Consider the following 116,231-nt stretch of genomic DNA (forward strand, 5'->3'; position numbering starts at 1 on the left):
ATCACACTCCTCAGCCTCCCTGGTAAGGTCTATTCAGGGGTGCTGGAGAGGAGGGTCCATCGGGAAGTTGAATCTCAGATTCAGGAGGAGCAGTGTGGTTTTCGTCCTGGCCGTGGAACAGTGGACCAGCTCTACACCCTTGGCAGGGTCCTCGAGGGTGCATGGGAGTTCGCCCAACCAGTCTAGATGTTTTTTGTTGACATGGAGAAGGCGTTTGACCGTGTCCCTCGGGGGGTCCTGTGGGGGGTGCTTCGGGAGTATGGGGTACTGAACCCCCTGATACAGGCTGTTCGGTCCGTGTACGACTGGAGTCAGAGTTTGGTCCGGATATCCGGCAGTAAGTCGGACTCGTTTCCGGTGAGGGTTGGACTTTTGTCACTGATTCTGTTCATAACTTTTATGGACAGAATTTCTAGGTGCAGCCGAGGTGTAGAAGGGGTCCGGTTTGGTTGCCTCAGTATTGCATCTCTGCTTTTTGCTGATGATGTGGTTCTGTTGGCTTCATCAAGCCGTGACCTCCAACTCTCACTGGAGCAGTTCGCAGCCGAGTGTGAAGCGGCTGGGATGAGAATCAGCACCTCCAAATCTGAGACCATGGTCCTCAGTCGGAAAAGGGTGGCGTTCCCTCGCCAGGTCGGCGATGAGATCCTGCCCCAAGTGGAGGAGTTCAAGTATCTTGGGGTCTTGTTGACGAGTGAGGGAAGAATGGAACGGGAGATTGACAGGCGGATCGGTGCAGCGTCTGCAGTGATGCGGACTTTGTATCGATCGGTTGTGGTAAAGAAGGAGCTAAGCCGAAAGGTGAAGCTCTCGATTTACTGGTCGATCTACGTTAGTGTGTCCGGGCTCTCCCTTAGAGATAGGGTGAGAAGCTCGGTCATCCGGGACGATCTCAGAGTAGAGCCGCTGCTCCTTCACATCGAGAGGAGCCAGATGAGGTGGCTGCGGCATTTGATTCAGATGCCTCCCGGTCGGCTCCCCGGTGAGGTGTTCCGGGCACGTCCCACCGGGAGGAGACCCCGGAGACGACCCAGGACACGCTGGAGAGACTACATCCGTCAGCTGGCCTGGGAATGCCTCGGGATCCTCCCGGAAGAGCTGGATGAAGTGGCTGGGGAGAGGGAAGTCTGGGCGTCCCTGCTAAAGCTACTGCCACCGTGACCCGACCTCGGATAAGAGGTAGAAAATGGATGGATGGATGGATGGATGGGTGTTTCCCTTTTAATATCGAGGGGCATTTCTCCCAACTCCACCTAAAGGGCATACACTGGTGTTTTCCTAAATGCCCCACTGGATATTCTTAGTGTCTGTACCGGAACTCCCTCCAATCTCTTTAACTTTGTCTTTGCTGCTGCCCCATATGCCACACAATCATATTCTAACACTGATCTTGTCATAGCAACGTACAGTATATTGTTTCAAGTGCAGAGCAACTTGCCTAACTGTTGCTATAACATACATTAACTGACCTGATCATTCCCCAGAGCTGTGGGCTGTGATCTTTTAATTGCTCTCACAAGCTCTGCCAAAGTAAATTTATCAACAATGATATCATGCGTTTCTTCCCTCCTGTCTAGCCCACCTGGGTATTTGCCCAATGTAATTTCTCTTATCTTTTCCCCTTCTCCTGTCAAATTATCTAGGCTATGTACCTTTGCAAACGCTCTTGCTAATATCTCAGCTTTATCTTCATTTGTTACTGCCTTTCTCTCCTCCGATGACAGCAATGGCTAATCCCATTCCCTTCTATCTCGCCCCATCTTTTTTTAATCATACCCCCACTTCTCCCACTCGTGTAGTTCTTCCAATGTTACTGCTAAACCATTTCCAACTTGCCCTCTTTGCTCGTCTTATTACTTTCTTCACCACTGCTTGTGCTTTATAGTACTCAGGTTCTAGGTTACAAGTGGTGAAATTATCCTTTAAAATATACTACCAAAAGTTGAGTTAAAGTGACTGCAATCTAGGATTGCTGCAAAAAATGTTTTTAAATAAATAAATGAACAAGAATATTAAGCAGAGATCTAGGTAGAGAAGTAATGAAATGATCCTTCAACTACAGTTTTAAAGCATGCATGCATAAACCTAGTTCGACCCAGTCAATTTTAATGACAAATTTCGAATAAATCTTAAACGTTTTCTGACGGTTGCTACATCCAAAGCAACATCACAAATGACAGATGTTTCCCCCAATTGAACGTACAGTCATTCTATTGCAGATATCACTTAGTTCAAATTTATAAGTGAAGGAACCATGTATTTTATAATCACCTATTACTTTCGAGGTTCCATGCGTGTTCGTTTTCGTGGAAGAACTACAATTATAACAACGCGATACAAGTCCATCCATTTTCTGAGCCGCTTCTCCTCACTTGGGTCGCAGGCGTGTTGGAGCCTATCCCAGCTATCATCGGGCAGGAGGCGGGGTACACCCTGAACTGGTTGCCAGCCAATCGCAGGGCACATACAAACAAACAACCATTCGCACTCACAGTCACACCTATGGGCAATTTAGAGTCTCCAATTTATGCATGTTTTTGGCATGTGGGAGGAAACCGGAGTGCCCGGAGAAAACCCACGCAGGCACGGGGAGAACATGCAAACTCCACACAGGCGGGGCCAGGGATTGAACCCAGGTCCTCAGAACTGTGAGGCTGACGCTCTAACCAGTCATTCACCGTGCCGACCGCGATACAAGTCAACCAATTTATTCCTGACAGAGGAGTCTATACATTTTACAGAGCTCTGGGTCAGCAGCTACGCTTTTCCTTGCCTCAGCAAAGACAGCGCAGACTGAACAAAGCTCTCTGTTCTTGCCCCCCACTAATACAATGTTTCAAAGAGGAAGTATGGAATCGTTGTCGTATGATTGGTCCATGGTCCCATCTGACGTCATCGTTGCTCTGCAGAATGATGACCATTTGCCGCTGGCTCCAGATGCCGTCTCCAGACACCGTCCCACAGTCTTGCATCTCATGTTTACAGTGGCCCCCCGCAGCCATTGTCTTCCTCGACATCTGTTCTTTGTGGCCTCCACATGCACCCTGCTGGGAGCCTTCTTGCAACACTCTCCCACACCCTTATCTGATATACATTATATGCTTTACTGCAATAAACATCCTTGTCTACCTTCCAAACCAGTTACACCATGAAACTCTATATTATATTATATTAAATATAGAATAACATATACAATATTATAAAGTATTCTATATTACCTTCATAAGTAAAACAAACAAAAAAAAAATAATAATAATAAAAATACCTGTGAACCTATGATAAATGTATTTATTTGCAACTGCCAAATACTGGCCTAATGTTCAACACATTGACAATACATCTGCTATAGTGTCCCCTGGCCCCCACCCCATTCTTTGTATAAAATTATACAATAAAAAAAATTCTATAGTGGGGGGATTATTTATTTATTTATTTATTTTCATAAAACTGAGTAATACAACATTTGCTATGAGGTTTTTTTTCCCCCCATTTTTTTACGCTAGAGTGCATTGCTGGAGAGGGCCAACATCAAATAGATTGAACATAAAAACACACTATTATAGCACAATATTTTGTATTGCAGTCTTTAAAAATTGTACCTGCTTTGACTCGGGTCATTACATCATGTTTACAACATTGTGGAGAAACTCCCATGCATACGCACACTGCTTGGTGTAGTTGATGTCGAAAAACATAAAATGCCTTAAAGCACACATCGAAACTGCCCCAAGCAGTGTGGTTACAGGGAATGCCTGACCCGCAAACACTACAAATGCCTTTGAGCCACATTGGCCATTTTCTCCAAACCCATGCCAAAACTGAGGGGTCGGGCCTTGCCTCAGCCTGCTGGAGGTATTCAACCATGTTGGTCCCAACCTAAGAAAGCCACGCAAAGAAAGAAAGATAAAATGAAAGTTGAGTTGAAATCAAGTCATAAGCAAGGTAACAGATAATCAATTTGGGGTATAACAATGATACAAATTATATGTTGTACAAATGAAATCTAGTTTTAGATCCAATGTCTTTCTAAAAAAAAAGAAAGTACACCAGCATTTCCGCAATTAATATACTTTAATATAACAAATGTAAAATTGTACTTACAGGCTTTAAGTCTATGAATGCTGACCAGTCTGGGCTTCCCTGTTTAAGCTGCTGCCCCGATGACCCGACCTCGGATAAGTGGAAGTAAATGGATGGAACGAAAGACATTATAAGATTATTGTTGCCATTATATTATTAAAACACAAGCAATGCTTTGTATGAACCATGAAGTTTTTTAGAAAGCTGGCTTGTTGAAGTCTGGCTCGCTGGCAGTAAATTATGTAATTATTTCTTCTTTCTTTTACAGCTTATCCTCACCAGGGTCACGGGCTGCTGGAGCCTATCCCAGCTATCTTTGGCCGGGAGGCGGGGTACGCCCTGAACCGGTCGCCAGCCAATCGCAGGGCACATACAAACAAACAACCATTCGCACTCTAATTTACAGCTATGGGCAATTTCGAGTCTTCAATCAACTGACCACGCATGTTTTTGGGATGTGGGAGGAAACCGGAGCACCCGGAGAAAACCCACCCAGGCATGGGGAGAACATGCAAACTCCGCACAGGCGAGAACGGGATTTGAACCCAGGTCCCCAGAACTGTGAGGCAGATGTGCTAAGCAGTCGGTCAACATGCCAGCTATGTAATTATTATTGTAGTAAATATTTCAGTCGACAAATAAAGGTTTTAAACAATTTTTTTTTTCTATTTTGTTGTGTATAACTTTATTTCAATCGTACAAATAAATGCTCGTCTTTTCATTTAAGCCTGCCTTTTTCTTGGTTTTTTTGGTTTTGTTTTGTCCATTGGTGTCCCAAGAGAACGAATGCCAATCAACTGGAGAGATACAAAAATATTCCTATATGTATTTTATTTTTATTTATTAAGCTGGAAAATATTATGGCATTATCCATCCATCCATTTTCCATACCGCATATCCTCACTCGGGTCGCGGGGGTGGTGAAGCCTATCCCAGCTGACTCTGGGTGAGAGGCAGGGTACAATCTGAATGGTCGCCAGCCAATCGCAGGGCACATATAAACAAACAACCATTCGCACTCACATTCACACCTACGGGCAATTTAGAGTCTTCAATCAACCTACCACACGTTTTTGGGATGTGGGAGGAGTACCCGGAGAAAACCCACGCAGGCAGGGGGCGAACATGCAAACACCACACAGGCGGGGCAAGACTTGAACCCCGGTCCTCAAAACTGTGAGGCAGATGTGCTAACCAGTTTACTCCGTGCCACCAGTCTTCCAATGTACTATTATATTTATTTATTTATTATTATATGTTGACTGGTGCCAGCAGTGTGCTAGGTAGATGGAAAGAATACTTCGAGGAGTTGATGAATGAGGAAAATGATAGAGAAGGGAGAGTAGAAGAGGCAAGTGTGGTGGACCAGGAAGTGGCAATGATTAGTAAGGGGGAAGTTAGAAAGGCATTAAAGAGAATGAAAAATGGAAAGGCAGTTGGTCCTGATGACATTCCTGTGGAGGTATGGAAGCATCTAGGAGAGGTGGCTGTGGAGTTTTTGACCAGCTTGTTCAATAGAATTCTAGTGCGTGAGAAGATGCCTGAGGAATGGAGGAAAAGTGTACTGGTGCCCATTTTTAAGAACAAAGGTGATGTGCAGAGCTGTGGCAACTATAGAGGAATAAAGTTGATGAGCCACACAATGAAGTTATGGGAAAGAGTAGTGGAAGCTAGACTCAGGACAGAAGTGAGTATTTGCGAGCAACAGTATGGTTTCATGCCTAGAAAGAGTACCACAGATGCATTATTTGCCTTGAGGATGTTGATGGAAAAGTACAGAGAAGGTCAGAAGGAGCTACATTGTGTCTTTGTAGATCTAGAGAAAGCCTATGACAGAGTACCCAGAGAGGAACTGTGGTACTGCATGCGGAAGTCTGGAGTGGCAGAGAAGTATGTTAGAATAATACAGGACATGTACGAGGGCAGCAGAACAGCGGTGAGGTGTGCTGTCGGTGTGACAGAAGAATTTAAGGTGGACGTGGGACTGCATCAGGGATCAGCCCTGAGCCCCTTCCTTTTTGCAGTGGTGATGGATAGGCTGACAGATGAGGTTAGACTGGAATCCCCGTGGACCATGATGTTTGCAGATGACATTGTGATCTGCAGTGAAAGCAGGGAGCAGCTGGAGGAACAGTTAGAAAGATGGAGGCATGCACTGGAAAGAAGAGGAATGAAGATTAGCCGAAGTAAAACAGAATATATGTGCATGAATGAGAGGGGTGGTGGGGGAAGAATGAGGCTACAGGGAGAAGAGATGGCAAGGGTAGAGGACTTTAAATACTTGGGGTCAACCGTCCAGAGCAATGGGGAGTGTGGTCAGGAAGTGAAGAAACGGGTCCAAGCAGGTTGGAACGGGTGGAGGAAGGTGTCAGGTGTGTTATGTGACAGAAGAGTCTCTGCTAGGATGAAGGGCAAAGTTTATAAAACAGTGGTGAGGCCAGCCATGATGTACGGATTAGAGACAGTGGCACTGAAGAGAAAACAGGAAGCAGAGCTGGAGGTGGCGGAAATGAAGATGTTGAGGTTCGCTCTCGGAGTGACCAGGTTGGATAAAATTAGAAATGAGCTCATCAGAGGGACAGCCAAGGTTCGATGTTTTGGAGACAAAGTTAGAGAGAGCAGACTTCAATGGTTTGGACACGTCCAGAGGAGAGAGAGTGAGTATATTGGTAGAAGGATGATGAGGATGGAGCTGCCAGGCAAGAGAGCTAGAGGAAGACCAAAGAGAAGGTTGATGGATGTCGTGAGGGAAGACATGATGGCAGTTGGTGTTCGAGAGGAGGATGCAGGAGATAGGCTCTCATGGAAAAGGATGACGCGCTGTGGCGACCCCTAACGGGACAAGCCGAAAGGAAAAGAAGAAGATTTATTATTATATATATATATTTTTTTTTGTTTACATTTTTTAAATAATCTTTTAACCCCAATTTAAAAACAATGTCTGATTACAAATAGGTCAATTTAAAAAAAAAATTGGTATTTTTGTGACCACTGTGGCTTTTTCTTTCATTAACAGAGGGATACCAACATTTTGTCCCATGTGTCTTTATGTAATAGAGACAGTCAACACAGGCAACTTTTTTCCGTTTGCCCTGGAGTTTGTTTGTTCAGATTTGTCATATTTTGCCACCACAAACTGCTTCGTTGGTCGACTTTTTCAAGACCCAGAAATTGTTTCCCCGGCTTTCTGTTTGAATTGCTTCAGGGAGAATGTAAATTGATACAAGGAAAGTCGTTGCCTTCAAAGGAACATACTGTAGTTGATTAGACAGTTGGCTGCTTAAAGTTTTTCATCTAATATACTTAATATAATCCCTCAAAGGGAAAAATCAACTCACACTTTGCTGTTGTACACCACACAAAGAAATAGATCACACACATACAGGCATGCAAGGAGAGATGTGAGTGATAGGGGCCCACAGACAGCACTGCATCTCTTGAGCTGCACTGAAGGCTGACAATGAGGCGCTCTAAAACTGCCATGTCAGCAGACTGTCCGAAGGTTAGATGCATGAGTCGCAAATGCTCCGATAACCGCTAATGCAAACAAAGGAACTCAAACAAGGAACTCAGGTTTTTATATCGTGGGGATCAGGGGAGGGCAACTCATGCCGTACTCCATAGTGCATCGCGTGGCGCCGTTTTAGCCAGGGACAAAATAAAATAATAATAATTAGGAAAACAGTGAAAACTGTAGCTAAGATGTAGCACTACAATTCAACACTGCATAGTTCTGTCTTTTCACTCTTGCAACAATTACTGTCAAACATGTATAATATATTTCAAAACAAATCACTGAATTCCTTTTTCAAGGTCTTTAACAAAAATGTAAAAAATTTAAACTTCAATAGAAAAATAGTTCCATTAACAGAAATAAAAGTGAAAATGTCACGTGTGGGGAGTAGCTGGACCCAAGAGCAGGCAGAGGCAGATGTAAAACGATGAACAGTTTATTGAGGAAAGGTTATGGAGGTGGTCCTGAATGTGTTGGCAGGCGGCGACGTGGACCGGTGGCAGGAATGACACGGGTCAGGAACACAGGGGAGCACTGGGAACGAGGAGAAACAAGAGTTAACAAGGGAAGCGAGGAACAGTAGCGCTTACTTGACATAAGGTGGGCCGTGGTACCGCTAGGAGAGGCTGCAAGGATTTCCAGGAACAGGCAGGCTTATATACACCGGTGTTGATGAGGCTGATTGAAGACAGGTGCTGAAAACAAAGGGGAGGGGGGAGAGAGAGAATGCGAAGCACCCTCCCAGCTCTAATAATGGAACTGCAGGGCAGTATATGACAGCTAATTATCCATCTATCCATTTTCTGAGCCGTTTCTCCTCACAAGGGTCGCGGGAGTGCTGGAGCCTATCCCAGCTATCATCGGGCAGGAGGCGGGGTACACCCTAAATTGGGTGCCAGCCAATCGCAGGGCACATACAAACAAACAACCATTCGCACTCACATTCATACCTACGGACAATTTAGAGTATTCAATCAACCTACCATGCATGTTTTTGGGATTTGGGAGGAAAACGGAGTACATGGAGAAAACCCACGGAGGCACGGGGAAAACATGCAAACTCCACACGGGCGAGGCCGGATTTGAACCTAGGTCCTCAGAACTCTGAGGCAGATGTGCTAACCAATCGGTCAGTGTGCCGCCTTCACTCATTATGTTGCGTCTATATTGCATACATTTTTTTCCCTAAATCAGGGTGTCCAAACTTTCCTCTGAGGGCCGCATACAGAAAAAAAAAATCTAAGGATGCAAGGGCCACTTTCGACTTTAATTTATTAAAAATGATAAAATCAATCTATGTCACAGTTTTCTGTCAAAGGATGTTAAGGCAGATAGTTTACAGTGGGATTTTACAATATTTTTGAGTAGAACTGTGAGGCGGATGTGTTAACCAGTCATCCACCCTGACAAAAAAAAATACCAATAAAAACTAAATGAAAACCAAGCATTTTAATAAACAAACATTAATCAAAACTGGCATACCTGCTGTAAGAACTAATTCAAACTGAGTTTGAAAAAGGTGGTGGTGAGTGGTTAGCACATCCACCTCACAGTTTTGAGGTTGTGGTCCAGCCTTCTCGTGTGGAGTTTTCATTTTCTCCAGGTACTTTGGCTTAATCCCAAATTTCGAAAACAGGTGTGTTAGGTTAAACTCCTCAAAATAAATTAACATACAGATGCATGCGTGTCACCTGTCAGAAGATATGCCCAGGTGTTTGTTAAGAAGAACAAGAAGAAGAATCACCTTTTATTGTCATGAACATGCATGACGCACACGAAATTTGTTCTCTGCATTTAACCCATCACAGTGAACACATACACATGGAGCAGGGTGCGCTGATTCATGCTAAAAAAAAAAAAAAATACAAAAAAGGTTTGGAGGGTCATCAAATTAATATCATGCTCATCATCATCAGGTAATTAATTCATATAATAAATCTTGACATACTTGACATAGCGTCTGACAGCAGAGCCGCTGGCAGGTCCTCTTTAGGTACGGTTGTGTTAACAAAAAAAATCTGCATGGCTTCTACACTGTACTGTCTTCTGTTTGCTTCAACACAGGACTGCCTGATGTTCCGAAAGCTGCGAGGTTGAAGATGGAAGGTGGAGCGATATCTTTATCTGTTTGGCAAGTTCATTCTAATGTAATTTAATTATGATTCATTTTCATCCCTCAAGGGTAAATTCAACTCACACTCTCCTAAACAGCTGTGTTGCACACCACACATACAGTAGAAGCAGGTCACCCACGTGCAGGCATGCAAGAAGATAGCTATCCCTCCCAAAAATAAAACAAAACAAAAAAAATTGTAAATATCAAAATGAGGCTTCAAAATCGTAAAAACTCAAGCATTTGTCCCAGCGGCTTATAGTGTGGGATGGGCGACTCATGCTGGATGCCCAAGTGCGTCTCTGGGCACTGTTTTAGTTCATCCCCCAAAACAAATTCTGGAAAACTGGGGAAATTTTTTTTTTTTTTTAAAGTTTGATAGTTTGCTGCGCCATCTCCACAATTCAGTATTACAGAGTTTGCAGACTGCAGGTTTTCAGCAATAATCTTCAAGCATGTGTAATGTATTTAGAAACAAATCCATAATTTTACTTTACTAGGCACAAAATGATATTATATGATGGCCCATCTCCAAGCAGAAATGCATGAGGCATCTTCACCCATCACGACCCTCTGACACATTCAATATGGCTGCGAAGTTTACGTATACAGTAATTCGCGTCAAGGTGAGGTTTATGTATATTTGATGTCTTGTCTATGGAAATGCAAGACACAATTCGGTATGACGAGACAATGAGAAAACTAGAATTCGTGTGTTACCAGATGTGCTTTATTGTGGAGGGGAAAGACCACTGAAAGCTAGATTGATTGAACTAGTAAGTGCAATATAGGTAAATTGACAAGCTATAATCAGGTGTGTTTTGCTTTTGCTCATTTATAACTATAACATTTCACAACAGATGGAATGATGTTTTCTTTTTTCTCCAGCTCAGCCAAAAGTGGAGTTGTTCCAGGCCACATTGCAAGCATCCATGTCCACAAAATTTATGTAAATCCTGCAATAGACAAAAGGAGAGACTGTGCATAAAAACAGCAAGGAGAGAACAGTGTGTGCATTTTAGTCACCATCTTAACTCATCATTATAAACGGTTAGCATACCTGTTAGGAGATACGCCCAGGTGTTTGTTGAGCAGTGCACACAGTAGTTTAGAGTACTGCTTGTTTTGAGCAGGGCTGATCTTTCCAATACTGTGAAGGGAGCAGAGTGCACATGGGTCTTCCTTCCCTCCAAACATCATCACTTGCTCTGGGTTGATTTGCACAGCAATGTACTGATGCATGCAAAAAGAGGGGGGGGGGGGGGGGGGGGAAACATCATATAGGGTGGATTACAAAAGTAAAAACCCCAATTCTAATGAAGTTGGAACATGAAACAGAAAACAATGATTTGCAAAACCTTTTCAACCCATATTCAATTGAATACACTATAAAGAAAAGATATTTAATGTTCAAACTGATGAATGTTTTTTCCCCAACCCAAAATATTCTCCCATTTTGAGTTTGATGCCTGCAACACATTCGCAAAAAGCTGGGACAGGGGAAACAAAAGACTGGGAAAGTTGAAGAATGCTTCCTCAGAAAACACCGGTTTGGAAAACTCCACAGGTGAACAGGTTCATTGGAAACAGGGGAGCGTCACAATTGGGTATAAAAGGAGCATCACCAAAAGGCTCAGATGCTCACAAGCAAGGATAGGGCGAGTTGTATATCAAGCAAGAATGGGAAAGAATTCCACCTGCAAAGCTTCAGCAATTAGTGTCGTCAGTTCCCAAACGCTCATTGAGTGTTGTTAAAATGAATGTTGATGTAACACAGTGGTAAACATGCCCGTCTCGGCTTTTTTGGAACGTGTTGCAGGCATCAAATTCAAAATGAGTGAATATTTGCAAAAAAAACAAACAAAAACAAAAAAACCTAAACAAAGCTTATCAGTTTGAACCTTTAATATTTTGTCTTTGTAGTCTATTCAAATGCATATAGGTTGAAAAGGATTTACAAATCATTGTATACTGTTTTTATTTACATTTTAAACAACATGTTCAAATTCATTAAAATTGGGTTTTGTAAGACCACACATGAGGTAATCTATTTGTACCAAAAGGGTGAGGGTAAAACATGCACGAATCACTATAAAATCCAATTCTTGAAGTTACAATAGTGAGAATGTAGTCACTAGCATAGTTTACTGTACAAAACAACAGATTGGTCATACAAGAACTGGAGCACATTTTCTGTCTCCTCATGAAATTTTGATTAATCCATCCACAAAAAACAGAAACTAAATTGATTGTAAATTGATTGTCTTGAGACAAAATGTAACTGTAGCTCTAGTACCGTAAAAGTGATTCCTAAAATTATCTAAAATACCAAACAGCTCTTGAGCCCCCAAAAGTGCTTTTTTTTTTTTGTCTCTTCCTCTTGATAACCAACTTGCACAGCGAATATTATTGTAAAACAAGTTTTAAATTCACTTTTTTTTTCTTTTCTTTTTTGTAATGAGTTTGTTGCTTTGTCTTCCTTATAATGGCTGAAATAGTTTGTCCAAGACATATTTTAAATAGTACAAATTATGCTCTGAAGTTGTGGCGCTCAACATTCTCACAACCCTTTTAGCCATCTCAGGATGTGCAAAAATTGAGCTCCGTGACTCAGCAGAAATTACATTAAGCAAATTGCTTGGAGCTTGGACCGTGGGTTGAATAAAGTAAGTCTTTTTTTTTTTTTTTTCATAATTTTCAGCAATATTGGAGTGTGTCACCCAAATGTCCTCTAAACACAGAATGACCCAGAAACTATTGACTGGAGTGACTGATACTGTAACCTCAAAAAGTTGAAATCAACAAAACACAGAGCAGAAACTCCGTTTTTATTATTGCCGTTTAGTTCAACGACAGTTGAGAGCCAACCGGCTTGATAATCTACAAGGCAAAATTCAGTTGCGTTCTCAATCACATAACTGTCAGTCAAAAAGGATACAGAAACACGGACACTGGATCCTTATAGAGTCCTGTATTCAAGCAATAGAAACTGATGTGAAACGAGTCCAAAAAAGCCAAATGATGGACACGCGTTTTACAAGCGTGTCATGTGAAACAACCGCGTCGCGCCGCTGTCATACCTGTGCAGGCTTGCCCATAGCTTTAGCCAGCTCCTCGGTAGCTTCTGACAGCAGAGCCGCCGGCACGTTGCCTTTGGCCACGTTGGTGGAAACAACGAACATCGGCATGCTTTCCACGTAAACTGAGAGTCTTTTGTTCTTTCAAAAGACGAAACAGGACTCCGAATGACAGCAGGAGAGGTTCCGGCCGGGGCAGCTGGGAGAGACGGAGCCGTAGACACATATAGTGACCTCATTGAGGGGTTGATCCGTTGATACGGCACGTCAGCACGTCCGCCATATTTAATGTGGAAGATCTGCTTGTAAACTAATGCTGTAGTGCGTAGCTTCTGTGGCCCCCTAGGCTTGAATAATGCATTACAACAACAGAGCCGTCACTTTAATAACTATATGAAGCCCCCTGCCTATGGGAAGAGCAAATGTATCCGCGATTTACACGTGTGTTTTTAAAAGCCACAAATTATCTAATGATTCTCTGAAGAGATCATTGGAAAATAATATGTTTCGTTAGCTTTTGACAAACGGGAGACAAGGGCCGCGCTCCACCCGTCGCTAGGTAAAATGCATCATTTCTGGTCCGTCATTTGCGGTTTGGGCTAGCTAATGTTAGCTAGTAATGTGCAGTCAACTTTTTTTTATGCTTCTCTGACTGGGACAAAATAGGAGCAATACTTTTCACATGCACTCACACAGATACAACACGTACCACCATTTTTGTGCATTTTGTGCGGTTGTGGTTTTTTCCCAACAGAAAAGTACCAATAAATTCAATATAAAGTGGCCAGGAAATTAGTTTAAATAAATAATAACCGCACCTATCATTATTCACTTAAATCTATGGTTTTCACTCAATTCATAGTGTGGACCGGAGGGTGTGTTCCAACTACAAAGGGGATCACACTCCTCAGTCTTCCTGGTAAGGTCTATTGAGGGGTGCTGGACAGGAGGGTCCGTCGAGAAGTCAAATCTCGGATTCAGGAGGAGCAGTGTGGTTTTCGTCCTGGCCGTGGAACAGTTGACCAGCTCTGCACCCTTGGCAGGGTCCTCGAGGGTGCATGGGAGTTCACCCAACCAGTCTGCATATGTTTTGTGGACTTGGAGAAGGCGTTTGACCTGTGGGGGTTGCTTCGGGAGTACGGTGTACCGAACCCCCTGATACAGGCTGCTCGGTCCTTGTACGACTGGTGTTGGAGTTTGGTTCGCATTGCCGGCAGTAAGTCAGATTTGTTTCCAGTGAGGGTTGGACTCCGCCAAGGCTGCCCTTTGTCACCGATTCTGTTCAAAACTTTTATGGACAGAATTTTGAGGCGCAGTCGAGGTGTAGAGGGGGTCCGGTTTGGTGGCCTCTGTATTGCATCTCTGCTTTTTCCAGACGATTTGGTTCTGTTTGCTTCATCAAGCTGTGATCTCCAACTCTCAATGGAGTGGTTCGCAACCGAGTGTGAAGCGGTTGGGATGAAAATCAGCACCTCCAAATCTGAGACCATGGTCCTCAGTCGGAAAAGGGTGGAGTGCCCTCTCTGGGTCGGGGATGAGATCCTGCCCCAAGTGGAGGAGTTCAAGTATGTTGGGGTCTTGTTCACAAATGAGGGAAGAATGGAACGGGAGATCGACAGGCGGATCGGTGCAGCGTCTACAGTGATGCGGACTTTATATCAGTCCGTTGTGGTGAAGAAGGAGCTCAGCTGAAAGGCAAAGCTCTCAATTTACTTGTCGATCTACGCTCCTACCCTCACCTATGGTCACGAGCTGTGGGTCGTGACCGAAAGAACAAGATACGGATGCAAGCGGCCGAAATGAGTTTCCTCCGCAGGGTGTCCGGGCTCTCCCTTAGAGATAGGGTGAGAAGTTCGGTCATTCAGGAGGGGCTCAGAATAGAGCTGTTGCTCCTCCACACTGAGAGGTGGCAGATGAGGTGGCTCGGGCATCTGTTTAGGATGCCTCCCTGTTGAGGTGTTCTGGGCACGTCCCACTGGGAGGAGCCCCCGGGGACGACCCAAGACACGCTGCAGAGACTATGTCTCCCGCCTTGTGAAGCTTTTGGCTGTTTACATAAAGATGGAGGTTAGAGAGTGAACTTTGTGTATGAATTCACACCATGAAACAGGAGGTGAGCTCATTCGCTTATAGTTGAGTGGATATTAATTACAATAGACTGTTAAACTGTCGGAATCAGGACGGATGAGTCGAGCGAATAACAAGGGAGCGACATTTAATGGAAATGGGGCTTTAAAGGATTTCACAGAATAAAACTATTTGTGATGCAATCTATGAATTATATGGAACACAATATTCATATGAAATATGAAACATTTGAGTCAAATACATGCATAATATAAGACCTGTTTAACTTGACATTTTATTTAAGAGAGTAATGATTAGAAAGTGGAGAGAGCCAAGAGATAAAAATAAGACACATTAACCTGGCCCATATATTTTCGAGACTTCATTATTATTGTTTTTCAATTATGGCTGACATGCACACGTTGTCATTGCACTGTTAAAGCACTTGTGAATCGCCTTTTGTTCCCCTTCCATGAGTGTTTGCCGCATAGCGAGCGTCCGGGCTTCCCGCAGCGTGCTTGTTTGGCTTATTTATAAATACATATCTATTTTACAGATATGGCATGTTGTTACACAATGCTGTTTCAGATAGCGTGTGCACCATGCTGCCCTAAGCGACCGTTTACCCGCATATACTGTATCTTTTTACCAATATGTGCGTGTGTGAATGCGAGTAGTAAAGTTCACCTGCTGCTCGTAGCACAGCAATAATCTCCGAGCGGAGTAGGGTCGCGTCTGTTGCGACCATGCCGCAAATAAACGAATGTATGGAACACTGCGGTGGATGCGACACATTAACTACACAGAAAGTATATTCTTTTTTCATTCTGGCCGCACTGAGTGTTGAGTTATTCTGACACAAGACTAAATTTACAGTTATACAAGCTGAACATTGACCATTTTACATTGTAGAAACGTCTCCAGTGTTGTCCCATAAAAAGACCAACAAAATGTTTTATAAAAAGTGATGGGTGCACTCGGAAAATTTAATGTTCATTATTTTTCCACAGAGTTAGCGACAAATGATGTGAGAATGACAAAATACAATCAAAAGTAACTGTTCAGTGTGAGTTTTAAATCCCACGAGATCTGGCTTTGACTGAAAACGTTTGACACATCTCCGAACAGAAAATGATTGAAGCATCCGCTCCGACCGCTACTTTGCCACATCAAATATGGCGGCGATGTCGACGTTGGAATCAGGCCCAATGGGTTTCTGGGTACAACTATCTATAGGACAGAGGACGTGACAGCTTTTTTCCCCTTTTGTTTTAAGAGCGCTCCACGGCCGTTCTGGATTGCACGTTATCTAGATAATATTAACAAACAAACCAGCGAGATTGTTTCTAGAAACTCGACTTTAGCGCTCACATCGACAAGAATACTGACTCCAAATCAATGTTTTTCGTGCTCGTAGCGCGACTGCTCTTGTCTGTACGTTATGTGACCTTACCGAGCATGCGCAGTGTCACCAAGCATCATTCGGCAGCGTTGAGGGAGCCGAGGGGGAAAAAAAGAGTCGCGGTGGGAAGCAGCAGAGAAGTTCGATGGCGCTTTCCTTTGTCGCCGTCTTCCTTTGCTTTCGAATTGGGCTCGGCCTGCGTCTAGATCGTTGAGCCCAAGCGGCCTTTCTGCGATTTTCAAGGAGTCACCGCAGGCATCTAAACATACGGTGAGTATTTAAAGGCAAATTAGCCTGCTGGCGAATGCGACCGCTCCGTAACGTTATGCGGAGGTTGCAGCGCCTCAGTTTCAGCATGATCCCGTTTCCATTCGAATGCATGACTCCAGAATGGTCTGTTTTGACATTTACTTAACATCTATGAGCCGTTTGACTCCAACAATAGTCTGGGAATTTAAATTAATGAGAGGAATAACGACTTAGTCACGCGTCATGGGCAACGTTTGTATTTGCGATGTCGTAGCGACGGATAGACCACGTTTGCAGTTGTGTTGTGTCGTGTGTGTGTATATGTTTTATATATATATAACACACTCGTGGACAATGTTGTTGGTTCCTCTCTGGTAATGAAGCAAAAACCCACAGTGGTCACAGAAATAACTTGAATCTGACAAAAGTAATAATGAAAAAAAATTATTGAAAATTAACCAATGAAAACCGGACATTGGATTTGAAATGTGGTTCAATAAAAACATTTATTTTTAAAAACACACACAAACTCAAGAAACAGGCCTGCACAAAAGTGGTGGTACCCTTAAAATATATTGTTGCACAACATTTTGAGGCAATCACCGCAATTAAACAATTTTTGTAACTTTCAGTGAGAATTCTGCACCTTTCAGCAGGTATTTTAGCCCACTCTTTATGAGCAAACTTCTCCAGTGTTCTCAGGTTTGAATGGTGCCTTCTCCAGATGGTGTGTTTCAGCTCCTTCCACAGATGTTCAATAGGATTTAGATCAGGGGTCAGTCATAGAAGGCCACTTCAGGATAGTCCAATGTTTTGCTCTTAGGCATTCCTAGGTGTTTTTAACTGTGCATTTTGGACCATTATCCTGTTGCAAGACCTATGACCTGGGACTGAAACCAAGCTTTCTTACACTGGGCAGCACATTTCTCTCGAGAATACCTTAATAGTGTTGAGATAACATCGTACCCTGTACAAGATTTAGCGAAGCAGCCCCGAACATGACAGAGCCCCCTCCATGTTTCACAGTAGAGAGAGTGTTCTTTTCTTGCTATGTTTCATTGTTGTGTCTGTGAACATAGTCGACGTGCGTTGCCAAAAAAATTTACTTTTTTCTCATCTGTCCTTAAGACGTTCTCCCAGAAGCTTTGTGACTTGTCAAACTTGCAGTTTGGCAAATTCCAGTCTCGCTTTTTTATAATTTCTTTTCAACAGTGGTGTCCTCCTTGGTCTTCTCCCATGAAGTCGACGTTGGCTCAAACAACGACGGATGGTCCGATCTGACTCTGATGTACCTTGACCTTGGAGTTCATCTTTATTTTCTTTGGAGGGTGCTCTGGGCTCTTTTGTTACCATTCGTATTAGCAGTCTTTTCAATTTGTCATAAATTTTCCTCCATTCAGCCATGTCCAGGGAGGTTGGCTAGAGTGGATCTTAAATTTCTGAATAATATGTGCAACTAGTAGTCACGGGAACATCAAGCAGCTTGGAGTTGGTCTTGTAGCCTTTAACGTGCTTGTCGATAATTTTCTTTCAAATCTCCTAAAACAACTCTCTCCTTCGCTTCCTCTGGTCCATGTTTACTGTGGTATATAGCATGTCACCCAACCGCACAGTGATTACTTGTCACACTTTAAATAGGCCAACTGACTGTTTACAAGTCTGAAGACACACATGATGCAAATTAGAGGACGCTTGGCTTGAACATGTCTAAGGTCAAATTATTTTCAATCTTTTCTAGTCGTACCATCATTTTTGTCCAGGCCTGTTTCATGAGTTTTTAAAATTTATTTTTTATTTTTATTTTTGAAATACTTCTGTTGAACCACAATTCAAAAGCAATGTCTGTTTTTCACTGGTTGATTTTAGTTATTTTTTTAATTTATCGTTTGTCAGATTCTAGTTATTTCTGTGACCACTGTGGGATTTTCTTTCATTAACAGAGGGCTACCAAGAACTTTTTGTGTGTAGATATTTGCAAAAAGGTGACTGAAAGGAAATTACTCAAACGAAATGTGAAAAAGTATTGGTCCCCTTCTCAAATTCTTGTATTTTTGCATAGTTTCTAGGGTTGGGAATCTCTGGCACGAGGCCGATTCGATACATATCTAGATACACAGGTAGCAATTCGATTAAAGAAACGATAGCTTTACGGGCGGAATGATTCGATACAATTCGATTCAGTATGGGAGCGATACGATTCTTGAGATCGATTCGGTGCAGAAAATCTTTTTCCACCAGTGCTAATCATAAAGAACATATATCAGCACATTTTCTAACCTTATTTTCAAACTTGTAGTGTAAAAGACCACTTAACCCTGAGCAGTGTTGCTTTATGGCACTGTGAAAATCTCAATTATATATTATTTTATTTAAATATAAAATTAATTATTTCAATAGACCACAACAATACAACAATTAATTTGGAAGATTTTCTCCACAAGCTGCATAAATAATATTTAAACAGCCATGGTGGTCTCGCACACCGTGCCATTCAAGCTAGGACCGCCACTGCACACACACTGCTTTTTTATTTAAATTAAATTTTATTTAATTTTTTTTGCTGAGTGCTGACTGACTTTTTGAACTTTTAAGTCGTGATGACTGGCTTAGTTTAAGTGGCGATTGTTGTGTCACATTCGGGATGTTCCTGGGTGTGTGTCCTCTTGGAAGTTTCTTTTTTAGGGTCGCACAGTACCAATACGAACATATAAGTGAGGACTCGAGAAGAAGCATAAGTTTGCTGAGTTACATTTCAAGGAAATTGCTGAGATGTACCTACCTTTGTCATATTTTCTGCATGTTTACAATCTGCGGCGTACATTTCGCCGGTGATGACAGCGGACTTGAGATAAAGTACATAATGTGGCGTTGCATTCAATGTTTGCAATTTCTGGGGGAACGATACTTTGCTATCGGCGTGACCATGAAAGTATCTTAACTACTAATAAGCTATTTGATGTTGAAATAGTGACGCTACAGAGAAATCTAGTTAAGCTAGTAGTGTTGCTAGTATCCACCACTGCTGCGTTTGGTTGTAAACATAACATTATCTGCGGAGCACAGTGCGAGACCTCTTGCGCTTGTTTTACGAGATGAAAACCATAAAGCCCTCAGGCAACCGATTCCTAGCCTTGCGATATCTGGTCCGCAGCCCTACAACCGACGTATCTACGGATTCCTGGCGGATTTCATATCGATGAGGGAGTCTGCTCCTGATAGTCGTATCTCTCGCCTTTACGAACGGCTATCCGGTCGCATCGGTTTATCAGAATCAGAATCATCTTTATTTGCCAAGTATGTCCAAAAAACGCACAAGGAATTTGTCTCTGGTAGTTGGAGCCGCTCTAGTACGACAACAGACAGTCAATTGACAGAGAACACCTTTGAGACATAAAGACATTGACAAAAAACAGTCACTGAACTATAAAGGGTTGCTAGTTATCTGGTAATGGCGGTACATTTAAAAAAACAAACAAATTTTTTTGACAATTGTGCAAAAAGATGGAGTCCTCTAGCACTTAGAGCAGTTCGAAACACTAATTGCAATAGTCCGGTGCAATGACCATTGCGCAAACGGCGCCGAGACTTCAAGCGAGTAGTGCGATAATCTGGGAGAATGTTGATTGTGCAAATGTTGCAGATACTCCTCAATCAGTGTTCGAATGGACCAGATGCTACTCTGGCATGAGTGGCCAGTATTGGTCAACAACAGATATGCAAATAGACTACTACGGTGAGTGCACGAGTAATGTATAATTGGCCCCACAGAAATGTGACAACAAACTCAAGTCAAAAAATTGCCAGCATGTTGTAATGGAATTGTTAGTTAGGTGTTTAAGAAGTTGATCGCAAGAGGGAAGAAGCTGTTGGAATGTCTGCTAGTTCTAGTTTTTATTGATCGGTAGCGCCGACCTGAGGGAAGGAGCTGGAAGAACCGGCCGGTGACGGGGATGTGGAGGGTCCGAGAGGATTTTGCACGCTCTTGTCTTAGTTCTGGCAGTGTGCAAGTCCTCAAGGGTGGGTAGAGGGGTACCGACAATCCTTTCAGCAGTTTTGATTGTCCGTTGCAGTGGAGTTTGTCCTTTTTTGTAGCAGCACCAAACCAGACTGTGATGGAAGACCACAGGACTGATTCGATGTCCGCTGTGTAGAACTGCTTGTTCCCAACCCTAATAGTTTCCCCACTTTGTTTAAGATCATCAAACCAATGTAGTAAATATCAGACAAATATAATCCAAGTGAACTTAAAATTCTGTTTTTAAATGATTTAATTTATTAAGGGAAAACATTATTCAAAGTTACCTGGCCCTGTGTGAAAAAGTAATTACCCCCCTTGTTAAATCATAACTTACTTGTGGCGAATCAGAATTTTTGGTTCATTTTCACTGATCACTTCCAAACCTGATTAGCTCCAGACCTGTTCAATCAAGAAATCCTTTCAACAAATCTGTCCAAACAAAGTCAACTCAGACAAAAGAGCTAAAAATGCTGGAAGAAAATCACATGATCCAAAGAAATTTAAATTTAAATAAAGTACAACACCAATTCCAATGAAGTTGGGACGTTGTGTTAAACATAAATAAAAACAGAAAACATTTAGGGATTTAATCATCTACGGGCCATAATATCATCAAAAGGTTCAGAGAATCTGGAGAAATCAGTGCATGTAAGCGGCAAGGCCGAAAACCAACATTGAATGCCTGTGACCTTCGATCCCTCAGGCGGCACTGCATCAAAAACCGACATCAATGTGTAAAGGATATCACCACATGGGCTCAGGAAGACTTCAGAAAACCAATTTCAGTAAATACCGTTCGATGCTACATCTGTAACTGCAACTTGAAACTACTATGCAAAGAAAAAGCCATTTATCAACAACACCCAGAAATGCCACCGGCTTCTCTGGGCCCCAGCTCATCTAAGATCGACTGACGCAAAGTGGAAACGTGTTCTGTGGTCCGACGAGTCCGCATTTCAAATTGTTTGTGGAAATTGTGGACGTCATGTCCTCTGGGGCCAAAGAGGAAAAGAACCATCCGGAATGTTATGGACGCAAAGTTCAAAAGCCAGCATCTCTGATATATGGGGCTGTGTTAGTGCCAATGGGTAACTTCTGTGAAGGCACCATTAATGCTGAAAGGTACATACAGGTTTTGGAGAAACATATGCTGCCATCCAAGCAACGCCTTTTTCATGGACGCCCCTGCTTATTTCAGCAAGACAATCCCAAACCACATTCTGCACGTGTTACAACAGCGTGGCTTCGTAGTAAAAGAGTGCGGGTACTAGACTGGCCTGCCTGAAGTCCTGACCTGTCTCCCATTGAAAATGTGTGGCCCATTATGAAGCCTAAAATACGACAATGGAGACCCCTGATGGTTGAACAGCTGAAGCTGTACATCAAGCAAGAATGGGAAAGAATTCCACCTACCAAGCTTCAACAATTAGTGTCCTCAGTTCCCAAACGTTTATTGAATGTTGTTAAAAGAAAAGGTGATGTAACACAGTGGTAAACATGACCCTGTCCAAGCTTTTTTGGAATGTGTTGCAGCCATAAAATTCCAATTTAATGATTATTTGCTTAAAACAATAAAGTTTATCAGTTAGAACATTCAATATCTTGTCTTTGTAGTGTATTCAATTAAATATAGGTTGAACATGATTTGCAAATCATTGTATTCTGTTTTTATTTATGTTTAACACATCGTCCCAACTTCATTGCAATTGGGGTTGTAATTGACATCTATCGATTTGTGACCTCAAGCTGAAGTGCACTTGGGTTCTGCAGCAGGATAATGATCCAAAACACACCAGCAAGTCAACTTGTGAATGGCTTAAAAATCAAAATTAAGGTTTTGGAGTGGCCTAGTCAAAGTCCAGACTTGAATCAGTTTGAAATGCAGTGGCATGACCTTGGAAAGGCCGTTCATGCTTGAAAACCCTCCGTTTTTGCTGAATTCAAACAATTCTGCAAGGAGGAGTGAGCCAAAATATCTCCATTAGAGATGTGAAAGACTCATTGCTAAAATGTTTGATTTCCGTTGTTGCTGCTGATGATTGCCCAACCAGTTATTAGGTTTAGGGGGCCATTACTTTTTCACACAGGGCCAGGTAACTTTGAGGGTTTTTTTTGCCCTTAATAAATGAAATCACCGTTTAAAATCAGCATGCTATGTCCACTTGGGTTATATTTGTCTATTTAGCTTTGTTTGATAAACTTAAACATTACAAGTGGGGAAACTGCAAAAATACAATAATTTGAGAAGGGAGCCAATAATCTTTCACGGCATTGTAATTGTTTTTTCACTGTTTGAGGCATGGCTCAGTCTTTGATTAGCACTACCATGGTAACAAACATCATGATGTCCAGCTCCCGTTCGGACCGGTCCCCGCGACGATGGAGGAATCGGTGACCACATTCGAGACACATTTGACAGCCATTATGGACAGCCTCATCCGGGCATCTGTGTGCGAGATCACCAAATTGTTCCAGGAGACAGTGGCCGACTACCTGGTGGAACTTTCCCTAAACCGTAAGGAGAATGACGCTCTTAAGCTGCGCCTGAGGCTTACCGAGAACAAGCTGAGGACAGAACGCATGTACGGTGTGGGCTGGGCTGCCAGCCGCCGCAACGCCGGACCAACGGCCGAGGAGGGAGGACGTCACAAACGAAAAGTTGAGACGGACCGTAAGTGGAAGTGATGCTTTCTCAGCGGGTGTTATTATACGATATTACAATTATACGATTGTTATTGTTTAAATGTGAGAAACGTGGATGTTGCTGCATAAGTAGCAGGGCCCTGACCGATTAATCGGCCGGCCGATTTTATCTGCTAATATAAGACTTTTTTTGGCAAAAATGGCCACATTTTTGCGTTTTTGTTGTTGTTTTTCACACCAACACATTACAACATAAGACAAAGGTAATGGCAATCAAGCAAATGACAATACAGGAACTAGAGTAAAAAACACAGCCGCAATGCACAAAACAATCAGCGTAAGTGCACACACAAAATAATTGGCTCCCGTTTCAGTGGAACTGTCTCTATGCACATCATATCCTGTATTTAAAATGCAACTGTCAAAGATGACTTGTTATGACATCTGAGAAAGGCGTCTGGTTTTTATTTTGAACTCATTACGTCATGGCAAAGAAAATAAGGGAGTAGAAGCTATGTGATTTAATGTTAAAGGGCATCATGCCTCATGTTTTGCGAGTAACTTCACTCATTATCCATGCATGCATTTTCAGTACCACTTTTCCTCACTAGGGTCGTAGGTGTGCTGGAGCCTATCCCAGCTATCTTTGGGTGAGAGAGAGGCAGGGTACACCTTGAACTGGTCGCCAGCCAATCACAGGGCACATATAAACAAACAACCATTCACACTCACACCTACAAACTATCATGAATGTTTTTGGGATGGGGATGTGGGAGGAAACCGGTGTACCTGGAGAAAACCCACACAGGCACAGGGAGAACATGCAAATTCCACACAGGCAAGGCCGGATTTGAACCTGGATCCTGTGAGGTAGAAGTGCTAAACAGTCATACACCGTGCCGCCTTCACTCGTTATGTTGCTTATATACTGCATACATTTTTTTTTTTTACCTAAATCAGGGATGCCTAAACTTCTTCCTCCGAGGGCCGCATAGAGAGAGATCAAAGGATGCAAGGGCCACTTTTGACTTTAATTTATTAAAAATGCTAAAATCAATTTATGTCACAGTTTTCTGTTAAAGGATGTTAAGTGTACAGTGGGATTTTCCAAGATTTTTGGGTGGCCAGGGGCCCTGCATCCCTGACCTGATGAGCCGCCGAATCCCAGCACCAGATTCAGAACAAAAACGAGCAGTCTGTAGTAAACTGACCATTGTTAAAGCACTTACTTAAGGATCATTAATGTGATAGGTTCACAAATCGGACTGTGCCATGGAGCAGAGTGAAGGTGATCATTTTTGCTTCTAAAAGTGATTTAGCTTTATTCACCACAGTGTGAAGAAGATAATTTGTTACTATTTTAGTTGAAAATAATGTATTTGCATATTTTCATATCTAGAAAAGCTGTACAGTATGTCAAACCAATTTATTATTAGTAGTGGTACCATCAACCACATTCCCCCCCATGGGATGTGGGTGTCGCAACCCCCCCCCCCCCCCCCCCCCCGCCCCCCCCGCCCCACACACACCTTGTTTTTAAATGTACACACACACTTCTCATGCTGCCTACGTCCACTTTTTAAAAAATAATTTTTAAACTTGCATTGCGGGCCGTGTGAAATGTCTTTATTAGTACATACTGTGGGCTGCTGAAAAATGGACGGTGGGCTGCAAATTACCGTAGCTTGGGACACCCCTGACCTAAATCTAAAGATAAATTCATCCATTTTTTTGTACTTGAAAGTACTCCTCTGTTGTAAAATTAAACAGATACTGAAGAACTAAGTATTGTAAAACAGTCAACTGCTCTGGCTGTAATTCATATTTGTCGTTGGGACCAAAATAAGTTATTTTATTCATTATATATTTTGAAATGAATTGGTTATCAGACTCCCCTCCCCCCCTGCCAAATATCTGAATCGGCTTCAAAAGAATCCATATCGGTTGGGCCCGAAAAAGAAGGGAAGTTGTACCAAGAGACACTTGTTTTGTTGCAAACCATCTGGCAGGAGCACATCACTCCCTCCCTCCCCTTTCTGCACGTTGAAGTCCCCACTTGGCTCTGTGTGTGCACTGACACACACTTCCTCCTTTTCCTCCTCCGCCACCTCCTTTTCTTTTTCCTACGTGCCTTAAACTCTTTTGCCTTCTCCCTGTCTTCCACCGCCCTCTTTTTCCTCTCTCCTGTTCTTTGATAAACCATGCTTCCCTCCCTCCTCCTCTGCCGCCTCCTGCCTCTCTCCTCGCTCCCCTCTCTCTTCACCTCCCCATTCTTCCCCTCCTGTGCTTTGATCCTCTTACTCACTCTATCATCATCCTATGTCTCCTCTCTGTGCCTCCCTCTTTGTTCTCCTCCCATCCCACGCACCTTCTACTTTTCTTTAACACTTTTCTTTCCTCTCTCTCCCCTTATTTCTCCTGTGCTTTGACACACCATTTCTCCATCCCTCCTCCTCTTTCCTCATCCCCTGCCTCCTCCTCCCCTTTGTCTTCTCTCCATTCTCTCTCCCTTGTGCTTTGACACTTCCTTTCCCTCAATTCTCCTCCTGCTTCTTATGCCTCTGTGCTCCACCTCTCCCATCTTTATTTCTCCCTCCCCCCTCTTCCTCAGCCTCCTCCGCCTTATACCTCCCTCGTTCTTTGAAGCTCCTCCTCCTGCCCTCCCTTCATTGCTCCACTCCCTCCCCCACCGCCTTCACTACGCTGCCCCTCTCCTCCTCCCTTCTAGCCAGCCCCCGCCTCCTCCTGTGCTCTTCGCTCGCTCGTCACCTCTCGCGCGCTCCTTTTCCACTACTCCTCCACCACCACCACTACTGCTGCTGCAATTAAGCGTTCTCTCCACTTTGTGTACTTCTGTCCTTCCCTCTCTCGCTCTACATCTCTTCGATTCACTTATATAACAAGCAGATTCAACATTGAAAAGCTAAGTTTGAGTATCCTGAATTAATATTGTAGATAGCAGCAACAGCTTTCTGACTAGTCGTAATTACATTTTGAATAGTTGGAATTTCCATTCAGGATATCTAACGTAATTGTTACTTGTCGAAACAACAATGATATCTGCAATTCAAGTTTCACCTTATCAAAACTGAATTACAGGTATCTGTAACATAATTTTGCCTAGGACAAATTACTTTACTTTTGCTATTTACGGTGCCATGAAAAAGTATTGGCCCTTTTCTCACATTCTTAGGTTTACATAGTTTCCCCACTTTAATGTTTAAGATCCATCCATCCATTTTCTGTACCATTTATCCTCACTAGGGTCGCAGGATGCTGGATCTTATCCCAGCTAACTTCGGGCGAGAGGCAGGGTATATCCTGAACTGGTCGCCAACCAATCGCAGGGCACATATAAACAAACAACCATTCGCACTCACATTTACACCTATGGGCAATTGGGAATCTTCAATTAACCTACCATGCATGTTTTTGGGATGTGGGAGGAAACCGGAGTGCCCCGGAGCACAGGGAGAACATGCAATCTCCACACAGGTGGGGCTGGGACTTGAACCCCGGTCCTCAGAACTGTGAGGCAGATGTGCAAACCAGTCGTTCGCCATGTTTAAGATCATCAAGCAAATATAAATATCACACAAATATAACCCAAGTTTTCAATGATTTCATTTATTCAGGAAAAAAAAAAACTAAAGTTACCTGGCCCTGTGTGGAAAAAGTAATTATCCCTCATTGTTAAATCATGAATTAATTGTGGCTTATCACAATATTTGGTTCATTTTCATTGATCACACCCAAGCCTGATTACCTCCAGACCTGTTCAATCAAGAAATCACTTAAAGAGAATCTCTCCCGACAAAATCAACTCGGACAAAAGATCTAAAAAAAAGCTGCAACAAAATGACACGATCCAAAGAAGTTCTAGAACAGTCGAGAAACAAGGTAATTGACATCTATCTGTCTGGAAAGGGTTACAAAAGCCATTTCTAAAACTTTAGGATTCCAGCGAACCCTAGGGAGAGACATTATCCTCACATGGAGAAAACATGGAACTGTGGTGAACCTTCCCAGGAATGGCCGGCCTACAAAGATTAACTCAAGGGAACAGCAATGAGTCATCCAGGAGGCCACAAAGGAACTCAGGATAGGTCAGTGTTCATGACACAACAATAAGGAACAGACTGGGCAAAAATGGCATCAATAGTAGAGTTCCAAGGCCAAAACCACTGCGGACCATAAAGAACATAAAGGCTCATCTTACTTTTGCTTAGTCAAAGTCTAGACTTGAGTCCGATTTGAAATGCAGTGGTGTGACCTTAAAAAGGCCGTTCATGCTCAAAAACCCTCCACTTTAGCTAAGTTGAAACAATTCTGCAAGGAAGCGTGGGCCAAAATATCCCCACAGAGATGTCAAAGATTCATTGCCAGTTATAGAAAACGCTTGATTTCAGTGGTGGCTGCTGAGGATGGCCCAACCAGTTATTAGGTTTAGGGGGCATTCATTTGTCACACAGGGCCAGGTAATTTTTAATTTTGTTTCTTTTTTCCTCAATAAATAAAATCACCATTTAAAAAGAGCATTTTAAGTTCACTTGGGTTATATTTGTCTGATATTTACATTAGTGTGATGATCTTAAACATTAACGTGGGGAAACTATGAAAAAAATACAAGAATTTGAGAAGGGGGCCAATACTTTGTCATGGCACTGTATGTGCATGGTGTTTGTCATTACAAATATCTACAAATTCAGTTGCAGAGGTCTGCCACTCAGTTACAGATATATCCAACTTAATTGTTGATATCTGTAACTCCAGTTTGAGATTTCTACAATTTGATTCTGACTAGTCACAATTCCAATTACAGTGACAGCGGGACATTACTCAAAAATGACAGTCTCAAAATACTGAGTCTGGTTGGAATGGCCACGTCAATGCAAAGTCAAATGATAGATTCTGGAGAAACTGAGTTTTTCGTGTCAGAAAAATTGCCTTTTTGGGGAACATTTTTGTGTAGTAACGCCTACAGAAAATCTGGTGGAAATTGTATTCCAATTAGAGCAAAATAGTATAACTTCATTATTTCTCAACATATCTCCTCGACCCTTTCATTTGGTCTGCTACTCGGGGAAGCCCTTCTCCAATTGGCTGACAGGTTTCAATTGAAAATTTCCACCAATACACTCGTACGCACCAAAATGCTGAGGGGTTCTCCAAGTCAACATGTCAAAACGACCTTAACGTTTCAAACGCCATCACCTTCCCTAAAAACTTGACTTAAATAGGGCAAATGGAATGTTATTCGGCGGCACGGTGGCCGACTGGTTAGAGCGTCAGCCTCACAGTTCTGAGGACCCTGCTTCAAGCCCCGGCCCCGCCTGTGTGGAGTTTGCATGTTCTCCTCGTGCCTGTGTGGGTTTTCTCCGGGGCACTCCGTTTTCCTCCCACATCCCAAAAACATGCATAAATTGGAGACTCTAAATTGCCCGTAGGTGTGGCTGTGAGTGCGAATGGTTGTTTGTATGTGCCCTGCGATTGGCTGGCAACCAGTTCAGGGTGTACCCCGCCTCCTGCCCGATGACAGCTGGGATAGGCTCCAGCACCCCCGCGACCCTTGTGAGGAGAAGCGGCTCAGAAAATGGATGGATGGAATGTTATTCGTGAGAACAGCAGTGTGGACAGTATAATAGGGTATGTCCTTTGGTAATCAATTGTTTTCTTATGGATGGATTTTAGAGGCGTTTTAAGTGCTTATTATGTATTATGTTTTTGTTTTTTTAAAGAAACTTCCACAAAGATGGTAGCCATGATTGTTAGTTAGATATGTGCAGCATAATTTCGCCAGTTAAAACTTGACTATAATGCCAAAAGTATTCGCTCACTTGCCTTAACTCACATATGATTTAAGTGATATTCCATTCTAAATCCATATGGTTTAATATCATGTTGGTCTACCCTTTACAGCTGTAACAGCTTCAACTAATGCGGGAAGGCTTTCAGCAAGGTTTAGCAGTGTGTTTATGGGAATTTGTCACACACTGTTCGACAAGAAGGCCTGGCTCACTGTCCACTCGAAATCAACCCAAAGGTGTTCTATCGGGTTGAGGGCAGGACCTTGTGCAGGCCAGTCATGTTCATCCGTACCAAATTCTCTCATCCATGTCTTTATGGACCTTGCTTTGTGCACTGGTGCACAGACATGTTGGAACAGGAAGGGGTAATCCCCAAACTGTTTTACTGTCCAAAATCTCTTGGTATGCTGAGGCATTGTTTCTTTCACTGGAGCTCAGGGCTAATATTTTGGACATTTCCAACTTTGTGGAAACAGTTTGGAGATGGCCCCCTCCTGTTCCAACATGTCTGTCAATCCAGTGTCAGTTCATAGTTGATGATTCAAAATTTTGAACTAAGATTACCATTCCAAAAATGAACTAGTTCATAGTTCTATTTCCCCCCTCAATATTTTCCTGATGGGCTGTTCCCCTTAAAATACTGGCATTTTATTTTCCGATTGTTGCCACCCATTCAGTCCACACTAGTAGCCAGCTGCAGCTTTCACCCTACAATCTCAAAAACATGAGGAAAGATGTGTTGCTTGAATGGACTTTTTAAAAATTAGTAATTAAAACAAAAATAGGAGTTTTGGCTTTAATGTGCAAACAAAAAGACGCAACACAGTATGACAAGAACGATGGTGAAAGGACATTGATAACTTTGGATTCCTCGCAGCTCTGGTTGACTCTATTAACAAAATATTTTATTTATTACAAAATAAATTCCACATCATGACAGTGTGATCGTACATAGTTTTAACTGAAGAATTCTGATACAAATAATAATTTTATAGTAGGCCTAATCAATTTTTACAATTATGTACTGTATTATAAAAGAACCACCAAAGAACACATTCTCTCACAGTGTCCCTGAACGCACCTCACGTTCTCACACAGCCGGGACTTGCCTGCCATGAATGGCGGCCGTGGCCGCACTGAATCGGTTGCCAAATCCAGTGTTTATCCGCTGACATATGAAGGCTCGTATATAGTGTGTTCAGATGGCTTTGTCCTTGAAGTCCCTAACAAAACCTGACACTCCTGAATGAAAAATTACTTTTGTTCGAAAACCGTTCTTTGTCGCCAGTTGCGTTCATCAGGCAGAAATTAATTCAGGTCATGTTCGCCCAAAATATGAACTCGTTCATGAACTTTCGTTCATTGAACTCAGGTACATGTTCAGGTACAACACTGTGTACATCAGTGCACAAATCAAGGTTCATAGAGACACGGATGAAAGCGTTCGATGGAGATAAACTTGACTGGTTTGCACAATCCTGAACTCAACGCTATAGAACACTATAGAGCCAGGCCTTCTCGTCCAACATCAGTGTATAATCTCACAAATGGTTCTAAATTCCCATAAACGCACTCCTAAACCTTGTGGACAACCTTTCCAGAAGAGATTAAGCTGTTATAGCTGCAAAGGGTGGACCATATTAAACCCTATAGATTAAGAATGGGATGTCACTTAAATTTATATCTGAGTCAAGGCAGGTGAACGAATACTTTTGGTAATATAGTGTATCTGAAAAGGGATATGTAGATAGAGGTGTTGATTAAGGGGAAATAAAGATGTTATACTGGAATTATGATGACGAGACGGAATCAAATTTGAGACATCTCAAAGTGGAGATGCAGACATCTACAATTCCACTGAATTATGGATACCTGAAATGAGAAACGCCGTACATTTTCTGTTAATGGCAAAAGTGACATTTATCTTAGGGGAAATGAGGTTGTAGATACCTAACATGCCATTTGTGCATAGGAAGAATGCAGTTTCACATACCTCAAATGTTCTTTTTAATTGGGTAAAACTGAATAACAGATATCTGCAACACATATCCAGTGTAGCGGTTAAATGGTAAGGCTTACACTCGGCACTACAATCCCCTCATCTTCCTCCTTCAGTCTTACCACCCCACCTTCTTTTCTCCTTCATCAGTCTCTCCTGGCTTACCATTCATCTCCTCCCACTCATGCTCCCTCCTCCTCCTCACATTGCGCTGTCTAATCCTTCCTGTCGTTATGTCTTCTTTTCTCCTCAGCAGGCAAGTCAAAGAAGGGCCCTGCAGCAGCCTATCGTAGAGGCTGGCCTGGAGGCGTGTGGGAGGAAGGCGGAGGAGGTGGCAGCGAAGGAGGAACAGCAGCAGTGGTAATGACAGCAGGACAAGGAGGGAAAGATTCCAGGCAGATGTACCTTGTCCAGCTCCCCAGGGGTGAAAAGGATGAGGAAGGCATGGTGTGCGATGAGGAAGGGGAGGGCAGCCTCAGCGGTGAGGGGGAGGAGACGACCAGCATCAAAGAGGAGGTGAGGGAGTAAAAGAAAGCAGCACAGCAACACTGCTTCGCAACTCCACACAAAATAAGGTGCAACAAGAGTTTTGATTGCGGTCAGATATCTGTGGCCGTGTAGTTGACAAATGGAGGACCAGTGACTTGATATCAGAGTGGCAGCTCTCCACATCACAGGAGCCCGAAGCTTTTATGTCCAAATAAAGTGTCTGTGCAAAAGCATTCAAAGCATAATATGCCAATTGTCTTAGAGCCATTTCCCTTAAGCTAGCTGCACACCAAGCGATGTAATTGAATAATTCAGTTGTTGCCGCTTGTCTGCAACTAGTTTGGCTTGTGAGTCCAAATGTCGATTTGCAAGTAAATAGCATAACAAGAGTACTGGTGTCACAATACCAAAATTCTGACTTCGTTACTGTACCTGCACAAAATACCTCGATTCCGGTGCTGAAATGAGAACAATGGCAAAAATCTAAAACATCAGTCAAAAAAAAAAAAAAGTGGAATGAAAACTGATGAAACAACTTCAACTGCTTTAAATATTAATTTTTATTAATTCATAATATGAGGATAATCTTGAAAAAATATTTAATAAACGAATTAGCCGATTGGCATTTTCTAAAAAGTATGTAGATTGAATCCTGCCTCATCATATTTATATTTAACAAATTTGCGTGTGTAAAATTGTATCTCTTTACAGTATATGTATGATATATAAGGTCATAGATCATTTTACTTTGAGACTAGGCGAGTCCCAGGATGCACATGTCTGGAAACAATGCAAGTCCCTGCAATTTATCATCAACTCTGCTATATGACGGTTGTTGCTACGCGGTCCCGCTATATTGCAGATTTTTATTTGTACAATATTTTTGTGTTATCAGTTGCTCTTTCTCTCAATATATGCAATAGCAATTATTTTTGGATGATATATTTTCCCAAAAACTGTCACAATAAACGATATCGATGTTTTTTTAATGCATATATATATTATTTTGATTTTTTAAAAATTGATTTAAAAAAAATAAATAAAATGTTTTATTTTTTAAAGAACAATTAACTAAATTCTAAAGAACATTGAGCATTGTAATGTAGAACAATAAATAATCTATGATTAAAAAAAATAAAAAAAGACTTGCTGTTGGCAAAAATTGCACTTAAACAAATATTACACATTTGGCACATACTGTAGGTATAGCGTCATTAACCCACTAAAGAGGCCCAAAAAATGTCTTAAAGCCTGCCACATTTGAAAGAATAAAAAAAAAAAGTAAATTCTCGAAAGCACTTGAGCTTTGTCACTGTTTTTAAATCAGATGCCATACATTTTAATGTCACTGTTGTTTTTTTAGTCTTTATTTTTATTTATCGTATGAATGTTGTACTGTATAATTTCTCTTGCCTCTTGGATTTTGAAAGACATTTGATCTCTCAATAAGCTTTTACCTTGTTGAATAACGGCTAAATAAAATGCAAAGTAAGGCCTGCCCTCGAGCTGCTGGACTGTGATGTGAGACCTTTACCTGTCAATCCAATGACGCAGAAAATGGGTTCGCTGAAGTCAACTATCGCATGAATATTGATAACGTGTGCTGCTGTGGTTATGGTTTATAAACATTTTCAGATGTGTGTGTTATATGGGGAAATCACACACACAACTTCGAGTGCTGACATTTTAACGATGTCGCCGCGGTCGAGTGAGCTTTTTAGCTCCAGCCCTTAGCTCGCTAACAAGCAAGCTAGCGAGTGTGATAAACTATTAACTTTCCCTTAAGGTTCCCCAGTTGTGTGCATCTATGGAGCAAACGCCGTTCTGCCTGCAGCTTGCTGCGTTGTGAGCGGCGCGGCAGGTGTTACCACAACAATGGAAATTTGAGTTCAGAAAAAAACTCCCGTGTCCATTGTATGGAACAATAACCTGCCTTACTCTGCGTTTGATTGGCTAGCACCAAGACAGTATTTGTACTTTTGATTCGCTGTGTGTGGAAGCTCTTCACCAACACACACAGACGCATACGTAGGGCGGGTCTTAAACCATGTGTCAATGGACGCAGAACGATTATGCTTCATGCGTCCCTGCTAATTTTTGTGCGTCTCAGACGTGGGATGCACATCAAACCAGATCCCTGTACAGTCATGAAAAAAATGATTAGCCTTCCCTTGTTTTTTCAATTTCTTATTGATTTTAATGCCTGCATGGGACCAGGTGTGTTCCCTGAAGAATAGGGTTGGGCATTGACAACCGATTGGAACCGGGACTAACATTCCGGTTCTCCCGAAATCGTTCAGATTAAAACATTTTGGCTCCCATTTTCAATGCCTATAGTCCGCCCACCCCAAAGAAGTGGCGACAACCAACGAAGAAGGTCACGCACAAAGACGTGCTTGGGCCCCACACGGCGGTGAACAACAGTGTGTCTTAACTTTAAAATGAATAACCAGCCGCCTCAGTGTAACACTTGGAATAAGATTATATTGTGCAAAGGAGGCTTTCATGATGTGTAGCGTCTGACGTGCGCCGAGCTTCAGTGAAGTCAACTCTCAGTCAATTGGATGAGTGAAACAATAAAATACGTCTATGCCAACATTGAGACAGCTATCAAGGTAAAATGGTTGGTTGCACTTTTGCACTGTTGGCTTTTAGCATTTATTTTAGTCTTCAAACCAACGTAAGTGCCGATGACAGAAAAAAAAGATTAACATTGAGCTAAAACTTCACCATAGCAACTTTACATCACAATGAATTAAGACAGAATTCACATAAACATTCTCTCTCAGTATCACAAACACTAACCTTGTGCCGCATCGGTGAAAAGAAGAAAAGCAGTGTTTTATAGCATTTGGTTCCATCCATTACAAAAAAAAAATGTAAAGTAACAAACAACATTAGCACTCACACCTACGGGCAATTTAGAGTCTCCAATTAATGCATGTTTTTTTTGGGATGTGGGAGGAAACCGGAGTGCCCGTAGAAAACCCACGCAGGCACGGGGAGAACATGCAAACTCCACACAGGCGGGACCGGGGATTGAACCCCGCTCCTCAGAACTGTGAGGCTGACGCTCTAACCAGTCGGCCACCGTGCCGTGAAACAGTCCCAAATAACTATTTTAACAATGCTATATTTAACTTTTAGCTGAACCATTAAGTTCCACACACATTGCCTTATAGTTCAGAAAAAGAAAACCATGGAAAATGGCTAGTTATCAGGTCTTAAACCCTTATGAGTTATTTTTCTTGTCATCATATTTGTTTAAACAAATGTACCTTTAGTTTTGTACCAGGCATTAAAAGGTAACATGAAACTAAAGAAACGGGGGTGATCTATTCCCCCCTCCCGCCCATGACGATATTATCCTATTTATATTTATATATACTTATACATGATATAAGTTTATAGTATGCAGCATTCTTGTTTGATTGCATTTGATTTCTTCCATTGTAAACAATACATTTGCACACACTCAGTGGCTGCTGTTGCTGTTGTTCATTGCCGACGGAGACACAACACTCCAACAGTGGACTTTTTTTTTTTGCTGCACTTGGATATTATCCGCGACTTACACGTTTTCTGAGATCCACAAATACAGCCGTGATTTAAAGTAGGTGACACTTCAAAATGTTGTTTAATGATTTTGTTGTAGCGAGTTCAGGATTGTCGGTAGGTGTTTTGTCTATGAGGGTCAGTCGCTGAATGTCGTTTGTTCACTATCCAGTTTCGTCTACTGTAGTTGATTTCATCTACTGTAATTGAGCGGTGCCGCTCGGTGTGTCTTTAAAAAAAAAACAAGCACGGCAGGAAGCATCATGTGACCTGCCATGTTTTGTTGTTGGCTGCCCATTTGACACTGCTTGTAAAAGCCAGCATTTTTCTGCCTTTTTTCCATGTTGCTTTTCTGTATAAAGAGCAGCAACACATACTGGGGGGACAAGTCCACCTTTGAAGGTGGTATCAGTGGCACGATAAAGACGAGACAACGCACGTTTGTGAAGTAATGCCTTGATTAAGGCCAGGTTGGGTGTTAAGTTTAGCACTCACTTCCCCCGCATTATGTTCAAATAAATTGTTAATGTCCAACAAGCTTTTTTTTTTTTTTTTAATAATTTTTTTATACTTCACACCAGATGCTGCCGATGACATCACTAGGGTTGGGCATCGTTTGAATTTGAGAGATTACGGTTCCCTAGTTCGATTCCGGTTCCAAACGATTCTCGATTCCAATTCTTTTAGGGGGCTGGGTCAAAAAAGTTTGCATGGTTTAAATAAAGGGTGTCCAAATTATGAACATCCATTTTCTTAGCAGCCTCTGCAGCATAGACTAAAATGAACATTTGACTCAAGGTTTTTTATAAACAGTATCAATATCAAACCTATGAATTAAAAAGCAATGTGTGTGGAACTAACCCAATTGACTTCATTCATTCATTTTCCTGCACTTATCCGAGGTCAGGTCGCGGGGGCAGCAGCCTCAGCAAGGAAGCCCAGACTACCCTCTCCCCAGCCACTTCCTCCAGCTCTTCCGAGGGGATCCCGAGGCGTTCCTAGGCCAGCCGAGAGACATAGTCTCTCCGGCGTGTCCTGGGTTGTCCCCGGGGTCTCGTCCCGGTGGGACGTGCCCGGAACACCTCAACAGGGAGGTGTCCGGGAGGCATCCTAATCAGATGCCCGAGCCACCTCATCTGGCTCTTCTCAATGCAGATGAGCAGCGGCTCTACTCTGAGCACTTACGTTGGTTTGAAGACTAAAATAAACGGTAAAAACCATCAGTGCAAGCAACCGTTTACCTTGTTAGCTGTTGCAATGTTGTCATAGACGTATTTTATTGTTTCACTCACCCAATTGACTTGACTGAAGCTCCGCGCGGTGTAGGCTGAGGCTCGGAGTGCGTCAGACGCGACGACACATTGTGAAAGCCTCCTTTGCACAATATAATCTTATTCCATTGTGTCGCACTGAGGCGACTGGTTATTCATTTTAACAAAGTTAAGACACACTTTTGTTCGCCGCCACCGCCGTTGGGCACAAGCACGTCATAGTGCGCGTTCTTCTTCGTTGCTTTTCGCCACTTCTTCTTCGCGGCTGAAGGACTAGGCATTGAAACTGGGAACCGAAATGTTTACATTTGCACGGTTCCGGGAGAACCGGAACGTTAGTCCTGGTTCCAATCTGTTCTTGATGCCCAACCCTAGACATCACGCATATAGTTACCTTATCGCAGGATGCTGTGCGAAAGCTGGCGCTGCGACTGTAATGATGACAAGCACTATAGAAAATGGAAGAATCAACTCCAAATGCTTCTGTTTGATGTTGCTTGGAAAACCTCTGTGCTTCTCCATGCAGTTTCCTCAAATCGAGGGATATCAACCGGCTTCTCTCAGGCTAATCAAGGAGGCTCTGAAGATGGACCGGCCAAACCACAACTTCTGCAATAATTCCAGAGCCCAAAGTGAAGGTAAACGAGCTCTGCATACTGACACACAGCATTATGACGACTCGCACGTAATAATGATTTTTGACACAAGAGATGTATGTATACACTAATTACGAAACGTTATGCATATTGGGCTTTTGGGTGAAATTTCAGGATAAACCTGAAGGACACTATAACCGTTACAGGCGAATGTAATTTGACCTTCTCTAAACTTGTGTCCAACTGTTCAATGTTTCACTACTTTTTTGTCAAACTCTCTCTAACAAGGAACTGAATTGCAAAATCCGTAACAGGTGTTGACTATATTGTGCAAATGGTCATTGTGTTGCGGTTAGTTGGTGTAGAGTTTACTTTGTTCCGCCTAGAAATTCTGTCCATAAAAGTTATGAACAGAATCGGTGACAAAGGGCAGCCTTGGCGGACTCCAACCCTCACCGGAAGCGAGTCCGACTTACTGCCGGATATGCGGACCAAACTCTGACTCCGATCGTACAGGCACCGAACAGCCCGTATCAGGGGGTTCGGTACCCCATACTCCCGAAACACCCCCCACAGGACCCCCCGAGGGACACGGTCGAACGCCTTCTCCAAGTCCACAAAACACATGTAGACTGGTTGGGCGAACTCCCATGCACCCTCGAGGACCCTGCCAAGGGTGTAGAGCTGGTCCACTGTTCCACGGCCAGGACGAAAACCACACTGCTCCTCCTGAATCTGAGATTCGACTTCCCGACGGACCCTCCGCTCCAGCACCCCTGAGTAGATCTTACCACGGAGGCTGAGGAGTGTGATCCCCCTGTAGTTGGAACACACCCTCCGGTCCCCCTTCTTAAAAAGGGGGACCACCACCCCAGTCTGCCAATCCAGAGGCACTGTCCCCGATCTCCACGCGATGTTGCAGAGGCGTGTCAACCAGGACAGTCCTACAACATCCAGAGCCTTGAGGAACTCCGGGCGTATCTCATCCACCCCTGGGGCCTTGCCACCGAGGAACTTTTTAACCACCTCGGTGACCTCAACACCAGAGACAGGAGAGCCCGCCTCAGAGAACCCAGACTCTGCTCCCTCATGGGAAGGCGTGTCGGTGGAATTGAGGAGGTCTTCGAAGTATTCTCCCCACAACATCACAACATCAGCAGAGCCCCATCCCCACTATACACAGTGTTGGTGGTGCACTGCTTCCCCGTCCTGAGACGCCGGATGGTGGACCAGAATTTCCTCGAAGCCGTCCGGAAGTCTTTCTCCATGGACTCACCGAACTCCTCCCATGCCCGAGTTTTTGCTTCAGTGACCACCAAAGCTGCATTCCGCTTGGCCAGCCGGTACCCATCAGCTGCCTCAGGAGTCCCACAGGCCAAAAAGGCCCGATAGGACTCCTTCTTCAGCTTGACGGCATCCCTCACCGTTGGTGTCCACCAACGGGTTCGGGGATTGTCGCCACGACAGGCACCAACCACCTTACGGCCACAGCTCCGGTTGGCCGCCTCAGCAATGGAGGCGCAGAACATGGTCCATTCGGACTCGATGTACCCCGCCTCCCCCGGAACATGAGCAAAGTTCTGTCGGAGGTGGGAGTTGAAACTCCTTCTGACAGGGGATTCTGCCAGACGTTCCCAGCAGACCCTCACAATACGTTTTGGCATGCCACGTCGGAACGGCATCTTCCCTCACGATCGGAGCCAACTCACCACCAGGTGGTGATCAGTTGACACCTCCGCCCCTCTCTTTATCCGAGTGTCCAAGACATGCGGCCGCAAGTCCGATGACACGACCACAAAGTCGATCATCGAACTGCGACCTAGGGTGTCCTGGTGCCAAGTGCACGTGTGGACACCCTTATGCTTGAACATCCGGGGAAGGGAAACCTGAATCCATTAATTGTACTCGTCATAGGGGTTTTTGGAGCCGTGCTTTGTCTGGTCCCTCACCTAGGACCTGTTTGCCATGGGTGACCCTGCCAGGGCATAAAGCCCCAGACAACTTAGCTCCTAGGATCATTGGGACACACAAACCCCTATCAAACTAGATCTACATATATTTTTAATTCAATTCATCGTGTAATGAATTCTAAAAACGTTTTTGACAGTCCTGATAATGTCTGCATGTGTTACTCCACCGTTTGTGTTCATATAGCCGTAGCTTAAACGGTTTTAATATTGCGACACCAATGCTATTTGTTAGCTCCTCTATGGTGTTTTGCAATTTGTGATGGCATTCAGCAACGGACATTTCTAAGACAGTTGTGTGCTTGTTTTAAATACACAAGGTGTGATTCTTTGTTTTATGTTTAGTTTGACAGTAAACTCCAACTTGGAGTGGCATTAAACAGTTTGAACCCTCTTTTTTGAAGAATTGTTCACTAACTACCAAACTGCTGCTTGTTGTAGAGCATAGGCTTAATATATGGGGGGACATGTCCCCTGTACTTTTTCAGAGGTTTTGGTCCCCTGCAGTCCAATGTAAAACGATAATAAATGGATCCTCGACAAGCACTAAGACCACACGGAAACCCCCCGCCAATTACAACAGTGCATTGGTCAACATTGTATTGGCTGGGCCAATCACGTTGCTTATATACTTTAACCACTGAGTCACTGATGTTAGATTATCAATTTTCCCCACCGGCCAAGAGTAGAACGCTTTTGCGTGTGTGAGCGCAATGCCACGTCCTCCTAAGAAAGGCAAGTTTCTAGATCCATGTAGAAAAATCTCTGACATGTTCGTGAGACAGCCGCCACCGCCTCGTAATGTTCCCTGCGGTCCTGAGTCCGCTGTGACTGAGAAACAGGTGGATGGGCAGCAAAGAGGCTGAGGGAGAGGAGAGTCTTCAAGGGGAAACTAAATTTCGAAGCAGTGAGCACATGAACTTGCACTCAGGTCTGTAAAATATCCGGCTATGACCTCTTTGTATTTAAAAGCATCTAGGCAAGTGCCTCTCCAACGTTTTACCCCAATACCCCGTGAAAAAATACTTGGCCCTCCAGGTACCACCATAATGGCCAATATTAAAATACAGTGGCTTAAAACGAGGCACAGGTTTTATTCCCATAAAGTGTATTTAATATTGTAAATCACTGTAACATTATGCATGGTTAGAACACTCTGCTTAAATATAGAAAACAAAAACTGTACTTAGTAATTCAATTAAGATGTGTTGCACATAAAGGTTAAATGCAAATTGTACCTAAATAAATGGCAAAAAATACCCCCCCAAGTTCACTGCCACATAATGAAATTTTAATCGCAAGTCAAAGCAAAAAACCGTCCTGATGACTACTTGTACAGTGGCTGAAATAAGTATTTAACACGTCACCATTTTTAAAAGTCTTAAATACCAGTTGGCGTGTTCAATACCTTTTCCCTGTGTCATTTCACATTATTACACACAAATTAATTTCTGATCTTATTTGTTCTACTTTCTTTGTATGTATGGATTACTTGGGTTGATCCCAACATCTGGTGAGAATTTCATCTCAATAGTACCTTTGGAAATATATTTAGTGAGAAGAATGGTGACGTGTTAAATACTTATTTCAGCCACTGTATCTCAAAGCTTGTAAGTCAGATCACGCTTATCGCAAGGCACCATTGCATTATGAATCTGTCTTTTCACATTCCTCTCCTTTTTCCTCTCAGGAGACCTGTTAGATCATCCCCCGAGCGTCACCGCCACCAAGAAAGAGGACGACGACTGGGATGGGGGCACAGTGGAGCAATCAGCCGGTGGTATGACCGTGGACGAGCTGAGGGGCTTGGAGTCCGCACTGAGGGCCGAGAGAGGCCGCGAGCAGGCCGCTATAACGGTCTCCCAGCCCGTGGGCCCGGCGACGGAGGCGGTTTTAGGCGGCAAGATCGGCTTGCCTCCCAAGTACATCGGACTGGACGGCATGGAGCAGGAAGGAGATGCAGAGCCACAGCCGCCCACGTTGCAGCGAGAGGAGCATATAGGAAGAGGGCTTTTGAAGGACCATGTGAAGGGCCACGTGAGGCCGGGGAGGTTCAGGTCAGGCAGGTCCCGGAAGATGAGAGAGAGCGACTCTGCTCTGAGTGGAGAGGATGGAGCGGAGCAGGGGGAGTCTGAGCACCTGCACCCGTCCGCGGCGGGAAGTGCGGGCGAGAGTGGAGGCGAGGAGGACGCTGCTGCCGACCTGCTCCACTTCTGCCCTCAGTGTGGGGGCGGCTTCACTACAGAGGCTGAGATGGAGGAGCACCCCTGCCCACTAGGTGGTGCCCATTTACAGAACAGTGGCGGAGAGGAGAGCGTGTTCCCTTGTGCCCACTGCGGTAATACATTCAGCCACGCATGGGCGCTCAAGAACCACGAATGCGCCTGCGCCGCCGAGAGGCCGCACTGCTGCGAGATTTGCGGCAAGCGCTTCACGCACTCGCGTTCCCTAGAGCGGCATCATCTGGTGCACACAGGCGAGAGGCCGCACCAATGCCCGTTGTGCGGGCGTAGCTTCAGCCGCCTCGGGAACCTGGAGCGGCACCAGAGAATCCACACGGGAGAACGTCCGTACGGGTGCGATGCGTGCGGAAAGCGCTTCAGTCGAGTGGAGTATTTAAAGAGACACCAGCTGATTCACAACGGCGAGAAGGCCTCAGTGCAGTGCTCTTCATGTGGGGTGCACGTACGTGACGTGGAACAGCTGAAAAGCCACCAGTGTTTTTAGACACTTACGTGGGAAGAGCAGCTTTTTAACTAAATATGGTAGAATTTAGTTGACTAATGTGTCTGGTATTTTCTCAGTAGTTTGCAGTTTCAAAATGCTGACAAGCTGATCATTAACTGACTTAAAGGAACCTAAGTGGCTATAAGCTAGATGGCAATCTGTCATTTAACTGAACCAATTCCCATTTGTATAAAACCTGTACTTATTTATAAGGGACAATAATACATTTTTATGTTTGTATTAATGACTCCCTTGCAAGAGGACAGCATTTTTTTCCCCATGAGAGGAATGGCTGTATTTTGTATATTTGTCTATGGTCTTCGTCAAGAAATAAACATTTAAGTCCATCGGAACACACTTCTCTTATATACAATTATGATATATACAGTATACAATATATTAATAAATACAGGCATTTTCTTACACCACTTGTTCAGGATTGCAGAGGAGCTGGGGCCTATGCCAGCCGGAATACTGTACACCCTGGACTGGTCGCCAGTCAATCACAGGGTAAATATAGCGAGACAACCATTTACACACTTACTGAGTGGGAACTGAACACACTGCCTGCACAGAAGTCAGGTGAGTAAATCACCACCATCAGTGACCTTAACTAAATACATTACACAGTACGAATGGTTAACCATTTTAAGACTAAACACAGTTGCTAGTGAAAAATTAATAGGAATGGGGGAAAAAAAAAACACTTGGCAAGTTGCAGTTTAGATTTATTGTAAGATCAAAAATATACGAATTGCAATTTTCAGTCATGTTACATTCAAAAAATATTGGGATAAGCAATTCAGAACAGAATGATGAATTTGATTACATTATTGATTAAAGATAGTAAACAAAAAACCAGTTGATTACAGTATGCATAGTTACTGACACTGGCCGTCAAACAAACTGATGGACATGGCCAGCCTTTGTGCCAGGATGCTCTCCAGGGTTTCCAGGGGCATCTTCCTCACATCGTAGCCCTGCAGCGAGCGCCTCAATTTGGGGTTCACTGGCACAATCTCCTCGCCGCTGTCACAATCGTTTCTGCCAACAGCGGCATACGTTGGAAACAGCGGCCGGACATCCCGAGGGAGCTTGGCCTTATAGGATGGACAGCAGTAGGCGGACCACATGTACTCAGGAATAGACACCCTGTTCCTGATCCAGCGAGTGCCATTTGCATAAGGCATGGCCCCTGTGATCACATACATGGGGCCCTCACAGAAGGCCTTGAACTTCCTTAGCACTTGTTTCTCCAAGGAATTCCAGGGACCCGAATTGGAGCCCGCCATCTGAGGGACAATATTGGTCAGGGTGAACGTGGCCACACGGTCTTCCCTTGTCTTCTGGTGCATGCTGGGATTTAGATGGCCCTTGGTGTAGTTGGAATTCTTGTAATCCTGAAGCACTGCTTGACTTTCTATCACATTCTGATCCACTGGTGTGTTGAATGGTTCCATTTCCGGGCCAGCGTGGGAAAATGTCAACTGAATAACAGAGAATAGTGAATGGTTATTTTAGTTATATGGGGAAAATAACAATTCATAAATTGCCATAAAATTAAATAGTAATTCAAACTCATTACAGGCCTCGCTTGTGTGGAGTTTACATGTTCTCCCCGTGCCTGTGTGGGTTTTCTCTGGGTACTGTGGTTTCCTCCCACATTCCAAAAACATGCATGGTAGGTTAATTGAAGACTCTAAATTGCCCGTAGGTGTGAACGTGCGTGCTAATGGTTGTTTGTTTATATGTGCCCTGTGATTGGCTGGAGATCAGTCCAGGGTGTACCCCGCCTCTTGCCCAAAGTCAGCTGGGATAGGCTCCAGCACGCCCGCGACCCTCGTGAGGATAAGCAGTACGGAAAATGAATGGATGGATGGATTACAAATTATTTTTAAAAACTTTTTAATTACAAGTACATTAATTATAAAGTCACTTTTAAAACTATTTTTCCCCCTCATCTATGAATGATCTGGCCCTTTTGGAAATCAAATGTGGCCCTTCAGCAAACAAGTCTGCTCACCCCTGCACTGCAGTGTTGTAGTGACCGAGGCCTGCCGCTTAAAGTGAAAATCTGCGAATAATTGATGCACCAACTAAAAAGGTTTATATTTTCAAATCAAAGCACTACTTTTGTCTAAATTAAACACCTCAAGTAACCAATAGGCCCGAAGATGGCAGCAAAGCAATACTTTGGTTTTAAGGTTTAGGGTGAAGCTCCTCAATTCACACCAACATAGTTCCTGGGCACCAAAATGCTGGCAAAGCACAACGTTTGTCCAAATGAAACTCCTCAACTAACTTCAACATAGTTTCTTGGCATGAATGTGCCCCAAGAAGGAAGAAAAGCATTGCTTGTTTAAATGAAGTTCCTCAACTCACTGAATGATGAGATCCAGTACATGAGCTGTATCAAAAATGAGGTCATGCTCACTTTTGACTGACACTGTCCGAGAGTTATAACATGTTTTCTTACTGTAGCTATAAAACTATGACACATCACTGACCAGACTGAGATGTATTTCTAATATTACAATAAACAATGGCTCTCATCACTTTATTATATCTATAAATATATGGCTCAATTCTAAATTACATACTGTACACATTACATAGTGTTCAACAGTGTTCGGTGTAATTTTTCTTACCTGTGGCTCATACATCCAGGTGGAATTGGGACGTTTCTCATCCGAAGAGCTGATTATGTACGCCGAATACAAAGGCGTGCGATGCTGACGGTGGTAAAAGCTGGCAAATCGGTACTGGTTTTCAAAGCGCTGGCATATGGGCTGGTGTCCCGCCGCGTTTAGAACCTTTGGTGGCGTTTTCTTATAAAAGAAATCACGGCACTTGGAGAAGTCCTGGTCGAGCTCTCCGAGGACTAGACGGTCAAACCTGCTAAGGAGCAGCAAGAAAGTTACAATGGAGGAACACATGTTGCGTGAATGAGATATACTGCACAATGTCTGATGGGTAGAGACACTTAAAGGTCGTCGGGGTTTCCTTTATATGCAGACAGCAGGAACCCTGCGGGTGACAGTTTCAACTCAGCCCCGCAACCCTGGTCGGCAAACTTCCCCTCTTGACCAGAAGTCACCGTCCGTGTCTTCTGGGAACTATAGAACATCCTTACTGCCTCACTAACCGAGATTTTCTTTTTTGGGCAAGGTCAAAAGGACAAAAGTCACATGCTACATTCTGTCTAAGACATTGAGGGCGACACAGTAAATTAACCATCTAAAAACTTTTTTTTTATGTTAACACAAAATTCTGACCTAACACTAAAAGATATTGAACAATTTTCCCTGATGTTCTATGAAAAGAAAACAAGATGATTGGGATTTTTTAAAAAATATTGCAATCGCAGTTTGCAGCAGGGCTCAGTGCTTATATCCAATTTTTGTGACTGGCTCTACGTATATTTTAAGTGACATCTGATTTGGCCATGTTTCAATTAGAGCTGCTACTACCGAATATTTTCAGAATGGATTATTCTGCTGATTTTGGTTAGTAAACAACAAACTGTGTATGTGAGGTGAAGGTATTACTGTTTTCCACTTGGGGTCACCATGCTCACATTCCATACTGTAATATCTGTGACTGAGATTGTGTTGCTGCAAAAGGTGAGGCCTGGGCTGGTAATGTGACAAGGGAGTCAGCGAATGAGAGGGCAGAGTTTGCTGTTGCGCCCTCATGTTAGCGCCTCTCTGTTAACTGGCTAGCTGTTAGCCAGTCTGCGTGTTGACTGTTCTGTGCCTGGGTGATATTTGTGGCTGTAGCAGCTTGTGTATGGATAAGCTTAAAAATAATGACTGTGAAGCTTCGAGCCAGAAATTTTGCTTCAACTTTTTTAGTCATCTAATTATTGAAGTTATTTGATTAATTGTTTCAGCTTTAGTTCACAATCACGAACACATGAAACAAGCCAAATGTTCAGATGCCCAAATTGCACGTAACTCCGCCATTGTCAAAACTGGGCAGTCTCAACACAAAGTAAACAATAATACACTTCCCATTACTCCACTGACCGCTGCTCGCGAGCAGGTTAGGAATGCTAAATCCTGACTTTCTACCGGTCTCTTCCAACCTGAAGCAAACATGGCTTCTCTGTTTCTCCGCAATCCCATCGATATGGAGGCGCAACTAAATCTAAAATGATATGCTGTTATCCCAGATCAATTTCTGATCGAAAAGTATTGCTTTTCATACTCAGTCTTCATTACATTCTCTGGCGATATACAGTATCTCTAATGCAGTCATTTCCAACCAGTGTGCCGTGAGAGCTCTTCTGGTGTGCTGTGGGAATTTAACAAATTTCCCTTAATCGGTCAAAATATTATTTATTTACAACAAATAATGTATCTTTATTCATCTATCTATGCCAGGCGCATATAAAGACAGACAGAACAAATAAATGCTCTTCTATTAGATGGCAGAAAGTGTATAATTGACTTTTCATTTATTTAATTCACGCTAGTTTTACAATTTACTTTATAATGTAGTTGTAATTAAACAGTTTTTAAAAATAATTTGTAATCCATCCATTCATTTTCCATACTGTTTATCCTCACTAGGGTTGCTGGTGTGCTGGAGCCTATCCCAGCTGACTCTGGGCGAGAGGCGGGGTACACCCTGAACTGGTCGCCAGCCAATTGCAGGGCACCTATAAACAAACAACCATTCACATTCACACCTACGGGCAATTTAGAGTCTTCAATCAACCTACCATGCATGTTTTTGGAATGTGGGAGGAAATCGGAGTACCCGGAGAAAACCCACGCAGGCACAGGAAAAACATGCAAACTCCAAACAAGCAAGGCCGGATTTGAACGCAGGTCCTCAGAACTGTTAGGCAGATGTGCTAACCAGTCGGCCACCGTGCCGCCTCCATTATTTATAATTGAACTAATTACAAATAATAAGATTCAAAATGGGAGTTATTTTATTGAGTAAAATTTGTTTGTTTATTCCTTTTTAATTTTGTTCGGATACATATATCTAATTAAATAATTGCTTAATTGATTCATTGTAAATGAAATGAAGCAATATTATTAAAGAAGAAATCCAGGTTGATTGAAGTTGCCCTGAGATGTTAATGTGGTTGTTTGTTTATATGTGCCCTGCGATTGGCTGGCGACCAGTTCAGGGTGTACCCTGCCTCTCTCCCGACGATAGCGGGGATAGGCTCCAGCACACCCGCGGCACTAGTGAGGATAAGAGGTACAGAAAATGGATGGATGGAAATTATTTTATTATGAGAGTAAACCATTTTTTTGAGACACACTTTCTGTTTACCTCATCTTCAAATGACCTTGCCAATCTGTCCTTTAAAAAAATCTAATGTAGCCCTTGAGCACAGATAGTTTGCTCTCTACACAGTCTAATTTGATGTTACTTCTCCTGCACAAAACGTCATTCTGTTGGCTGAGTATAAATCAAATGTTAGCCTAATCTTTTTTTGGTGTGTATTTATATTCATGTTCATTTTGGCCTGCAAATCAATGACAACAATATGTGAATACAATCGTGTTAAATAAACGTGTTCAAAATGAAACTATTAAAAAAATTTATTTTATTAATACATTTCAGTTAGTATGAATAAAATCTTAGTGAGGTACTGTTGTTAAGCCAGTGCATCAAATAGTAATGCATTATACCTTCCACATTCACTCGTGCATCAATTGCTTATCTTTCCTTTGCTGAGAGTGTTGTTGTCCCCCCCCCCCCCCCCCCCCGGAGTATATTTTCATATCATCCACACTAGTACCTCCAATTCCAAGGGGGAATTAACTTTACATGTTTCAATCGGCTTCAATGGTGAATTAACATATCAGGGCTCCATTGATGATGTCTTTTGGTTGTAGCTTTGCACGAGTTTAGCTAAAAGATAGCATACTTAGACTGGATTGAACTAATTCAGATCAGCTGATCTGGACCCGAATGATCCCAGTTTTCAAGTTCAGGGGAAGTCAATTCAGAACCTTTTAGATTAGATTTTAGAAATTTAGATTAAGAGCATGAACCTGCTTGCTGGAATACACCCCGATATTTTAAAGTGCACTCGCTTTAGCTTATATTTGATGGGTATGAGATTTTTATCTACATTTGAAAGAGGCCTGATTCTGATAAAGATATCAGAATCCAAGAGTATGTTTCTATTTAAGATGCCATGATAAATATCCCAATTGTGCCACTTCGACATTAAAAGATCGGAATCAACAGTGCCTCCGCAGGTTGCAACCAAGTACTGTTGTGCAAGTTACGATTCTACATCCACATATACATATCCCCAGTCCAGAATTAGTCCCCTTTGGTGGCGGCCTGAGTTTATAGTATCTTCTATCCATCTGGGTGCGTGAGGCAACTGTCACATTCATGACAGAACTTTCTTTGTCCCATCTTGTTTAATTTCTTTGACTCTCCAGATTACATTTAGTCATCAAAACTTCCCTTATCGTGGGAACCAGACAACATTTTCTTGAACATGTTACAGCGCTGTCCGTTTCCTCTTCTGTAATTTCTGGGGAAATCCTCTCTTTCTGACACAATTTTTCCCATATGACTTGTGAATTTCTGTATTATTTGAATGGGGGAACCATTTGGGAAATCACAGCGAAAGGACGGACTCCCCGTGTTGTGCCACATGGGCAGTGTTGGGGAGAACTGATTACATCGAACAGATTATGTAATCTAATTACAAAATGTATGCACTTGTACTCCATTACATTACTGGGAGAAAATGTGTAATTAAATTAGAGTTGCTTTTGGAAATTACATTTGGAAAAATAGCTGCAAAAGCTCAATTGTTTTTTTCCATATCGTTTCTTCCTTCTAAAATCGAGGCTTGTGTATTGGCTCTCTCTGGTCAAATATGACATCGAAGTGCCACCTTGTGGTGCAATATACACGATATTGACAAATGTATTCGCTCACTTGCCTTAACTCAGATATGAATTTAAGTGACATCCCTTTCTTAATCCATAGGGTTTAATGTGACATCGGTTCACACTCTGCAGATGCAACATCTTAAACTCTTCTGGGAAGGTTTTCAACAAGGTTTAGCAGTGTGTTTATGGGAATGTATGACCATTTTTCCAGAAGCACATTTGTGAGGTTACAAACTGATGTTGGCCGAGAAGCCCTGGCTCTCAGTCTCTGCTCTAATTCATCCACAAGTGTTCTATAGGGTTGAAGTCAGGATTGCGCAGGCCAGTCAAGTTCATCCACATTAAACTCTCTCATCCATGTATTTATGAACCTTGATTTCTGCACTGATGCACAAAGGGAGGGGCCATCTCCAAACTGTTGCCAACAAGTTGGAAATGTCCAAAATATTACGCCCTGAGCTCCAGTGAAAGGAACTCTGAATGCTTCAGCATACCAAGAGATTTTGGACACTCAAACGGTTTGGGGATTACCCCTTCCTGTTCCAACATGTCTGTACACTGGTGCACAAAGCAAGGTCCACAAAGACATGGAAGAGAGAATTTGGTATGGTTAAACTTGACTAGCCTGCAGAGAGTCCAGCCCTCAACCTGACAGAACACCTTTTGGTTGATTTCGAGTGGACAGTGAGTCAGGCCTTCTCGTCCAATATCAGTGTTGGAATTCCCAAATTCCCATAAACTCACTCCTAAATCTTGTTGACAGCCTTCCCACAAGAGTTGAATCTGTTAACAGCTGCAAGGGGTAGACCAACATCATATTAAACCATAAGGATTTAGAATGGCATATCACTTAAAATCAAATGTATTTCACGGCATGTGAGCAAATACTTTTGGCCATATAGTGTATTAGTTTGTCTGAAATTTTGAAAAGGTTAGACTCATTGTTACACTTTTGAACACATAAAAAAACATTGACTTTTGAACAGTTTTACCTTCATATCGTTGGACTATTTTATGGAATATGTCATATGAAACAATATTGTCTAAATTGAGCATGTTTGTCTTTAGGTCAACTTGGTATGGCATGGAGGTTTGCCACATGCTGTACACATATAATGCAACAAATTTTTTTTTATTATTTACATTTCATCATGTTTTGTTATCAGTTTACTATCAATTCCATCCATCAATTTTCTACACCGCTTGATCCTCACTAGTGTCGCGGGTATGCTGGAGCCTATCCCAGCTAACTGCGCGCAGGAGGCGGAGTATACCCGGAACTGGTTGCCAGCCAATCGCAGGGCACATATAAGCAAACAACCGTTCGCACTCACATTCATACCTACGGACAATTTAGAGTCTTCATTAACATGTTTTGGGGATGTGGGAGGAAACCGGAGTACCCGGAGAAGACCCACACAGGCACGGGGAGAACATGCAAACTCCACACAGGCGGGGCCGGGGATTGATGCCCGGTCCTCAGAACTCTGAGGCAGACGTCCTAACCAGTCGTCCACCATCAGTTTATTATTCGTGTGATAAAAACAAATGTGGTTAATACCAAAATAATAAGGAAACATCTAAGTGTCCCGTTGATGCATTCATTCGAAACTAAGAAAAATAATCAAATGTTATGTTACATTACTTTGAGAAAGTAATTAATAGTTACACTAATATTAGATTTTCAACAGGGTAACTTGTAATTGTAACCAACTACATTAGCAAAGTAATCTTCCCAGTAAGTCAAGTTTGACTACTTTTTCTTGCCTGATGGAATTTTTCTTCTGAGCATGTTTTTCTTTTTTTTCTTTTCTTTTTTGAATCTCTGTCACAGTACCCTAATGAATGAATAAATGTGTTTTAATAGATTAGAGTAAAGGATTACAAAGATATTGGTATCTGTAGTGTACTGGGTTTTCCCATAAAAGTGTGACTAAAGACAATAATGTGTCTTTTATAATACTTGCCTGTGGCATTTGCCGGTTGTATCTACAGCTAAAGAGCATTTTGGACATGGAAATGAATCATTTCCTAGTGATTATGTAAGACAGGAAAAACAGAGATTTATCATTTGTTATCGTCCCAAACAAAAGCGGCTGAGTAAGGTGCTTAGACAGCGACGTGTCAGCCATAATATTCCGTGCTTAATATGTCTGAGTCGGAGTTTTTGTTTTTCATTCTCGTTCTCCGGTTTGTCTTTGCTACTCTCGGCATAAAGTATCGTGGGGTGGGGTGGGGGTATTCCAGCAAGCAAGTTCAATATGCTCTTAATCTAAACCTGAGTCCTGACTTGACTTCCCCTCAACTCGAAAACTGGAATCATTCGGATCCAGAACATCTGATCTGAATTAGTTCAATCCAGTCTCAGTACGCTCTCCTTTAGCCAAGTTTGTGCACGGCCACAACCAAAAGACATCCTCAATGGAGCCCTGATTTTTTTATTCACCATGGCAACCGAAAGAAACATGTCAAGTTACTTACTTCCCCCATTGAATTGGAGGTGCTAATACAGGCATATCGTGATATGAAAATATATTCTGTGAAAAAAAAAACAAGAAAAACTGCTGCAGCCGCGAAGGAAAGAGAAGCAATTGATGCATGACTGAATGTGGAAGTTCCAATACTTTACTATTTCATGCACTCAATTAACATTTAAGCGCAGTTTAAATTGCAGCATATAGGAATATATTTTTAATAACACCTGATTTTCAGTTATGTGCAATCTGGCATCTAAAAGCGTATTTGGAAGCCGTTTACATATTTTATTTTATTCATACTAAATGACATTTATTCATAAATATTCATTAATATTCAACACATTTTTATTTAAAACCATTTTATTCACATATTTGTCATTGATTTGTAGACCAAAATATAACAATCTACATGAATTGAAATATTTAAAAAGATGAACATTTGATTTCTACTCAGCCAACAGAAAGACATTTTGTGCAGAAGCAGTGATGGGCCAGGTCATCTGATGGTGATGTTAAATATATATTTTTTTAAATTTGTTTATCAAAGAATTTTTTTTACTGTAAAAATAAAATAATAATTTCCCCTTTATTATTTTATTTTCAATAAACCAATGAAACTATTTTATTAGCTAAATTAATAAAAGCAATATTTAAAATTAATAAACATGAACAATGCTGACGGAGTCTTCCTTCCCAAAATTATTTATCAGCGAGGGGGGCGGGGGTATGTGTGTATCTAGCTAAAGATTGTTGGCCCTGACTGTTTTTTTTTTTTTTTAGGGATCGGGGAGGTAAAATCACTCTTAAACAAAGCAAAGATTATTGATGAGGCTAATCTTTAGAGACATCCGATAATCAGAATCATCTTTATTTGCCAAGTATGTCCAAAACACACAAGGAATTTGTCTCCGGTAGTTGGAGCCGCTCTAGTACAACAGACAGTCAATTTACAGAACACTTTGGAGACATAAAGACATTGACAAAAACAATTGTGCAAAAAGATGCAGAGTCCTCTAGCACTTAGAGCAGTTCGAATGACTAATATTGCAATAGTCCGGTGCAATGACCATTGTGCAAAGGGCGATGAGACTTCAAGGAGTGTATGCGGTTTAAATTGACGAGTAGTGCGATAATCTGGGACAATGTTGGTTGTGCAAAAGTTACAGATACTCCTCAATCAGTGTGCAAATGGAGCAGATGCTACTCTGGCATGAGTGGCCAGTATATGCAAATAGTACAGCATGACGAGACAACTACAGTGAGTGCACGAGTAATACATAATTGGCCCCACAGAAATGTGACAACGAACTCAAGTCAAAAAATTGCCAGCATGTTGTAATGGAATTGTAGGTTAGGTGTTTAAGAAGTTGATCGCAAGAGGGAAGAAGCTGTTGGAAAGTCTACTAGTTCTAGTTTGCATTGATCGGTAGCGCCTACCTGAGGGAAGGAGCTGGAAGAGCTGGTGACCGGGGTGCGGAGGGTCAGAGAGGATTTTGCACGCCCTTGTCTTAGTTCTGGCAGCGTGCAAGTCCTCAATGGTGGGTAGGGGGGTACCGACAATCCTTTCAGCAGTTTTGATAGTCTGTTGCAGTAGGAGTTTGTCCTTTTTTGTAGCAGCACCAAACCAGACTGTGATGGAAGAACACAGGACTGATTCGATGACCGCTGTGTAGAACTGTCTCAGCAGCTCCGGTGGCAGGCTGTGCTTTCTCAGAAGCCGCAGGAAGTACATCCTCTGCTGGGCCTTTTTTAGGACGGAGTTGATGTTGGTCGCCCACTTCAGGTCCTGAGAGATTGTAATTCCCAGGAACTCGAAGGTCTCGACGGTTGACACAAGGCAGCTGGACAACGTGAGGGGCAGCTGTGGCGAAGGATGCCTCCTGAAGTCCACGATCATCTCTACAGTCTTGAGCGTGTTCAGCTCCAGGTTGTGTCGGCCGCACCACAGCTCCAGCCGCTCCGCTTCCTGTCGATATGCAGACTCGTCACCGTCCTTGATGAGGCCGATGACAGTGGTGTCATCTGCAAACTTCAGGAGTTTGACAGTCGGGTTCGCTGAGGTGCAGTCGTTCGTGTAGAGAGAGAAGAGCAGCGGAGAGAGGACACAACCTTGGGGCGCCCCAGTGCTGATGCTGCGTGTGGGCCTTTGTTGATTTTGATCGCAAGGGAGGGAAATGCTCACATTTGTCCTGATTGTTGGTACATGTGTACCCAGATTAAGATCAGTAAGAACACTTGCTGATTTTTTTCCTAATCACGTGTGGGGTCTGTCACGTTTTAAAAATGGGTTAAATGTTAAAAATCGATATGTGCGTACCCTGTGTATGTCAGTTTTAAAGATACAAATATGTTGCTGCGTAAAAATGAATTTCACCATACATTAGGATTGTTTACGCAAGGAAATAATGAACCAGTCAATCAGTGCATCTATCCATCTAAAGGTCCCTTTAAATGTGGGTGTAAAATAAAATGATGGTTTTCATTTTAAATAGTATTATTTCTATTTAATTCAATGGTAGTCAGCCAATCATTTAATTAAATATAAAATGTTTAAAAAATCAATTGACTAATCAATTCATGAGACACTGTAAATTAAAAGAAGTTTTCAAAATAATATATTTTAACTGATAATGTAAAGACTCGGTAAAGAATAATTTGCTTCCCGCTGTACGACAATAAAATACGTTGCACTTCTAACTCTGGAAGGAACAGGTTGTTCTTCACTGTCTGTCAATATGTGCTGCAAATGGCTGCTTGTGAGTGTGAGGCAGCAACTAAGCTGGGGCAGTCGCCAGGCCTGCCGCCGCACGTCTTCGCGAGTGGGGTTGTTTTTTTGTTGTTTTTTTTTTGGGGGGGGGGGGCATACTCGCTCTCAGAACACGCCCTTCTTCTGCCTCTGTCGTCCTGTAGTCGAGACGAGTCTCGACGTTGCCAGACTCTCGTGTTGTGCTAAAAGAGAAGTCGAGTGGGTTCTTGTTCCCGAATGAGTGAGGACTATGTGCAGGCAGGAAAACAATGGCGGAGGCCGGCGCACTTGAAGAACTCCAGTCGGAACTCACCTGTCCGGTGTGTCTGGAGATCTTCCGCGATCCCGTCATCCTCGAGTGCGGACACCACTTCTGCCAGGTTTGCATCGTTCAGTGCTGGGAGGCCAAGGCGGACGAGCTGTCCACTTGCCCCAAGTGCCGCAAAACCTGCGCGCGCAAACTGAGGCCCAACTCGCTCCTGTGTAACGTGGTTGAGAGCGTCCGTCGAGCCCGGGCCATGGACGCCGTCGCCCGGGGTGAGGGTGGGGCCCCGCCGCCGCCCCCCTGCTGGGAGCCCGACGGTCCGCCGGAGGACCTCGAGGAGCGCGAGCCCGGCTGCAGCATGAGCAGCCTCGCCTCGTCCGTCGGGCACTGGCCGCGCCTGTTCGGAATGGACATGTGCGAGGAACACGAGGAGAAACTCAAGCTGTACTGCGAGGACGACCAGCTGCCAATATGTCTGGTTTGTGGCATGTCCCGGGACCACAAGACACACAACGTCATCCCCATTAACGAGGCCTTTGAGAACTACAAGGTGTCTAGCCATCCATCTGCCATAACGCAGTCGGCCGGAAAAAGTCTATTCATTTTTATTAAGACACTGGAATATAATGCACAGTTTGAACATCAGAGCTGCTCTTAAAAATAGGAACATTCCAAAATATATCACTTCCTTGATGATTCGGTTAATGTGTATAGCATGTAAAAGCTAAATAAAAAGGTGTACTTGAATTAAAAAACAAAATGCTTTTTTTAAGATTAAGTACTAATTGATTGTACTTAAAGTTAACTACCACTCAACTGTATTGGACTTGAAAAGCAAACAGTGCTGTACATAGCACATCTGCCTCACAGTTCTGAGGACCTGGGTTCAAATCTGGCCTTCCTGTGTGGAGTTCCTCCCACATCCCAAAAAACATGCATGGTCGGTATATTCAAGACTTCAAATTACCTGGAGTGCAAATGGTTGTTTGTTTATATGTGCCCTGCGATTGGCTGGCGACCAGTTCGGGGTGTCTCGACCACAGTCAGCTGGCATAGGCTCCAATATGCCCTAGTGATATATAGTATGTATCCTTACTACTTGCACAGTGGCAAATACACAGAAAGAAATTGAATGGGTGTGCCATATTCCTTGCTATTGAAAACCTGCCGTACTTGGTTATTACAATCACATGTCACGTTTGGCATTAACAAAGAGGACTTTCAGAAACTGCGGTCTGTTTTGGATTCTTTTCACAAAGCAGACGGGCCAGTTTGGAGCCTCCAGTCGCTTAAGTGTTTTACAGGAATTTAGCAGGCCAGCGTAAGGTCTCGCAACTCCTCCATATTGGACCCCTCTGATAAAAAGTGCCTGTTTTTTTTTTTTTTTTTTTTTTTGCTGGATCGAAATGGCATTTTTGCGTGAGTTTCTGGGTCTGACTTGTGTCATCTGAGTGTTGTTCGTGAAGGAAAAAATGGGCAGGGGAAGCTCGTCCTTCAATCTAGTTCATTTCTCCAGTATACTGAATGTTTTTTTTGTCCTCCCAACAGGATAAGCTTTCTGTGGCTCTGGAGAGAGTTCAGCAGCAGTCAGAGGATGCCTCACTTTTCCAAAAATGTACCAATAAAAAAATCCTTCTGATTAAGGTATGTGCTTTTGTTAGGTGACAATAATCTTTGCCTACCCTCACAAAACATTAATAGGCCACATCCACCCATCTTAAACTGTCATAAAAACGCGATCGAACCTCTCAGTATTCATTACACAACATTAAACACCTCACAATTACACATAGCAGCGATATTTTGAACAACAACTCCCTCGCAAAATGTAAATGGAGACTCAGTCAGACATGACACACTGGAGGAGGTGCATAAACACGTCATGTCATGTTTGTCTTTCTCTCTCTCACACACACATACACACACTCACAGAAGCAAAATGGACACCTTTAGAATTGCATACCACACAGACTTCAGTGAGGCTGGGCTGCCTTTTCCACTGCGGTTTGAAAGAGGTGTGTGTGCGAGTTAAACAGAGATATGAGAGTAGAGCATGAATGTTTGGAAAGTATGAGATAAGTCCCCATGCACTATCGGTGCTCAAAGCTACAAGTCAAAATGTGTACAAATTCCTTATAAAGGCTTAACTCCACTTGTCAGGGCTCTCCGCTGTTTGACACAGTTTTATTGCACATTCACCCATTTTCACTTCTATTTCTGTGTCTGTGTGAAAGGATGTGAGTAAACAACATGAAGGGGAAGTTTGCCAAGTCCTCTCTTCCTGTCTGTGTTTCTTTTTGGTGTTTCGTGTGTGATTTGGTTCCACGCTTGTCCAATACAGCTTGCAAATGCAGCGTTTTGTGTATGTACAGCATCTGAAATACAGAGGTACCTCTAAAGCAATCATTTTAATGTGCTGTGGGAAAATTTTACTTAATTGCTTCAAAAATTATTTATTCACAAAAAAATAATATAGCTTTGGTTATCTGTCTTGGCCAATGACGTATAGTGAGAGGCAAACCAATTAAATGGTCCTCCATTTGATGGCAGAATGTAGAGTAAATCTGTGTATTGACCCGCTATCATTCATACAACAGAGGTCATTGCTTCCTGTGTTTATGTTAGCATTGTGATCATTAACAGGCCCAGAATTCACATGGCATAAGTACATTCATGAGTAGATTGAGACTATATCGACATTATTTCAGTGCATATACTTTTTGTCATATTTTTGTTTGGTGGTGTGCCGTGAGACTTTCCTAGTTTAAAATACCGTACGTGTCTCAGCTCACTAAAGGTTTGTTAACATTCCTCTAAAGTCATACGTCATAGGTACAGAGGGAGGCAAAAGTAACCCTTTCTCCATAAATTGGTCGTCAAATGTAGTCCGATCTTCATCTAAATCACAAGAATAAACAAACGAGAGTCTGCTTAAACCAATACCACACAAATAATTTTATGTTTTCATATTTTTATTGACAATAACATGTAAACATTCACAGGACAGAGAGGAAAAACTAAATGAACCTGATGGAATTTATTATATTTCCTAAGTAAATTGGTCAAAAAATGTAGCCTGATCTTCATCTAAATCACAAGAATAAACTAACAAAGTCTGCTTAAACTAATACCACACAAACAATTATCTTTTTTATATTATTATTATTATTATATTTTTATAATTATTTCTTTAGCATGTATTATATTTTACCTTGTGGAGGCAGAACCAAGTCACCAAATTACTTTTACACTTATTGCATTTACTGCGTGAACCCGGTATGTGGTGCTGCAGACGTATTACCAAACACAAATATAGTGTTCCTTCAGTGAATAGCATAACAGTTCCTTGACAGCAACATGTCACAAGATGGCACCAAAACAATACTTTTATATTTGACAGGGCTTTGGCCTGAGCACAAAAACGGCGAATAGGTGGGTTTTTCAGCAATTAACGGAGAAGAATGGTTTCCAGGAAAACCTCTGCGAATAGTAGAATCTGCAAATCGTGAATATGTGGGCGGGGAACACGATAAGCTAATAATGTGGACAACTTAGCTAATGCCAATCTTCTACAAATTTCATTGCAGCTTTGCTTACTTTTTGGCTTTGAAGTAGTGTTTGAGAGAGTGTAGTCCAGTTGCCAGACTTCGGCCTCGAAAGTTGCTCTGGATCTTCAGCCTGCCTAGCTACCAAGTAATTGGTGGAGAAACTGTTGGGCTTTGGTACCACAGGATCACGGTTACAATTGCTTCGGACAAAAACAATTTAAAAAAATGGTGACTTGTTGTTGCTAGTTTGCGGCCTGACTAACGTTTAGCCGACGTGCCCTCGAGCAAGCCTAGTTTGCGCACTCCTTTTACTCCGAGATCTCTCCTTGCATGGCTGGATGTGTGTGATCTTGTTTTCAGTGTGATGTGCAACAAAGAAATATATAGCAGAGTATAATTTGAATTTCCCTTTTGGGGATTAAAAATAGTGAAATAAATAATTTAAAAAAAAAACATTATTTGATTGCTGATAAATAAACAAGCACCCGGAGATCAATTTGCAATCAATTAAAAAGTAAATTTTCCATAATATACTCAACTCAAAGTATAATAGGAAGTGAAATAAAGTAGATCTCTGACTCCTTTCCACTCAGGAACAAGCAGGGGATCTGGAGGAAATGGTCACTGCTGAATTCGGCCGTCTGAGGGAATTCCTCCAGGAGGAGGAGGATCGCATCAAGCAGAAACTGCAGAAGCAAAAGGAGGAGAAACTCACAGAGCTGGAGGAGGCTCTCACGGAGGCCACGCAGCAAATCAGCCGGCTGGAAAGCATCGCTGACCAACTCCACCTCAAACTGATGGAGGAAGAAAACCCCGAGCAACTCAAGGTGAGAGAGTGGAGATGTTTCGTGATGTCAGGATGTTGATGTGTTCGTGTATGAAGTGGAGTAAGTGCCAATGTCAGTAAATACAGTAATCTGTAACTGCAACTTGAAACTCTACTATGCAAAGCAAAAGGCATTTATCAACAACACCCAGAAATGTCACCGGCTTCTCTGGGGCCGAGCTCATCTAAGATGGACTGACGCAAAGTGGAAAAGTGTTCTGTGGTCCGACGAGTCCGCATTTTAAATTGTTTTGGGGAATTGTGGACGTCGTTTCCTCCGGGCCAAAGAGGAAAAGAACCATCCGGACTGTTATGGACGCAAAGTTCAAAAGCCAGCATCTCTGATGGTATGGGGCTGTGTTAGTGCCAATGGCATGGGTAACTTACACATCTGTGAAGGCACCATTAATGCTGAAAGGTACATACAGATTTTGGAGAAACACATGCTGCCATCCAAGCAATGTCTTTTTTTCATGGACGTCCCTGCTTATTTCAGCAAGACAATGCCAAACCACATTCTGCACGTGTTACAACAGCGTGGTTTCGTAGTAAAAGAGTGCGGGTAGTAGACTGGCCTGCCTGCAGTCCAGACCTGTCTCCCATTGAAAATGTGTGGCGCATTATGAAGCGTAAAATACGACAACGGAGACCCCAAACTGTTGAACAGCTGAAGTTGTACATCAAGCAAGAATGGGAAAGAATTCCTCCTACAAAGCTTCAACAATTAGTGTCCTCAGTTCCCAAACGTTTATTGAATGTTGTTAAAAGAAAAGGTGATGTAACACAGTGGTAAACATGACCCTGTCCCAGCTTTTTTGGAACGTGTTGTAGCCATGAAATTCCAAGTTAATGATTATTTTGCGAAAAACAGTAAAGTTTATCAGTTTGAACATTAAATATCTTGTATTTTTAGTGTATTCAATTAAATATAGGTCGAACATGATTTGATTGTATTCTGTTTTTATTTATGTTTAACACAACGTCCCAAAGTCACTGATGGTGTAGTGGTACACTCGCCTGACTTTGGTGCAGGCAGCGTGGGTTCAGTTCCCACTCAGTGATGGTGTGAAAGTGAGTGCGAATGGTTGTCTGTGTCTATATGTGCCCTGCGACTGACTGGCGACCAGTTCAGGGTGTAGTCCCCCTTTCGCCCAAAGTCAGCTGGGATAGGCTCCAGCGTCCTGCGACCCTAACCAGGATAAGCGGTGTTGAAATTGGATGGATGGATGGATGGATGGACAACGTCCCAACTTCATTGGAATTGGGGTTGTACATGGGAAGTGATGTACACTAAGTCTTGTCAACCTGTTTTTGTTTTCTTCTGTTTTAGGGAATTAAAGATTTCATTGGCGGGTGAGTAGCATCCCTGATTATTTACGGTACTTTTCTGTAATTTTTGTGTTTTGTTATTTTTTTTATTTGTTTTGTCATGTAACTTGACTTGTTGTACTGCAGCTGATCAACCACTAGGGGGCACACTGCCAAAGGCTAAGGCATGGACAAGAACTTCTAAAAGCATGTTAAATTAAATAATTATCAAAATTAAACGGGGGTTCATATTCACTCCCTAGCCACAACATTAAGTACAGCTGCACAAAATAATAATAGCCAATACAAGAGCTTAGTCTACATAGATAATGATAACATAATTATTTTTAATGTAGAATATGATTATATATTGTCTAATATAATACAATTATAGTAATAATATAATTATCTCATACTGTACATGACATTCTCTCAGATAATGTCTTTCCTTAAGCTGATATATTAAGGAATAACCACTGGCATCTTGTAATTGAAGAGTTCAAACACAAAAGGAGGCATCTCTGTTTTTTTAGTTAAGAATTGAGTAAAATGATATATTTTTAAAATTATAGTTCCAGGTTAAAGCTAATTATGTTAATTCAGTGTATTCTAAGTTAATATAAATTAAGCAATTAACAGGCTGATTTGGAAAAAGCAAAACTTTTCTTGAAAAAGTCTTTGAAAGATGTCCTTAATGTAATTTCATCACAAAACAAGGCAAGGTCGAGGGCAGGCCTTATTTAATATTTCATTCTATATTTAACCTGGTAAAAGCTTATTGAGAGATTAAATCTCTCTTTCAAAAGCCATCAGGCAGCAGAAATTCACACAGTACATAACACAACAACATTCATACAATAAATACAAATAAAGACTACAAAATGACATCCAACCATGCGTTTTCCGTACTGCTTATCCTCAGTAGGGTTGCGGGCGTGCTGGAGCCTGTCCCAGCTGACTCTGGGCGAGAGGCGGGGTACACCCTGAACTGGTCGCCAGTCAAAAGCAGGACACATAAAAACAAACAACCATTGACACCTATGGGCAATTTAGAGTCTTTCATCAACCTACCATGCATGTTTTTTGGGATGTAGGAGGAAACTGGAGTATCCGGAGAAAACCCACACAGGCACAGAGAGAACATGCAAACTCCACACAGGCAAGGCTGGGATTTGAACCCCAGTCCTCAGAAGTGTGAGGCAGATATGGTAACCAGTCGCCCAGCACCGTGCCGCTATAAAATAACAGTAATATGAAAATGTATGTCATCTGATTAAAAAAATAAAAAAATAAAGTGCCGAAGCCAAAATGCTTTCGGGTATATACATGTTTTTTTATTTATTAATTTTAAAAATATATATTTATATTTTTATATATTCATTCAAATTTGTACGGCTTAAAGGCATTTTTGGGGTATTATGTGGATTAATGACTCTATACCTATGTGCCAAAGGTTTAATATTACTTTAAGTGCATTTTTTGCAAACAGAGCCTGAGTCTGATTTATTCGTATTGTTTATTTATCTAAAATATTTTATTTTAAAAAGGATGTACTTGAATTTTATGCGCTCAGAGGAAAAACGATACTATTGTTTTTCGTGGTAGTTTTTAGGAAAATATATGGTCCTAAAAATTTTGCTACCATGGCAGGCAGAAACATCAAACATTGAGAGAGAGCAAGAGCAATGGATAACACAAAAATACTGTACAAATGTACAAACAAAAATCTGCATTAGAGCGGGACCGCGAAACAACAACCGTCATATAGCAGAGGTTTACTGTATCTGTACTCCGTGATGATAAGATTTGGGTGTCAAAATCACATCTAACTCCCAACAGGAATACAATCGTTTTATTCTCGATTACTTCATCGTATAATAACTTTGCTTTTCATTGGCTTTCTTGTTAATAAACATTTACCTTCATAGTTTTTAGTCTCGGTTGTCACCCTGGGTGGCGGCACGGTGGAGACTGGTTAGAGTGTCTGCCTCACAGTTCTGAAGACTGGGGTTCAATCCCCGTCCCCACCTGTGTGGAGGTGGCATGTTCTCCCCGTGCCTGCGTGGGTTTTCTCCGGGCACTCCGGTTTCCTCCCTCATCCCAAAAACATGCATGGTAGGTTAATTGAGAACTCTACGTTGCCTGTAGGTGTGAATGTGAGTGCGGATAGTTGTTTGTTTGTATGTGCCCTGCGATTGGCTGGCGACCAGTTTGGGGTGTACCCCGCCTCCTGCCCGATGATAGCTGGGATAGGCTCCAGCACGCCCGCAACCCTAGTGAGGCGAAGCGGCTCAGAAAATGGATGGATGGATGGATGGATGGATGTCACCCTGGGAATACTGAGTCATTATTTCTGCCTCTGCAGGGCTGAGAGCTTGTTTGAGCGCCCCCCAGATGTGAGTGTGGATCTGCAGTCAGGAGAGTTTCTGGGACCTTTGCAGTACAGGATCTGGAGGAAAATGAGCACAGTTTTTCAGCCTGGTACAAATGGACACCCACACACACACAGCACATCCAAGTGTTTCGGTGTCAGTGTGAACACATTTTTCCTAATATTCGTAGCTGTGACGGCAGTGTCACTGGACACAGACACAGCCTACCCCTGTCTGTGGGTTTCCTTATGCCGCACCAGCGTCCAGGTGGGCAAACTCCAGCCCAACCTGCCCAACAACCCGGAACGCTTCACTCGCTACAACATCGTCCTCGGCTCGGAGGCCTTTTCTTCGGGCAGACACTACTGGGAGGTGGAGGTGGGGTCTAAGACGGCGTGGGGTCTCGGCGTGGCCCGAGCTTCTGTCAACAGGAAGGATGAGATTAACCTCTCCCCCGAGGACGGTTTCTGGACTGTGGTGATGAGGGACAACGGAGACGGCACCAGCGAGTATGAAGCGTGCACAGACACAGAGGAGGATAGCTCGTTATATCCGGTCAAACCTCTCAGGCGGGTGGGAGTCTATCTGGACTGCGGTCGCGGCGAGGTGGCATTTTATGACGCCGGAGACATGAGCCACCTGTTCACCTTCTATGATGCCAAATTCGATGAGCCAGTTTACCCATATTTTAATCCCTGGCCTATTATTAACGGATACAACTGGGAGCCGCTGACCATTGTCACGCCACGCTGGGCATAGATTGGTTAGCACATTTAGCTTCAAGATGTTGAAATGTGTTTTCTGGGTAAATGTAATGGTGGTGAGAAAAGATTGATGACCATACAGTGAACCTCCGCATATTCGCAGTTGAGCATTCGCAAATTCTGCGATTTTTGAGAGTGCACCTTAAATCATTTATTTCTGTTTTTGTGCTCAGGCAGTAATGGTAATTCTTTGGCGTCATCTGGTGGCATCTTGGTGCTGAAGTGGGTTGAGGAGCTTTCCGCCATCTTGTGGTGTCTATCGGAAATTACAGTACAGTATGTTTAGTATATAAATGACTTTCAGATTTTCGTTATTCACGGCAGGGCTTGGTCCCTAACCCCACGAATAGCGGGGGTTCACTGTAACATGGATAGGTTAAAAAAATACTAAAAGGATAATAGTAAAGAAATAGCACATTATAGAACAAAGGTTATTGTATACTGTATAGGGCCCTTGTACCATGCAGTGTGAAGAATCTCTTCGGCCTTCGGGGGCCAAAACTAATCCTTTTTTTGCAAGCGTGTGTATTCTGTTGAAAATGTATGTATTTGTGTGGTGCTGAACACAACCACCCCCAAAACTCATTAAGTACTGTTTCCTGGAAAGTTTGACTTGATCAACACGAAACTCAACGACACCAAAATCATAACAGGATGCACGAAAAAGTCTCAAGGACCCATGGTCAAAATTGAAGAGGAAGTCAGACAATTTGAGGAAATTTGCTCAAATGAGCCCTAATGAAAAGCGACCAAAACTGTATTGTTCACTTTGATTTGAAGATTGACGGAAATTCATTATAAGGTTTGATGTTGGCGGTAAGAGTAGAATATAGAAAACATTTCTAAAACATTCCAGAAGGAGCGCATACAGTGGTGTGAAAAAGTGTTTGCACCCTTCCTGATTTTTTGTTTTTTTGTTTCCCATCATCAAACAAATTTAAATATTAGTAAAAGACAACAAAAGTAAACACAAAAATACAGTTTTTATATGGTTTTTATAATTAAGGGAGAAAAAAATCCAAACCTACATGCCCCTGTGTAAAAAGGTGATTGCCACCCGTTACAACATAACTGTGACTTATCATACTTACTTTCTCTAGCGACACCCAGGCCTGATACTACCACATCTGTTCTCAATCAAGAAATCACTTAAATAGGACCTGCCTGACAAAGTGAAGTAGACCAAAAGATCCTCAAAAGACATCATGCCGAGATCTAAAGAAATTCAGGAACAAATGTGAAAGAAAGTAATTGAGCTCTATCAGTGTGGAAAAGGTTATCAAGTCATTTTTAAAGCTTTGGGACTCCAGCGAAACACAGTGAGAGCCATTATCCACAAATAGTGAAAACATAGAACAGCGGTGACCCTTCCCAGGAGTGGCCGGCCGACCAAAATTACCCTAAGAGCGCATTGACGACTCATCTAAGAGGTCCCAAAAGACCCCACAACAACATCCAAAGAACTGTGGGCCTTACTTGCCTCAGTTAAGGTCAGTATTCATGACTCCACCATTAGAAAGGGACTGGGCAAAAATGGCCTGCATGGAAGAGTTCCGAGATGAAAACCACTGCTGAGCAAAAAGAACATTTAGGCGTATCTCAATTTTGCCAGAAGACATCTTGATGAACCCCAAGACTTTTGGGAAACTACTCTGTGGTCCGACGAGACAAAACTTTAACTTTTTGGAAGGTGTGTGTCCCGTTACATCTGGCGTATGAGTAAGAACACATTTTAGAAAAACAACATCATACCAACAGTAAAATATGTTGGTGGTTGTGTAATGTTCTGGGGCTGTTTTCTGCCGCAGGACCTCGAAGACTTGCTGTGATATATGGAACCATGAATTCTGATGGCTACCAAAAAGTCCTGAAGGAGAATGTCCAGCCATCTGAAAAACCAAATGAAGACTGTAGTGGCCGACTCAAAGTCCTGACCTGTGATGTTATGGCATGACCTTAAAAAGGCGGTTCATGCTCGAAAACCCTCCAATGTGGCTGAATTACAACAATTCATAATTCCTCCACAGCGCAGTAAGAGACTCATTGCAAGTTTTCACAAACGCTTGATTGCAGTTAACAATAATACAAAAGACTGCCAGTTTATTAAAAGAAAAACACAAGTTAAAAGCCAGGCGGCACGATGGACAATTGCCTCACAGTTCTGAGGACCCGGGTTCAAATACGGTACCCCGCCTCTCGCCCAAAGATAGCTGGGATAGTCTCCAGCACGCCCGTGACCCTAGTGAGGATAAGCGGTCCGGAAGATATTTTTATTCTAATGCTTAACTGCATCTAAAGCGTTTAACTTCATGGTTTGTAATTTTTACAATATCTCAATGTCATCACATCCTACAAGTATAGATAGAGGGAGAGCTGTAATATATTTTATAATCTCCTTTTGAGCTTGCTGATTTATTATTATTATTATTTTTTTGCCTCAATAAATTCATAACCAATTGGAGCTGCTCTCTATATGTTGCCGCTAGAGACCAGAACTGGCTTTTAACTTGCAGGCATACATATATTTTCTAAACTGCCTATCCTCACTAGGATCGCGGGTATGCTCCAGCCTCTCCCAGCTAACTGCGAGCGAGAGGCAGGGTACACCCTAGACGGGTCGCCAGCCAATCGCAGGGCACAGCTAAACAAACAACCATTCACAATCACATTCACACCTACGGGCAATTTGGAGTCTTCAATCAACCGACCACGCATGTTTTTGGGATGTGGGACGAAACCGGACTACTCGGAGAAAACCCACGCAGGCAGGGGGAGAACATGCAAACTTCACACTGGCGAGAACGGATTTGAACCCAGGTCCTCAGAACTGTGAGGCAGTTGTTCACCGTGCCGCCTGCCTTTTAACTTGTGTTTTTCTTTTAATAAACTGGCAGTCTTTTGTATTATTGTTATAATGCATAACACAGAAGAGGCAGACTTGTAACAAAATCCATTGTCGAGGTGAAACTACCATTTATAGAATAATTTAATCCTACAGCTGTGAATATCTTATGTCCAGGTGAATCAGCGGATTCAGTGTCACCTCATAGGGTCCACCATGTAGAAAGAGCTTCTTTTCCAGAGCCAGCTTGATAAATTGCTTTCGTGCTTGTGGAGTCAACTGGATATCTGTCACCTGTGATACAAACAAATAAATAATGAGAAGAAGAACGTGTCTGACCTGAATAAATGTGTCTATTATTCATGGCTGTTTGTAGACTCCTTTTATTGGCTACTGCCAGTGTTACTTAGTCTCCTGATCTCTAATTAGATATCATTGCAGTCCGGTTAACACGCAGTAACACAAGCCCTCACTACTAAATTACGGTCACGCTCCCACTCCCATTCAGCCTTGCCGTTATTCTAAGCTAAACACTATCTGCAGAAAAGAGCTTGAAGAGGGCTCTTTTCTGTTCCAGTGCACGAAACAACGTCCATAATGACAACCATGGATGAGCTTGGTGTGGAAGAACTAGAAAGCCCTGACTTCAACCCCATCAAACACCTTTTGGAGGAAAGTCAATTCCAGAGAGGATTATCCCTGCAGAAGGGCCGGCCCTACATTTTCTTACATATTCACTTCCAGATCATAATGACTGGTTATCCCAGTAAAGTGAAACCTCAAACACAATTAATTCCGGAACACTGGCCAAACTCTGGTTTGTTCATTCACGACTCACATAAAGTTAGGTATTTTTGGCTTTCGGGTGCAATCTCAGAATGAAACTAAAATGCACTATAACCTTTACAGGTGAACTTAATTTGACCAGCTGTAAACTTTTGAATGCCCATGTCCAATTGTTCAATGTTTCAGTGCTTCTTGTGCATCTTTACATTCTCTAATAAGGAGCTGAACGGCAACTCTTAAAGGTCCCCTTCCATCATTTAATTTATTTTTAATCCTCTTTTAAAAAGATTTTTTTTTTGCATGATAATTTGGGTTGGAAATTCCCCAAATGTCCTTAAGAGTGTGATTGCAGGGTTATTTATACCTAATGAACATACATTTGCTTCATTTGCGGCCTATCGATATCCTCCTCCGATCTCGGTCCTTAACTTACATTGTAGCTTTAGCCACATTCTACTGAGCTGCCATGACAAAGATAAATGTGCCGCATCTGTCACTATGCTACCAGTAGTCATCATTCTATCCATTTTCTATAGTGCTAGTGCTATTAGGGTCTCGGGTGAGCTGGAGCCTATGCCAGCTGACTTTCAGGAGCGAGGCATGGAGCACCCGACTGGTCGCTAGTCAATCGTAGGGTAGACAAACGAGCATTCATACCATATTCACAGGTTTAGACAATTTAGTCCTCCATTAACCTTTGTTTCAAAGAAACTCAAGATCGACGTTATCTTTGCAGAGTTAAATTCAGTACCTGTGGATGGACTCAATGTGTCTGCTGGACTGAATGAAGAACTATGGCCAGGCACCATCTTTTTACAAGGCATATCAGAAAGGTTCCAGGACTGCTATCACAAAAGATATCTTTCCAACCCAAAACTACAACCTACGAGTTTTCCCCTTGAGTGTGGGCCAGACAATCAACCAGCATGTCTTCAACAAGATCTTGTGGTGTTTGTTTCGTTCAGTCCGCAAGAAGCAAAAGTTGAAGCAGGGCAATTTGGGGCTGCTGTCAGGCCTGTTCGTGGTTTCTCCATCCACGTCCGCGCCATGCGGTTTGGTCCATATGAAGTCAATATCGTCATCCAACCCTGTGCGCACTGGTCTGCGTGGACCCCTCTGCCGTCAATCAACCCATTTTTTGGCGAATGCGCAGACTGAACACATATCAGCGTGCCGAACACGCATGCGCAGAGCAACGAACAACAACAACAGGAATGATGACCCCCTGCTTCCCCTTGCGCCAAATTTAAAGGAAGATAAAGATAGCCAGATGGCTCAAAACTCCTGGCTTGAACTATCCCAAACATGACAACAAACAGAAGCTGTTTCTTTCAAAGCGCCTGCTCACAATGCCCTGAGCATCTGACAGTTCCTGGCCAAGAAGAACATCGCTGTGCTGCAGCAACGTACCTACACACCCGCCTGGGCTCTGCTTGATTTTTTTTTTTTCTTCTTTCCCAAAGTCAAAGAGGGTTATCTAGGGGACCGGTTTTAAAGATGTGGTTGTCATCAAAATGGCCGTGGTGACAGAGCTGCGAAGGATCCCAAAAGAATCCCTCTGGGGGTGCATGAAGGCATGGCTAAGAAGGCTGAGAAAGTGCATTAGACTCCAAGGGGGATTATTTTGTTGTAGTTTGGATTTGAACTGTATATCTTTTGCGACCCCAGGTCCTGGAACCTTTCTGACATATAAACGACATAGAACAGCTGTTGTCTCAGAGCTTCCTGGCATCCGAGAGGGTAGGGAATAAGTCCGCTGCTATTCCAGGTACCAGAGAACAATAGGGGGCAAACAGTTGGAAATTGAGGTCATCAGTTGTTACACCACGTGTGGTACTTTAGATATGAAATTGGAGCATGATGTGACATATTTCCACAATGGTTATACAGTCATCATCCTCTTAATCACCATTGCTACCCTTTTGTGGTCCCACCACAAACAAAAAGCAAATACCACACATTCTTTAGATGCTCACTACAGCTGAAGTCTGGCAAGATTTGCTGAAATACTCTATCATGTAATATGTACCGGTGTCTGGTTGTAGACATTTTGGGCTTTTTATTTTTATTTTGAGGTTGCACACGCTGTACTGTGATTGCTAATGACGGAAAAATATGTTATTCAAATTTTCTGATGTATTTTTCATTCATACAGGCTCTTGTTGAAAGACCTTTGCTAAAAATACAAGCTCTAGTTTTAAACGTCCGTGTGTTTGGGGCATCGTTTTCTGTAAATGGAGCTCTTTTCTTTGCCTCGACTCATGATTTTACCTCCCCCGCCTCATTAATAATCAATTAAGGGCGAGAGACTTATGCCTCTTTTGTCTATTGACAAGAGGTCACTGATTGCAGCTCTACTTCATAATATACTACAATGTATTCATAGAAAAAGGATTGTTTCATGGGTCTCTTAAAAAAAACAGTGTATTAGAGTGCAAGAACAAGGACAAAAATATGTTTACATGGTTGGCTTTGAGTGATTAATCTAAAAATAGAGATGAAACATTCACCTGTGTGTGCTCAGTGGTGCTTGCAGGAATAGTTTATGCATGCAGCAGCACTATGAGGTGATGCATTTGAGCCCAAACAAATTATTTGATCATAGCAGCACCACACCACACTCACACAAATGGCAAATGGAAATAATACAGTTCGTGACCCTGATGTGAAAAGGAGATTTGAGGGCAGGTAGATGCAGATGGAAAAGGAGAAGCATTGAGGATTAGGGTTGGAAAATTTCAGGAATTTTTAAAGATGGGCATTTCCAACTCTCTGGGAATGTATGGGAATAAAAGGAAATAAACCAGGAAATTATAATTTTTTTTAAATTGAAGGTTGGCTCCTAATAGGGAACTTAAAACTATTAGGGCAAACTACGAGCAATCGCTTAGTGGATTTGTTTTGCGACCCAAGATTTGGGGTACAAGCGAGTTTCAGCTACGGCGCAGCTTGAGAGAAGTGGGAGACAAGTTGAATCAGTTAAGGTAATGTAATACCCTGGCATGTGGGCAAGGAGAGCAATCCATTTTGAATGGATGTCTGCTTACTTATGAACAAAATGGTTATATTTATGCTGGAATACGATACCTTAAATTGAATTAAATTAACTTCGATTTCCAGTTAAATCCCATGGAGAGTTTCCTATTTGTAATATTCCCAAAATCTCCGTTTTAACTTTCTTTAGAAATTTACTGGAAATTCTCCACCCATTTGCAACTCTAATAAAGATTGTTGTCCCGGAGAAATGATGGTAAGGAGGCAAAAATGACTGAAAAAGGGACACGGAATGAGGATTTAGAGGGTGAGAAAACACACATAAGGAAGGACGGGTGCTTGTGGATGTAAAGTGAGCGTTATCCCTAAATGGCCATGTTGAAAAAGAGGAGGAAGGTCAGCGCGCTACAGGTAGAAAGGGTGAGACGTAAAGCACAGGAGGTATAGGGTGTCACCTAAAAGGCCGAGAGATAGCGAGTGAGGGCAGAGGTGCAGGAACTTAATCCCGGGGGCGAGACAAACAATGATAAAAAGCCACAAAGAGAGAAATTTGCACTGAAGAAGGCGCAACAGCGAGGACACAAGCGAAGGAAACGCTCGGCTCAGATCTGGCCCACGGGGTGAAGGGTGGACAAACATTTAGGTTTGAATTTGAGAGCGCAAAGACGAAGCAACTTTTGAGGGAAACCCCGAATTCTAAGAACCTTTTTTTCAACTGACTGAATCGGATTTTTGCACTATAAAAATACAAAAAAAGAGGAGAGCAGCTACGAGGGACAAGAGAGGGAGGGGGAGAGCGAACGGGAGAGAGAGAGGGTGGGTGCGCCCGTGTCGGAGCGAGATGTTCATGATCATTCGAGAGTCGACGGCTGCGGGAGGCGGTGCTGCATCCATGAGCGTGCCACAGGAGAGGACCACCAAACAGGTGTGTTTATTCCGTCTCCCGTACACACACAGCAACATTATTTAAAAACAACTTTGGTGGACCGCGAAAAAATGTTTGAGCTAAAATGGATTTCCTACAGTATGTAGCCGATTTGACGTTTAGGATTTTATTTGTGTGGATCTTATTACAAACCTGGGCAGAATGGTATAAACAGCTCTAGCTCACCTGCGGCCCTAAGGGGGATGAGCGCACTGCATGATGCTGAGCAGTATTAATAATATTACGAATATTTTAATAAGATGACCAAGATATATTATGATGCCATGAAAAAACACAGCACGGTGGGGGAGACTGCTTAGCAGATGTGCCTCACAGTTCTGAGGATCAGGGTTCAAATCCCGGCCTCACCTGTGTGGAGTTTGCACGTTCTCTCCGTGCCTGCGTGGGTTTTCTCTGGGTACTCCGGTTTCCTCCCACATCCCCAAAACATGCGTGGTAGGTTAATTGAAGACTTTTTACAATGAAGGAAAACAACACAGGGTCACTGATGGTGTCGTGGTACACTCGCCTGACTTAGGCGCAGGCAGCGTGGGTTCAGTTCCCACTCAGTGAAGGTGTGAATGTGAGTGCGAATGGTTGTCCGTGTCTTTATGTGCCCTGCGACTGGTCCCCGGGATGTAGTTTGGACACCCCTGAATTAGTGTGTGCGAGTACAATATAGTCGCTCATTTCCCCCTCTGGTCAACAGCAGTGTAGAGTTAAGATTGTGTAAGACTGATACTAGTCCGACCTGAGGTTCTCAAACCACGTTTCTGCCACAGGTGCAGGCCGCCATCAAAAAGAAAGTCGAAAAGCGGAGGAAGCATACCGGCGAGCAGGGAGAAGGCATCACGCCAGACATCCAAGTGTCCGCACCTCAGGTCATCCACCATCAGAGAGGCGGCCAAATCCCAAAGACGGCTTACGAGAACGGGCGGACGCTGGAGCAGAGGCTGGAGGAAATGATGGAGGGAGCGCAGAGGAAAGACAACGTCAGAGAGGAGGTGGAGGAGTATGAGTCTGTCGACCTGCTGCCCATCGTGGACTCTGTGTTTGGACAGGTAGCTCAATGTCAGCTGTCGTGTGTGTTTCCACCACTTCCTCACCCAAACAATTGCTACTCTAATGACAATGCATAAAACAAAACAGATGTGAACCAGACCGAGAGCTATTTGAATACTTGCTCCACCTACCCAGTGTACCAGTGAACCTCTTTCTATTAATGGAAAAAAACGTCAGAAATTGACATTGACGCAACTCCCCCCAAATTGTTTATATTTAACTGTACATATACCACAAACTATGATCCCAAAACAGTCTTATCATTATTTCAAACTCATCTTAAAAATATAACCTTCGAAATAAATGGCATAAAGATTATTACACTTTGACATAAATGGACCAGACGGGCGTGAGGACAAGCACATGCCGCAAAGACTCTCTATAACGCTCACTAACAACCCAGGCTTAATTTAGCTCCTCCCCTAAATACACAAATCTTAGTCTCTCAGTCAAGATGCACTGTATCGCTTCAACAATTCTTCCTTCACAACATCCGTCCATCCATCCATCCATTTTCTATGCCGCTCATCCTGTTCAAGGTCACGGGGGAGATGGAGCCTATCCCAGTTGCTTTTGAGTGAAAGGCAGACTACAGTCTGGATTCGCAGAGCCCATATAGAGACAGACAACCACTCAATCTTACATTCACACCATCACTGAGTGGGCACTGGACCCATGCTGCGTGCACCAAAGTCACGCAAATGTACCACTACGCCAGGGGTGTCAAACTCACTTTTGTCACGGGCCACATCGCAGTTATGACTTCACTCGGAGGGCCGTACGACTGTGGACCCATATAAATGAAAGATTAGCTCATATACTCTAATTACAGTATCCACAACACATTGATGAATAATCAGTTTTGAAATCAGAAGCCTATAAAAACATGTTTTTCAACTATTACATTTATTTTCAAAGGGGAATTGGTAACAAAGAAATACTTGCAAATATCTCAATGGTAATACACGATTTTGATTTGCTTTCGTGGGCCACCTAAAATGATGTGGCGGGCCGGATCAGGTCCCCGGGCCACCAGTTTGACACCTGTCCACTACGCCATCACTGACATTCCTTAACAACAATTACAGTACTACATTTGCATTAGCCAGGGCTTTGGCTCTATCTTATGGCAGAAACAGCAGAAAATGCACAAATTGATGAGTCTTTCAGTGGATAGCAGAAAAAAACCAAGAATATTCAAATTTGTGAATGGCGAATTGCAAATAGGCTGGGGTTCACTGTAGCTTCCCTACACCTACCCTGGGTCTTTTCCACCAGTCCAGTATGAAACCTTAAGGCCACTTCAAGCACATTTTTTTGCGGCGAGAAAAGTTTAAACAAAAAAAAACAAACAAAAAAATCCTGGTGTAGACTTTGTTGCATCGCTCTGTTCATTTAGAACCACACATAATGTAAACGTCTGTTTGAGAGGGAAAAAGGACCTCGGAGAGGCCAGTTGGCTGCTACAAAGACAAACAGGGACTCTTGAATAGGTAGGGGAGGGGGGCTGCGAATTGAGTAGAGAAGAGGGGAGCAAAGCGAGTAGGGGGAGGGGATGTGACGGCGAAGGTGCTTTTGCCACTCTGAAGTTCCGATTATTTCATCATAATATACAGTGCTTAACGAATGTATTACACTGTCATAAAAAGAAGAACTGCGCTGGACTTTTCCCATATAAACAAATTCCTGACATTTGACCATTTAGGACTTTGAAATCAACTTTTAATACTTAGATTTGATCCAGCTCACTGGGCTTCTCAATGGAATCAAGCATAACATTTTACCACAAGAGGATTTTTATTTTATTTTTTCAGGAATGCAAGCAAATAACTGTAATTTGATCTTGCTCAAGAAATAATATTGTGCTAGAGTATTATTTATTTATTTTTAATTTTTTTTTGTAAAACAATACATTTGAAATTGATGATGAATAACGACAATAACAGTTACCCCCAAAAAATTAATTGTCTGTGTTTTTTTTTCCCAACGGATTTAGGACAATTTTGCATCGCTGAATCCGAAAATGACATCCGTTTCTCTTGTTCAGGTCAGGTTTTTATGCCAAGTTGTGGACAGTTTATTAATCAAATGTTACAAACTTTGCATGCTGTAAATTGAATAGTAGACATTGATCAAAGTAAGTACCTGTAAATCTAATGTTACTTCATCATTATTCAAAATTCAGGGCATGAACCTCCGTTTATTTGAAACTCTAAAAGGAAAAAAAAACCACGTAAAGCCCATGTTCATATGTTAAACACATCCATAGTTGTATATAGAGCATCAACGTTAAGGATGTGATAGCGTGTGTTGGAGAGGATTTAAGCTCCTTTACTTCAGGAAACATTAGGAAAGCGTAATCCGTAACGGATAAGGCCACGCTCGGACCAGAGATATGATGATACGGCCGTATCCAGGCAGCCATTGTGCACCGGCTTGCCGTCACATCGCATCACGTGTCACTCACACGGCAACACAAGAGACACGAGAGAGGGTTGTGCCGTCACGTATACGTGCACGTATACACATTGCATCTGTCAGCACTGGATCAGAAATGAAAGATCATGGTGTGAGAAACCAGAGAAATAGAATCACCGAGGATTAAGGTAGCGCTGCGGCCTGTGAGTCATTCTGATTCCCTCTTACACTGAGGAGGATGTAACTCTCCAGAAAAAAAAAAAAAACAGCTGATGTCAGTGGTGATGCGACAGTTCCAAAAATAAGATGCTGAGTGTCGGCACGATCGGGAAGGAGCGGAAGAAACAAATTTAATTAGAAGCTCATTTCCTGCTGGACCCTCAGCCCACACAAAAGTGAACTCAAGTCAGATTAATGACGCCAGCAAGTGTTGCACAACTCCAGTGGCCTTAAAAAAAAAAAAAAAATGTACAGTTCAACAACCAAGCACTTAGGGACAGTGGCGGTCCTAGCTTGAATGGCACCCTGTGCGTATGGTGCGCTAACCTACTCATACTCTTGACGGCCATATCAACCATTTCAAGTTGATATCAGAAGTCTGGGCTTCCCTGCTTAAGCTGCTGCCCCCCCCCCCCCCCCCCCCCCCCCACCCGATAAGCGGAAGAAAATGGATGGATGGAAAACAAAAACAAAGTGCTATCGTTCCTTAGAATTTGAGCGACCACTTGTTGATTCACAGGACTCAATCCTAACTGCCAGAGCAGACCAATCAAATATGCTAGTCCACGAGGCACATGTAGTAAGGGAATTAACTCCCTCCAAAACTGACAAGATAATAGGTTTATTCATGCATATCAATTTTGCAACTGAATCAAAGCCCAATATTAAATATATACATATATAGATATTTAAAAAAGTCACTTGGAGGGGCATTTTCCACCTACCCCTCGTGCAGAAAGCGATGACCCAAAGGTGTTTGCCACTGACAATATTACCAAAGGTCCAACGTCTTGAGGTAACGACTATAATTCAGTAGGTTTTCGCTCCATCATATTAGGTTTTGTCAAATGAAGAAGATTAGATAATGCCTTTACATAATTAGTATCAAGTGACACGGAACCCATCCACCCACTCATCCCTTGTTCCTGACTGACAGCTCTTGTCAGCGGACACCAGTTGCTGAACATCTGACACCAGATCAGTACCCAATGCGGACCCCCCCCCCCCCACACACACACACATGCACACACCCACGCATGCACACACAAACAAATAACCTATTTTACACAATGAATTGTAATGCGATAAGAGGGAATCAAGCTACTAATTAATCAGTCCTAATGGTGTCAGTTAGTTGGGGTGTCACTTGGTCTCACAGTCATCTGGTTGAGTCTTTCATGAGTGTACTGCCTCTGGAAATAAAGTCCCACAAGCTTTGCTTTTTCATCCATAGGCACATTAGCAATATGGTTAAGTATTGTTGTGACGGCTGTTCTCCCGCTTGCTTTAAATCCCAGAAATGTATTTTTTAGCGTGAGTGAAGGCTTTTGTGCTTTTTGATTGGCTGAACGTTGCGACAGTGTGCGCCGGCGGTAAAACCAGTGACCGACTTGTCGCCCACTCGTGAAAACAGTTGCCAAACCACACACACTGCATAACAGTTCAGTCAATTTTAGCCGTGTCACTTGGTGTGCGGCAGCCTTAAGATTTTCACTTTTAAGATTTTTACAAGATCATTTTCTAAATTGGAAATCAAAAAAAGAAAGAGGATTGAGGTTAGTTCTGCTGCATCATCAAAGCAGCACCTATTGGCTCCCATTGAGATAGGCCACGTGCGACCCACCAGTCAGGGGATGCCACTTGAATCAGGTCCATCTTGTAATGATTCAAATTGACAGCAGGAGTCAAATCACTGACTGCGGGGGACCGAAAAGATGGACAAACGTAGCAGCTTGTCGCCCCCACAGCCTGCAAGCAAGCTCCCCATTTTGGGATTGCTTTAGTTTAGCTTTTAGTTGAGATTAGAGGCCGATTTTCTTTTTGCAGAAAGCGTTTTATGTGCATGGTATCCAAATTATCCAAGTGCAGTGACTTGGGACTGAACCCTCCCGCGAATAATGAAAATCTTCAAGTACCCCCCCCCCCCCCCCCCCCCCCCCCCTGTAAAACAAGACCTGACCTTTCTTTCACGGATAGAAGAATCAAGCACTCGGAAAATAAATCCTAATAATGTATGACTGCTGGTAAAATTCATCCATCACTCCGTTTTCTATACGGCCAGTCCTCATTAGGATTAGCTGGAGTCTGTCCCTGTCAACTTTGGGCAATACTTTGGGTTAGAATACATTTGAATTAATATTTCTTAACAATTTACAACATATATATATATTTCTATTCATTTAAAAAGGGGGTTAAAGATAAATAAATGTGTCCCATCACTGTGGCCCTGTGATCACTGATGACACTTTTTGTCTTTGGCTCCCTTTAGTGGCAACAATTGCATACAGCAGCAGACCAAAACAAACATTGCCATTACCGATACTTCTTCTTTTTTTTAACAGTAAAAAGCATTTTTCATCTATTCCAGTTTCCTGCTGTCATTTTCATCCTCTTTATCATCCATAATTCCATACTATAAATCTCATCAGTGACCTCTGAGGCGCTAAAAAAGGCATGCCTCCGAACCTAAATACATGTACGAAGTCAGTTACATAGTTTAAAGACGGAAATTGATAAAATAATAAATTCGCCAATCAAACAACTTCAATGAGATGCCAAATCTGAATTTATTATACTATATTTATTGATTAATTTCACAGGCAGCAGGGTGGGGCCTGATTAGCACATCTGCTTCCATGTCGAGAGGTGAAGGGTTCCAAAAGTATGCATGTGAGGGTCATTGAAGACGTTGAAAATGTCCACGGGTGTGAATGTGAGCGTGTTCGTTGAAGTGACGTGGGCTCGCCTAAATGTCACCCAGATGGCAGTGTCACCTCAGGTGACCTTGTAAATGTGATTGCACCAAGTCGAGTCAGAACTATAATACGACTGCAGGCTTATTAAAATAAACAGCTAGCTGAAGCTAGCATACATGTTCAGTTGACGCTTGATTATTATTATTATTAGCGCAAGAACTTCACGGTCGTTGATCTATATGTGGCCTGCGATTGGCTGGTGACCAGTCCAGGGTGTACTCAGCCAGTCAGCTCACCCGCTACCCTTTAATGAGGACTTTAAAATGTACGTGCCAGGCAAACATGACTGAACTGAATCTTAATTTTGCAGACATCCATCATTAAAATGTAACAATCGCATGCATATCTTTTACAACTTAATCCTATATTCAGAATTACGCATGCTTCTATGTAACACACTGACCTGTCGAAGAGAAAAGTAACGCTTTGCCGCCATCTCGTTGCCTCTATATGCAATTACAAAATATTTTAGGATTGGCGTCAATTACTCATGGATCTTTGCTATTTGTGTGTACTATTCCATCCATCCATCCATCCATTTTCTGAGCCGCTTCTCCTCACTAGGGTCGCGGGCGTGCTGGAGCCTATCCCAGCTGTCATCGGGCAGGAGGCGGGGTACACCCTGAACTGGTTGCCAGCCAATCGCAGGGCACATAGGAACAAACAACCATTCGCACTCACAGTCATGCCTACGGGCAATTTAGAGTCTCCAATTCATGCATGTTTTTGGGATGTGGGAGGAAACCGGAGTACCCGGAGAAAACCCACGCAGGCACGGGGAGAACATGCAAACTCCACACAGGAGGGGCCGGGGATTGAACCCGGGTCCTCAGAACTGTGAGGCTGACGCTCTAACCAGTCGGCCACCGTGCCGCGTGTACTATTCCACTTGTGAATAGCAGGTGAACACTGAAAGGCATTTGTTGTGGCCTGGCATGAAATTTGAAAAACAAATAACCCCATCCATCAATATTCTAGACTGCTTGTCCTCATTAGTGTCAAGGTGAGATGGAGCCTAGCCCAGTTGACTTCGGGAAAGACGCAGGCTACATCCTGGACTGGTTTCCAGCCAAAAACAGTTTACTGCCAACGACTCTTAAGTCAGTCTTGCGAGGATTGAAATTGCTAACCAACTACAAGCAACCATCCCTAACCCCCCCCCCCCCCCCCCCCCCCCCCCCTCAAGCCGAGAACAAAAGAGGACTAGCTGACGACTTGAACACTTTCTCCTGCAAATTTGAAAAGGACACTTTCACACCCCACACCCACCCAGCCGTACCACCGACCACCATCGCACCTCAGACTTCTGCATGGACTATTCGTGAACAGGACGTGAGATGCATCTTCAAACTACAAAAGATGAACAAAGCGGCAGCCCCAGACCTCGTGTCCCCATCCTGCCTCAAAGTCTGCGCGGACCAGCTCGCGCCACTCTTCAAAGTGATCTTCACTTGATCTTTGGAACTGCGTAAATTCCCATCCTGTTTCAAACGCTCCACCATCATCCCAGTGCCCAAGAAACCTGCAATCTGGGTCTGAATGACTACTGTCGCCCTGACATCTGTGGTCATGAAATTATTTGAACGCATCGTGGTGGATCACCTCAAGAACATCACAGGACCCCTGCTGGATCCCCTGCAGTTTGCCTTTTGAGCAAACAGGTCTGTGGATGACAAAGTCAACATGGGAGTAGAACACCTCGATGGTGCTTGGACCTACGTGTGGATCCTGTTCGTGGACTTCAGCCCTGCGTTCGGCACCATCACCCCCGAACTCCTCTCCTCCAAGCTTCTCCAGCTCAGTGTCTCGCCTGCCATCTGCCAGTGGATTTACAGCTTCCTGAGGGGCAGGACACAGCAGGTGAGGCTGGGAGAGGCCACCTCATTTACACGCACCACCAGCACGGGGGCGCCCCAAGGATGTGTCCTCTCTCCGCTGCTCTTCTCTCTCGCTACACGAACCACTGCACCTCAACGGACCCGGTTGTCAAAATCCTGAAGTTTGCAGATGACACCACAGTCATCGGCCTCATCAAAGACGGTGGGGAGTCTGTGTATAGACAGGAAGTGGAGCGACTGGAGCTTTGGTGCGCCCGACACAACCTGGAGCTGAACAAGTCTGGAGAGATGATCGTGGACTTTAGGAGGCATCCTACGCCACAGCTTCCCCTCGTTCTGTCCAACTGCCCTGTTCAACAATCGAAACCTTCAAGTTCCTGGGAATTACAGTCTCTCAGGACCTGAAGTGCGAGAGCCCCTGCCCACCATTCAGGACTTGCACGCTGCCAGAACTAAGACAAGAGCATGCAAAATCCTCTTGAACCCTCCACATCCTGGTTACCACCTCTTCCAGCTCCTTCCAGCTCCTTCCCTCAGGTCCGTGTTATCGATCAATGCTAACTAAAACCAGCAGACATTCCAACAGCTTCTTCACGCCGTTAAATTGCTAGAGGCTAAATCACTCTCTGTAGTGTGTTTTTATTTACTCAAAAGTATTTATTGTCAAAATGGCTGTCTATTGTCGTACTACAGTGGCTCCAACTACCAGAGACTAATTCCTTGTGTGTTTTTGATATACTTGGCAAATAAAGAGGATTCTGATTCATATTCTGATTGCAGGGCCCAATTCACAGACACACCTATGGACAATTTAGATTCAACATTTTTGAGTCTCCAATTAGCCTACCGTGTTTTTGCAATGTGGAAGGAAATCACAATTTGCAAAAATACCCACACAAGTACGGGAAGAACATGCTAACTTTCAACAGGGGGGCCTGCGCCTCAGAACTGTGAGGCAGACATGCTAGCCAGTCATCCACCATGTTGCCTAAAAGCAAATAGAACCTCTAAAATCCCAAAACATTTGACCCACAGATGCTCATATACTGATAGAATTTGTTGACTGAAAAAGGTTCCCTTTTAATATTTAAAAGTAGTCACAATTGTTTCCTGATTTATGACTACTTGTTGGCTTGGTTGAGTGAACTAACCTTCTGCACCAGTCTTCACTTTCATTAAAACAACATTCTGAGTCAATTATTTCTACAGAAATTTAATATGCCCTTGACCACTTTATTTTGATCAAAACTAAATTAAAATAGATGCCAATTTCTCCATTTTTGTTGTTTTTATCTTGCCTTGTCTCCTTTCCTCCTTCCGTTTTATCATCGCACCCTCTTCTTTAATCTGATACAGCAGCGATTAATCCCCTTCTATTTTTTGTCCTCTTAATTCTCCTCCTAAAAGTGGTCTTGCTGGAGATTAAGTCATCTGGGTGCTGATGCAACATGTGTGAGCTTGATGGAAAGAAGGGAGATTACAGTACTTGATCAGTGTAAAAAGAGAAACACACAGGGACCGCTTGAGTGAAGTGTTAAACTGACACTAGTTTAGGACGATTAGTTTGGTTTATGTGCGGTGATGACACTTGGGGCCAGGCAAAGGTGGGCGGAGTCAGTCATCCTTGTGACTACTGGCATGGATTAGAGGTGCTCTTTATTACTGTGTGGCATCAGATCACAGTACGGGTGAACATTAGGAGAAGGTTTTCTCTGCAATGGAATAGCTGGTGTTTTGAAAGGAGCAGTTGGTGAAGAGGCAAAAAAGAAGGAAGCACTTGAGAGAAAGAGTTTCAAGAAGAAGAAGAACGAGGGTGGGAGGTTGGGTGATGGGCAATTGCACCAAATCATCCATGAAAGAAAAAATGAGGACGGTAAGAATTTAACTAATTTCATTGGGTAACACTGGTAGATAACATCTTACAGTATTTTCTGATTTTCAATAGTAATTTTCTATTTCAAATCAATTGAGTTTTTATTTCAGGTCCATTTGTGTTAAAAATGATGCAAAGATAAAACTAATTCATTATTAGCATTTTTGGGTAAAATGGTTTGGAATGTACGTATTTTTTTTTTCCAAGAAATGCATGGCGGGATGCAAACGGCCCAGCGGCTGTACATTCCCCAGTTCCCCTAAAACAGGGGTATCAAACTCAATGTAGTTCAAGGGCCACATACATTCCAGTTTGATGTCAAGCGGGCCAGACCGGTAAAATCGCAGCATACTTAATATAAATAAAGTTTTTACTTTATTTTAATGCAAGGCTGCAACAATACGCGTCCGTAAAGGCTATACAAGTACATTAGGAAAATCTATTTTTTGGGGATGATTTCACAAAACAACCGCATTATTTCCCAAGAAAACTTTGCTTCAGTTTATCATTATAGTACCTGATCACAGTGATTGTATTAAAAGGCACAAAACTTAAAGACACAGGCGTTTGGAACTGAGAAATATAGTATTACACTTCAAATGAAATCATCTATGAAGATCTAGAAATTATTTTCACTCCATTTTCTACATGAGCATCGTAATTCTCAAAATTCTCCTCAACCCAAATGTATTTTTTTCACTTTCAAATTCATCCTAGGGGCACCCCTGCCCTCAGAAATGTAACATTTTGACCCTGGACAAGTCTGGCATATGTGACTTTCTATATTATTATCAATCGGCTATATAAATAATGCTAATTATGTTTATCCATCCATCCATTTTCTGAGCCGCTTCTCCTCACAAGGGTCGCGGGCGTGCTGGAGCCTATCCCAGCTATCATCGGGCAGGAGGCAGGGTACACCCTGAACTGGTTGCCAGCCAATCGCAGGGCACATACAAACAAACAACTATTCGCACTCACATTCACACCTATGGGCAATTTAGAGTTTTCAATTAACGTGCATGTTTTTGGGATGTGGGAGGAAACCGGAGTGCCTGGAGAAAACCCACGCAGGCACGGGGAGAACATGCAAACTCCACACAGGCGGGGCCGGGGATTGAACCCCACTCCTCAGAACTGTGAGGCTGACGCTCTAACCAGTCGTCCACCGTGCCGCCTAATTATGTTTAATATTAACATTTATCATTATGTACGTTATATTGTAATATTTATATATTTAACTACATTTTAATGAACATGTATTCATATAATGATCTTTTGTCTCCACTGATTGGCTGGGCGAACTCACACAGTTTGACATACTGACAATCATTTTTTAATAATTTTTAGGTAGTATTCCAAACACAGTGCAACATTTGAATGTTGCATGAGGAGCTGCCGTCTCCTAAACGTCAGGTTGTGTGACCCAAATGACTGAATGAAATGGGCTGTTTCAATTGGGTCGCCGACAGGAGCGATTATTGATTGGCTAGCAGGGACACAAAGGGATTTTAAGCAAAGAGATTTTTAGTTTGTGGTCACAAGTACATATTATGGAAAATGATAGACATCTAATGGTTTGACTCTGCAGAGCCTGCACACCCATCAAGTGTGAAATTTAACAACCAAGTAAATCTTTAGTGAGCTGCCGACTTCCAAAAATGTGTCTGTGATGAAGCCGTTCAGCATTGTTGTGACGTAACAGTGAGGCTGACACCAAGTTTCTAAGACCGCCATTTCAAAGCAATGGTCTTGGTTACATGGAAGTACTGTTATGTCGAAGCCAACTGGCTAACAGATTAGTCATGTTAACAGCTAACCAACTGTACACACTCATTTGCTGATGCCCACATCATTCAGCAGGCCAGGCCCCCTCATTTAAAGCCAAACACACACAGTCACAGATACTACAGCAAAACACGAGGATGGCTGCCCCATGTGGACAACCTCACATGCGCACGTTCTTTTGGTTAGTAATGCAAAATCATTTTTATCTGATTACTCGATTAATTGATGGGATCTGGTAACTGTTTCAAATTGGGAAAAGTATATATAAAAGGTCTCCTTTAATGACAGCTGTGTACTTACTGTAGCTAGGTTTGAGCTGAAAAAGTTTGGGACAAATAACTTCTTTCAAATAGAAACTTTTCAAATGCTTCTTTGAACTGAAAAGCCCCATGAATGAAAATGTGATTATGTTTCAAATGTCAGCAAACATGGCTGACTGAAGACGAGACTAACCACCTGGTCTGCCTCTAAAGGGGGTGTCAGAGGGGTCCCTGGGGAGTGAAGTGAGGGCCCCCCGGGGTGCACAACAGCAGAAAGGGGAAGATGAAGAAGATGAGGAATTGAAGGAGCAGCTGTTCAAAGATCCTTTCAGGACGTTGGTGAAGAACAGCGACATGCTGCGAAACATCACGGGCCCCGCCTGCGTTTTTCTCAAGCGAGGCTTTTCACTGACGCTCGTACGTAACAAGCTGTGAACGCCCGCACCCTCCTCGCTCATCTTCATCCTTCCATCACGGCCGACATCTACTGCATCACCGCTTCGGGGTCGATCGTTCAGCTCCATGGATAAATGATTGACTTTTAATTGTGTGACGCTTACCCCGCATGGGGTGATGCGGGGTTAGGGCCCGAAGCTTGTGTCTGCCCTTGCGATTATGGCACAAAACTACTGACCCACTTTTCAATTCATTCATCCGTTCATCTATTTTCTGTAGCGCTTGTGCTCATTTGTGTCACGAGTGAGGTGGGGGCAATCCTGGCTGACTTTACACCCGGGACTGGCCTCCAGCCAATCGCAGGACACGAATAGACAAACAGTCTTTCACTCTCACATTCACACCTAAGGGCAATTTAGAGTATTCAAATGTGGGAGAAAGTGGGAATACGTGGAGAAAATCCACAAGCACAGGGAGAGGATGTAAAATCCACACAGTAAAGCCGGAACAGAGATTTGAACCCAACTGTGTGCTAACCACTATGACACCATGCTAGCAATTACAAAATCAATGTACAGTGTTGCCCCCTATTGTCACGATTTGACAGATTTTTGGGGCGTACTGATGCTCCAATTATTCACTGAAAAACTCACTTTTTTGCTGTTTTTGTGCTCAATATAGGGCTAGTTAAAGTGCAATCAACCAGGTGAAATTATTATTTTTTTAAATGTGCTGGACCTCAAGTGGCTTCTGTAACCGCTGGCTGTGGGCGCCACGGGGCGGCGGATCCTCTCTGTTTTACCGCTGCCTCGCAATACAACGAGCATGGATGCCAGATGGCAAGACGTCGCCCAAATAACACCAAACACATTGCAATTCAGGGAAGATGTATTTTTTTCAAGTTGTGGGCATAGTTTCATGGCCAATTGCACACTTTACTGGTAGAACTTATTTATGAACAAGGAAGTGCAATTCCACCAAATGGCCACTGCGTGGAATAAGGGCGCTGGGTTTTTATATAGTGGAGTATACGCACCAGCCCCGTGACATCATAGAGCTAGTTTTTAGCCCCGCCCACAAAGTCAGGAACATTTACAAAGTGAAAAAAGAGTTTTAAGCCATATCTCAACACTTCAGGACTATATTGTTCTCAGTCGTTGCTCGTTTTCGACACTTATCTTTAAACATATTTAATGCATTTAGAAACAAAACACGTGAATGGGTTTGGTTGCACTTTAAAGTATCTTGTGGTATCTATTGTAAGTATTAAGTCTGTAACGATACACCAAATTTAAGATTCTTTTCTCAATTTCTGACTGACAGGTTGATACGCAACTCATTTTAAAAAGGGAAACTTTAAGATCAATCCATCCATTCTCTGTACCGCTTATCCTCATGAGGGCCAGGAGTGCGCTGAAGCCTAATCCCAGCTGACTTTCGGCGAGGGGCAGGGGACACCCTGAGCTTGTCGCCAGCCAATCACAGGGCACATAAAGTATAGACAAAACAACCATTCAAACCTACGGACAATTTGGAGTATTCAAGTCACCTAATGCATGTTTTTGGAATGTAAGTGGAAACCAGAGTACCCGGAGAAAACCAACACAGGCACAGAGAGAACATGCAAACTTTATACAGGAAGGTCGGAGCTCAGTTTTGAATCCATGACCTCTGAACTGTGAGGTGGATGTGCTAACAAGTAGGCCATGACGCCAAAAAAGGGAATATAGTATAATAAATACATTTTATAAATAAATTAATATGATCAATGATATTACAATCAACATCGTGTAAATATAACGCTGGCATCAAGCAGAATCCTTGCATCTCGAAAACCATGACTCTTCATGAAAACAAACAAACTAACAAAAAACGGCATGTTTGTTGAACCTTTAACAGTGCATCATTAAAGAGAGCAAGTCATTTTCAACACTTTAGATTGGTCTCTAATATGTAAAAATAACAGACCCACATGGGGACTGACCAATAGTATCAATTTTTGATAAAATACGAAATTGAACAAATTTATACATAGGTTTCTGCCTGACACCAGCAAGATATATACACACACATAAACACACGCACACATAGTGGGGCAAACATTTATTTTGTCAGCCAGCAATTGTGCAGGTTCTCCCACTTAAGATGAGAGAGGCCTGTAATTTTCATCATAGGTACGGTATACCTCACCTATGAGAGACAAAATACGAAAAACAAAATCCAGAAAATCACATTGTCTGATTTTTAAAGAATGTATTAGCAAATTATGGTGGAAAATAAGTATTTGTTCACCTACAAACAAGCATGATTTCTGGCTCTCACAGACCTGTAACCTCTTCTTTAAGAGGCTCCTCTGTCCTCCACTCATTACCTGTATTAATGGCACCTCGTTAATGAACTCGTTATCAGAATAAAAAAAACACCTGTCCACAACCTCAAACAGTCACACTCCAAACTTCACTATGGCCAAGACCAAAGAGCTGTCAAAGGACCCCAGAAACAAAATTGTAGACCTGCACCAGGCTGGGAAGTCTGAATCTGCAATAGTTAAGCAGTTTGGTGTGAAGAAATCAACTGTGTGAGCAAGTATTAGAAAATGGAAGACATACAAGACCACTGATGACAAGAACAGGGAGCAAAAATCCCACAACCACACCGACCTACTGAATTACCAAAGTAACAAAGGCTACCATCAGTAACACACTACGCCGCGAGGGACTCAAACCCTGCAGTGCCAGACGTTTCCCCCTGCTTAAGCCAGTACATGTCCAGGCCCGTCTGAAGTTTGCTAGAGAGCATTTGGATGATCCAGAAGAGGATTGGGAGAATGTCATATGGTCAGATGAAAGCAAAAGAGAACTTTTTGGTAAAAACTCAACTTGTCGTGTTTGGAGGAGAAAGAATGCTGAATTGCATCCAAAGAACACCATACCTATTGTGAAGCATGAAGGTGGAAACAACATGCTTTGAGGCTGTTTTTCTGCAAAGGGACCAGGACGACTGCTCCGTGTCAAGGAAAGAATGAACGGGGCCATGTATCGCGAGATTTTGAGTGAAAACCTCCTTCCATCAGCAAGGGCATTGACGATAGAATGTGGCTGGGTCTTTCAGAATGACAAGGATCCCAAACACACCGCCCGGGCAACAAAGGAGTGGCTTCGTAAGAAGCATTTCAAGGTCCTGGAGTGGCCTAGCCACTCTTCAGATCTCAACCCCATTGAAAATCTTTGGCAGGAGTTGAAAGTCTGTGTTGCACAGTGACAGCCCCAAAACATCACTGCTCTAGAGGAGATCTGCATTGAGGAATGGGCCAAAATAGCAGCAACACTGTGTGAAAACCTTTTGAAGACTTACAGAAAACGTTTGACCTCTGTCATTGCCAACAAAGGGTATATAACAAAGTATTTTTAACAAAAGTAAGAACTTTTGTTATGGACCGAATACATATTTTCCACCATAATTTGCTAATAAATTCTTTAAAAGTCACACAATGTGATTTTCTGGATGTTTTTTTTCTTCTTCTCATTTTGTCTCTCATAGGTGAGGTATATCGTAACTGACTAAATAGTTTTTTGCCCCACTGTGTGTGTGTGTGTGTGTGTGTGTATATATATCGTATTTTCACTGAAATTAATTCTGACTGTTCAAGCTGGTCCTTTTTTGCAAGGTGCGCTGTTTGATATTTGCGTTGCACACGTTTTATGCAATGTGTGAAAAAACGTACAACATTGCGTACTGAATGTAACGTGACAGTAACAAAAGGGCAAAAGGGTTCCAGCCGAGCAAGCAATGTTAAAAAGAGATCAAAGGGGATTTGTGTGTTAATGTCTCTTTGTAGTTTTCGACACAGCATCAAGCTGCGTTTTTGCGAGCGTGAACCTCAGTTTGTGTTTATGTGCATCTGAAGGGCTGCAAATATCTCTATTTCCACAAACTCTCCTAATCTTCACGTATGTTGCCTGGCAACATCACAAATGTAATCTGTTTAGCGCTACATGCAATTTATGGCAATACAATGCTACAATTTAATCCTTACACACATTTACATAGTGTTTCATTAGGTGATGGACTGGGTTTGGATATAGACTTACCTTTGATCATAATCTGGTTGAACTATACTCACTGGACACTTTATTAGGTACATCTACCCCATATAATGAAGTGCAGTAATTTCTGCCTTTAGAATGATGATAATGTAAGTGGAGTCAGATTCATTATTAATCAACTTTTTTATAAATGTAGTTTGCAAAGGTGCAGAACTGCAATAATTTGAGTACGAGATGGAGGAAAAAAATAGAGCGAGAGAGAGAAAGAAAGAGAGAGAGAGGCTGCACGGTGGACGACTTGCGTCACAGTTCTGAGGACCGGGGTTCAAATCCCGGCCCCGCCTGTGTGGAGTTTGCATGTTCTCCCCATGCATGTGTGGGTTTTCTCCGGGTACTGCGGTTTCCTCCCCCATCCCCAAAACATGCGTGGTAGGTTAAGTGAAAACTTTAAATTGTCCGTTGGTGTGAATATATATGATTATTTTTAGAAATGCAGATTTTTTTTTGGGGGGGGGGGGGGGGGGGTGAATTTCCATTCTTTCATGACAGTGTCCCCAATGATGAGGCTAGTGAGTGTATATCAGATTCAAAATATGGACCATAGTAAATGTAGGCATTCCATTCATGGTCAGTGTCATCTCTTCATTGTCCTCACAACATAAAAGGTTTCTCTGTATTTAAACTGTGCTTAACTCTGTTTCATAATAAACCTGCTGAATGAGTAAGAGACAGTAAAACATTTTGACAAGATGACATTTATTATCATTGCCTCCAACAGGACCGAGAGTTGAGACCCGAGGAGATGGATGGTGAGTTTTTTTTTTTTTTTTTATATTTTTTCCTCCACATCAAACTTATTAACATACAGTAGTTCACTTCCACTTTTTATCATTTGCGTCTTCAGAGCTCCACGAAGCCTTTTTGGAGTTTGATAAGAATAAGGATGGCTACATCAGTCATAAAGACCTGGGGGAGTGCATGAGGACCATGGGATACATGCCCACCGAGATGGAGCTCATAGAACTCAGTCAGCAGATTTGTGAGTGAACCACAAACATAGAATCAGCACAATCCTGTTTTAATCTTTTTTTTTACAAAGTCTAAAATGTCAAATGTGCCTGTCCTGCAGGCGGAGGCAAAGTGGACTTTGAAGATTTTGTGGAGCTGATGGGACCCAAAATGTTGTCAGAGACTGCAGACATGATTGGAGTGAAAGAACTACGTGATGCATTCAAAGAGGTCAGGATATTCTGCTACTCTGCTCACTCAAAGTGGTTCAAATTTGGCTAGGACATACTGTACTGTATAGTGAACCCCCACAGATTTTTTGGGGGGCAACGCATCCTCCGTTACCTAGTTGCTTTTTTGTGCTCAGACCAAAGCATGTCTGGTATAAAATATTGCTTTTGGTGCCCACTTGTGGTATTTTGGGGCCATTGAACAACAGTGTTTCTCAACTTATAGTTTTAAAATGTTTCTATTGGCCAATTTTTTTGTCTTGAGTTGCGCGCAAAAATTGCATTTACGAGCGCTACCTATGGTGGCAGCGAACTACACAAGAAACAGCAGTGTGGCAGATGGCAGTGAACAATTCTTCCAAAAACGAGTGAAATAGTTTTACTGTACTGTACTGTAGCGTTTCTTGCCACCCCCTGTTGATGTTTACTTGAAAACTAAAAAGAAAAAGCAAAGAGAATTACACTTGTGTATTTAAGCAAACTACTTTAACTTTCTCATACGAAAGTCTACTAACTTAATGGCAACGTACAATGCAAAACGCCATAGACAGGCTAATGAAACTGTCATAGATATTTTGGTAATCCATCCATCCATCCATTTTCTGAGCCGCTTCTCCTCTCTAGGGTCGCGGGCGTGCTGGAGCCTATCCCAGCTGTCATCGGGCAGGAGGCGGGGTACACCCTGAACTGGTTGCCAGCCAATCGCAGGGCACATAGAAGCAAACAACCATTTGCACTCACAGTCATGCCTACGGGCAATTTAGAGTCTCCAATTCATGCATGTTTTTGGGATGTGGGAGGAAACCGGAGTGCCCGGAGAAAACCCACGCAGGCACGGGGAGAACATGCAAACTCCACACAGGCGGGGACGGGGATTGAACCCCGCACCTCAGAACTGTGAGGCTGACGCTCTAACCAGTCGTCCACCGTGCCGCTATTTTGGTAATCATAATACATAATACATTTGTCTGCCTCTCGTTGTGCTTCATACACCCCACTGGCTCGACGCTTTGTTCGCTTGGTCCAGATGCGTTGGAAATCCTACTATACTGTGTCACCCCACAGAGCAACAAGGCAGGTCGCTTTGTTTTGAGTGATATTACCTGTTAATGACTCCTTTTTAATACCCTCCCTTTGCAGTGGATAAGAACAACAAATGTGCGTTAGGCAAATACAAATTTCTTAAATTCCATGGTGGTTTTTTTGTTTGTTTGTTTTCTTCAAAGTCTACAGCATCAGAAACCCATAATGAATAAACTGACAGTTTAAATCTCTAAGATTACATACAGATTAGATGGTAGAGTTTTGGGGTTTCTTGCTGTGATCATAATACTACTTACGTACTACTACTACTACTACGTAATACTATTTACCTGAATGATTGGCATAAAGCAGAATTGTGACAAGGCTTTGTCAACGAAATCCCCAGTGAAGAATCCTTCATCCTTGAGTTTTCCGAGAAGAGTGCTCCGCAGTTCGATTCCTTCTTTTTTTATCACTCCCCACCAGCTCTCAATTCTCTGGTTCGCAGTACGTGCCCCTACGATATAACCTCTCTCCGCTGCTCTATTATCAACGTCATTTCTCCGTAAATACCGCTGAATGTCTCAGAGCACAACGTTCTCTGTGCCAATGTCAGTTCTAACGAGTCTGGGGAATCCGCCACAGCGCTCCACCGCTTCCACAAAGCACCCCCCGGGAGTAATATGAAATTATTTACACTTGTTTTTCAAATCCACAAATATATCTGTGATTTACACGTTTGTTTTAATGTTGTGTGTGCATTCATCATGACTTATCTTTTGTAAATATTAAATTGTGCTTGTCAATTGTTGGAGGTGCGTTTGTGGATCAGCGGGCACACACATTTATTTTTGAGACAAACATAAGGCAGTTTCAAGTTGAAAAAAAAAATCACGTGTGGGAAGGTCTTCCCTCCATCCGCTAGGCGGCAGTGGTTGCTGTCTCCTTTGAGAGTGCAGTGCTGTTTCCTGGTCCAGGCGCCCTGCCCCTCCGCCCTGCACCACATACACCCATCTCTGGGGCACGGTGGGTCTTGGGTGGGAGGGGGGGGGTCGGCTGTTAGTGCCTGGCAGCCCTGCCCCCCCAGCTCACTGGCCTCTCCAAATTTTAATGCACCACATCACTCGGAGGGGGCACTGATACACAGGGTAGGCATTGGGTCCCTGCGGCCACCTCCAGGTGGCCAGTTGTCGTGGCGCCTCGGTGGGGCCGGCGGACCGTCCTGAGTCCCTCGGCGTGGGACGTGTCCCCTCAGCCAGGCTGTTTTTGGGTGGACTCCTGGGCCTGATCCTGCCTCTCGATTGATTGGGTGGGGTCCTCCGCCTCTGCGGTGCAGGCACAGTAATTACAGGACACTTCTGACAGTCTTTGTGCATGCGAAACAGTGTCAATTCACTTGCATGTGTCCGCAGACACACACCCCTGGGACTTATTCAGCGGTTGTGAGGCCACTCACTTATTGCGACAAATAACTCATGAATATGCGAATTACTTGGGTATCCCCTCCCTCACACTCTGGTCCTATAGAGTTTAGAATTTACACTCCCACTCCCACCACACTTCAGTTGTACAGCCGGGTTCACGACCCTTGTCCTGCATGCTTCCTCTCCTATCTTGTCCTGTCCTGTCCTTCCCTCACAGGGTGGAGCACTACTGCCCCATACAACACTCACATCTAATGTGTCATTTTTCTAGATATATAAGGATTTACTGTTCTCATCTTGTTTACAGTTAGTGCTTTTTCTTTTGTTGTCTTCTTTTCTCGCTCCCCTCGAGAAACCTTGTTCTGTTCGACTCCGATTTTCAATAAACAGCTATTAAAATACAAAGAAACCACAGTGGCAGTTTAAAAACTCCACTGCGGCACAGTAAAACTGTTCCGGCATAAAAGGGATACAGATCCTCCATTCGGCTTGACCTAACAGCCGAACAGGACAAAAACATTTTAAAAGTAAAAGGGTGGAGGGAGGGCTTTCCTACACGTTTGAATCTTAAAACTGCGTTGTTTGTCTAAAACATAAACACACGTGACCGCTGATCCACAAACACACTTTCAACAATTCGCAAGCAAAATTGAATATTTACAAATAAGTCATGATAAATGCACACACATTAAAAAACAGGTATAAAATTGCAAATATATTTGTGGATTTTGAAAAACACACAGGCGGCACAGTGACCGACTGGTTAGCACATCGGCCTCACAGTTCTGAGGACCCGGGTTCAAATCCGGCCTCGCCTGTGTGGAGTTTGCATGTTCTCCACGTGCCTACGTGTGTTTTCTCCGGGTACTCCGATTTCCTCCCACATCCCCAAAGCATGCATGGTAAGTTGATTGAAAACTCAAAATTGCCCGTAGGTGTGAATGTGAGTGCGAATGGTTGTTTGTTTCCATGTGCCCTGCGATTGGCTGGTGACCAGTTCAGGGTGTATCCCACCTCTCACCCGAAGATAGCTGGGATAGGCTCCAGCACGCCCGCGGCCCCAGTGAGGATAAGCGCTACATTGAAAGCCCAGCATTTTTTTAAAGATCCAGTAGGTGTCAGTAATGAGCAACATCAGCCTCATTTGCTTAATAAGTGTGATACAAACACAAACCACATGGGGCACAGGAACCTTTTGCTACCAGAAACTCAAAGTTCCTGGGCTGGTTGGGGGGAAACCCCCTTATATAACCTGGTCAGGTTTAAAACAGAACAAAATGTGAAAAACTGTGGAAATGAAAAGCGACCCATTTCGATAATTAAAGTATTACCACAAAACGTTGCTGGCTGGTAGATTAGATAAACACTCATTTATATTCTGTAGTACTCCATGAAAAACGCAAGCTGGTCGAGTAACCTTTAATACGTGTGTAAAGCTAGGAGCTGGGATATGGCCTCAGCTGGCGCACTTGGTTTGTTCCTCACTCACAATTTCCTTATCTGTGACAACATTGTCATTTTCTGCCAATTTAATTAAAATGATAACTTACCTGAAAACATGCTGGTGGCGTAATTAGTGCAGCTTTTCTTCCTTTTTTTTTTATCACCTACATTCACCTAAATATTATTTATCCATCCATCCATCCATTTTCTGAGCCGCTTCTCCTCACTAGGGTCGCGGGCGTGCTGGAGCCTATCCCAGCTGTCATCGGGCAGGAGGCGGGGTACACCCTGAACTGGTTGCCAGCCAATCGCAGGGCACATACAAACAACCAACCATTCGCACGCACAGTCACACCTACGGGCAATTTAGAGTCTCCGATTTATGCATGTTTTTGGGATGTGGGAGGAAACCGGAGTGCCCGGAAAAAACCCACGCAGGCACAGGGAGAACATGCAAACTGAACCCGGGTCCTCAGAACTGTGCGGCTGACACTCTAACCAGTCGGCCACCGTGCCGCATATTATTTATTACTTATGTAAATTTGTATGACACCAGGATACACAAATACCTGTGCAGTGGACGACAGCACAACAAGTACACCAAAGGCTAGTCAATCAGCATTTCTCGGGATGTTCACAATTTTAAATTTTACAACCCTAACCCCAAAGGCAGGCAGGTAGGTCATGGTCACCACATAATGTTTCTTTTGTCGAATATACAGTACAGTAATTATTTGCGATGTCCTCCCCTTGTTCTTCCCTTGCCGCGTTGAGCTGCACGAGTGCACACATACACAGACAGAGTGGCCAGAGTGCGCTCTCGGCACTCAGCACATTCCGACAACGCTCTGAGTTTCCGAAGCCTGTAGTATTTACGACGGATGAATCCTTCTTCCCTAGAACTGTGACAGCCACTGTAACACAAAAATATAACACACCTTAGTTCAACGTTCACATGTATTCTTCAAGCTTTTCCAGAAACACAACCTATTCACATCAACCATATGGGTGTGGTTAAAATGAGAAAAACTGCTGAATGAACATTATGCTAAATTCTGCATTTAAAACGTTAACACAATTAGCATCAGCATCACTGCTCCCTTTTTAGCATGTTGCTGTTGCATGTCGCATGATGCTTCTCACAAAGCTTTATCATACTTACAGGCATGTGATTTAGCAAGCAAAAATGTTTATTTTATTTAATTTAAGTTTTTGTATTTTGTTTTTGAGAAAAAAGACAGTTTCTTGTCCGAACTCACCTCAGTAACAGAACTACAGCAAGTCTGCGCAGACAAAACAGTGCACGGCATACTTGGTATTTTAAGTGTCAGAAGGGCAGTTCACATTTAAATTCACTCAAATACAAACCCATCGTTTTTTTGTTAGGTGGCTAATTATCAGTGTTGAAACTAATATAAATAAAAATGTCTGTCTCCAGAGATTCAAGCATATCACAATATGGTTGTTTTAAAAAAAAAAAAATACATGCTGCAGTACTTAAATGCTTAAACTTTCCTTCACAGTAAAGTATTCTGAATATTTTGCCTTAATTAAAGATCCACAGTGTCATTCTCTCTTTGGGCCCAGTTTGACTCCAACGGCGACGGTCAGATCAGTTTAACGGAGCTACGTGAGGCCATGAAGAAGCTGATGGGGGAACAAGTGACCAACAGAGAGATAAACGAGATTCTCAGAGACGTTGACCTCAACGGCGACGGTTTGGTTGACTTTGAGGGTGAGTGCTGAGCTCTTATTTACCTTTTGACTGTGTCACTCAACTCACCTCTTTAATTCTCCTGTCATTTGTTTCTTTCAGAGTTTGTGAGAATGATGTCCCGGTGATGTGAAACACATCATGGATGGATTTCAACAAACAAACCAGGGATCATACTACACTTTCTTTGTCTGCAGCTACAGTATTTTAGTTTTATATGAAAAATACAAATAATTTTTAAAAATCAGATTAAAAGTGATGGAAATTTTATGACATATTTGGGCTAAAATGTTGGGACACACTTTTTTAATACTGTAACTTCCATGATTGCAATGTTACCAAAAGCCATGATTGGATGGGTTTGGTGTTAAAGAAATTGGAATCTGGGATAAATAAGAACAGCTAGAGAGAGCAATTTAACAAATACATCCCTTCACATCATGGTTAAAAAAAAATCAAACTTTTATTTGTTTATTTTCACTTTCTGTGGATATTTTTGTCAATATACAATACATTACACACTGTATGCATCAAATATTTGAGTATAATATTCGGTTTGTACAGCTGTAATGAAAAGTTTTTTTTAATGAATAAAAAAACCCACAACTCATAAGGTGTACAAAAAAGCGTAGATGCAGCCACTCCAATTTTACTCATTTTATTACCTTTTTTTCTGTCTGAGACCAACATTTGCTGGTAAAATACACAATTATGTATTTCAATTACACTTTAGTTATGTGGATCCAGAGATACACTGGATGTCAAAATTCTACACACCCCTTTTCAAATGTCAGGTTTTTGTGATAAGAAAAAAATTGTTTAAGATGTCATTTTGAAACTTTTTTCCACATTCAGCTTAGAAAAAACAACAACCCCAAAACTGTTATTTTTACTTCCCCTCTTGAAAAGATTTTTTCTTTTTTCCAAATGAGTAGTACAGTTGTAAAGACCTGGCCTTTGAATGGGGTGTGTAGACTTTTTATATCCACTGTGGCTTTTAGTGGATCTTGGGCATGTGTATATAATTGTTTTAAATGGTTTGTGTTGAGTAGTTCTTATATGGTTTGATGTGATTTTTAAGTAATAGGTCACTTGACAGGGCGGCACGGTGACCGACTGGTGAGCACATCTGCCTCACATCACAGTTCTGAGGAGCCAGCCTCGCCTATGTGGAGTTTGCATATTCTCCCCGTGCCTGCCTTTTCTCCACTTAATTGAAGATTCTAAATTGCCCGTAGGTGTGAATGAATCCACCATGCGCGCAACCCTAGTGAGGATAAGCGGATCTGGAAAATGGATGGTTGGATGAGAGTCACTTGACAATGTCTTTGAAACAACATCTTTTTATTGAAAACTTGGCCAGGATTCTGTATAACAGAGAGTGTGTGTAATGCACAGGGGCCAGAGCAGGAGATGCTAAAGACTCAGTTTCCCATAGTGCATTGTACCCTGAACCGAGAATCTTGTGTAAAACCGCAAAAGGTGTCTTCTTCCTTCTTCAGAGCTGTGTAGGGGAATGAAGATAGGGACTAAACATTTTTTAAAAAAGAGAGCGAAAGGGGGGAACAAAGCTTATCTCATAGGGGAGAAAGAGAAAAATGGACAGTGAGGAATGGAGGTCCTTTCCCCGAGATGAGGTTCCGGTCTAGAAGATCCTCACCCCCCCGCTGCCTTTCAGCCATTAACCGTGGTCAGGTAAGGCCTCAGACGTCTTTCCCCCTTCCCCTCTTCTTGCGCCCCTCTCCCTCACTTCCGCTCTTTCTCTTTCTCTCCTTCCCCGAGCCTCACTTGCTGGCCAAGGTGTAGCAGCCCTGTTGGTGCCACTGCATGTCGCGGATACGGCGCACGGACTGCAGTTGAGGGGTGCGGGCGCCGTACTCGTTGAAGTGCCTGTAGTCACCCTTCTCCAGCAGGTACTGGCTGCCACGGTAGCCGGGGAACTGGTATCCCACGAATCTGGGAAAAAGGAAAAAAAACAAAACACAAGTGAACCATGGAAAGCCATTGTGTGTCTAAGGTTTCACTGTGAGCTGCACTCACGTTCCACAGCTAACGATGATGCTGCCCACTCTGTCGGTGAATCCGTACGAGGACAGGCTGGGGACGTCATCGTCCATGATCTCCATCTTGCGGCCCTTGAATTCACCCACCTCATGCAGGCAGATCTTGTGTTTATCAGGGTCCTGTTGGAGAGACACGCGAGAAACTCAGTGTTAGCGGCTAGCCGAGAAGAGGAAACCAAGAAGTGAGTGAAGTTTCTTTGGCTGGTGGGTGGGGTTACCATTTTGACAGGCCTGAAGGAGAGCAGGTAGTCATTCTTCTGACAGTTGCTCCAGGAGTCCCAGCGAGGATACTCGCCCTTCTCAAGGATGTACATCTCACCGCAGAGGTTTATCTGCTCAAAGCCCACAAAGCTGCCAATCAAATGGCATTATGTAGCACCGGTGCCAGGATAGCGGAGGTTGATGGAGAGGATGGAGTGGGGGTTGCACTTACGGGCCGCTTTCAACACGGAGGGAGCGCACACGTTCCATGCCCAGCTCGCAGATGTTCATGACCTCGCTGCTGATCTCAATCATGCGGCCCTGGAAGTTCTCCTGGTCAAACACCAACATCTACCGTGGAAAAAGGCAAAAAGCGATTCAGTGTCTCATCATATTTTTCATTTTCCACTGGAAATCTCCATGCGAGAGGCCCTCACCTTGTAGGAAGTCAGTCCGGACTCAGACTTCTTGCTCTGAGCGGCCTTACCATCAGTCTGGGAAGAGGACTTGGATTTATCACTTGACATGATTGCTGGGTCGGGAAAGAACCAACAGAGTTACATTATCCAGTCTATCGAAGCCACTCTTGTCTGTCCGCGCCCCAGAACGGAGGGTTCGTGTACTCTGCGTGCGTGCGCCTTACCTGATGCTTACGCCGAGCCTCACTCAAGAGTGTGAGCGGCCCGGGTGCGCCCCTCCTTTATATACGCTGGCGCCCACAGGAGAGGGATTAAGGCGAGAGAAACAAACCTGCTGAGGTCAGAGATGTGACACAAAAGAAAAGACCACATCATCAGTGGGGGAACAGACATGGGATGGGAGGAGCCAGAGCAGCAGGGTGGGCAACATCCAGTCACCAGCAGGACAACTATACTGTACATACATGGCTGAAATGAACTCGCATATGCAATTAGAGCAATTCATACACTTGATAACAGGCCGCTACACACTGTATAAATAACACATTAAACAGTAAGCTTCCTAATTATGTTCGGGCTGTCTAATATTTATATTCAACATTTGAGACTGGTCTACATAATTTCACTTTGCATTGATGTGGGAAAATGCACATGGAACTTTTAAAGGAGCCATTAAAGGTTAGGTTGGGGGGGGGGGGGGGAGTGTGGACATTATTTTTTTTAAACTACAATGAATTACTTATTGTACATTATAACAATAAAAAAAACATCTAAAAGAAAAATATTTTCATAAACAATAAACAGAATTGGGGGGCACGGTGGCCTTCCTCCCATATCCCAAAAACATGCGTGGTAGGTTCATTGAATAATCTGAATTGCCCGTAGGTGTAAATGTGAGTGCGAATGGTTGTTTGTCTATGTGTGCCCTGCGATTGGCTGGCGACCAATTCAGGGTGTACCTCCCCTCTCGCCCGAAGATAGCTGGGATAGGCTCCAGCACGCCCGGGAGGAGAAGCGGGAAGGAAAATGGATGGATGGATGTGTAAACTGAATTGATTTATCTAAATATTAGTCTAGGTACAGTATCTGCCTTGCACAAGTTAATGGCTTTTGCTAAATTTAATAATACTGAAGATATATAATGTACACTATATCATATCCACTATATGAGTGGTTCTCAAAGTGTGGTAAGAGTACCACTAGTGGTACACGGGCTCCCTATAAGTGGTATGCGAAAAAGAATTGAAAAAATCCAGTACAGTAAATTTAAGTATCGTTCATCAGTATTTGACTTTAAAGTCGATTTTCATTTAAACTGTTTTCAGAAATGTATTTAGGTACAATTTTAATTTAACTTTCATGTTTATCTGAATCATTATTGACGTACAGGTGTCCATTTTCCTATATTTAACCACAGTGTTGATATTCAAACTGTGCAGAATGCTACAGTGGATTACAATAATGTTATCTTTTAGGAATACAATCACTGCCTCAATTTTAGATGAACACTTGGGCCTACTACTCTACTGTATTTTAATGTTGGTCATTATGGTGGTACTTGGAGAGCCAAGTATTTTTTGAGATGGTACTTGGTGTCAGAAGTTTGAGAATCACTGTCCTATACAGTATATATTCATTCATTCATTTTCCATAGCGCTTCTCCTCACTAGGGTCGCGGGCGTGCTGGAGCCTATCCCAGCAGCGTGACGTGGGGTACACCCTGAACTGGTCGCCAGCCAATCGCAGGGCACATAAAAACAAACAACCATTCGCACTCACATTCACACCTACAGGCAATTTAGAGTTTCCAATTAACCTACCATGCATGTTTTTGGGACGTGGGAGGAAACCGTGATGCCCGGAGAAAAGCCACGCAGGCACAGGGGACAACATGCAAACTCCACACAGGCGAGGCCGGGATTTGAACCCCGGTCCTCAGAACTGTGAGGCAGATGTGCTAACCAGTCGCCCACCGTTCCGCCGTCGCACTCACATTCACACCTACAGGCAATTTAGAGTTTCCAATTAACCTACCATGCATGTTTTTGGGACGTGGGAGGAAACCGTGATGCCCGGAGAAAAGCCACGCAGGCACAGGGGACAACATGCAAACTCCACACAGGCGAGGCCGGGATTTGAACCCCGGTCCTCAGAACTGTGAGGCAGATGTGCTAACCAGTCGCCCACCGTTCCGCCGTCCTATATATAATAGCGAAAAAAAAAGCAGTAAAGATGGTAAGTCCAACATTATATAAATTGCACACATATGCATTCAAACTGCCCCGTATTGCCTCCCGGCCTTAAGAGGTGCCCCTGTGCTTCATTGTTAATCCACTCACTCGCTCTCTCCTTTGTGTGGGCATACACGCTGGACTGCTGACCGGGGTCCGAACATACTGGACCGCCTTTGTCTCTTCTCTGTGATATGTGCTGAGCTGGTCACTGCATGGGGGCGCGCCTCTCCGTGGGCTGCAAAGGCAAACAGTGCAAGAGTGAACGTGGCCTCGCGCTAAACGCGCAGCTGCAGAAGCGCCCCACCCATACTCCATCCCTCATTGACCGCTCCCACCCTGCATGACCTGTCTGTCCATATAAAACTGAAGCGCCAGGTTCTCCCAAAACTCTACGCGAGGCAGGCAGTAGGTGCGTTCCAGTCCAGAGCTCTTCCCCAAATTAAGTAGGTAAGGTCCTGTTATCTGCTCCAACTACAAGCACAGTGTGTCAAAGAATGCATGCACTGAATAAAGGACTAACTATGAAAGATATTGATATTTTTGTTCATGGTATACCTGAGACACTTTCTCATAGGTCCATGTGTTTGTCTTCACCATGCATCAAGGAGTAAAGAAAGATGCTCAGAACTACAAGGTCCCCAATGATGCAACCCCTGGCTAACAGAGGATTGGGGATGGCCCCCTTCTTTAAGGTAACAGGAAAAACGTGACAGTTTTCATGTTTGGCAATCACGTTCACCTCATGTTGCCTCCACAGGTGACTGTGTTCGAGCAGGAGCATTTCCAGGGCAAGTGCCTGGAGTTCACCTCCGAGTGCGACAACATCCTGGAGTGCGGTCTGGACAACATCCGCTCCATCAGGGTGGAAAGTGGCGCGTAAGTCTCACCGCTTTTATGTCACCTAGACAGAAATGGGTCATATCTCTTAGTCCTGCACCTTTAGACTAGTAGACCAAGTAAAGTGAATTCAGACATTTGCTTCTAAATACACTAAACAAACCCTAATTCCAATGAAGTTGGGATGTTGTGTAAAACGTCAACAAATACAATGATTTGAAGTCCTTTTCAACCTGTATTCAATTAAATATACTGAAAACACAAGATGTTTAATGTTCAACCTGATTATCTTTATTTTTTTGTGTGCAAATATTCACTCATTTTGAATTTGATGTCTGCAACACATTCCAAAAAGCTGGGACAGGGGGATGTTTACCACTGTGTTACATCACCATTCACTCAGTCAGCATTTGAGAACTGAGGACTAACTGTTCTGCGATTGGCTGGCGACCAGTTCAGGGCGTACACCGCCTCTCCCCCGAAGATTACTGGGATAGGCTCCAGCACGCCCGCGACCCGAGTGAGGATAAACGGTACAGAAAATGGGATGGGGATTAACCGTTGAAGCTTTGTAGGTAGAATTTTCTCCCATTCTTCATTGATGTAAAACTCCCGAGTCTCCGCTGTCATATTTTACACTTCGTAATGCATCACACATTTTCAGTGGGAGACAGGTCTGGACATCTGGCAGGGAATTACTTGCCCACTTTTACTACGAAGCTAAACCAAAGTAATCTTGGCAATGTCTTGCTGGAATAAGCAGGGATGTTCCTGAAAAAGACGTTGCTTGAAAGTCAGCATATGTTGCTCCAAAACCTGTTTGCACCTTTCAGCATTAATGTGCCTTCACAGATGTGCAAGTTGCATGAATTTTGCGCTGATAACAATCCGGATAGTCTTTTTCCTCTTTGGCCCAGATGACACAACGTCCATAATTTCCCAACACAATTTAAATTGTGAACTCGTCAGACCACAGCACACTTCTCCACTTTGCGTCAGTCCATCTCAGATGAGCTGTGGCCCAGAAAAGCCAATGGCGTTTCTGGGTGTTGTTGATATATGCCTTTTGTTTTGCATGGTGGAGTTTTAACTTGCATTTGTACATGTAACGACGAAGTGTGTTCATTGACTGATGGTTGGTTTTGTTGGTTTTTGGCCTGATTACGTGCGGAGATTTCTCCAGTTTCTTTGAATCTTTTGATGATATGATGGACTGTAGATGATGAAATTCCTAAATTCCTTGCAATTGTACATTGAGAAACGTTCCTAAACTGTTGGACTATTTGGTCACACAATTGTTCACTAAGTGGTGAACCTCGCCCAATCCTTACTTGTGAACAGAGGTGGGTAGAGTAGCCAAATATTGTACTCAAGTAAGAGTACTGTTACTTAAAATAATGACTTTAGTAAAAGTAAAAAGTAGTCCTCCAAATATTTACTCGAGTAAAAGTAAGAAAGTACTCAGTGAAAAAACTACTCAAGTGAAGAGTAATTTGTGAGTAACTTTGTGAGCATGAATGTCAAAGAAAATAAAGAAAAATTACTTTATGAAGGTTAACCGCTGGTGACTCCATTGTTTTGCTGGGGTCTTCAATGCCCATCTGGGCAATGACAGTGAGACCTGGAAGGGCGTGATTGGGAGGAACGCCCCCCCCACGATCAGAACCCGAGTGGTGTTCTGTTATTGGACTTCTGTGTTCACCACGGACTGTCCATAACGAACACCATGTTCAAGCATAAGGGTTTCCACATGTGCACTTGGCACCAGGACACCCTAGGTCGCAGTTCGATGATTGACTTTGTGGTCGTGTCATCGGACTTGCGGCCGCATGTATTGGACAATCGGGTGAAGAGAGGGGCGGAGCTGTAAACTGATCACACCTGGTTGGTGAGTTGGCTCCAATGCTGGGGGAAGATGCCGTTCCGGCCTGGCAGCCCCAAACATATTGTGAGGGTCTACTGGGAACGTTTGATAGAAACTTCACCCATGTCCCGGGAAAGGCGGGGGACATTGAATCTGAGTGGACCATGTTCCGAGCCTCCGACCGGAAGTGTGGCCGTAAGATAGTCGGTGCCTGTCGTGACGGCAATCCCCGAACCCGTTGGTGGACAACAACGGTGAGGAATGCCGTCAAGCTGAAGAAGGAGTCCTATCGGGCCTTTTTGGCATGTGGGACTCCTAAGGCAGCTGATGTGTCCCGCCTAGCCAAGCGGAATGTAGCTTTGGTGGTCTCTGAGGCAAAAACTCGGACAGGGGAGAGTTCAGTTAGGCCATGGAGAACGATTTCCGGAAGGTTCGAGGAAATTCTGGCCCACCATCCGGCATCTTAGGAGGGGGAAGCAGTGCACCACCAACACCATGTATAGTGACGATGGGGCACTGCTGACCGCGACTCGGGACATTGTGAGCCGGTGGGGAGAATACTTCAAAGACCTCCTCAATTCCACCGACACGCCTTCCCATGAGGAAGCAGAGTCTGGAGTCTCTGAGGCAGGCACTCCTATCTCTGGGGTTGAGGTCACTGAGTTGGTTAAAAAGCTCCTTGGTGGCAAGGCCCCGGGGGTGGATGAGATTCGCCTGGAGTTCCTAAAGGCTCTGGATGTTGTGGGGTTGTCCTGGTTGACACGTCTCTGCAGCATCGCGTGGACATCGGTGACAGTGCCTCTCGATTGGCAGACTGGGGTGGTTCCAACTTCAGGGGGATCACACTCCTCAGCCTCCCTGGTAAGGTCTATTCAGGGGTGCTGGAGAAGAGGGTCCGTCGGGAAGTCGAATCTCAGATTCAGGAGGAGCAGTGTGGTTTTCGTCCTGGCCGTGGAACAGTGGACCAACTCTACACTCTCTGCAGGGTCCTCAAGGGTGGATGGGAGTTCGCCCAACCAGTCTTCATGTGTTTTGTGCACTTGAAGACGGTGTTCGACCGTGTCCCTCGGGGAGTCCTGTGGGGGGTCCTGTGAGGGGTCCTTCAGGAGTATGGGGTACCGAACCTCCTGATACGGGTTGTTCGGTCCCTGTATGACCAGTGTCAGAATTTGGTCTGCATTGCTGGCAGTAAGTCGGACTTGTTTCCAGTGAGGGTTGGACTCTGCCAAGGTTGCCCTTTGTCACCGATTCTGTTCAGAACTTTTATGGACAGAATTTTGGTCCGGTTTGGTGGACTCAGTATTGCATCTTTGCTTTTTGCAGATGCTGTGGTTCTGTTGGCTTCAAGCTGTGATTTCCAACTTTCATCGGAGCGGTCCGCAGCTGAGTGTGAAGCTGCTGGGATTAAAATGGGTATTCAAAGTGTCAGAGGGGGGTGTTGAAGGCAGTTTTCCATTCGCCCCGCTCTCTACTGCGGATGAGATGATACGCGTTGCGCAGGTCCAACTTGGTGAATATTTGAGCGTCACAAAGGGGCTTAAAGGAGAAGTCAATGAGGGGCAGCGGGGCTTTATTCTTCAGTTTAATATCATTAAGACCACAGAAGTCAATGCAGGGGTGGAGAGTGATAGCTTTCTTTTCAACAAAAAAAGAATCCGTCGCCCAGGGGCGAAGAAGAGGGCCGGATGAGTCCAGAGGCAAGGACTTTTTTTCCATAGCCTCTTTTTCGGGACGGGAAACGTTAAAGAGGCGGCTGGATGGGAGAGGGTCTCCCGGCAGGAGGTCAATGGTGCAGTCATAGGGGCGGTAGCGGGGAAGAGAGATGGAGAGATCCTTACTGAAAACAGGGGAGAGGTTGTGATATTCTTCTGGGACCCGGGAGAGATCGATTGGAGTAACAGGTGGCTGAGGTTTGCTGGAAGTCGAGACGGCCGAAAGAAGACAGTGGGAGTGGCAGAAGTGACTCCAACCAGTGACAGGTGGGTCCAATCTATGGCACGGTTGTGTTTCTTGAGCCAAGGGATACCAAGGACTAATGAAGTCTCCGAGGAGGGAATGACAAACAGCTAGAGGGTTTCACGGTGATTTCCGGAGATGAGAAGGGTCAGCGGTGCTGTCTGGTGGGTAATGGGAGATGAGTCGCCCGTCCAGGGCTGTAACATTTTTAGGGGACGGGAGGGTTTCGAGGGATAGCTGAAGGTCCTCATTAATAAAGCTCTCGTCTGCGCCGGAGTCGATGAGACCGGGTACCGGGGTATTGCAATCGGAGTCCATGGATGCAAGCAGGAACAGTCATGCGAGAGGGAGAGCTAGTAGAGTATTTAGTTTGGCTCACCACGGCGCTTCTAGATTTGTGGGGAGTCCTGACTTTTGGTTTCAGTGGACATGTGGCGATGAAGTGACCTGGCTGGCTAACCCTAATGAGCAGTTCAATAAAAATTGACCACAGGAACCTAGGTCCCCAGAGAAAGGTTTGGGAGGGGGAACGTTGAGGTTCTTTGAAAGGGAGGGGAGGTTGGTTGGAGGCAGCGGGCTCGGGAGGAATAGTCACGGGGTGTTCGAGGAGGTGGGGGTTGCCAGAGTGCAGCTGAGAATTAAATAATTCTCAGTTTCACGTTGGAAGTTTGCCTGTTCTGTGTGCTTCAGTGGGTTCCTTCCAGGCCGATAGCTTCCTCTCACATTAAAAAAAGGATAATTGGCAACTTTACATGTGGGTGTGAATGGTTGTGCTGTGGGTTAGGTTCAGCCTGCCCTTTATTGGAACACTCACATGTAAAGGGTTCTCTGTCTGTTTGTGAAGCTGGGTCGGTTTCGAGCACCATGACTTCCAAGGCCAACAGTTGATCTTGGAGAGAGGAGAGTACCCTCACTGGGACTCCTACAGCGGCTCCCTCTCTTATCACGTGGAGCGGCTCATGTCTCTGCGCCCCATCTACTGTGCTGTGAGTATATGACACGTACAGAACTTATTCCCTGCAGTTCCTCTTGATCCAACATCGGTTCCCTTCTTCCACAGTCTCACCAGAGCAGCCGCATGGTCATCTTCGAGAAGGAGAATTTCATGGGCCGCAGCGTAGAGCTCTGTGATGACTACCCATCTCTGCAGGCCATGGGCTGGCTGACACCTGAAGTGGGCTCCATGCATGTGCAGTGTGGCGCGTAAGTCTGGTGAAATTTCATAGATTTCTTCTCCTCTCTGTTGCCCTCTAAGAGAAGTGGGTCTCACACTTATCTTGGCAAGTTAAACTTTGAACAGCGTTTCCCAACCTTTATTGAACCAAGGCACATTACAAGACCTTCACAGCATATCATCACACAAGGTCACAAAAAATATAAACACTGAAATAATGATGATCTCGTCTCAATTTTCTCTCAAATGTATTACTATGAGCGGAACGGTGACCGACTGGTTAGCACATCTGCCTCACATTTCTGAGGGCCCGGGTTCAAATCCGGCCTCGCCTGTGTAGAGTTGGCATGCTCTCCCCGTGCCTGCGTGGGTTTTCTCCGGGTACTGCGGTTTCCTCCCACATCCCAAAAACATGCATGGTAGGTTAATTGAAGATCTAACTTGCCCATAGGTGTGAATGTGTGTGTGAATGGTTGTTCGTTTATATGTGCCCTGCGACCGGCTGGCGACCAGTTCAGGGTGTACCGAAGATAGCTAGGATAGGCTCCAGCATGCCCGCGACCCTAGTGAGGATAAGCGGTATGGAAAATGAATGAATGAATGTATTACTTTGTGTAAAATCTGGGCCTGTTGAGTGGATACACAGGTTAATTGTAGCTTCTGTCATCTAGCGGAAGAGCATTTAATTATTCTCCATGTCACTATATGTCGCTGGCATCAATTTACATTGGGTAATCAATCAATCGATCGATCGATCGATCTATCTATCTATCTATCTATCTATCTATCTATCTATCTATCTATCTATCTATCGTGGGTACGGAAAGTATTCAGACCGCCTTACATTTTTCACTCTTTTTTATATTGCAACCATTTGCTAAAATCATTTAAATTCATTTTTTTCCAAATTAATGTACACACAGCACCCCATATTGACAGAAAAAAACGGAATTGTTTAAATTTTTACAGATTTTAAAAAAAGAAAAACTGCAATATCACACAGCCATAAGTATTCTGACCCTTTGCGCAGTATTTTGGAGAAGCACCGTTTTGAGCTAATACAGCCATGAGTCTTTTTTAGAAATGATGCAACAAGTTGCAGATCCTCTCCAGTTCTGTCAGGTTGGATGGTGAACGTTGTCAGCAATTTTCAGGTCTCTATAGAGATGCTCAATTGGGTTTAAGTCAGGGCTCTGGCTGGGCCATTCAAGAACAGTCTCGGAGTTGTTCTGAAGCCACTCCTTCGTTATTTTAACTGTGTGCTGCGGGTCATTGCCTTGTTAGAAGGTGAACCTTTGGCCCAGTCAGGCCCTGAGCATTCTGGAGAAGGTTTTCGTCCAGGATATCCCTGTACTTGGCCGTGTTCATCTTTCCTTCGATTGCAACCAGTCTTCCTGTCCCTGCAGCTGAAAAACATACCCACAGCATAATGCTGCCACCACCATGCTTCACTGTTGGGACTGTATTGGACAGGTGATGAGCAGTGCCTGTTTTTTTCCACACATGCCAATTAAGGCCAACAGTTTCTATCATGGTCTCATCAGACCAGAGAATATTATTTCTCACTATTTTGGACTCCTTCAGGTGTTTTTTTTTTTTAGCAAACTTCATGCGGGCTTTCATGTGTCTTGCATTGAAGCGAGGCTTCCGTCGGGCCACTCTGCCATAAAGCCCCGACTGGTGGAGGGTTGCAGTGATGGTTGACTTTCTAGAACTTTCTCCCATCTCCCGACTGCATCTCTGGAGCTCAGCCACAGTGATCTTTGTGTTCTTCTTTACCTCTTCTCACCCAATTGCTCAGTTTGGTCGGACGGCCAGCTCTAGGAAGGGTTCTGGTTGTCCCAAACGTCTTCCATTTCAGGATTATGAAGGCCACTGTGCTCTTAGGAACCTTAAGTGCAGCAGATTTTTTTTTTTAATCTTGGCCAGATCTGTGCCTTGCCACAATTCTGTCTCTGAGCTCTTCAGGCAGTTCCTTTGACCTCATGATTTTCATTTGCTCTGACATGCACTGTGAGCTGTAAGGTCTTATATAGACAGGTGTGTGGCTTTCCTAATCAAGTCCAATCAGTATAATCAAACACAGCTGGACTCCAATGAAGGTGTAGAACCATTTTAAGGATGATCAGAAAAAATGGACAGCACCCGAGTTAAATATATGAGTGTCACAGCAAAGGGTCTGAATACTTATGGCTCTGTGATATTTCGGTTTTTCTTTTTTAATAAATCAGCAAAAATTTAAACAATTCAGTTTTCCCCCTGTCAATATGGGGTGCTGTGTGTACATTAATGAGGAAAAAATGAACTTAAATGATTTTAGAATGGCTGCAATATGTGAAATGTTATTGAATGATTTGGAATGATATAGAATGTGCTGAACAGTTTGAAACGGTCTGGAAACTAGAGGGAAATAAAAAAAATAACCTTAATTTTGGGCTTTTATCCTGAAGTGTAACACATCTGACACCTTAATTTTTGGGCCACTTCCTGTTCAATTTGGGGCGCTTCCAGGTCACTTTCTGTTCATTTTTGGGCACTTCCTGTTCAATTTGGGGCACTTCTATGTCACTTCCTGTCTATTTTGGGTCACTTTGTGTTCATTTTGGGGCACTTCGGTGTCACTTCCTGTCCATTTTGAAAATCGAGTGAGGTTTAGCTATTTGAAATTGTTCATGGGATGGCTTGAATGAACTGAACACAAAGTTGGAACGGTTTGAATCATTTGAGAAATAAGGAAACTGGAGGCGAGGGTAGGATGGTCACAGGCTGTGGGTCGTGACCGAAAGAACAAGATCCCGGATACAAGCGGCCGAAAAGAGTTTCCTCCGCAGGGTGTCCGGGCTCTCCCTTAGAGATAGGGTGAGAAGCTCGGTCATCCGGGAGAATCTCAGAGTAGAGCCGCTGCTCCTCCACATTGAGAGGAGCCAGATGAGGTGGCTGGGGCATCTGATTCGGATGCCTCCCGGACGCCTCCCATGTCCCACTGGGAGGAGACCCCGGGGACGACCCAGGACACGCTGGAGAGACTACATCTTTCGGCTGGCCTGGGAACGGCCAGCCGAAAGATCCTCCGGGGGGATCCCCGGATCCCCCCGGAGTTGGATGAAGTGGCTGGGGAGAGGGAAGTATGGGCGTCCCTGCTAAAGCTACTGCCCCCGTGATCCGACCTCGGATAAGCGGTAGAAAATGGATGGATGGAAACTGGAGGCAATTATGTTAAAAAGTTGAATATTAAGCTCTTATTTTGAAAATATAGAGAATTGCAGCAATTTGAAATAGTTCATGGGATGCTTAAATGAACACAAAGTTCAAAGTATTTGAATCGGTTGAGAAATAAGGAAATTGGACCCAATTATGTGAAAATGTTGAATTTACACTTTTATTTTGAAAGTTTTTTAAATTTGGGGAATGGGACTGGTTCTCAGGATGCCTTGAATGAGCTGAACACATTGAAGTTGAAATGGTTTGAATTGGTCGAGAAATGTTGAAGGGGAAGGGAATAATGTAGAATATGTCCTAATACGGGAATTTTGTTGGTGAAAAATTTTGAAAATGGTGAAAAATGTGGGATTTTTGGTGTGGGGGGATTTTTGGAATGTTGAAAATCAATCCCAAGGTGAATTGAAAGAGCTCAACATTTTGAATTATGAATGGGAACGATGTGAATGTGTTTTGTTGAGTGTGTCATTGAGAATGAATGGGGAATTTTTTTGGTGCAAAAAGTGCAATTATAGGAAATTTTAAATTTGTTTTGAATGAGATGAGAAATGCCCAACATTTGAACATATTTAAATATGTTAAAATGGCAAAGGGGAAAATTGACAAAATATATAGCAGAATAATTAAAATAAAAATAAATCATTGCACAAAGCATTTCATTGAACACATCATCATCACTCGCCCCTCCTTTAAAGCACCCCACTGACCAGCACGCAACTATGGGGGAGGAGGTGGTGTGGGTATTTTTTTGGGGAACTTTTTTTTCCCTTTTTTTTTTGGGTCCCGGCTACACTTGAGGCAGAAAATCTGCGTCGACCTATTTTTGAAGTCAACTTAGCGGAGTTATTTTTTTCCTAGTCATAGTTCAGTGTAATCCAAAAATTGCTCTATTTATGTTCAAGTTTGACTTTATAACTAAAAGTAAAGTTCTGCTACTTGTTTCCTCCCACAGCTTTGTGTGCTACCAGTTCCCTGGCTACAGAGGCCAGCAGTACATCATGGCGTGCGAGAGACACAGTGGGGACTACCAGCACTGCAAAAACTGGGGGTCCCACTGTCAGACTCCCCAGATCCAGTCTATCAGGCGCATTCAGCACTGAGGTTAGGACATCAAGACTGACAAAGCAGCTCCTGTCTCTCTATGATCGCCTTCTTTCTGTTGGGTGGAGTTGCAGCCCACTCCACACTGTTTCACAGATGACTGTGATAAGAGACAATATGACACTGTTAAAGCACAAGGAACTCCACAGTCCACACACAAACACACCGACATAGATGACACGCGGGGTCTTTATTTGGTTTGAGGGCCCAACTCAAAAACACACACACTGGTGCTGTAGTTGAAGGCCACTTGGAGAACTTCCAACTTGAGGTACGGCTCACGTGTGTGCTTTTTGTGTGGAGGAGGTCACAGGTTGATAGCAAATAAAGTCATTTTCACCTCAAAGGTGTGTATGTGCAGTTTTTTATTTAATACCAAAATGTTTAGAGAGAAAAAAAGCAAGTAACTTTTCTCTCGAGCAGTGAGTAAAAAGTTTGCATTGCATGCTCATATTTAGTGTACTCTTTGACAGTGTCGAGGAAATAAACCAATAAAATCAGCATCATCAAATAACAGGAACTCTTCCTTAGTAAAAACGTGTTTACATGAGAGGGCAACATGGCGCCACAAGAATTTATAAGGACACAGTGAAAAATCTTAAGCACTATATGTTTGGACTGGATCATTTTGTAGCTATTCCTTGTTGTGACACAATACACAAACATACCGGACATGCTGCATTAAAACCGCTAATGTTTTGATATGAAAATACTATGTACTAGTATTGCACCAGGTACCAGTGCCAATACCGGACTGCGATGTTTCGATGTGAAACATTTTACGCTACTAATTTTTTTTTGTAGGGGCATACTGATAGTTAAAAACATTTTTGGGGTGGTACTCAATATAAAAAAAGCCTAATTAATTATAGGCTTTGTAATCAATTTATTTTGATTAATTGCATTACAATTGTATACAAATATTTGTCCTAAAAAGAAACATGGTTTAAATTAAAGGGATTTTCGTGGATGACTGAATCAAATAATTGACACAGACAAGAATATTATCAAGTCTAAAATCGTGCACTTATTAAGGTTCTGCCTTGTTTGGAAGACAAAATGCGATTAAAATGCATCAGTATTTTTTTAACTAATTAATTTGTTTTGTAATTAATTAATTGCAATTAATGCATCAAAGTCCCACCCCTATAAACAATACACAACAGCTCTCCTCAACTCAACATATTTTTTGTTTCTGTAGCAGAAAATAATCATACAATAATTACGGCGTAAACGAAAACACTAATTGCTAAGAACGAACTCAATGCGTTTTTCTGAGGACCCCTTGGGTGCCCAACAAGCTACCTGATGTACAATACACATAGCTCAGTACTGAACGATCCATGCACAAAAACAGCAATGATGTGGAATGACTCAATCTGTGTGCATTATACTGCCTGGGACATTTCCGTCTGATATTTCCACATTTTCTTCACGAATGCAGGCAAAACCTCAATGTAAAAAGAAAAAATAACGGCTACAAACGAATGCAATGCGTTTTCCCAAGTACCTGTTAGCTACCCAGCAAGGTGCCTTATGTAAAATACACAAAGTTCAGCACCATCTGAACAATGCATGCACAAAACTCAGCAATAACATGGAATTTACAACAATTACATCTTCCAAAGAATCTTTTTCCCCACCGGCTATTCTTCAAAACAGAATACAAATCACATACAAGGGGCATAATACAGTATGCATCGCCTACGTCATATCGAAGTGATGGCTCTGTTGTTGTAATGCAGAATTCCAGCCTCGGGGGCAACAGAAGTTACATACAATAGCTTCAAATGAATACATTTGTCTGACAATCATGGTGCAAATGTATTGTTAACAATTGCCACACGCTGCCATGCGCTGCCACACAATGCTGAAGTTTTGTGGGCAGTTACAATTCAGCGTCAAGAAAATTGATGTTTGGAGTTGGAGTATTTGGGACTCCAAAGCTGTGTTGTCTGGGACTTCTGCTAGCTGTCAGTTAAAGCGTGCGAAATGTCCGTGTTTGGGGTACGGTCAGGAGGCGATTGAGTCAAGCCACATTTGCTGATCACTGGCAATGTGTCCTGCAATTAAGAACTCCAAATGGAGAAATAAAAAAATATCCTAATTCGCTGCATATTTGTATCCATATTTTTCAGGAAAAGCTGTTTGAACTTTATTACAGGATCAGTGATAAGAAAATGTTGTTTGTCCGTGGTGACTTCAACATTGATTTACTAAATCATAATCATAATCAGAATCATCTTTATTTGCCAAATATGTCCAAAAAACCCACAAGGAATTTGTCTCCGGTAATTGGAGCCGCTCTAGTACGACTACAGACAGTCAATTGACAGAGAACACTTTTGAGACATAAAGACATTGAGAAAAACAGTCACTGAGCAATAAAGGGTTGCTAGTTATCTGGTAATGCCGGTACATATTTTTATTTTTTATTTTTTGGACAATTGTGCAAAAAGATGCAGAGTACTCTAGCACTTAGAGCAGTTCGAATGACTAATATTGCAATAGTCCGGTGCAATGACCATTGTGCAAAGAGCGCTGAGACTTCAAGCGAGTAGTACGATAGTCTGGGACAATGTTGATTGTGCAAATGTTGCATTTATACACTGTCCTCAATCAGTGTGTAAATGGAACAAATGCTACTCTGGCATGAGTGGCCAGTATTGGTCAACAACAGATATGCAAATAGTGCAGCGTGGCGAGACTACTACGGTGAGTGCACGAGTATTATATAATTGGCCCGACAAAAATGTGACATCAAACTCAAGACAAAAGACAAAAAATTGCCAGCATGTTGCAATGGAATTGTAGGTTATGTGTTTAAGAAGTTGATTGCAAGAGGGAAGAAGCTGCTAGAATGTCTGCTAGTTCTAGTTTGCATTGATCGGTAGCGCCTACCTGAGGGAAGGAGCTGGAAGAGCTGGTCACCGGGATGTGGAGGATCCAAGAGGATTTTGCACGCTCTTGTCTTAGTTCTGGCAGCGTGCAAGTCCTCAAGGGTGGGTAGGGGGTACCGACAATCCTTTCAGCAGTTTTGATAGTCCGTTGCAGTCAGAGTTTGTCCTTTTTTGTAGCAGCACCAAACCAGACTGTGATGGAAGAACACAGGACTGATTCGATGACCGCCGTGTAGAACTGCCTCAGCAGCTCCCGTGGCAGGCCGTGCTTTCTCAGAAACCGCAGGAAGTACATCCTCTGCTGGGCCTTTTTGAGGACGGAGTTGATGTTGATCACCCACTTCAGGTCCTGAGAGACTGTACTTCCCAAGAACTTGAAGGTCTCGACGGTTGACACAAGGCAGCTGGACAGCGTGAGGGGCAGCTGTGGCGAAGGATGCCTCCTGAAGTCCACGATCATCTCTACAGTCTTGAGCGTGTTCAGCTCCAGGTTGTGTCGGCCGCACCACATCTCCAGCAGCTCCGCTTCCTGTCGATATGCAGACTCGTCACTGTCCTTGATGAGGCCGATGACAGTGGTGTGATCTGCAAATTTCAGGAGTTTCCACATCCACATGAGCATAATGGGGTTTATGCCATGCACTTCTGGATTTAAGGACTGATCCGCACCGCCTCTTCCGGTCTGTTTATGTCGATGCAAATTTACTGGATTATTTACAATTCACTCAAGGCACACCGAAAATTTCACCGAACAGATTGAGTTGTATCCTTAAAGTAAATTCATCCACGTCAACACTCGAGTTCAATATGGACTGATCGTCCACTACATAGATAGCATAGCTATTAATGTTGGCTCACTAGAACCCACTCATTCTTTGGTCAACTACAAGAAACGACACAATCAATGACATTTTACTGTCTTTTAACAAAGCAACTGACATTAACACAACATTCTCATTTTTCCTCCTTTTGTGGTGATTTCAAGTAGCAAGCCGTTTTTTTTTTATCTGTGAGACCAACCACTTGATTAAGCACAGTGAGGAAGACGACAGCTGGCCAGGCTTGTCGTCGCCATACTTTTGCACACAAAACATTCTGAACTTGTATCACGTATTTAAAAGAGGGTTTTACTCTTTGTCAGTGAAGGCTAACAAATATAATTCAGAACACTGTAAATAAATAGAAAACTGATCATTTGGGGGAAGTCAGCAACCATATGTGCCCATCCTGCGTAAGATTTCGATTAAAAACTTGGAACAGTACGTACACTGGGAAAAGCATGGAGATGCAGAGTTGAAAGGAGTCATACTTGCGTGACAACAGCGTGGCTTGACTCTTTTTGACTCACTGGCTCCAAGTCAGCCTTCGATCATCCACAAGCCCCAAAATATTTTTTTTTGTTGGCACGAAAAGCTTTTCATTCTGCCCTATGCTACGCTCAGCGGTGTCGTGTGCTGTGTGGCTGCCATTCTCACGGGCTAATACTATAGAAGCCTCACACAAAGGCACCCATCAGTGCTTTTTGTTCTCTGAAACTTTAACCGTTTCATTTCACTTCAGGAGCATGCCATAGCATTGACTGGCAGTGTTTACAAAAATCTAACCCTGACACCATGTCGACTGTGGGCCCTGGAAGTCCTTGGCATACCCACAATCACCTGACCAACGAGAACTACGGTACACAGTGCTACACTAATAATTCCTTTTCCCAGGAAAGTAATTAGACTACAGTTACTTCTTTAATCCAACAATAGTTACTTTTGCATCAATATGTCTCACCAATCAGTAATTTATAGCTGGTGATTCAAACAGAGATTAGACCTAGTGTGCGGCAGTATTTAACCAAGACTACACTTTTTTCCAACAAATGGAAGAAAGCAATTGGGAAGTGATTGTTGATTCTACAATACACAGTGATGGTGCAGTAACATAAAAGTGGCTGCTGTCTCTACGTCGGAGATGAGATCCTGCCCCAAGTGGAGGAATTCAAGTATCTTGGCCTCTCGTTCACGAGTGAGGGAAGAATGGAACGGGAGATCGACAGGCGGATCGCTGCAGCGTCTGCCGTGATGCAGACTTTGTATCGGTCCATTGTGGTAAAGAAGGAGCTAAGCCGAAAGAAAAAGCTCTCAATTTACCGGTCTAGCTACGACGGTATCACAGACATCTGTGTCAACCAATCAGCGTTCGTCAGAACAGCCCACGCCCACGAGAGTTCCTGGTAGTCTAATCTTTAGTACACTGACTTTTGAGCTCCCATTTTACCAATCAGCCTCAAGTGAGCATGCATTTTGAACATTTGACAGAACACCCACAAACGTTTTCGTCCAGTTTCGTCTCATCAATGAAAAAGTGTCTCGTCATGATTTAGTCATCAAAGAGCCATGTTTAGTTCATCACTGTCATTTTGTCATGAAAAAAGGGGCATCAACGAAATCTTTTCGTCATCAAAACAACACTGCCCCTCCCCCACATCAGTGTGCACAATCAAACACTATTTATCCCCAAACGGCACTTCAAACGGCATGAGCCGCATCGGAAAAAAAGGACAAAATATTAAAGTGTTAATTTTTGTGGTTTTTTTCTAAATACATTAAATATTTTTGCCGGCACGGTGGCCGACTGGTTAGAGCGTCAGCCTCACAGTTCTGAGGACCCGGGTTCAATCCCCGGCCCCGCCTGTGTGGAGTTTGCATGTTCTCCCCGTGCCTGCGTGCGTTTTCTCCGGGCACTCCGGTTTCCTCCCACATCCCAAAAACATGCATTAATTGGAGACTCTAAATTGCCCGTAGGTATGTGAGTGCGAATGGTTGTTTGTTTCTATGTGCCCTGTGATTGGCTGGCAACCAGTTCAGGGTGTACCCCGCCTCCTACCCGATGACAGCTGGGATAGGCTCCAGCACACCTGCGACCCTTGTGAGGAGAAGCGGCTCAGAAAATGGATGGATTAAATATTTTTGATGACAAGCGCTGAAAACAATATAGTACTGAATTGTACATATATGGCTTAAAAGTCTTTTTCACCTTCTAAATTGTCCTGATTTTGCAGCCGGGGCTAAAAACTGACATCTGAGGCTTGTGCGTATATAAACACCAAGCGTCCTTATTCCATGCAGTGGTCATTTGGCAGAATTGCACTTCCTTGTTCATAAATAACTTCAGCCAGTTCTACTATCTACTTCTATAGTCCTATTGGGTCTTTTTAGGCAGTATTGACTGGTAAATGTTTAACTAACACTGGTCAGGAAAGTTCAATTCCACAACAGGTAACTTACTGAAAAATGTTTGCTCCAAGTCTAAAAGTCCTAAACAATGTTTTTCCATTGTTTAGGACTTTTAGACAAGTCAGGCCTTAACAGTCTTTATGAAAAAGTTGTCAATCGTTCTTTTCATCTTGTCATCCGTGGCTATTTCCACTCTAAATCTAATGGGCCTAAGCCACTAAACTAGGTCTGTCAATATAACAATTTTTTTTAAATGATCACAATAAATGATAGGATCGTTGATGTTGTTTTTTTAATGCCGCTGATATAATGTAATAATTAAGGTATATTAATTAAACTATATCCTTTTTAAGAGCAATTAACTTAATTCTCAAGAATATTAAACATTGACATTGAAATGTAGAACAATAAAAAAAACATCTATATATCATAAATATAAATAAAACAGACTCAGGTTCATAAAAAATCAACTTAAACAAAATATTAAATAATTGGCACAAAGGTATAAAGAGTAATTAAATTAATGCCTTAACAGGCAATATACTAACAATCAAGTCTCCAGTTTGCAACGTAGCAACATTAATAACATCACAATATGTAGATCAAAGCAACGGGTTGTGGGTCAAGATTTGTACTACTTTTCAAAAGTCTGACGCATTTCTTTAAGCGCTGCTTTCTGAACATGTTCAATGACTAATCTCTTACAATAGTGATAACGTACGGTAACTGTATAATGTGAGCGTACATGCGCCATATACACTGTCACATTTATATTTGCATTGTTGGGCAGTCTTACTAAATTGCAAGCTGATGGGAAATGTGTGTATTTTGTTCCTAGCTGAAGAAAGAAAATGTTCCCACATCGTCATGGTGGCGTTCGGCTTTGGAACTAATTCTCATTATGCCGCTCAACTTTCTGTAATTCCACAGCTACATGCTTGCCGTCAGAAAACTCAAGCTAGCGGTTGCATTTCAAATGCATGCACACATAGAGATGCACACGGATGACCATGGCCAATTGGAGGGAGGTCCCGCCCTTCGCTTTCTGACTGGTTCAGAGAGCACAATGGGTTTCGTGTGTGTCTACTTTCAAAGTCAGAGATATTTTATTAATCTTCTTCAAATGGTCAGCGTACCGGTGCGTCTAATTATTTTTTTAGGTGCACCATTCAGAAATTAGGGCCAAATCAGTCGCACTTGAGAGACCTGTATTACCACAACAATGAA

General features: G+C 43.2%; 7 protein-coding genes and 1 long non-coding RNA gene across 24 annotated transcripts; 5 read left to right on the forward strand and 3 right to left on the reverse strand.

Moving 5' to 3' along the window:
* Nucleotides 1–3,980: 3,980 nt before the first annotated feature.
* LOC133484279 (uncharacterized) lies at nt 3,981–4,745 on the forward strand. Its single transcript, XR_009790344.1, has 2 exons — nt 3,981–4,185; nt 4,349–4,745. It is a non-coding gene; the product is annotated as an uncharacterized LOC133484279 (long non-coding RNA).
* Nucleotides 4,746–10,415: 5,670 nt separating this feature from the next.
* Nucleotides 10,416–13,010, reverse strand: mif (macrophage migration inhibitory factor). Its single transcript, XM_061788380.1, has 3 exons — nt 12,788–13,010; nt 10,768–10,940; nt 10,416–10,663 (listed from the first exon to the last, which is right to left on the reverse strand). The coding sequence occupies exons 1-3, from the start codon at nt 12,893–12,895 to the stop codon at nt 10,597–10,599; spliced, it is 348 nt and encodes a 115-aa protein (XP_061644364.1). The 5' UTR covers nt 12,896–13,010; the 3' UTR covers nt 10,416–10,596.
* Nucleotides 13,011–16,118: 3,108 nt separating this feature from the next.
* si:dkeyp-121d2.7 (putative zinc finger and SCAN domain-containing protein 5D) lies at nt 16,119–41,927 on the forward strand. Of its 2 annotated transcripts, none has more exons than XM_061787133.1 (5): nt 16,119–16,523; nt 22,873–23,191; nt 31,223–31,485; nt 36,811–36,922; nt 40,538–41,927. In XM_061787133.1, exons 2-5 carry the CDS (start codon nt 22,900–22,902, stop codon nt 41,572–41,574), a joined length of 1,704 nt encoding a protein of 567 aa, XP_061643117.1. In that variant the 5' UTR covers nt 16,119–16,523; nt 22,873–22,899; the 3' UTR covers nt 41,575–41,927. The 2 variants fall into 2 exon arrangements, with proteins under 2 accessions (XP_061643117.1, XP_061643118.1); XM_061787134.1 differs by having other exon boundaries at nt 31,226–31,485.
* Nucleotides 41,928–42,053: 126 nt separating this feature from the next.
* LOC133484490 (uncharacterized) lies at nt 42,054–54,136 on the reverse strand. Of its 2 annotated transcripts, XM_061787138.1 has the most exons (4): nt 53,998–54,132; nt 52,376–52,904; nt 44,223–44,469; nt 42,054–43,061 (listed from the first exon to the last, which is right to left on the reverse strand). In XM_061787138.1, the coding sequence occupies exons 3-4, from the start codon at nt 44,235–44,237 to the stop codon at nt 42,456–42,458; spliced, it is 621 nt and encodes a 206-aa protein (XP_061643122.1). In that variant the 5' UTR covers nt 44,238–44,469; nt 52,376–52,904; nt 53,998–54,132; the 3' UTR covers nt 42,054–42,455. The 2 variants fall into 2 exon arrangements, 1 of the variants encoding a protein (XP_061643122.1); XR_009790419.1 differs by lacking the exons at nt 42,054–43,061; nt 44,223–44,469; nt 52,376–52,904 and adding an exon at nt 52,921–53,887 and having other exon boundaries at nt 53,998–54,136.
* On the forward strand, nt 53,791–65,974 carry LOC133484489 (nuclear factor 7, ovary-like). Of its 7 annotated transcripts, XR_009790417.1 has the most exons (8): nt 53,791–54,499; nt 55,498–55,593; nt 58,091–58,324; nt 59,654–59,676; nt 61,997–62,112; nt 62,194–62,512; nt 62,941–63,043; nt 64,576–65,974. XR_009790417.1 is itself a non-coding variant. In XM_061787137.1 (7 exons), the coding sequence occupies exons 1-7, from the start codon at nt 53,954–53,956 to the stop codon at nt 62,945–62,947; spliced, it is 1,341 nt and encodes a 446-aa protein (XP_061643121.1). In that variant the 5' UTR covers nt 53,791–53,953; the 3' UTR covers nt 62,948–65,974. The 7 variants fall into 7 exon arrangements, 3 of the variants coding, with proteins under 3 accessions (XP_061643121.1, XP_061643120.1, XP_061643119.1); XM_061787137.1 differs by having other exon boundaries at nt 62,941–65,974; XM_061787136.1 differs by lacking the exon at nt 62,941–63,043.
* A 2,884-nt stretch (nt 65,975–68,858) lies between these two features.
* On the forward strand, nt 68,859–94,399 carry cabp2b (calcium binding protein 2b). Of its 5 annotated transcripts, XM_061788014.1 has the most exons (8): nt 68,878–70,314; nt 71,097–71,375; nt 82,742–82,945; nt 87,749–87,779; nt 87,875–88,009; nt 88,100–88,209; nt 93,686–93,833; nt 93,915–94,399. In XM_061788014.1, the coding sequence occupies exons 1-8, from the start codon at nt 70,231–70,233 to the stop codon at nt 93,938–93,940; spliced, it is 1,017 nt and encodes a 338-aa protein (XP_061643998.1). In that variant the 5' UTR covers nt 68,878–70,230; the 3' UTR covers nt 93,941–94,399. The 5 variants fall into 5 exon arrangements, with proteins under 5 accessions (XP_061643999.1, XP_061643998.1, XP_061644000.1 ...); XM_061788015.1 differs by lacking the exon at nt 93,915–94,399 and having other exon boundaries at nt 68,859–70,314; nt 93,655–93,772; XM_061788016.1 differs by lacking the exon at nt 82,742–82,945 and having other exon boundaries at nt 68,888–70,314.
* Nucleotides 94,400–95,139: 740 nt separating this feature from the next.
* On the reverse strand, nt 95,140–96,816 carry crybb1l1 (crystallin, beta B1, like 1). The gene is made up of 6 exons (XM_061788019.1): nt 96,720–96,816; nt 96,514–96,608; nt 96,309–96,427; nt 96,094–96,226; nt 95,853–95,995; nt 95,140–95,768 (listed from the first exon to the last, which is right to left on the reverse strand). The coding sequence occupies exons 2-6, from the start codon at nt 96,601–96,603 to the stop codon at nt 95,597–95,599; spliced, it is 657 nt and encodes a 218-aa protein (XP_061644003.1). The 5' UTR covers nt 96,604–96,608; nt 96,720–96,816; the 3' UTR covers nt 95,140–95,596.
* Nucleotides 96,817–98,549: 1,733 nt separating this feature from the next.
* cryba1l1 (crystallin, beta A1, like 1) lies at nt 98,550–109,226 on the forward strand. Of its 5 annotated transcripts, none has more exons than XM_061788023.1 (6): nt 98,550–99,176; nt 99,290–99,421; nt 99,487–99,605; nt 104,231–104,372; nt 104,447–104,589; nt 108,732–109,226. In XM_061788023.1, the coding sequence occupies exons 2-6, from the start codon at nt 99,347–99,349 to the stop codon at nt 108,877–108,879; spliced, it is 627 nt and encodes a 208-aa protein (XP_061644007.1). In that variant the 5' UTR covers nt 98,550–99,176; nt 99,290–99,346; the 3' UTR covers nt 108,880–109,226. The 5 variants fall into 5 exon arrangements, with proteins under 5 accessions (XP_061644007.1, XP_061644008.1, XP_061644006.1 ...); XM_061788024.1 differs by having other exon boundaries at nt 98,550–99,172; nt 99,304–99,421; XM_061788022.1 differs by having other exon boundaries at nt 98,551–99,176; nt 99,304–99,421.
* The last annotated feature ends 7,005 nt before the right edge of the window (nt 109,227–116,231 follow it).

Source organism: Phyllopteryx taeniolatus, chromosome 10 (assembly GCF_024500385.1).
Source record: "Phyllopteryx taeniolatus isolate TA_2022b chromosome 10, UOR_Ptae_1.2, whole genome shotgun sequence".
Lineage (NCBI taxonomy): Eukaryota > Metazoa > Chordata > Actinopteri > Syngnathiformes > Syngnathidae > Phyllopteryx > Phyllopteryx taeniolatus.

Excerpts from the sequence above, each read along its gene's own strand:
- cryba1l1 (XM_061788023.1), top strand. The coding sequence starts at position 99,347 with ATGCTCAGAACTACAAGGTCCCCAATGATGCAACCCCTGGCTAACAGA. Across the intron at positions 99,422-99,486 it reads GGATGGCCCCCTTCTTTAAG|GTGACTGTGTTCGAGCAGGA; the intron begins GTAACAGGAAAA and ends TTGCCTCCACAG. Across the intron at positions 104,373-104,446 it reads TGCGCCCCATCTACTGTGCT|TCTCACCAGAGCAGCCGCAT; the intron begins GTGAGTATATGA and ends CTTCTTCCACAG.
- cabp2b (XM_061788014.1), top strand. The coding sequence starts at position 70,231 with ATGTTCATGATCATTCGAGAGTCGACGGCTGCGGGAGGCGGTGCTGCA. Across the intron at positions 88,010-88,099 it reads AGAACTCAGTCAGCAGATTT|GCGGAGGCAAAGTGGACTTT; the intron begins GTGAGTGAACCA and ends CCTGTCCTGCAG. Across the intron at positions 93,834-93,914 it reads CGGTTTGGTTGACTTTGAGG|AGTTTGTGAGAATGATGTCC; the intron begins GTGAGTGCTGAG and ends TGTTTCTTTCAG.
- crybb1l1 (XM_061788019.1), bottom strand. The coding sequence starts at position 96,603 with ATGTCAAGTGATAAATCCAAGTCCTCTTCCCAGACTGATGGTAAGGCC. Across the intron at positions 96,428-96,513 it reads CCGGACTGACTTCCTACAAG|ATGTTGGTGTTTGACCAGGA; the intron begins GTGAGGGCCTCT and ends TTTCCACGGTAG. Across the intron at positions 96,227-96,308 it reads CTCCGTGTTGAAAGCGGCCC|CTTTGTGGGCTTTGAGCAGA; the intron begins GTAAGTGCAACC and ends TTTGATTGGCAG.
- si:dkeyp-121d2.7 (XM_061787133.1), top strand. The coding sequence starts at position 22,900 with ATGGAGGAATCGGTGACCACATTCGAGACACATTTGACAGCCATTATG. Across the intron at positions 23,192-31,222 it reads ACGAAAAGTTGAGACGGACC|CAGGCAAGTCAAAGAAGGGC; the intron begins GTAAGTGGAAGT and ends TTTTCTCCTCAG. Across the intron at positions 31,486-36,810 it reads CGACCAGCATCAAAGAGGAG|TTTCCTCAAATCGAGGGATA; the intron begins GTGAGGGAGTAA and ends TTCTCCATGCAG.
- mif (XM_061788380.1), bottom strand. The coding sequence starts at position 12,895 with ATGCCGATGTTCGTTGTTTCCACCAACGTGGCCAAAGGCAACGTGCCG. Across the intron at positions 10,941-12,787 it reads CTATGGGCAAGCCTGCACAG|TACATTGCTGTGCAAATCAA; the intron begins GTATGACAGCGG and ends TGCATGCATCAG. Across the intron at positions 10,664-10,767 it reads CTGGGCGTATCTCCTAACAG|GATTTACATAAATTTTGTGG; the intron begins GTATGCTAACCG and ends TGTCTATTGCAG.
- LOC133484489 (XM_061787135.1), top strand. The coding sequence starts at position 53,954 with ATGGCGGAGGCCGGCGCACTTGAAGAACTCCAGTCGGAACTCACCTGT. Across the intron at positions 58,325-59,653 it reads AAAACCCCGAGCAACTCAAG|GGAATTAAAGATTTCATTGG; the intron begins GTGAGAGAGTGG and ends CTTCTGTTTTAG. Across the intron at positions 59,677-61,996 it reads ATTAAAGATTTCATTGGCGG|GGCTGAGAGCTTGTTTGAGC; the intron begins GTGAGTAGCATC and ends CTGCCTCTGCAG.